The sequence below is a fragment of the Bos mutus genome, chromosome 18 (genome assembly GCF_027580195.1).
Source record: "Bos mutus isolate GX-2022 chromosome 18, NWIPB_WYAK_1.1, whole genome shotgun sequence".
NCBI lineage: Eukaryota > Metazoa > Chordata > Mammalia > Artiodactyla > Bovidae > Bos > Bos mutus.
The window spans coordinates 43,856,509-43,981,572 of record NC_091634.1 but is presented as its reverse complement, the minus strand read 5'-3'; the positions used below and the strand labels follow the sequence as shown (position 1 = coordinate 43,981,572).

General features: G+C 48.6%; 2 protein-coding genes across 11 annotated transcripts; one reads left to right on the top strand and one right to left on the bottom strand.

Annotated features, from left to right (window-relative positions):
- The first annotated feature begins 8,018 nt into the window (after window positions 1-8,018).
- On the top strand, window positions 8,019-72,098 carry ADCY7 (adenylate cyclase 7). Of its 9 annotated transcripts, none has more exons than XM_070388449.1 (27): window positions 8,019-8,038; window positions 29,429-29,503; window positions 42,851-43,282; window positions 45,326-45,535; window positions 46,633-46,785; window positions 47,509-47,658; window positions 47,924-48,072; window positions 49,437-49,548; window positions 53,214-53,341; window positions 54,713-54,871; window positions 55,090-55,222; window positions 58,370-58,561; window positions 58,921-58,955; window positions 59,427-59,510; window positions 59,715-59,787; window positions 61,170-61,267; window positions 62,173-62,257; window positions 62,630-62,755; window positions 63,583-63,681; window positions 64,623-64,816; window positions 65,659-65,749; window positions 66,088-66,243; window positions 66,931-67,077; window positions 67,876-67,980; window positions 68,368-68,482; window positions 69,265-69,389; window positions 69,571-72,098. In XM_070388449.1, the coding sequence occupies exons 3-27, from the start codon at window positions 43,055-43,057 to the stop codon at window positions 69,715-69,717; spliced, it is 3,294 nt and encodes a 1,097-aa protein (XP_070244550.1). In that variant the 5' UTR covers window positions 8,019-8,038; window positions 29,429-29,503; window positions 42,851-43,054; the 3' UTR covers window positions 69,718-72,098. The 9 variants fall into 9 exon arrangements, with proteins under 9 accessions (XP_070244550.1, XP_070244553.1, XP_070244549.1 ...); XM_070388448.1 differs by lacking the exon at window positions 8,019-8,038 and adding an exon at window positions 8,897-9,030; XM_070388451.1 differs by lacking the exon at window positions 8,019-8,038 and adding an exon at window positions 18,979-18,997.
- A 1,268-nt stretch (window positions 72,099-73,366) lies between these two features.
- BRD7 (bromodomain containing 7) lies at window positions 73,367-118,426 on the bottom strand. 2 transcript variants are annotated; one of them, XM_005902638.3, is made up of 17 exons: window positions 118,118-118,426; window positions 117,467-117,675; window positions 100,109-100,238; window positions 99,737-99,794; window positions 95,931-96,075; window positions 91,979-92,089; window positions 85,190-85,374; window positions 84,053-84,176; window positions 83,341-83,416; window positions 80,492-80,599; window positions 79,973-80,108; window positions 78,264-78,375; window positions 76,884-76,940; window positions 74,846-74,960; window positions 74,410-74,553; window positions 73,908-74,051; window positions 73,367-73,600 (listed from the first exon to the last, which is right to left on the bottom strand). In XM_005902638.3, the coding sequence occupies exons 1-17, from the start codon at window positions 118,164-118,166 to the stop codon at window positions 73,545-73,547; spliced, it is 1,959 nt and encodes a 652-aa protein (XP_005902700.1). In that variant the 5' UTR covers window positions 118,167-118,426; the 3' UTR covers window positions 73,367-73,544. The 2 variants fall into 2 exon arrangements, with proteins under 2 accessions (XP_005902700.1, XP_005902701.1); XM_005902639.3 differs by having other exon boundaries at window positions 74,846-74,957; window positions 118,118-118,425.
- Between the last annotated feature and the right edge of the window lie 6,638 nt (window positions 118,427-125,064).

Genomic DNA, 125,064 nt, shown 5'->3' with positions numbered 1-125,064 from the left:
TAGCTTAGGAATACAACAACTTCGACTTTTAAGTTGGGACCATTTTTTATGAAAAACATGCTTTATACTTCTTGTCTAAGAAAACCACTTAAAAATACCAATGAGATAAAAAATTCACATTTTATGGCAAGACAAAAATTGAAAGATAAAAGTTTACTCTGCCTGTTTGGGCTGCCTCCCTCCCCTCTATGTACATCTCCATTATGCAGTAGCCAGACACCCCCAAGAGCAGAAATACCTGCTGAACCATGAATATAAATTTTTTCTCTTTCTGATGCCAGCCATGTAACTCCTTAAAAGATAATATTCCTTTCTCAGTCCTGTAAGGAGTCATGATAATTTGTACATGCAGACATCTTTGGTAGACTTTATGTACGATGCCACTATATTATTCTCCTTAAAGATGCCAGTTGGTGCAAAATGCACTGGTCAGATGACCTGGAGTCATACTGGGCTGTACCTGATGGAAGTTCTTAAAAACTTAGGACCTTATTAATGTTACTAGCTATATTACTTGTATTTTGCCTATTTTACAGGATTACTGTTTCTTCCATTACCAAACGTGTAACTGAACCGCAGGTAAAATTAATGATTGTTGTTGTTCAGTTGCTAAGTCGTGTCTGACTCCTTGTGACCCCGTGTACTGCAGCACGCCAGGCTTCCCTGTCCTTCACTATAGCCGATGATTTAGGCAACTTGAAACAACTGATCAAATAGATAATTATAATAGTGTAACTCCATATGTGGGAAGAAGCGACAAGAGGGAACCACTTCCTGGGCCATAACAGACGTAAGACAGGCGGCCCAGAGGTTTCTGGCTACTGTTAACAGGGCCTCGTCCACTAATAGCAAGTTGAGTGGCCTATCAACGAAATCCTTGCCTGACCTGGGACCAAGCATTCTTGGTCACAAAATGCCTCCCAAAACTTGGGTCAAAATTAAGACCAAAAGGTAAGGGGTTGTAAAATGAACAGTGTGGCTCAGCATCCAGTCATCAGCCACTGCAGCTGCTGACCCCCAGTACATCCTGAAAGGGATTCAGGGTAAAGATCACCATGAGGCACCCTGTGCTCTGAGACTGGCTCTCAGATATTTTCAGGTGAAAATGTTACAGCCCTTGCATCTTGTTATGCATATCACAACACATCTATGTTATGATCTTGCATCTTCCTATACTTCGAAAACCATTAACGAAGATGTTTGTTCCTCATGGCCAGCAGCAACCTTCTACTGAGACGGGTGCTTGGTTGCAGGTACCTGGCCTCCCTGCCTAACTTCCTCAGCAGTTCTCAGATCTCTCTGGAGAACTATAATCTTCAGTTTGACCTGAATAGAGTTTACCATTTCTTAGATTGACTTTTTTCATCAACAACCCAAGCTAATATGTGAAATCATCTGTTTGGGAAATAGCATAAATTTGTGTTATATGCATGTTTAGAAAGCAAGTAACTAATTCAGACTTGAAAACAGGATTAAAATGTTGAAGAGAAACCCATCAGAAATAGAAATGTCAAATTTTTTTTAAATTATGAAAGTATGGTAACACATTTAAGGAGACTTTGAAACTACAGAGCAAAGTTATATATGCTGCTAAGTCGCTTCAGTCGTGTCCGACTCTGTGTGACCCCAGAGATGGCAGCCCACCAGGCTCAGCAGTCCCTGGGATTCTCCAGGCAAGAACACTGGAGTGGGTTGCCATTCCCTTCTCCAGTGCATGAAAGTGAAAAGTGAAAGTGAAGTCACTCAGTCGTTTCCGACTCTTAGCAACCCCATGGACTGCAGCCTACCCGGCTCTTCTGTCCCTGGGATTTTCCAGGCAAGAGTACTGGAGTGGGGTGCCATTGCCTTCTCCAAAGTTATATATAGTTCCACTGTCTATTACGGTTATTTAGGTAAATTAAGACTTAGATGGAGTTTCAATATCAACTACTCAAAATTTAATAGAATGAATAGAAAAGTAGGATATAGTAGGCCTGAAAAGCACTATGAACCAATTCAACATAATTAAAATTTATACAGTTTTCACAACAGCAGGATACATTCTATTCAAGTTCCCATAGATTATAAACCAGGAGACACTGGAACATATCCAGGGACATAAAGAAAAGGTGCAAAAATTTCATGGTCTAAAGATACTGAAGTCATATAGTCTGTTCTCTTATCATTGTGGAATTTTGTTAGAAATCAATATCAAAAGATATTTGAAAATAACCCACATATTTCAAGTGCAATGTGACCAAAAATGTCAATGTTTAATGCCAACATTAATGTGAAAGGTAAGGAGAGGGTTAAAAGTATCAAGTGACCTAATCAAGTGGTGTATCAATCAATACTCAAAAGAGTTATTGCTCAAGTTGGATTGCAAATCACTTTTGTACTTAAATCACTTAGGTATCTTGAGGAATGTGGTTTCATGCAAGCACTCAAAATAGTTGAAAGGTGGTTACATCATGCATCTTGTTTTTAAAATCCAATTCAAGAAAACAGTGCTTTCACGTAAGTAGGCAAGGCATCTGTACAGGAAGATCCAAGTGATGGGGGAAAGGTAACGCAGAACAGCCTGTGGAGAAAGTGTGTAAGGCAGCCAGGCTGGCACAAGGGGGTCCTGACAGGTTGGGCTGGGCCCTGCCAAGGTGAGAAGCAGGTGGATCAGGCCAGAGCAGCAGTTTTGTTCATAGTTTGAAACCAATAGTTTTAAAAGTTTGTCTCCATTCCTTCTGCTTTCTACCTCCCCACATTTTGGGAGAGTAGAGTGTTTGCTTCCATGTCTCTAAATAATATATCTCTAATACTCTCCTTGATTTTTTCGTACTTGAAATTATGTATTGACTTCCCACCAACCCTGAATTTCTGTGCCCCAGCCTCCCAACAGTTACACTCAATTGTGCTTAGCAAGTGTACAGTGGTTACACTATCACTACTATATGGATGCTCTTCTCATCCACTGAGATGTATAACTTTTTCTTTGTACAATTTTTGTTTGTTTTTCCTGGTGTTTTGTGTGTGTGTGTTTGTTTTTCCATGTTAATTCACCATCAGTTCAGTCGCTCAGTCGTGTCCTACTCTTTGCAACCCCATGAACTGCAGCATGCCAGGCCTCCCTGTCTAACACCAACTCCCGGAGCCCACCTAAACTCATGTCCATTGAGTCGGTGATGTCATCCAACCATCTCATCCTCTGTCGTCCCCTTCTCCTGCCCTCAATCTTTCCCAGCATCAGGGTCTTTTCAAATGAGTCAGCTCTTCGCATCAGGTGGCCAAAGTATTGGAGTTTCATAATTCACCATAAACTCTGCCAATTTCCCAAGTCTCTCCACATGCTAAGGTACATCAGAGGCATCTCCCCTGGAGCTTCTGTCCAGCTGTGCCTGTGCACATCACCCTGGTCTGTCCCACTTCCCACCTGGACATTCCCTTCAAGTTCCCTGTGTTGCACCTCCTGTTCTCTGTATCCTATGCTTCCCTCTTTTTGATAAACTCTCTCCTTTCATTAGCACACCCCCTCCCCCCGCCGAGTAGTTTGGGCTTCCCTCATAGCTCAGTCGGGAAATTATCTGCCTGCAATGCAGGAGACCTGGGTTCGATTCCTGGGTTGGGAAGATCCCCTGGAGAAGGAGGTGGCAACCCACTCCAATATTCTTGCCTGAGAATCCCATTCACAGAGGAGCCTGGTGGGCTACAGTCCATGGGGGTCGCAAGAGTCAGACACGACTTAGCAACTAAACCACCACCAGCCGGTAGCTTCCTGGAAAAGGGTACACAGACAGTAAACACCTGAAAATGTCTTTGTTCTTCATTTATGCTCAACTGATTGGCTGGCTGGGTATAGAATTCTGAGTTGGAAAACATTTTTCCCTCAGAATTTGAAAGCATTCCTTCATCACTGTCACTGTTGTGAGAAAAGCTGGTTGTGACCTTTTTTTTTTTTTCCCTTTCTTTCAAAATGTTTAAGATCTTCTCTTTGGTTCTCAATGGCCTGAAATTTCACTACTATGGAACTGTGGTGGTTCTGTTTCAAACAGCTGTACTGGGCATTAGATAGCATCACATGAACTTCAGTGCTGAGAAACCCTGAATTCTTATCCAGTCTGGCATTGCATGATCTTTATTACTGGAAAATCTTGCATTTTTTATCTTCCTCTCTTCTGTTTTCTCAAGAATGCCAGTTATTCTGATAACTGTGTCTATTGGACTGATCTCTCATTTTCTTATCTCTTCTTCTCTATTTTCCATCTCTGACTTTTTTTCAACTTAACTTTATCTTCCAACCCTTTTAATGGCTTTTCATTTTAGCTATCATGTTTCATTTGAGGTTTTTTTTTCCCCTCAGATGTTCCTTGTCAAAAAGTAGTATCCTATATGATTTTGTGGTTATGACAAATTTTTGACTCTCTGAAAGTATTAGTGATACAGTTTTTGCCTGTATAGTCTCTGTGAACTTTTTCCTCCCTCCTATTGTCTTGGACTCTGTTTTTCAGGGTTAGAGGCTTTCTTCGGATTCCTGGTGTTTTCTCGTTGCCTACATGTGTGTAAAGAATGGGGCCTAACAAGTTCGTGGGACACTCTGGACCCAGTGTGGCAGCCAGCTGTGTGCTTCTCTCAGGGTGATCAGGCTTGATGGGGGTCAGGGGAGGGTCTTCAGGGGCTCCCCACAGAATCCCTTCAGCCTGGGAGGAAGAGTCTGGCTGCCACCATCCTGGGAGCTCGCTGAGTGAGTGGGGAAGAGGGCTGGCTTGGGCAAGGGGGGCAAGGCTGGCTATGTCTCAGTTTTCCATATAAATTTGCCTTTTAAATTTCTCTTTTCTGACAGCTGGACTTGGCGTAGTCCATTCCAGAGACTTGTTTTAGCTTTTGCAGAGAATACCCTTGCAGACTTCTGTGTGAATGAGGAGGGGTACTCAGCTGGGGGTGGGCGGGGACGTTGGTGGTCAGGGTGGGGGAGAGGCTGGCAGTCTTCACTGCTCCTGAGGTTTTCAAACTACCTTCTTTACTTGAGCCCTATGATGCTTCCTGAGATACTTGGCACTTCCACTTTTCAAGACTTTGGAGCTTATCCCAGTATAATTGGGATTGAGTCTTCGTTTCCCCAACTGCCAGGGAAGATTCAGTTTCTCATGTCTGCCAAGTCAGCACCACTGAAAAGCCTGCTTTTCACCTTCCAAATCTGTTTTTTCTTCATTTTCTTCATTCTTATGGGACTTAAAAAATGCTTTTATTGCTGTTTTAGTAGGTTTAAGGAGGCAGCAGTAAACAACGGGTTCAGTCTACCATCTTTTCTGACCAGTTTTTTGCCTTCAATTTTATTGAGATACAACTGACATACAGCACTGTGGAAGTCTAAAGGGTGCAGCATAATGATTTGACCTGGCGAGTTTTCTAATATAAAATTGGGTTGCCAAGGAGAAGGGTGTAGGAGACTATATCCCAAACCTTGAGAATGAGTTATCTCAGGGAGTGGCATTTCATCCTTCTTATCCTTGGATTGTTTCATTTTTCTACTGTGAAGTACATTTCCCCTTTCTAATTTAAAATTGATATCCACACAGCCCATACACAGGTTCTCACAGGGCATCTGTCCATGGCAAGACTGCTAAAGGGAGTGAGGACAAGAATAAAGCTCCTTCTTCCTTAGGGGTAAGTAACAAGGACCATCTGGCTGGGAAGGTGGACGCTGCTCCACATAGTAATGAGTGAAGAAGTTGGACCAGGTCTGAAATGACAAGCACCAACCTCGGGAAACTTGTGTGCTGTCCTGCCCAGCCTGATAAGGAGACGGGTTGAGTTTGCTGAGATAGGCAAATCATAACTTCTTCTGTCGTGATTTATTTTAGGTTTTTGAATCTTCTTCTCCCTACACAAGTGAAACAAGGCCCCTGAACTGTTGTCTACCATAGGAATTCATTCAGGCAACAAACGTTGATGGTTTTCTAGCAGCAGACACTGGCCCTGTGGAGGGGGGTGGGGTACACTGCCCCTGGGGCAGTTAGAGGGACTCTTCAGACAAATGTGTTTTCAACACTGTGGATAATTAAAATCACAAACATGCTTGATGTGGGCATTTGGAGACCCACTTACCTGGACAGACACGTGCAACTTTTAACTACAACCCTTCAGTGTGGATTTGACTTCCTATGCAGGCTTCTCCAATCCAAAATTACTAAAGTACCTTCTTTTGTAAGTTTTGTTTTCATGAACAAAGATCTTGAGTCTATTGGTTGACTGTTGTTGTTACTGGTCTTTTAGTATGGTGTGAGTTCCATTTATCCTTACAATTTAGAATATACTATATTGCCTTTTTGGCTTCCCAGGTGGCTCAGTGGTAAAGAATCCACTGTACCTACCACGTAGGAGATGCAGGTTCGACCCCTGGGCTGGAAAGATCCCCTGGAGATGGAAATGGCAACCCATTCCAGTATTCTTGCCTGGAGAATCCCCATGCACAGAGGAGCCTGGTGAGCAACAGTCCATGGGGTCTCAGAGTTGGACACAACTTAGCAACTAAACAATAATAACAAGAGGTGCTATGTATCAATAATAATTCTGCCTCTGCTACTGACTCTGTGAGACCCCAAAGACGGCAGCCCACCAGGCTCCCCCATCCCTGGGATTCTCCAGGCAAGAACACTGGAGTGGGTTGCCATTTCCTTCTCCAATGCATGAAAGTGAAAAGTGAAAGTGAAGTCGCTCAGTCATGTATATTGATGAAGCCATTCCTTCCCTTTCTGATTTCAAGTGCCATCCTTGACACGAACTAAACTCATGTGGGGGTTTTTACTAATGCATGTTCACAGACCCACCCCAGGACCAGAATCTCTGGGAATAGGATCCACCCATAGTTGGAGACCAGTGCCTTAGAGCCTTCTACACAGGCTGGCTCAGTCGAGTCTGGCTCTGGGGCCCCAGGAACCACAGCCCGCCAGGCTCCTCTGTCCATGGGATTTTTCTGGCAAGAATACTAGAGTGGGTTGCCATTTCCTTCTCCAGGAGACCTTCCTGAGCCGGGGATGGAACCCTCATCTCCTTCTTTCTGAGGGGATTCTTCACTGCTGAGCCTCCAGAGAAGCCCCACCCAGGAGCTGGGTAGAAGGTAAAACTCTTGGTGGCCACACCAGAACTGCTGCATCTGAAATTCAAAGTTGGGCCCGGCAGTGTGCGTTTTCACCAGGCTTCTGGGTGATTCTCATGCTGGCCACAGTTTGAGAATCACTGACCGAGGACTTAGGATGCAAGAAGGCAGCCACTGAGGTGACCACAGCACTGATGGGGTGATGGAACTATCCTGGCAGTTCTTGGTGAGCACTGAGGCAGGCGTCATGGTTAACTCACTTTCTCCAGCTCTGCTTTCCTGTTTGCTGTCAAGAGAATTGGTCATAGAGTTGCATAAAGATGACACACACATGCACACATGCAAAGGTGGGAGGTCGTAGAATCGCTCCCTGCCCTGACCGCCCCCCCCCTCCCCCCGCCCCGCCACACACACCATGAGGGGCTGAAGGCTTCCAGCTGAAGGCCTGCAGAGAGATTGCTGAACATAAGCCCCAGCTGGGTCATCGGATGCCTAGGGCCCCGCCTCTCTCTAGGGAACACACTGCCCCAGGGCAGAGGCACTCACTGTTCTTGAGGCCTTGGAGCACACAGGTGGGTCCTCTCACTTCCTGAGTGGTGGCGGGGGGGAGGGGCTGCAGGAGGTGGCGGGCACGGAGCCTGAGCTGGTTCTGCTGAGTTCTGCTGAGGATTAGGTCTGCCTGCCCTGGCTTCCCATTTCCTGTGGAGGAAGTCCCAGCCACTAGGAAGACCTTCCCCTGTGAGCCCTGGGGAAGCAGCAGTGACCTGTCAGGGCTCCAGCCCAGAAGGCCAGGGGCCACCTTCTGGACACCCTAGAGGCTGTGGGAGCCTGAGGCGGTGCCCGGCCTGTCTCTGGGGAACGAGGCAAGGCTTGCTGCTGACAGACAGAAGGCTCCGCTGGGATCTTCCCACCTGCCACCTGAAATGGACATCACCTTCCAGTGTCCCATCATCTGATTCCTCAAGGTCCAAAGTAGGTGGCCTCTGGGCTGGGTTCTAAGTCCACTGTGGGGTCAAGGCTGTGACACACACGCTCAGGGTTTCATCCCCGGGGGGTTACCTCCGGGTACCTGACTCCAGGATTCCATCACACGGTCCCAAGTAGACCACAGTTCATCAACCGGCTTTTCACAGGATCACCTGGGGGTTCGTTCAGTTGCAGACTCCTAGGCATCTTTCCTCAGAGAAGGCAATGGCACCCCACTCCAGTACTCTTGCCTGGAAAATCCCATGGATGGAGGAGCCTGGTAGGCTGCAGTCCATGGGGTCACTAGGAGTTGGATACGACTGAGCGACTTCACTTTCACTTTTCACTTTCATGCGTTGGAGAAAGAAATGGCAACCCACTCCAGTATTCTTGCCTGGAGAATCCCGGGGACGGGGAGCCAGGTGGGCTGCCACCTATGGGGTCGCACAGAGTCGGACACGACTAAAGCGACTTAGCAGCAGCAGGCATCTTTCCTGTGGGGCTCTGGCCTCTGAGGTTGGACCTGAGATATGGGTATAACAGGGGCTCACTTGATTCCTCTCAGCAAAACGGGAGCCCCCAGTTAACACGGTGGGCATAAGGGCGCTTCGGACAAGTGGGAAGAGAGAAACTCATGCAGGTCTATGAGCTAAATGCCCTCCTCATCTTGATTACCCCTTCAGTCAGTTTCTGTCCCTCCCAGCCGTGACTCAAGAGGAGGGTTTTCTTGCTCTTCCAGCCTTGGTGCTTCGGAAACAGGACAGCGGTTTTTTTTTTTTTTTTTTTTTTGCTGCCAGTTCTGGGGCCCCACCCTGGGTTGTCGGCAGCAGTGAGTGGGGTCATGACAGGGTTACGACACCTACTTTCTGAGGACAACTACTTTCTGAGGCAGGCTTGGTCTTCCTGGTGCCAGAGAAGAAAGTCAATCAAGGCCAGACTCGCGGTTGGGGCGGCTCGGACCTCCAGACCCCCTAGGAGTTGAAGGCCCGAATGAAACAGTAGGTTGCGACTCATTTCCCTCATCTTGGCAGGAGGGTACCAGACCACAGTCTATGGATCCTTCTAGAAACGGGCGTTGCTAGTGGGGGTGTGGGGTGGGAAATCGGAGCAGAAACAGCTGAAAGAGTTTGCTAGAAAGTGTTTCCCTCCGGGCGGGTGAGGCTGCACCTGGCGCGTCCAGACACGTGCGTGACTTTGAGGAAGAAATGAGTTTGGAGAAGGTTTTATTTCCTGCCCACGTTCCCAGGGCGCCTGGCCGCTGGCTCCCACACCCGCGTGGGCAGGCGGGCGCCGGCCGTGGGGTGTCCGCGTTTTCAGCCTTTCTGGGGGAAACCGAGCAGGGCGGCGGCACGCGGCGCTCCCTCCCGGCCGCGAGGTCGCGGGCTCGGGGCTGGGCCGGGCGGCCAGCGGGGGGCGCCTGCGGCCGCTCCGCCGCCCCCGCCCGCATCGCGCGATCCGGCCCGCGGCGGCGCGGCCACTCGGGCGGCGGAGCGGCCGGAGCGGGAGCCGCGCGGAGCGGAGCGGAGCGGGCGGGCCGGCAGGTGAGCGCGCGCCGGCGCCGGCGGGGAGAGGCGCGGCCGGCCGGGCCGAGGGGGCGCGCGGCCGCCAGTCGGGTCCTCGGACCCCAGCGCGGCGGGGCGTGGGCGTGGGGGGCGCGTCTGCGGCTTCCTCGCCTCCCGCCCGCCGGGGCCGCACCCAGACGGAGGGGTGGGTGTGGGCCGGGGCGGCTGCAGCCCGGCCCCGCGCTCGGCCTGCCTTTTCCCCGTCTCAGGAGCCGGGAGAGGCGCGACCCCCACACCCCGGCCAGCAACTTGCCCTCGGAGCCGCCCCCACCCAGGTCTTGCTCTTTCTCCAGCCCGAGCTTGGGTAGGGTCTTCTCAGATGTCCCCCTCCGTCAGGTACTTCGGGGAAGACCCTGGCCCAGACAGGACCCCGGGGCAGGAACTGGGCCCAACTCCACTCTCCGGATGACAGACTGAGACCTCACTGAGGGGCGTGGCTCTGTGCTCCCCGGGTCCGGCACCCTCCGACCGCTCTGTTGAGATGCCCATTGGGTTATGATGGTAAAGAGGGGCTGGTTTGTCGGGTTTCCTAGGCTCTGAAAAGGCAGGGGCCCCTGGAAGACCAATGTACTCTGTTTAAAGTAAGAAATAACTCAGAGAGAAAACTCAGGTAAGGACAAGACTAAGGGCTGGCTAGAAGCCGTCCAGCTACAGCCAGCAGTGAGCAGGACCCCCTTGCCTGTGGGGGGCCAGGGCGGTGTGTAGATGGAGAGCTGGCAAGACAGAAACCTAATCTTTCACGTGAAAGGGAAGCTAACCATCCCTGGTTGGGAGTGAAATGCTGGAGGCTTTCTCAGTGTGGGCTCTAGTTGTTCTCTCTCCTGGTTTATATCTTTGATCCCCTTTCCCAAAGGCCAAGAACACTTGTTCTTTCTGCAGCCAAGAGCCAAAGCTGGAAAATGAGAGTTGGGGCCGTTTCATTACAAGTAGAGCCTTTAAGGTGAGAGCCACAGGTGCCCTTAGAGGTTGGGCTGTGTCTGGAATGCCCAGATCTGGACTGGCCTTAGGTTCAGGGCCCTCATGGCTTGCTGAAGCCTCACACCTGGTCCAGGATGATGTTCAACAGAAACATGCATGAATGAATGATCAGCTGTGAAGCTGAGGGGACTTGACAAGCTGGGGCTCTGGGCCCTGAGAGGAGGGCCTCTGGCATTCAGTCACTGCTTTTCCATGTGGCCAGGTGCCCTCCTAGGAGAGGGGAGCGTGTCCCACTGTGGACCTGGAACTCTCAGGGCAGATCCCTGGTGGAGTGAGGAGGCCTCATTGGAGTGGCAAGCTGGGTCTACAGGGGGCCTTTTGGATCTGCCTCCCACTGTGCTGAATGTTTGGGGTCCTCAGTGGCTAGATCTTCCTCAGCCCTTGATGCCCTCGGGCTTATAAGCATGGTTGTTCTTGGGCCTTTTATGGAGGAAGGCAAGAAGAGGCGAGAGAGTTCTAATTTCTGAGGCCAGATGGCTTACAGAGCTGTGGCATGTTCCTTGTACCATTTGATCCTGTGAGTTAGGACAGGAATGATCAACACCGTTTACGAGTGGGAAAGCTGAAGTCTTCAAAGGGCTTGTAGCAAGTTAGGCCTGGAGTGGGGACTAGGGCCTGGCCTTCTGGTCTTCCTGTCCAGTTTTGGCCTGGTTCTGGTGGAGTCTCGGTGCCCATTAGGAGCCTGATCCCACCCCCCAGGCAGTCTCAAGCGGGCCCGTTAAATCCCCCTCAAGAGTGAAACATATTGCCTGTCCACCTACCTGCCCAACTCTTCCTTCTTCCTGTTCCTACCCCTCACTGGGGGATGCTCTGGGGTTTTGCTACTGACCCTACCTTTTGGAACCCCTTCTTTTGTAACTGGGCTCAAAGGAACTGCAAATGGGGGGGTAAAGACTTACATAGCCTCCATGGCAACTCCAACAAGGGAGCCTTGAATGGCCTGCCTGGGCAGGAGGCAGAACAGCGAGTTAGACGTGGTCCCTGCAGTCGGAAGCCTGCTGGCTAAGAGGGGTGACAGTGCTTACGGTTGAGTCCCAAACACCTCTGTAGAGAGAGGCTCACAGAGTAGGCCGGCCATCTGTCTAGGGTAGATGGAGGCGTCTTCATTGCGATATCTTTTCGGGGGTGGGGGGCTCTGTTAATAGATCCTTTTCTTATTTATTCATGCTTTCTGTATTTTCAACATTGTCTACAATGAAGAAGAAAAGCAAAACTCTCTTGTTTGTTCTGGAAGTGTTTCAAGAGCTATTCTAGCTTCTGAAACTTTGAATTGGGCTTGCAGGTGAGGTCTGTAAACTTCCAAATTTAATAGGATGTGCAAAAGGAAGGTGCCAGGATTTTGAGATATTTCAGCACAAATTAACCTCTCGAGTGGCCTAGAACTCAGGCAGTAGATGACACTTGGATCTATTGCAAAGCCTCTTGTTGGCAGCATCACCTCTCCTGCTGCGAGTCTGCTGGTATTTGTGGCTCACAACTGACTGTTGAAGAGCTGTCTGATGGGGCCTGGCTGGCGGGTGGACGGGAGCCAGAGGTGATGGAGGCAAGGTTGGTGGCAGTTTTCAGCCCTGAGCCACACCCATCTGGGAATCAAAGAGAGTGGTTTCCTAAGCTGATGCCGCCTGGTCTGGGTTGGAATTGGGGGCAGGGGCTTTGGCCAGAGAAGAATGGATGAGTCCACATCTCTGGGGGTCCTCACTGAGGAAGCTGAGTTTCATTTCCTGAGCGTGATCAGCCCACAGCCTCCTGCTCCTCTCTGCATGTAACACAGGCTGCATGATGCCCTGGAGTCCTGAGTCCTCTCTGCTCCTTGCAGTGAAAACTCCACTCCCACCTCCAGCCCTTGCCCCTCCTTCTTCCTATAAACACTTCTCTCCAGTCAACTCTCTCATGTATGTTAGGACATGCTCAATCCCCTCTTGGACAAGTGACCCCAGGGATGGTGTGAGCCAGGGGCATGGCTTGGGGGCCCTTTTGATTTCAGGCTCTGCCCCCTTGCGTGTTTGTTTTCCTTAGATTTTTGGACATGGGCATTTGAACCTTGACTGTCACTTTAAGAGGGGAAATAGAAAGGCAGGAGCCGTGGTCCTCCCAGCTCTCCACTGCCCAGCTTGTATAGAGGGAGCTAAATGGGGCCTCTCACGTTAGGGTGGGCATTTGGCCAGGGCCATTGCCAAGTGTGGGGAGCTGGCAGTGGGAGGTCCAGCCAGTGTGTGCACAGGAGGCCACCCCTTCAGTTAATGACCACCTGCTGAGTGAGGTGGCTATGAGCAGCCATCTACCTGTTTGCAGAGAGAGGCACTGTTTTCAGTGATTAACAACAAAGGCTAGTATTTGCAAGCTTTTATGCCTGGAGGACAAGAACACAGACTCTGGAGGGCATCTCTCGGACTTGAGTCCAAGCTTAACATTTCCTAGCTGTGTGACTTTGGGCAGGTGCTTCAACCTCTCTGAGCTTGTTTCTTATCAATAAAAAGGAGATGGAATAAGAATACTTATCTCAAAAGTCAGGAATAGCTCCTGATTAAAAGAGACCAAAGTGACATGACAACCAAATGCAATATATGAATCTGTGCTGAAACAAATTACATAAAGAATGTTATTAGGACAGCTGATGAAATTAGATATGGACTGTAGATTAGACTCAGACTGTAAAGAAGCTGCCTACAGTGCAGGAGACCTGAGTTCGATCCCTGGGTCAGGAAGATCCCCTGGAGAAGGAAATGGCAACTCATTCCAGTAATTTTGCCTAGAGAATTCCATGGACAGAGGAGCCTGGTGGGCTACAGTCCACGGGGTTGCAAAGACACATGACTGAGCGACTCACACTTATAGATTAAAGTATATTAATATTAAGTGAACAAATTAATATTAAGGACCAAATATAGGGCCTTGTTCTTAGGAGATATGCACTGAAGTATTTAGAAGCTCACTGTATAAGCAGCCCACTCTCAAATATTAAAGAGAAACATATGTATAGACAGATAATAAAAGTGATAAATAAATGATACAAATAGGCAAATCTGAATTAAAGTATAGGAGAGTTCTTTGTAGTTTTCATATAACTTTTCTGAAAGTTTGAAACTATTTCAAAATACAAAGTTAAAAGAATGCCTATGGTTAACTCATGTTACTTAGTGCCTGGCACTCATTGAATTTAGCTGCTGTTGTTACTGTTGCTTTTTATTATCATTAATATGCACAAAGTGTATCTTATTTCCTTGTTACAATACCTTGGGCTATTTTTCCACTTTACAGATGACAGTTGAATCCCAGAGAGATTAAGTCGTCAGGGCCACACAGCATTGAGTCCAGAGAACCTATAAGAGAACTGCTTGAAATTTATTTTGGATTAATTGCCAGCATCTGAAACCATGAGATTTTATGTAAAAACCCAGATTTCTTTTTTTTTTTTTTCAGTTATATATGTAACATATTTGTAGTTACATATATAAATTTTAATATGTATTTATTTTTCAGATTCTTTTCCATTATAATTACTAGGTATTGAATATAGTTCCCCATGCTATGCAGAAAATCCTTATCTATTTTATATATAGCAGTGTGTATCTGTTAATCCTAAAACAAACAAAAAAATGAAGTTGCTAATTCATGTCTAACTCTTTGCAACCCCAAGGACTGCAGCCCGCCAGGCCTCTCAGTCCAAGGGATTCTCCAGGCAAGACTACTGGAATGGGTTGCCATTTCCTTCTCCAGAGGATCTTCCTGACCCAGGGATTGAACCCAAGTCTCCTGAACTGCAGGTGATCTCCTGCATTGCAGGCAGATTCTTTTACCGACTGGAACACTAGGGAAGGCCCCCGTTAATCTGATACCCCTAATTTACCCACCCCCTCTTCTCTTTGGGAATTGTAAATTTGTTTTCCAGGTCTGTGAATCTGTTTCTGTAAAAACCAGATTTCTGATTTCCTTTGATAACTCAGAAGGCTTGCAGCATTGGCCACACTCCTTTGTGACAGCTGCTGGGTGAAGCTTGGCAGCAGAGCATCCTCACACAGAGCTTCCAGTTTGCCCTGGTGCCCAGACAGCCAGCCTGCCTCACTGGTTGATGTCTGCTCTGGCCTCTGGGGGATCTGAGTTTGCTGTCTGAGGGGAGTGTCAGTGTACATCTGATCCCAGGGCGCCAGGTCCGGAGGCTGGGGCTCTCCCCACCCCCACCCGCTCCCCCTTGAAGTGGGTGCACCTCCTTGGCCCAGCCTGCACTTGAGCACCTGCCAGGTGTGTGGGGAGAGGCCGGGGGCTGCAGGCAGGCGGAGCAGGAGCCCGAAGGTGTGTAGCTCCCGCCTGCTCTGTCCTGCCAAGTTCCTATCTCCCCTCCATGCTGCCTGCAGCCTCAGCAGTGCTCCTGGCTCTGCAGAAGTGGTACAGGGTGGTTTGCTGATACCCCATGAAGAACTCTCAGAAGGGCCCCCAGGATGCAGTCTTCGTCTTGGCTTGGTGTATGTAGGTGGGTGATTATTTCTCTTCTCTGAGTCTCTGGGTCTTCCTCTGTAAAATGGGGCTGTACTGCCTCCATGAAGGATTGGAGGCTGGCACATCAGGTGAGGGTCTGGGGATATGGTCGTAGGACTTCCCTGGCAGCTCAGATGGTAAAGCATCTGCCTACAATGCAGGAGACCCGGGTTCAATCCCTGAGTCAGGAAGATCATCTGGAGAAGGAAATGGCAACCCCCTCTAGTACTCTTGCTTAAGAGAATCCCATGGACAGAGGAGCCTGGCGGGCTACAGTCCATGGGGTCGCAAAGAGTTGGACAGGACTGAGCCACTTCACTTTCTTTTTCTCTCACTGTTTCACTCCACGTTTGGCCTCTGATGCCCCTGGTCCCCAAGAGGCAGAGGAATGAGCAAAGGCTGGGAGTGAGGGCACTGGCCCACAGGGAGTGGGGCAGGGAGGCTGGGCAGGTGTTGTTCCTGTGGCCTTGTGGGTGTGCCTTATTGTCCCCAGTCTCACAGAGGAGGGGACAGGCCCCATGGCCAGGCGGGAGGGGCTTGCCTGGTGGGTTTGGTGTCTGACAGACGGGGAAACTGAGGCTCAGAGAGGCAGGGTGACCGTGGGGAGTCCCACACAGCCAGGCAGCTTCTGCCTCCTGGGCCAAGACCCTGAGCTGCGTTCCTGGGGAGGAGGAGAGGATCAGCTCATTTCTTATTTTCAGATGGCTTGGATTTTATGTTAATTACAGAAATAATTCTCATTTATTATTAAAAAGCAGAAAACCTAAGCAGTTAAGTGGGGGAGATAAACCAGAATCTGTGCTCATTAATGTAACCAATTACTGCCTTGGTGTAATCTTTCCAGATGATTTCTTGTTTTTTTTTTTTTTTCTAACGTGTGACAAGAAGAAAAAAAATGAATATCACATTTCTTATTCTGTCCCGCTTACTCCCAGGCTTTGGGAGTAGAGGTGTTAGGTTTCCCAGACACGTATTGGGCTCATCCCAGCATTTTGTACACCAGGAACCCTGACTGATTTTCTCAGCCCTGCTCTTGCTGGACACTTAGATTTTCTCCAGTAGTTCTGCAGTTAGATCTCTGCGCTAAGGAGCCCATAGCTGTCTTTGTACACACTTGGGATTCTTTTCTGTAGGGTGAATTAAGACAGGTCCACTTCTCACCTTGAAGGCTGGATGCAGGTTTGTGGTAGGGCTGTGTCTGGGGGCGTGGAGGTCTTGGGCGCCGAGAGCAACTCCCTCCTCCATAAACTGCTTTGTGGTCAGAGGATGAGACAGGGAGGGGTGCCCACTGGAGGGCTTTGCCAGGAGAGGGGTTAAGGTGCCGCCGTCCAGGCTGGTACTGGAAGCCTTTAAGCTCCTGTGGGGGAGGCGGGTGGAGGCGAAGGAGAAGGTGGCCTGCGCTCCGGGCTGGTCCAAGGTGGTGGCGCCTGCAACCCCACAGCCTGTTCTGCTTCTGCAGAGGGGCCTGGGGTCGTCTGTGCCCATGCTCGGGGGTCAGGCTAGGAGCGCGTCCTTGTGATTTGGGGGACAGGGTAGCAAGCTCTCCCCGACCCCTTCCAGGGAGCCAGGCTGAGACTGCTTCTGTGCTTCCAGCTTTGAGACTCCCTGGGGGTGGGGGGACATTTTTCATCTGTAGGGAGGGGCTGGAAATGATACCAGCATTGAGCGACTCAGATGGGAGAGCCGATGCCAGAGCCCTGCCAGTGACTGTTTCAGCATTGCGTTATGGAGCAACTAGATGCCCATGAAGGAAGACAGAGCAGCATGCCTGCCCACACACACTTAGCCCCCAGATGTCACGGCTTCCAGCCCGGGCCACCCTAGAGCCACCTCTGCTCCCACGCACTTCCCCCTTCCAGACCTCACGTCACTTCATCTGTGGGAATGGTAGTACAGCCATGCCTCTTTTTATTGTGCTTTGTAGGTAAATTCTGTGTGTGTGTGTTTCTTTCTTTTTTTTTAAAAAAACAAATTGAAGGCTTGTGGCCACCTTGTCAGATGATGGTTTGCATTTTTTAGCAATAACGTATTTTAAAATTAAGGTATGTACGTTTTTTAGATATAATGCTGTTCCACACTTAACAGACTACAGTCTAGTGTAAACATGACATTTATATGCACTGGGAAACCAAAAAATTTGTGTGACTCACCTTGTTGACATATTTGTTTATTGCAGTGATCTGGAACTGAACCTGCAATACTGAGGAAGTATTCTTGTTTATATTCCTAAAAGAGAAGGAATTAAAAAAAAGAAAGAAAAAAAAAGTATTATCTCCACATCTAAAACTTAGCAATATTCTTTAAAATTATAGCTATCCAGCCAATGTATTATGTTCAGATTTCCAATTGTTACATACAGGTCAAAAATAAAATTTAAAAAATATTTTAGTTTTTAAAGTCAGAATTCAAATGACGTCTACATAATGGGATATCTTTAATGGGTTGATATCTTTCTCCAGTCTTCTTTAAGCCGTAGTTTTGATATTCATTCATTGTCTCTCTTGTGCCAGATGTTCTGCTTTTTTGAGCTCTCTATAATGATCAACACATTCTTTATCCACCAAACCTCCTATAAATTGGTAGTTGTGTCTCTAGCCTTGATCTACTTTAGCTTCGACTACCCCCACCCCTGGAGAAGGAAATGGCAACCCACTCCAGTGTTCTTGCCTGGAGAATCCCATGGATGGAGGAACCTGGCGGGCTACAGTCCATGGGGTCGCAAAGAGTCCGAAAGGACTGATGCACAGCACACGCCCACCCCACCCTGCGGCCACCGCAAGAGCACTTTGGAGAGGGGGTTGCAAACTTCTGTTGGGAGGCTTGCATTGTCTGGGACAATCTCTTCTTGTAATCTTAAGTGGCTTTGAGATAGTAGTATATTTCATTATTATAAAAACCTTTCATTTTCACCTGGTTACAAGTGGTGCTGAGTGAGTGGAGAACTTCCAGTCTCAGGCCACTGTTTTTCCTCATTCCTGCTTTTTTTCCATAGTAGTTGCTTTTCCCCATTAATCTTTTAATTACTCGGGTAGTGTACTTTTATTAGAAAAAATTGGAAAACAGGCATAAACAAGAAAAGTGTGAAATTAAAACTATGCTGAATTTTATCACCTGATGATAACTCCTAAGATTTGGAGTATATCCTTTCAGACTTTCTTGTGTGGAATATATATATACACACACACACCCGTGTATGTGCATCTGTGATACTGTTAAATGAAAGGTGGAACTCTGCACACGGGTGTGTTTTCACCTTGTGGCATCTCCATAACTTCCTCCCCAGGATCTGTAGGGAGGGACGTGGTCTTTCTCCCTGTCCCTCAGTGGTTCACACCGGGCGGAGTGTGGGGAAGGACAGGCTGCGGGTGTAGCCCAGCTGCCAAGTTTTTCAAAGGAAGTAAGGACTTTTGGTTGGCAGGGCAGTTGCTTTCACATCTGTTCTTTTAGGATTCTCTGCAGTTGCTCAACACACTGTGACCGGGCTTACCCCTTTCCTTGTCCAAAGTCCTGTCCCGGAGGCCTGGCAGAGGCTGGGGCCAGGGGGTGCTCATGGGAGCCAGCCCCCTGCCTCCTGGTAGGCTGTGCCACCAACAGGATGCAGGGTTGTTCATCTTTCCTTGTCTGGCATCGGAACTGGGACAAGGAGCAGCTGTTTAGATCTCTACACAGGCGGGACAGTGGCTAAGGGAGCCGACTTTGGGAGCAAAGATGCTGTTTACTTCTTAGCACATGTGTTTTTTTTGGAGTGGTTTGGTAGCTCACCCCAAGTCACCCCTTAGGACCACCACTGATTAGGAGTGAAGGCCCTTGTTCCATCTTGTAACTTGGAGGATATAAGTGAAGGAGTGAGCCAGAGCATCTCCATATGTTTCCCGCCTGAGCAGGGAAGGGATCTTAGCACATCTCTGAGTCTGCAGTCAACCGAGAAGAGATGAAGGCAGAGGCGCGGGAGGTGAGTCGCTGCACTGGAATGCAACCCCCTTGGGCCCCAACCCAGCAGTGTGAAAAGTCCATCTGGGAGGAGGGTGAGTGACGGGACCACAAGCTTGTGCCTGCCTCAGCGAGGCTGTCTCCTTGAGGATCTCACTTTGGTCCCCCTGGCCCAGCGCGTGGAAGAGCTGAGGGCCTGAAGGAGGGGCAGCCAGGAGACGTGATGCCAGTACTGGGCCAGACTGCTCTGTCCTCCCAGGCCGAGTGAGTGCTGCTGTCTGCACAGAGAGTGGGTTCTGTTTTTCTGCTCTGCATTCTTGTTAGAAGACTCTGGGGGCAGATCAGTTTGGCAGAAATGTACAAAGCCCTCTTGAGTGCCTGGTGCTTGGTGGTGGTGGTGGGGGGATGCTGCTGGAAGAGAAGAGGTCACCCCTCCCCCCGTCACTCCTGATCAGGTAGGGATGCTGCAGTGCCAGTGCATCAGTCCAGTCTTGACAGGACTGGAGGATGCGCTTCCGAGGTGGCTCAGACGTGTGGGTGGCGGGTCGATGCTGGCTGTGGGCAGGAGGCCTCAGTTCTTACCACAGGACTGCTTGAGTGCCCTCATGGGCAGCTGGCTGGCTTCCCCTAGCGTGAGTAATCCAAGGGGGAGCAAGGTGGAAGCTGCAGTATCTTTCATAACTTCAGAAGACAAGCATGTGATGTCTATGGTATTTTGTTGGTCACCCAGGTAATGTGGGAGGGCACCATACAAGGGCGTGGATACCAGGAGGCAAGGGTCACTGGGGCTGCCTACCGCCGTGGCCCCAGCAGCTTCCAGCTCTTATTCTCCCAGCCTAGTGAAATGAGAGCATCTTTTTTTTTTTCATTGAGTTCCTACAAAAGTCCCAGAATTGAGCATTTTAAGTCACCTGCCACTTTAGGGGTCACTCTTTGAGTCACTCTAGGGGAAGCCAGCCAGCATGTCATGAGGACACTCGAGCAGTCCTGTAGTGAGAACTGAGGCCTCTTGCTCACAGCCAGCATTCCTGCCCATTCCCCAGTGGACACTGACCAGAAGCCCACCCCTGAAGGGCTGACTACCCGTAGGAACAGGGAGCTGTTACTGGACGTGGAAGCTGCGGAAGGAGTAGGGCAGTGTGTATCCTCTAAGGAGAGCCCTGTGGTCCAGAGGAGGTGACGATGGGACATTGCTTCCGGAAAGGTGGCATTTGTCCTTGTCTTGGCAGGATGAGTAGCATTTTAACCATCCCAAGTGGCAGGAAGGCCTGAGCCAGGGCACAGCGAGGTGAGGCAGCTGGATCGTGGGGTCACGGGAGATCAGGCTGCAGAGATGACTTGGGCCAGGCATGGTGGTGGGTCAAGCGGAGGAGCCAGGATTTGACTCAGGAGACACCAAGAAGCCATGGAAGGTCTCTGACCAGGGCAGGCATGCAATAGAGCCAGGATCTAGAGAACACCCTCTGTCTGGCCTTCCTTGTCTTCGGCTATAATTGAGCACTTACCGTGTACCCTACACACATTTCTCACTTAACCCTCACAGCCTCCCAAGGGGTTGGATGACATCACCCTGACTTTATAATGGGCCAAGGTCCCTCGATGGGGCCTCTGACTGCAGAGCTCTCGTCCTCTTCATCCCATATTCATGGGACAAAGGACTGTCATGAGAGTGAATCACCAGCCTGATTGCTTGGACCCTTCTCAGGGCTCCTCTGGGGTGTGGCAACTCTCGTATGGATGGTTTCCGTGTCTGCACTCCCTCCCAGACATCTGCCTGGGGTGCTGTGGGGTTTCTTCCCTAGGGGGAAGGGCTTGACATCTGGGTTTGTCAACTGGGGCCAAACTATTTGCTCAGTGTTCAGTGTTATTTGTCTCTTGGCCGACTGCCAACCATGCCTGCCTTGTTTTCGTTGCAGTTTTATTCCATCTTGCCCACCATTTCACGGCCTTGCCACTCTCTTGTGTGGGGACTGGTGGCTCCCACGCAGCAGCCAGGCACTGACTAGGCCATCTCCCTGGCCTGAGATACCCTCTCGTGGGCCTCTTCCTCCTCTAGGTGGGTGAGGTCTCTCTCCCTTGAGCTCTGGACCATGTATCTTGCCTCCAAGGATGCCCCTCCCAGATCTTTGTGCCATGTCATCGGTGGGCACATCTTAGCCTGGAGCTTGCCTGGCAGGGGGTGTGTCCAAGTCATGCTTGTGTTCCCAGCACCCGAGACGGGTCTTGCCCACAGGGAGGAGAGGGGGTGTTGCGGAGTGAGAGGGGAGGGGCTGGTTGTGCTGTGCGCCTGGCACCTTGAGTGAAGGAAAGCCAGCCTTCCCGGCCTGAGGCTGAGGAAGCCCACAGCTGCCCCTCCCTGGGGGGAGTTTCTCCAGCAGGAGCAGCCTGACTCCAGGGAAGCCATTCTTTGCACCTGGGGAGGGTCATGATGTGAGTGATTGAAAGCACCAGCTATAGAGTCAGACAGACCTGAGTTTCAGTTCTGGCTCTTCCCGTTGTTTCTTTTTTTGTTTTAGCTGTGTGTGCTTGCACGAGTGAGTAACCTCTCTGAGTCTCAGTTTTCTCTCTACAGAATGGGCATGATAGCAGGACCTCCTCCTGAGGCTGGGCATGGTGCCCAGCACACAGTCAGTGTTTAAATGCTGACCCCAGGTCCTGCCTGCTGGGACCTCACAGTTGGTGTGAGGGGTGGGGTGCCAAGTGCCCAGTGACTGGGGCTCAGGGTTCAGCAGGCCGGCAGGGAAGAGTGCCTCCTCTGAGGAAGGAGCTGGAGGGGAGACCTGGGGAGGGCGAGGCTGGGGAAACTGGGCTCCGTTCTCTTGTCTGGAGGAGGAAATGGCAGCCCACTCCAGTATTCTTGCCTGGAGAATCCCTTGGACAGGGGAACCTGGCGGGCTGCCGTCCATGGGGTTGCAAAGAGTCAGATATGGCTAACGCGATTTAGCTCACCCTTCTTTGTTACTGAACAATAGGGCTTACTGTCAGGATACAAGGTAGAAAATGACCCCAGGTCCCCGTGTCACATGTTCAGGGGATGCCCTGTGGACCAGGAGCTGCGTCTCTGCGCCCTGCTCCCTTCCTATCTCATGCCTCACCGCTGAGCACCCCACCATTCCAGAAGGGAAGCTGAGGCCTGACATTGGAAAGGGAAACTGGAGCTCAATGAGTGGCTTCCAGGGACGCAGGGGTGCTGGGGTTCTCTGGGGGCTCTTTGGAATAGGGATTTCAACCCGGGGCCTTAACCTCGGCCCCTGGTCTGGCCCCAGCATGGGGCAGGGGGCAGCTGTGAGATGGAGAGGCGGCAAGCCAGGCTGGAGACTTTGACCTCTCAGAGACGGATGAGGCCCCCTCGCTGTGTGGGTGGAGAAACTGAGGCTCAGGGCCCTGTGTGAAAGGTGGAGCCAGGAAGAGGCTCCCTGGAAGGCTTCTGTTGCCTCTTAATTGCTCGTTAAGGCGCTGCTCACCCCCTGCCTCCAGCCAGCGTCACCGGGCTTCTAATGCAGGCTTTGGGTTCTTGTTTTATTTTTACTTTATGAAAATTGTTCCAGTTTGAAGCTTCCAATTTCCATGAGGTCATTGGAGCCGGGAGCCTGGCCTGACGGCTCCCCCCACTCCTGTCGAGGGCTCTTGCTGTAGCTGGGAGAGGGGCCCCCGCCTGCATGCCCCGAGAGGCGCTGAGCTGAGGGCTCAACGTTAGCCTTTCTGCTGCTCCCGCCGCCAGAGCAGGAAGTTGTGGGTCCAGATGTGAGTCATTCTCATTAGGTAGCCGGTGGAAGGAGCCTTCACGTGTGTGAGTCTGGACGCTGGCCAAGGAGGGGCAGGCGACGGTCACCTCTGAGCGGGCCCTGACCCTGGCCCAGCTGTTGGGGGGCCCTGGAGGAAAGCCAGGTAAAGAGGGCAGAGGGGATGGGGCGCCATCTGTCCTAGAAGCCTGGGGCCCCTGGGCAGCACCCCTCCCCACCAGGCAGGCCTGGCCAGGGCGAGGGTGGACATGATCTGGACTGGCAGTAGGGGAGGCTTTGGATGGCCAGGTGTGGGGCCTCCTGGACAAGGTCACTGACTTGTCTCAGCCTGACAAGAAGCTGCTGTTACGACTGTGGTGGTGGTCATTTGGCTCGGTCCACCTAGACTGCCATGACCCACAGACTGTCAAGTGTCCACATTTCTCTTCAAGGTTGTAGCTGCACATTTACAAGTACACTTTACTTTTCTCAGTGAAAGTAAAAGTGAGCGGGGGAAGAGCAATTAAATTTATTTTGTTAGATTAAAAAGAAATACACCAAAACCACACTCTGAAAGTGATGCATGCCTAAGAGACAAAGAACAAGATGCCTGAAGAAAATGGATGGAACAGTCTCTCTTTACCTCCAAGTCCTCTCAGCCCAAAGCTCTGGGACTAGCAATATGGACCATGGGGAGTGGGTCCTTCTGGATCTTTCTGCCTGTTCATCCAAACACAGACACAGGGCAAAGCAAGCGGCTCTTGTCCATGTCATCACATGAGGGTTAGGACAGCGGGCCCTGGCCGGCCCCTAAGGGAGGGGATAGGGAGGGGGAGAGAAAGCTGAGGCCAGGGCTGGACCTCCAAGAGACAGACCCCCCTGGCCCCAAGGCCTAGATGGATGGCCGCAGCCCAGACTGGCTTTGCCTGCAATGGCTGTGTGACCGTGGCCTGTCACCGGCGCTCTCCACCACAGACACGGGAGTGGATGATGTGAGGGGTGACTAGACCACCGTTTCTCAGGGTAGTGGGCCCTGCTTCTCAGCTGGTTTTAGCCATGTGGATGAATGTGCTTAAAATGTAGGTATTCGTTTTAATGTGTTTCAGAAAAGGAAAAAAAAAAAATCTGTAAATAGGACCTGTGACTTCATGCATGTATTTTTGGCTTGGACAGGGCTAAAGAAGACACAGAAATGAAACGGGGAGACTTAAGAGGAAGTGTAGTGGGGTTGGCTCCGCAGGAAGTGTGGGCGTCCAGCGGGTGCGGAGTCTGGAAGGCTCATCTGAGCGCCTGGTTTCTGGCCCGGCTGCGGGCCTCCCCCCTCCAGATGGGCCCTGGCTTCCTGGAGTTTTCCTGTGGCTCCGGGTGTGGGGGAGGAGGACTCTCAGGTTGTGCAGCCTCTGCCCTCCCAGGGAAGGCGTGAACTTCATGGGGGAGTCTCCAGGGGTAATTCATTGAAAACAAGAGTCTGTTTGCTGGCGACCATTTCCCCAGGGGTGAGGTAGGGGGTGAAGGGCAGTCGTGGGGCCTCTTTGCCAGGAGTAGGTCTGGGGACAGGCAGGCTTCCTGTGGGCCCTTTGGGGATGGGGGCTGGTACAGTGGGGGTGAGGGGCAAAAATGGGGCTTCCAAAAAGCCAAAGGTGCTTTTTTCAGAGGAGACAGAGGCCCGACTTGATGTTACTTTGGGGATGTGCGTCCCTTTACAGTTTGTAATTACTGCTTTAGCCCGTTCCCTGCCTACCCACCCCTTCCAACCCCCACCTCCTGGTGTGGTAGTGTTGTCTGCCCCCCGTTTGTGGAGGGGAAGCCCGAGGTCTTGTCCTGGGCCGCACAGGGAGCCAGCCAGTCCTTGGGGCATCCATTGGCGTGCGCTGCCTCTCAGGGCGAGCCGCCATGTTTGAGGCCTGGCGTGGGGTCAGGATGCTGCGCCTCGTCTTTGGAGGGGCTGGTTGGGGGAGTGCGGCCGAACGGGCTTTGGGTGGCTTTGGAGGGCCCTGGGGCCGAGCTTTCCTGGTGGAGGGTCTTGTCTGCCCCCACCTCGGGGTAGCCAGGGCTGAGTCAGGGCTCTCGCCCCAGTGGGGCCTGCGTTCTTGGACACGCGCTGGCGTCCTGCCTCCGTGGGGAGGTGCATGACCCAGCCCTGGGCATTTTCTATGACTTGCCATCCCAGCACTGCTGGGTCATCAAGTGGTGGCCCGTGGCCTGTCCCTCACCTCTCTCCTCCTGCCGTGGGCACGTTTACACTGAGCTAAAGGCAGCTATCCACGTCTTATTGCCTAGGCTGAGGTCAGTGCTTAAGTCAGCCGGGAAAGTTCAGGGTCTCTCAGGAAGCCAGCAGAGGGGTCACCCCAGGCAGGGTCTCTGAGTCAGTGTGGCCACGTCCAGCCTTTGGTGGGGTCGGGTCTTAGGGATGAGTGGGAAGTGCCAACGGCATTTCTTTTCCTTTAAAAGACCGCAGTAGCCAAGAGCTGGGAGGTAGTTTGGCTCAGTGAGTCAAGCCTTGGTATGGGAACAGCAACCAGAGAAGCAAGGTCTTCTGGAGGCCATCAGGTCCAGCCCCCTGCCTCCAGGCAGAGCTGGATTAAGGCCTGGGTTCAGTGCCCCCTCCGCCGTCTCCTGGCAGTGTGCAAGATGAGCAGGGGATTGAGCTAGTTTCTTGCATCTGTGAAATGGGTCATGCATGGTACCCAGCGTGCTGGGTAGTTCTAGAATAAAGGAAGGAGTGTGCATGGCACGGCCAGCACGGAGAAGCCGCCGCCCCCGCGGAAGTGTTTGTCGTTACTGTCGTGCAGCTGTGTTTGGGGCTCTCTCCCCCGTCCTGCCTTGGGTGGGAGGGTGGGCATCCTTGGAGAAGGGAACCTGGGAGGGGAGGGGAGGCTGGGCAGGGCCGGCTGAAGGGTATTGCTGAGGGGCCTCCCTGTAGCCCTTGGGGTAGTCACAGTCTCTGGGTTTCTCAGTTTTCTCCTCTGTAAAATGGCAGCACCCAGGCAGGTTGCTGGTAAACTTAAGGCCTGAAAAATGCTTCCCAGGCATCTGAGACCAGCAAACTGAGGCCTCCCGTGTTTCTGGCAGTGGCGAGCCCCCTTCCTTTGCCCGAGGGGCCCAGCAGCTCTGCCCCTGCCCTCCCAGCCCAGGCTCACTTGTGGAGTCTTCACTCGCCCACCTGTGGCTCCTCCTGCCATCACCTTCCAAAGACGGTGGCCCGGTGCCCACCTGATAGCCTTCGACATCCGGCTCAACCTGCCATGGCCCACGGATTTCGCAAGGGGCTCTGTCACGGCCGGGGCCTTGCTCAATGCCTGGCGTGGGCCTGCGGGGCTGCAGCATCTCTGCTCCCCAGGCGCCCCTTTGCCCACATCCCCACCCACTGCACCTCTAGCACGACAGGGCCTCAGGATGGGGCGGGGCGGGCTGAGTGAGCCCGCTTTGTGAAAAGTCACCTTTTCACCGAAAGACGGCTGAAAGCCTCCTCTCTGGCGACCCTTCTCCCCGCGAGGGCCGGGGCCACCTCCGTGTGCTGATCTCTTTGATGGTCTTGCTTCATCGGTGTTTTCTGAACAGAGTGCTGTGCTGGGGGCTAGACTGAGCCCACCCTGGGTGAAGAGCGGCTGGGACAGCTGACCTTGAGCCTGGAAACGAGGCCTGTGGGGTTCCTGCATTCCCCTAACACACAGATGGATCAATTCCTCCTGTCCCGTTTGCGTTCAAACCCTTTCTCCTGGCTTTCGCCCGTCCCCACCCCCCATCCTTGCCCCACCTCTAGATCTGTCTGCTGAGCTGGGCTGGGGGGGTGATGGTGGGGGTGCCTGTGATGTGGGGGAATGCGTGCCACTTGTGGGTGGCGAGCAGCATAGCGGGCCTGGCTTTCAGGCATCAGGAGGCCCCCAGGGGAGATGCAGGCAGTGGTGCCACCCCCCATCTTCGGGACCCAGAGTACTGGGTGAAGGCCTCTGTCTTCAGGATCCGAGCCTCCTTGCCCTTGAAAGTGGCTTAGTTCACCACCTCAGGTGCAGCCGACTTGGGTCCGGGGCTCCTGCTGTCACTGGTTGGCCGAGCGGGGAGAGGGCCAGGATCCTGGGGTGCGGCCCCCTCCCTACACAGGTGGGGAAACAGGCCCAGACGCTGGTGTGCTTTCCCGGTCAGAGCTGTGCCGGAGGCATGTTTCCCCTGGGTGCACTCAGCAGGGAGCTGTGGGTTTGGGGTGGCCAGCCCCTCTTTCTGCCTCAGTCTCCCCATCTCTGCAGTAGTCAGATTGACTCTGCCTCCCATCCACCTCCCTGCTGTGCGGGCCAGGGAACCCCCAGGTCTGCCCATCCCTGCTCCCCGAGCCCTACTCCTCAGGCATCTCCTTCAAGCCCCCATCTGGCTCTGGGAGGAGGAGCCCTTTGAAGTTGGCTGGAGGCATTACTTTAATGGGGCCCTGGCCTAATGGGGAAGCGTCTTGTTTTGAAACACCCAGACTCCCTGGAGCCGCTGCCCAGGTTCCCTGGGGACGGGATGCCTCGGCGCCTCCCACTCAGGCCTGGGACAGGGGCTGGCACCCTGGGATCTCTCTGCCAGTCTGCTTTCTGGCAGGGGAGTGAGAGAAGAGAAAAACTGCCTTTTGGGGGCTGATGGCAAGTTAGGTTTTGCTGTGAGGGCTTTGTCTCAGGCACCCTGGTCCTCAGCTATGTTCCTGCCCCGCAAAGCCCACCTCTCTCTCTCTTCTGGGCTGGAGATGATGGAGTGGGAGTGATATCAGTTTCTCCGGCCCACCCCTCCTGTGTGGAGCCGGCTGGGGTGGCCCCACATAACGGCACTCCCTGGGTGCCAGCCTCTGGGTCAGGCCCCTGAGCCTTAGGTACCATCACACGTCCATCCTGCAAATGAGGAAACCGAGGCCCAGAGAGGTCAATTAATGTGCCTCAGGTCACCCAGCCTCTCTGATGTGGAGCTGGGGGTTCTTGCTCGTTTGGTCTCAGAGCTTGTGCCTCTCAACCACTAGGCTTTCCTGGGTTTACAATTGCTTGGCCTGAAGCTGGGCCCTCGCCCACCCTGGCATTTCTTTGCCTCGAGGGGCTTACGTGGCCCGCGTCTAGTCTCTCCCCTCCCCGCAGCAGGGGCTCGCAGGGACCCTGCACCCATCTTGTTTGTTGTAGCCCCAGCACCTCACCTGGTACCTGCTGTGGGCAGGAGCCTGGTGAGCACCCGTTGGATGGCAGCTCAGGGGCCTTGGGCTGGGGTAGAAACAGCACCGCAAGGTCAGCCCCCTTCCCCGTGAGAAGTTTCTGGATATTATAAGGAGTTTTCGTAGCCATTAGGTCATTTCACTGCCAGAACAGCCCGGGGAGCCAGGGAATGTGTTTGTTCCCACCGCTCAGGTGAGAATCGGGAGACCTGAGAGGCAGGTGACCCGCCAAAGCTCATGCAGACAGGACTAGCGACACCAGGCTCGGGGCCCAGGCTCCGCAGTCCAGGGCAGGCTGTTTTTGACTCAGTTCGTGAGTTTGGGGGGTGAGGGTCCCCGGTGTGCCAGGCGGTGTTGGGTCCTGAGAGCGGGGCAGTGTGTGGCCAGACACTGGCCTTGGGAGAGGCGGTGGCAGGCCAGGATTCCTGTGCTGTGGTGGGACGCGCAGTCTCTGAGTCCAGGTTGGGCAGCCCTTCTGGAGGAGGTGGCCACTCAGCCTGGCTCTGCAGGACGTGTAGGAGTTTGCCAGGCGGAGGGAGCTGGGGCTGGAGAGGTAGGCAGCGCTCTTAGGCTGCCTGAGCCTGGAGACAGAAGGGTGGGGCTTGTTTGGGGAACTGAAAAAAGTCAAATCTCACAGCCACAAAGAGGGCCTCAGGAAGCACTGGAGGAGTGTGTTGGGCAGGGGTGAGTAGGACGGAGCTCATTGACCGTGGGGTGGCAGACAGGTGAGGGGAGGCCTTGGGGAAGATCCCAGGGGAGGCTTGGGTTTGGGGGAACATGTGGCTGCCGTGGACCTAGGCTCCATCACGGCGACTGCCTGTGCCCAGGGGAGGCTGGCTCTGGAAGACCAGTCTGTGAAGGGAAGGGGTGGGCTAGGAATGGGGGCACTTGGGCTCGGGGGAGAGCCATGGGGAGGGGTGCCTGAGCCCCTGTGTTTGCGGCTCCGGAAGCCAGGCTGTGGTTTCAGGGGGTGTGAGGGAGGTCGGCTGGGGCTGCTTCCCTTGCAGAAGGGCTCTTCCGGGCTCCGGGCTAGGCCTTCACCAGGCAGCCCTCTCCCTTCTCCCCACTGATGTGCCCCCTTGACCTCACACCGTTCTCAGGAAGCCTTGAGGAAGGGGGGTCTCGGCCCCTTGGATGAGGGCTGGGTTCTGTGGTGGGGGTCTCTGGGCAGTGGCTTCGGGAGCCGGACTCAGCAACAATACCTCGCTGGGCTCCATGGGTGCAAGGGGAGGCCGTGAGCCCTGTAGGGCCTGCTGAGTTCTGTGTGGGGATGCCTCTCCATCTGCCTGTCCCGCTCACCTCTCTGCAGCGAACTTCTCTAGTCGCCTGAGCAAGGAGGGACCTCGTAGGCCCTGGGGGCCTTTCCTGCCCTGGGAGGAATCAGGCCCAGAGAGGGCTTAGAGGCAGAGCTCTTTAGGTCTCTGTCCCCTGCACTGCTTTGCTTGCAGCAGGTAGGGAGACTGAGGCAGGGAGCACTTCGAAGCAAGGCATGGGAGAGGCAGGAAGTAGGACAGGAGGGTCTCTCCTGGTTGCTTAGTGTTCCCTTCCACTTTCTCTTCCCCAGGGCGGATTGTTTCTCCAGCTGAAGACTGCCTGAGCGCAGGGTCTCCTCCCGTCTTCCCCGCACCCTACCCTGAAGGTGAGACTCAGGGCTGGTCCCCGTGTGCCCGCCCATCCAACCCAGCCCAGGGTCAGGTGGTGGTGGAGGAGTTGGGCCCCAGCTTCAGGGAGCTCCCAGGCTGTCAGGAAAGGGGCAGACATGCTGTTCATGGTGCTTCTTGGGGGAAGGTCCCTGAGTTGAGATGCTGGAGTCAGCATTTCCCAAAGAGGATTCATTAGAGATCTAATGAGAAAAGAGCCTCATGAACCAAGAAGACTGACAAGTGTTTACTCGTGTTTATTAATTCAGCAGCTTTGCTTTCTTACAGGACTTCTCAGAATCTTTAATTCGCTAATGTGTACAGCCTATCTTTGAAAGTGAAAGTGGTGGTTGCTCAGTCATGTCAGACTCTTTGGGACCCCATCGACTGTAGCCCACCGAGCTCCTCTGTTCATGGAATTCTCCAGGCAAGCATACTGGGATCGAAACTGGGTCTCCCACATTGCAAGCAGATTTTGGATCTTCCCTGGTGGCTCAGTTGGCAAAGAGTCTGCCTGCAATGTGGGAGACCCAAGTTTGATCCCTGGGTCGGGAAGATGCCCTGGAGAAGGGCATGGCAACCCACTCCAGTATTCCTGCCTGGGAAATCCCATGGGCAGAGGAGCCTGTTGGGCTACAGTCCATGGGATCGCAAGAGTCAGACATGACTGAGCAACTAAGTCTTGGATATCTTGAGAGAAAGAGGAAGAGAATGGTAAGGCCTGTGCTGCCTGTGACTAGAGACTGGGGTGTATGTGGCCCCGCATGTGCGGCTCCGTGTGCACGGCTGTGTGTGTATGCTTTTCATGGCCTTGCGGTTGGACAGAGCACACATCAGGAGATGCCGCTGTGGGGTTCGGACGGAGCCTGGGCCTTGGAGTGGGCAGTTCTGATTTCGCATCCCAGCTAGGAGGCTTTGGACAAGTAGCTTGAGATCGCAGAGTTAGTTCCCCTGGCTGAAAGTAGAGTGCGAGCACCCGCAACCCACCGTGGGGGTCAGGAGGCAAGGACTTCACCTGTTTGCAGCAGGTGCTCAGAGGCTGATGGGTCAAGGACGCCTGCGGGCTGGTTGCTTGCCCTCTGTCTCCCCGTCGGGTTCAGGGTGTGCAGAGCATGCCTTGAGGGAGGGGTATTGTGCTTTCTCTCCTCTCCGCAGCCCTAGAGGCCTTGGGGGTGAGGACCCAATGCTGCCTGGAGGCTCTCTCTGGCTCAGGCCCACCTTCCTTGACCCAGTGGACAGATGCTCTCTTGAGCCCAGCAAGGCACCGCTTAGAGAGTCAGCCTCTGCGAGGATGACCCTGCTCAAGCCTCAGAAAGCAGCCCAGAGGGGCTGGTGCTGCTCTGTCCACTCCAGAGGCCACGCCACTTCCGGAGAGAGCTCTCTGACCTCTTCAATGCTGACCTCTTCAGTGCTGTGGCCTGTGACCGCATCTGGGCTGCCTCTAGCCCTCGAGGCCCTTTCTGTCGCCCTAATAGAGCTGTCCTCTTGACTTGGGCATGCTGTGCCAGGTGCAGCCCCCACACTCTGCCTGCATCGCCTCCACTGAATCCCCTCAAAGTGCTGGGTGTTAGAACATTATTCCCCCATTTTTTTTTTTTCAAATGAGGAAACTGCAGCTCAAAAAGGATAGGTAACTTTTTCAGGGTCATGCAACTTAGATGTGATGAACCTGGGGTTCACTTTTCTGTTTTTCTTATTTTGTTTGTGTGTGTGTATTCTCAGTCGCTCAGTTGTATCCACTTCTTTGAAACTTCATGAAATGTACCAGCCAGGCTCCTCTGTCCATGGGATTTCCCAAGGAAGAATACTGGTGGGGGTGGCCATTTCCTATTCCAGGGGATCTTCCTGACCCAGGGATTGAACCTGCATCTCTCTGTCTTCTGCTTTGGCAGGTAGATTCTTTACCACTGAGCCACCTGGGAAGCTCTTTGATTTATACACTCTATTTATGTTTGGAAAATCACATGGACAGAGGAGCCTGGTAGGCAACACCCCATGGGGTCGCAAAGAGTCGGACACGACTGAGCGATTAACACACATATTTATGTTTGGGGTATTCACATACGTATTTATATATCTGTGTGCACACACGTATACACCCACTCTGACATGCCAGGAACACGTCTATGTTAATATATTTAGAGTGTCACTTCAGTTATCAATCGCTTTATAGTGCCCTTTGAGTTTCTTCTTGATTTTTTACTTTATGTATTTATGAAAAACCTCTTTATTGAGGTATGAGTGACATACAAAAAGCTGTGCATTTTAATTGTGTACTACTTGATAAGTTTGGAGATATGTATACACCCATGAAACCATCACTACAATCTTTGTTGTACACCTGTCCCTCACAGCCCAAAGTTTCCTCCCTGCTTTTAATTTATCATTATTATTATTATGCTAAGAACACACAAAATCTACCATGTTGAAAATTAAGTATTCAGTGCAGTATTGTTAATGATAGGCACTATGTATATGATAGATCTTGTTTTTTTCTATTGAAAACTTTAAAAATTACACAAACTATATTATAACCATAGAAATAGAAACTGAAAATGAGAAAATTTGTTCACTCTGTTAAAGTAGCAATTTTGGTGTTTCTGTGTCCTGGTTCCGTCCTAATCCATTCCAGGCGTGACCTTCCCCATGTGCATTTTTCACAGGATACCCAGCCATAGTATGGCTCAAGCTGCTGTGTCTTTTTGACAGCTGCATAGGATTCTACTCAGAGAAGGCAATGGCACCCCACTCCAGTACTCTTGCCTGGAAAATCCCATGGACGGAGGAGCCTGGTAGGCTGCAGTCCATGGGGTCGCGAAGAGTCGGACACGACTGAGAGACTTGACTTTCACTTTTCACTTTCACGCATTGGAGAAGGAAATGGCAACCCACTCCAGTGTTCTTGCCTGGAGAATCCCAGGGACAGGGGAGCCTGGTAGGCTGCCATCTATGGGGTTGCACAGAGTCGGACACGACTGAGGTGACTTAGCAGCAGCAGCAGCAACCAGACAATACCTTCTCCAGACTGATACACACATTGTTTTCAGTCTTTCGTACTTACAAATAATGCTGCAATGAGTAATCTTGTGTGTAAGTCAAATTGCACACATGTGAAAGTGTTTGTAGGATAAATTACTTGCTGTAGGTTTGCCAGGTCAAAAGGTGTGTGTGTACGTTAGTGACTCAGTGAGGTATGACCAGAATGCCCACCCCAGAGGCTGTGCTGAATCTAAAGCCTGCCAGGGTGAGTGTCTGTTTCCCCCCAGTCTGGCCAACACAGATTTGTGAAATGCTTTGGTCTTTGCCAAGTAGATATATAAAAATGGTTTTCCACAGTATTTTTAATTTTCATTTCTGCTATTATGGGTGAAGCCAGTTTCTTTCCAAATGTTTGAGAGATTTGGATTGTCCTTCTGTGAACTTTCTGTTCATACTCTCCTCCCATTTTTCTGTTAAGTTATTGTTCTTTTTGATTTGTAGGAACTCTTTACATATGAGGGAGATTAGCTCCTTGGAATAAAAGTCACAAATGTCTCCATAATCTTCTGTTCATCTTTTGATTTTGCTTTTGATTGCTTTTACTATGTAGAAAAAATTTTTTAATTGTAATGAATTTATCAGTCTTTTCATTATGCTTTTAGGTTTCATGTTGGGTTAGAAAGGACTTAGTCACTGCAGCCTTATTTGAGAATTCTTTCATGGTTTCTTGTCCTTTGGAAATCATCCTAGTATAAATTATGATTCAAGCTTTCTCTCCCTCCTCTGGGTTTTGCTAACTTTTTAAACAGGCAACTAGCAGTGCGGGAGTTAAGACTTAAATCTAAATCTTTCTTGCCGTCTGCAGGACAGTGGCTGCTCTGGGTTAAACCCACCATTACCAGTGGACCCACTGGGTGGGTCATGGGAAGCCCACTGTTCAGACTTCTTGGGCAGGACTAGCACCACAGGAGGTCTCTGAAGGCCAGCTAGACTTCCCCTTTCTGTTCTTCCTTGTCAAGGGGAAAGGGAACAGGAATGAAACATGGGCGTGAACGTGTTTTAGTCTAAAGGGGGAGCCTAGTAAAGGTAGGGCTTAAAGGAGTGAATCACTAATGGTGGAATTTCAGGCAAGAGTGCGGGGAAAATGTAGCTGTTCTTTCTGATATGAGAGCCTGGTTGAGCAGTCAGTCAATCAACACTGCTGCCTGAACACCCGCTGTGCACAGGGCCCTTTGCACACCTAGGGGGAGCGGGTACTGAAGTCTCTGCCTTCTGAAAACTTGGGCCTGGAGCCGAGTCTGCTCCTGGCCTCTGGCCTGGGTGCTGGCACACAGAAGGTGTTGGTGCACATCTGCTGAAGCCCTGAGTGCAGATCTCTGTCAAGATGAGTGAATGAATAGATGGACTCTTTACAGGCGGTCCCTAACCCTTGTTAGAATTGGCGCAGGAGATGGCAGAGCAGATTTATTATCCCAGGCGGCTGGAACCTTGGGGGTGTTTGTGTTTCAGGGATTGACTAGGTCATGTCTAATCCGGAGGAGAAGCAGAAGGGCAGATTTCAGGAACAAAGAACAATTCCCTACCCCACCCCTAGGATTAGCCCTCTGGGGCCTAGTGACAGCACTTCTTCTTGTTGGGCCTCTGAGATCTGACTTAAAGTACTTCCTTTGCAAGAGGGAGAACCATGGCCCAGATTGGGTAAGGGTTGCAGAGCATGTTGGCAGAGCCAGGGGGCTGGGACACAGGTGTCTGGACCCCAGGACTGAGTGGCCACCTGCGCTCCCTGGAGGCTGGGTTGGAGTCAGCCTGGGGGTCTTGGGGAGCAGGGCTGGCTGGGGACTTATGCTGTTGGGGGATTTTGGCTTCTGCCGCTGCCTGGTGGCACTGCAGGCTGTCCCTCGGAGGTGGGGAGGTCAGGGAGAGGGTTGTTAGGGACTCTGCCCCCTGTGCACCTCGGTCTCTCTTGTGGGGATTAATGGCTGGGCTTTCTCAGCTCTAGGAACTGAGCTTGCTTCTGGGCACATGTGCTGTATTGTCCTCGCAAACTTGGCCTGTTGGCCACGAGGACCCGTGCCTCACTCTCCCCCTACCTTGGCCATCAGCTTACTGGTGAGAACACAGGCGTGGAGCCTGAGAGCCTCTGCCACTCACATGGCCAAAGGCACAGAGCTGGGACTCGAACCCAGGCCTCCTCCCCGCCGGGCACAGATCACCTGGGGAAGGTGTGGCGTGGCAGGTGCTGCCTGTTCTGCGGGAGGCCTTTTTGCCTGCTCTCACCATGTTATGCCTTAGTGCCAACCCCTACGAAGCCGCCCTGCCTGCTTTCTCCAGCTTTCTGCCGGGCTCAGTTTGGCTCATCCGTTTGTCTGTCTCTCAAGCACCCGCCAGGGCCCAGCTGCAGGACATGGACTTAAATCCCACATCAGTTTGGTGAGGCAGAGTGGGGATGTTTGAGAGGCATCTTGGAAGAACTCGACAGGGACAAGTGCCGGGAGAAAAGGGTAGGCAGAGTGAGGCTGGGCTCCCGCACAAGCTATGGCTTAGAGAAGGTTCCCAGGTGCCTCTTTGTGCTGGGCCGGCAGAGCAGCTACTGGCTTCCCCTCTCAGAGCTCTGGGTCTCCTGAGGGAGGTGACATTAACGTGATCAGAAAGTCTGCCAGTCACCCGGCGCTAGGCTGGGGGGCACTGGGCTGGGGGGCTCCTGCCTGCTGCAGTATGGTCACGTGGGCAGAGCGTGGGCGCAGGGACTGGCCCAAGAGGCCCAAGTGGGGCCTCTCCTCTCCTTAGGCTTGCCTGCCTGCCCCGCTTCACACCCCAAGGCCCCACTTCCCCTTTCTGGGGCCACCAGGCCCTGTGCAGCAACGGGGCCTGCTAGGGCAGGGCCAGAGGAAGCTGGGCTGGGTTCCTGCCAGTGCTGCTTGGGTGAGGAAGTGGGTATCCTGTCTGTGTCTGTGAAAGCTGGGGTGGGCTAGCACTCCCCTAGGGGTGTGGTAGGGCTGGGAGGGGGCTGCCAGATCAGGCAGTTCTGCTGGCAAAGGGTTTCCTGAGCACCCAGAGGGCCAGTTCCTGCAGTCATAATTTGAGGTCCTAGCACCCTCCTTCCAGGCTCTTCTAGCTGAGGAATGTGGACCCCTGCCCATCAGTATTTGACAGGAAGACCCCAGTCCTGTTTTGGTTGCAGGGAAGGGAGAAGACGGTGTGTGAGGGTAGCTCAGAGGGCTTCCTGGAGGAGGAGGCCCTCCTGGTCTTGCTGGCTATGAGGACGGTCCCTGGCATGGCTGCCTGATCTTGCCCCTGGAAGGCAGAGAGAGGTACTTTGACTGAGTCCACTTTGCCCCCAACCCTCTCTCTGGAGCCTTGCAAACAGGGAGGGCTGGAAGAGGTTGGCATGTGGAGATGTTCTGGGCTCTGCGGATGTTAGTACTGTGAGGGAAATGGGCAGGACCCTGGGTGGCCTGTATTCAAATCCCGGCTCTCTTTTACTAGCTGTGTGACCTCAGGCAAGTAACTGAAGGTCTCTGTGCTCAGTTCCCACATCCATAAAAGAGACACGGGAGTCTCACCTACAGGGCAGGCATGCGGATTCAGACAGCGCTGAGCACACAGTGAACGCCCAGTGGATTCTCTGATGGTCTGTCCCGCTCAGTCACAGGCCCTGGGGACACAGGGAGCGCGGAGCCCACCGGGGCCGCTTGGGGGAGGAAGCTTGATTCCCCGGCTGTCAGTTTCTGCCTAAGCACATCCCTGGGCTCCCTAACTCCTCTTGCACAGGAGTCTCTGGAGGGCACTGGAGAAGATGCAGGGAGCACCCTGCCTCTTGCAGCCTTGGGCCTCCTGCTGCTCCGGTCAGTCAGGGACCTGGTGGCCAAGGTATAAGACCTAGGTTGGGGTGAGGAGAGTTCCCCAGAGGAGGTCTCAGCCAGGACTGGTTGTGTCTCAGGGGCCTACTCCCACCTCTGAACCAACTTTTCTTGACTTGGATCCTCAAGGGGTCATGAGGGCTTTCCAGACACAGCACACTGGGGCAGGAGGCCTAGCACGGACCTTGGGACTCTTGGTTGCAAGTGCCGGAAGCTCACTCTGGCCTCAGCCGTGGGGGGGCATTGATTGTCCCTTGTGAGTCAACATCTTGGGGTTGCTTGAGCCTCTGACAGACCTGGATCTGGGGGCCCTGGGGCTATATTCAGGGCTCTCTCTCCAGCTTTCCATGTGGGCTTCCTTGTCACATCTGTCACTGTGTGGCTCCCTTGGCTGCCGGCTCCAGGCCACTGGCAAAGAGAGCATCTTTCCCTCATGGGCCAGCAGAAGTCCCAACGAGGACTCTCACTGGGTCTGGTCCCACGTCCATCCCAGGTGGCACTAGTGGTAAAGAACCCGCCTGCCAATGCAGGAGACGTAAGAGACGCAGGTTTGGTCCCTGGGTTGGGGAGATCCCTTGGAGGGGGGCATGGCAACCCACTCCAGTATTCATGCCTGGAGAATCCCATGGACAGAGCAGCCTGGAGCAGTCCATGGGGTCACACAGAGTCAGACATGACTGAAATGACTTAGTACGCATGCACACACCATCCTTAAACCAGTCGCTGGGGCTTGGGAGAGACTGTGCTGATAAGCCAGACCTGGGTCACGTGCCCCCCAAACTAGGGGCTGGGGGAGCGGGAGAGGACCGTACCTAGCGGAAGCGGGAAAAGCCTTCCCACTGGACCCTTGGGGAGTCCCCCTCCTTTGTGAGAAGGGGCCGCTCCCCCAACAGCGTTGCTGTGAGGTGGGAGGGACATCGAGGGAAGCCTGGGACTCCAGCCCCTCCAGGTAACGGGGCCTCAAGGTCTCTGCACTGGATGTCCGTGGAATTCACACAGGACCTGAGGGATGGGGGTGAGGGAGTGCGGAGGCAGGTGGGCTGGGCCTGGCTTGACCTAAGGTCAGACTTACAGCCAGAGCAGCGCCCGGTGCTGGAGAAACCGCCCTGAGAGGGGATGAACTTCCCGTCACAAGGCCTGTGAGCTGAGGTTGCAGAATGGCAGGAGTTCATCCAGGGGCTCAGAGGGGCCCCCGAGTTGCCAACTGAGCTGGCACTGGCAGAAGAAGGGCCTTGAAACCTGCCCCGACTGAGAGGCCTCTGGGTCTCATTTTGGGGAGAAGCTGGCCTGTGGAGCCCCTGGAGGAGGGCATGGCAACCCACTCCAGTATTCTTGCCTGGAGAATCCCATGGACAGAAGAGCCTGGCAGGCTACAGTCCATGGGGTCACAAAGAGTCGGACACAACTTAAGCGACTTAGCATGCATGCGTGGCCTATGGAGATACCCATTGGTGCTGGCTTGTCTGTGGGAGGTAGTACCGTAGCCCTTCCTCCCAGCCTGGCCTTGCACTGCTCTGTTTGTTCCAGAAGCTGGATGGCGTCCCTGGGTGGATCGAGTCCCCATGCCCATGCTGCCCATTGTCCGCCTTCTCGCCCGCCTGCCGTTGCCCAGGAGGTGGCCTAAATAGATCCCCAAGAGAAGTGTTTACCAGGCCTGAGTTTCCGAGGACTCTTTCAGCTAATCCCTCTCTCTCCCTGCCTGGCTCAGCCAGGCTTTGTGTGCCTGGAAGGGCAGGTTGGCATTGGGGGTGAAAGGCCCCATGGGGTGTGTGTGTGTGTGTATGTATGAGTACACACACATGTGGGTGGGGGTGCACTTGTGTACATCGTGGCCACCCACAGTCTGTTCTGGGGCTGCGCCAGGGGGATGGAGCAGCGGTGGAGAGTTGCCTTGGCCCCTTGGAGTTTGGGTTTCTTAGCCTGGCAGTCCTGGTGCCCTGGGGTTGGCACCCGGCCACAGAGACAGACAGTGTTGTGAATAGTTTTGGCAACTGGTTCAGTCCTTGGGAGCTGCTGCTTCTGGAAGGAGCTCTGTAGGGAAGCCTTTCCCTGTTGACTGAAACCATGAGGCTGGGCCAAGGGGTCCTGGTTTGGGAGCTGGCAGACCCGGGCTTGAGTCCCAGCCCTTCTGCCCACCAGCTCCAGCTGTGTGATTTTAGGCAAGCCGCTCAACCTCCCTGGGTTCGGTTTCGCCTGCCAGGTTATGAGGGTGAGAGTGGGAATGTGTGTGCAGGCGGTGTTAAGCTGTTTCAGGTGCCCTGGAGAGGGGGCTTCTCAGGGCAGGCCCCTCGTCTTGCTTTGTGACTCCTTCGGCACGGGGCTGGTTAGTACTCAAACACGCCTCTGCTGGAACAAAGACTAGTGAGTGTCGATTTAGAGGTGGCAAATGAGTGGGCTGTGCTACGTGAATTTTAGAATTTTTTTTTTTTTACTGAACTATAGTTGATTTGCAGTATTGTGCCAACCTCTGTTGTACAGCAGAGTGACTCAGTTATACACATATAGACATTCTTTTTTAAAATATTCTTTTCTATTATGGTTATCCCAGGAGATACAGCTCCCTGCGCTATCCAGTAGGACCTTGTTTATTCATTCTAAATACGATAGTTTGCATCTAGTAACCCCAAACTCCCAGTCCCCCGCCCCGCCCGCCTCCTGGGCAACCACAGGCGTGTTCTCCGTGTTCTGAGTCTGTTTGGTAGGTAGGTTCGTTTGTGTCATATTTTAGATTCCACATGTGAGTGACATCATATGGCATTTGTCTTCCTCCGTCTGACTTCACTCAGTGTAATCATCTCTATCTCCAGTTGCGTCTGTGTTGCTGCAGATGACGTTATTCCATTCTTTTCCGTGGCTGAGTAGTATCCATCGTGTGTGTACAGCGTCTTCTTTATTCATCTGTTGATACATATGTAGGTTGTTTCCATGCTTTGGTTGTTTTGTTGTTTAGTCACTTTTGGCTATTGATACCACTCAAATTTTAAAAATTAGCTATCAACATTTGAAGACCGGTATTTCTTGTAGAAATCAGATTTGTAGCTTGTTCAGGCACTTTGAACACTTTGGCAGCCCTGGCTCAACTCCCTCAGGGTTGCCTGGGTTAAAGAGGTGGTTGCCAAGGCTTGTGGACACCTGCCTGGGCCTAGGAGGAACACAGGGGCCTGGGCCTCTGGTGAAGAGCCCCTTCCTCTGCCTCCAAGTATGTGGTTTTTCTGTTTTGTACCCAGGATTTGAGGAACAGGAGCTCCCAGATGGAATGATGCCTCAGGTGGGTCCTGATTCAAGGTTGCCCTGGGTTACTCAAGGCAGCTGACGCTCACTGGGGGTCTTCACTTAGACGCTGAGATTCTGGGTGCCCTGCTGTTCTGTCTTTGGAGTCCCTGGACTGACGTTCCTTTGCGGCTTCCACCAGTGGCCATCTGCAGCCCTTGTGACTGCCCTGAGCCTTCCCGCGTCTGACTGCCTCCCTGCCCTCTGCCACCCGCCTTGTCCTGGCTCCTGTCCCTGAGGCAGGCCAGGACGGTGTTGGGGGCCTGGACTCCTCCCGGTCTGCTCCCTTGACCCAAGATTCCTGTTGAGAGCGTGGCAGCCACCCCAGGCTCCAATGGCTGCATCTAGGGATTGCACATTTTTGGGTAACTTTCTCTCCCTGGAGACTGGGAGCCCTAGGGGAGAGAAAGCCAGCCTGGCACACGGGAGATACAGTGGGCCTGGTGTGCCATAGGCATGATTAGCAAGCCTTTTGGGAGTAAACTAATGAGTAAATACATGAATGGTGCTGGAGAAAGAGGGAGGCCCTCTGGGCTGAGCATTGCAAGCCTGGGGTCTGCTCTCAGTGTCACTAAGGGTCCACTGTGTTCTTCTCTGAGGTTCAGTTTTCTTTTCTATGAAGTGGAACTTGCTAGCTTGTCATTGGGTCCTTTTAGAAAAATTCAATCTTAGGTGGAAACTTAATATTAATGCAAGGGGGATGCTCTGAGTGAAGCTGGTGTTCGGGTCTAAGACTCACTGAAAAGCTCCAGTAACCGAGTGAGTGAGGTCTTCACACAAGAACTGCTGGAGCAGAAGAAATCCTGCAGACAGACTTCACGCGTGTGGCCACCTGACCCAGGACAAACGTGGCTCCACTGACACTTTTGAGGGAAGAATGTGGCTTCACTTAAGGCCAGTGGAGTAATCAGATGCCCATTCAGAAAAAGGAGCTTGGCCCCCCCCCATCATACTGTACCCCAAAATTCCGTGAGATGGAACAGAGGCCTACATGTAGTCAAACTGCGAGAGCAGTGCTTTCCAGGAGGAGTTTCTGGATGATAGAGGGGCTCCAGATCTGCACTGGCCTACGTGATAACCAGTGGTATGACTGAGGGACTGACTTTTGTTTAACTTTAAAAATGTTTATGTAATCATCATGCAATTGTGTTGTTGTTCTTAGTCGTTCAGTTGTGTTTGACTCTTTGTGACCCGTGGACTATAGCCCACCAGGCTCCTCTGTCCACGGGGATTCTCCAGGCAAGAATATTGGAGTGGGTTGCCATCCCCTCCTCTCATGCTATTATTATGCTCAAAAAATTAAGTGTAATTTACTAGCCTAGTCCCACCTTCAGTTCACATGTATTTATTTGGGCGCTGCGTCTTCCTTGCTGCATGGGCTCTCTAGCTGCGACGAGCAGAAGCTACTCTCCAGTTGCAGTGCGCAGGCTTCTCATCGCAGTGGCTCCTCTTGCTGTGGAGCAGGGGCTCTAGGGCTCTCAGGCTCAGTAGTTGTGGTGCTTGGGCTTAGTGGCTCTGTGGCATGTGGGATATTCCCAGACTAGGCATCGAACCCGTGTCCCCTGCCTTGGCGGGGGATTCTTAACCACTGGACCACTAGGGAAGCCCCAGTTCCCATTCAGATTTCACCACTTGTTTCAAAACAACTTTTTGTAGTTGCGCATTTTTTTAAAATTTTATTCATTTGGCTGTGTCAGGTCTTAGCTGCAGCACGTGGGATCTTGTTCCCTGACCAGGGAGCAAACCTGGACGCCCTGCACTGGGAGTGTGCAGTCTTGGCCCCTGGACCACCAGGGGAGTCCCTGTAGTTGGAGTGTTTTTAAAATCAAGGTCTAGATAATGTCCACTATATTGGGTTTGTAAGACTTTTGGGTTTCTTTGGTGGCTTAATCAGTAAAGAATCTGCCTTCAGGGTAAGCAGGTTCAATCCCTGGGTCGGGAAGATTCCCTGGAAAAGGGAATGGCAACCCACTCCAGTATTCTTGCCTGGAGAATTCCATGGACAGAAGAGCCTGGCAGGTCCACGGGGTCACAAAGTGTCAGACATGACTGAGCAAGTAACACCTTTTTTTGTTTTTTGTAAGATTTTAAAATTTATTTTATCGTGTAACATCCCCACTTTCTCTCATGTCACTGACTGGTTAATAGTGGGCTATTTGTCCTGTAGATCAGTAGTTTTCAAAGTATGCACCAGCAGCTTCAACATCTCCTGGGAACATGTAAGAAATGCCCATTTCTTCTCAGACCCCATCTAGTCCTGCTGAAACAGCACTGGGACTGCAGCCTGCGATGTGTGTTTTAGCACGTCCTCCGGGATGTCACCTGGGTACCACTGCTGTTGTGACTACCCCGCTTCATAGATTTGGCTGATTGTGACCTCCTGTTGCCATTTACCTTCTCCAGTTGGCCTCTATATGGGACTGAATTTTTCATTTCATTAAAAAAATTTTTAATTTATTTTATTTTGACTGCACCGGGGCTTCGTTGCTGCGCGTGGGATTTCTCTAGTTGGGGCGAGGGGATTACTCTTCGTTGCAGTATGTGGGCTTCTCGTTGCAGAGCACAGGCTCTAGATGTGCCATGTCAGTAGCTGCGGTGCCTGGGCTCAGCAGTTGTGTCTCTCGGGCTCTAGAGCACAGGCTCAGTGCGGGCTCAGCAGTTGTGTCTCCAGGGCTGTAGAGCACAAGCTCAGTGGCTGCGGCGCCTGGGGTCAGCAGTTGTGACTCCAGGGCTCCAGAGCACAGGCTCAGTGAAGGCTCAGCAATTGTGTCTCCCGGGCTCTAGAGCACAGGCTCAGTGGCTGCGGCGCCTGGGCTCAGCAGCTGTGACTCCAGGGCCACAGAGCACAGGCTCAGTGGTTGTGGTTCATGGGCTTGGCTGCTCCATGGCGCATGGAAACTTCCCAGACCAAGGACTGAACCTGAGTCCCCTGCATTGGCAGGTGGATTCTTTACTAGTGGACCACCACGGAAGTCCTAATTTCACTTTTAATCGACTTAAATTTAATTTTTGACAGTGATGTGTGGCTAGTGGCTACTGTGTTGGACAGCGCAGTTTTAAGAAATACAGGAAACTAGCTTTATGACCTTGGGGTGGGCCAGGCTTTAAACAAGACCTGAAAGTTAGGTTTGGGCTCAGGTTGGTAATCACACCTGGGTGTGAGTCCTGACCTCGCTCTCCCCCGATGCCCAGCCTTCCCAGTCCAGGGCAAATCTCGGTCGTCTTGTGTCTCTGCAGAGCTGAGGACCCCGAGTGGCCATTCACTTGGACCTGAATGCAGAGGCGGATGCTGGCCGTGCAGTAGCTAGGCTTGGCAGCGGGAGCAGTGCGGGCCCTGTGTACCCATGGAGCTTCCAGCCGAGGGGGTACCTTCCCAGCCCCACCTGCCAGGCTGGGAGAGGCCAGAGGCCTAGGTGCGCAGCCGTGGGTGTTGGCAGACAAATGCTCCCCAGGCCGTGGGGTTTCCTGCGTGGACCACTGGGTGTGCCAAGGTGGAGGATGCCAGCCAAGGGGCGCTACTTCCTCAACGAGGGCGAGGAGGGCCCCGACCAGGATGCGCTCTATGAGAAGTACCGCCTCACCAGCCAGCACGGGCCACTCCTGCTCATGCTCCTGTTGGTGGCCATCGCTGCCTGCACCACGCTCATCATCATCACCTTCAGCTACGGGGTGAGTGGGGGCAGCCTGTGGCTGCTGGGGCTTCCCTGGGGTCCAGGTCTCAGCTCTGATGCTCTGTACTTGTGAGGCCTTGGGCATGTCATTATCTTCTTTAAGCCTGAGTTTCTGCATCTGTAAAGTGTTATGGAGCATATTTAGGCTGGGTTCAGTTCAGTTCAGTCACTCAGTCATGTCCAACTCTTTGTGACCCCACGAACCGCAGCCCACCAGGCCTCCCTGTCCATCACCAGCTTCTGGAGTTTACCCAAACCCATGTCCATTGAGTCGGTGATGCCATCCAACCATCTCATCCTCTGTTGTCCCCTTCTCCTCCCGCTCTCAATCTTTCCCAGTATCAGGGTCTTTTCAAATGAGTCAGCCAAATTAAATGAGTCAAATGAGTCAGCCATATCAGGTGGCCAACGGACTGGAGTTTCAGCTTCAACGTCAGTCCTTCCAATGAACACCCAGGACTGATCTCCTTTAGGATGGACTGATTGTATCTCCTTGCAGTCCAAGGGGCTCTCAAGAGTCTTCTGCAACACCACAGTTCAAAAGCATCAATTCTTTGGCACTCAGATTTCTTTATAGTCCAACTCTCAGATCCATACATGACTACTGGAAAAACCATAGCTTTGACTAGATGACTAGACAAAGTAATGTCTCTGCTTTTTAATATGCTGTCTAGGCTGGTCATAACTTTCCTTCCAAGGAGTAAGTATCTTTTAATTTCATGGCTGCAATCATCATATGCAGTGATTTAGGCTGGAGGAAGACACATTTTTCAAAATTTTTAGGTCTGGGGTGGTTTTAGATGGTACATTAATTTGAGCAAATAGATGGCCATCACTTTTCTCCACAGTGGACTTTGATTCTATTGAAGGTCTAGGTCAGGGAGGGCCGGTGTGTCCCTGCTCCCACTTCTGGTACCAAGGCAGACCTCATGAATCAATCCCAGCACTTGTGCTCAGGGAGCCTGGCCATGGTCTCAGAGTCCTTCTCAGCACAACTGTCCAGGCAGACACCACAGCCATGACCTGTGTGTGGCTGTTGAGCACTTGAAATAGGGCTAATATGTCTAAATAACTGAATTTTCTATTTTGTTTCATTTTTATTTATTTTTGTGCTTTGGTTGCGGCATGTGGGATCTTAGTGCCCCAACCAGGGATTGAACCTGCACTCCCTGCAGTGGAAGTGCAGAGTCTTAGACACTGGACAACCAGGGAGGTCCCTTAAATTTACTTTTTTTTAAAATTTACTTTTAAATTAGTGGAAATTTAATTTTGAATAGCCACAAATGACTAGTGGTTGCTGTATAGGACAGTAAGGTTCTAGGAGAAAACATCAAAGACTACAGGGTATTAACAGAGCAGTCTGAATAAGGTAAGGTGGCCAGCGCCCAGTAGGTGCTCCATCAGTGCTGTCTGTGTCTCTGTGCCTGTAAACTCAGGGACGTTTGGTCACTTGGCAGCTGGTTACGGAGTACTGCTGTGGGCCTGCCCCCAGATCAGTCTCTGTGCTCGTCTTGCTTAGGGGCCCCTGGGGGAACCAGGTGCCGGCCCGCTGTGCATGGTCTGCCCTGTTACCCTCCTCCCCGCAGGGTGCACGTCTGCGCCTCTCCTTCACACCTCCCCTGTCTCGGATGCCCCTAGTCACCATTTCCCCCTAAAGAGCCTTTCCTCTTTTAAGAGTTAGGAGCAGTGGCCCCTCCCCCCGAGGCTGTCCTCAGCTTTGCTTCTGTGTGCTTATACCTGTGACCTGCAGGTGTGCACAGAGGCCCTGGGGCCCCTGGGAGGGTCGCTGTGGGGAAGGGAGTGGGGAGTGAGACCATCCCAGGGCCGGGCCGGGGAGGGTGCTTAGGGCAACTGGGGAAAGGTGGTGGTACAGGCAGCCCCAGCCGAGGCAAGGGCGCCAAGCCTGAGGGGACACAGAGCCTGATGTGTAGAGGGAGGAAGGGCATCGCCCACGAGGAGGGAGCCGCTGGTGACCTTTCCTGGAGGAAGTGACACCCTGCTGGATAGCCGTGGCATTTCTGTGCGTGTCTGCCCCACCCAGGACCCCTCCAGACACCGGGCCATCCTGGGGACGGCGTTCTTCACGCTCGCCGTGTTTGTGCTCCTCTACGCTCTGGTGTACGTTGAATGCCTCGACCGGCGGGGGCTCAGGATTTCCGCGCTGCTCATCTGGGCCTGCCTTGTGACGCTGGGCTACGTGTTGGTGTTTGATTTCGACTCGCCGAGGAAGGACACCTGTGTCTTGGGGCAGGTGAGAGGGCGCGGGACCCTGGTGCCCATGGGGGTTGGGTGCGCTCGGCAGCTCCTGCACTCCCTGGGCCTCAGGTCCGTCTTGGAGGCTGATCAGTATTGTGTGTACCGGCCACAGGCCCTCCCCTCTTTCTGGGAGGCCCTCCCCTCTTTCTGGGCTGTGGTTCTGTGACTGAGAATGGGCCCTGGGCTGGTCTTGTTCTCTCCGCTTTGCACTGATGAAGTGGGGGTGAGATGGGAGGAGGGTCCACCTGAATGTCTAGCCATGGCATTTCTGGAAATGATACATCCCCAAAGAGGCAAAGAGGCCCGAACTGGCTCAGGTGGCAGGAAAGGCCCGGGGTCAGTCTGGGGTTTCAGCAGGCTGGCCAGATCCTGTTTCCTTCCAGCTCTGCTTTCCTGTCAGGCCATCCCCAGCTCACCGCACAGATGGCTGCAGCGCCTCCAGGCTGCTGTCCACCAGCCTGCCCCGGCCGGCTGAAAGAAGGAGCCCTTTCTCAGCCAGCTTGAGTCACACTGGCTGGCCTGGGTCATGCGCCTAGCTTGGATGGTCATTGTCATCAGGGGCTGGCCCCAATCTGACCATCGGGGCTGGGGTCATGGAAGCCATGCATGGAAGCGTGGGGATGGGCACTGCTCCCCGAAGGGCGCAAGCAGGCAGGCCAGCTCTGAGAGTGGATGGGGTGGGTGGGCCCGCACCGCTGGATGGGGCAGGTGAACGGACCCTGCCCAGCCTTCCAGTGGTTACCATTTTTTCAGGGGAAGAGCTGGGGGCAGCCGGCACCAGGCAAGGGCTCCCTGGCCCCCGAGCACAGTGGAGCCTCAGGCTGGGTAGGTTCAGCCTTGGCCCCAGACCCTGAATCAGCTTGTAGGACATGATGCTGGCTGGGTAGGTTTTTGACTTTTTCCTGTTCTCGCATGTGTCTGCTGCTGCTTCTCACCACACAAGGTGGGGGAAGGGGCCAGCCTGAGAGCAGAGGGCACCAGGGTCCTGGATGGGCCGCTGATGACTCAGCGTTCAGGCTTCTGGGGCCCCACTAGCTGGGCGCAGCTGGGCAGGGGTAGCGGGGCAGCCACGTCATGACATGCTGTGTGCAGGTGCCCTTCTTCCTGTTCGTGGTCTTCGTGGTGTACACGCTGCTGCCCTTCAGCACGTGGGGCGCCGTCACGGCCGGACTCGTCTCCAGCATCTCCCACCTCCTGGTGCTCGCAATGCACCAGGAAGACTTCACCAGCCCTGTGGGGCTGAAGGTGAGGGGCGCGGGGCCGGCTAAGCCTCGGGGGGAGCTGTGCTTCGGGCTGAGGGCAGCTGAGGCTGGTGTGGGCGAGTTGGAGGCCTTGGAGACAGAGGTTGGCTGACAGGTGGCCTCCAGGCCAGGCTTTATCCCAGTTGGCAGGTGCCCCGCCCTGCAGTCTTTGCTTTGCCGGCCTGGGGTACCCCAGGGTTCAGCCTCTCCCTCCAGCCCTGACCTTCAGGGTCCTTCCTGGGTCCAGTGCACTCTGCTGGGTGAGACCCTGTTCAGAGTTTTCCCCTGCTCGTGTTGGAGCCCCACTGGACAGGTTCAACACCCTGTCCTGCCTTCATGTTGAGGGATTATGAACGGTCAGTGTGGATGGTCAGTTGTGTGTTTGGTCTGGGAGGCGAGGGCCAGAGCTCTGGGCAGCCAACCAGGCTCCGTGCCTTCCATGGCTGTCCTTGGTGCCCCACTGGGCTCTGTGAGGAGACATGCTCCTGCCTCGGTTTTAGCGGCTCTGGGTCCTGAGCCCTCCATGCTAGGGGGTGCCTGGAGGATGCAGACACAGGCTTGAGTCCCATCCTGCAGTCACAGCGACTCACTTCCTCAGTTTCCCTGCCTGCACCCCCTTGGAGGCCAGGGACTGGGGAGAGGGTACCAGCACCAGCCCGCCAAGGGGACCGGTGTCCTGGGGGCATGGGCCAGGCCTGATGCTGAGCCTGCTGTGGCCCACCTGCAGCTGCTGGCCACTGCGGTGGTCTTCGTGTGCGGGAACCTCACAGGCGCCTTCCACAAGCACCACATGCAGGACGCCTCCCACGACCTCTTCACCTACACAGTGAAGTGCATCCAGATTCGGCGTAAGCTGCGCATCGAGAAGCGCCAGCAGGTGGGGACCCGCCGCCCCCTGGAGCCGCCGCCCCTCGTCCCCCTGCCATCTCCCAGGCCCCATGCCCTGTGTCCTTTCTCTGATGATAAGTGTGTACACAGGGCGCCTGACCGGACACCTGTGCCGGCATCCCCTGGGGGGCTGCTGGGCCACGGGAGGTGTGTGCCTGCGGGTTGGTGCAGGATGTGCACCAGCTGCTGGGGGGGAGCACAGGGTGCGGAGAGGACGGGGGCCTGACGCCGCCCCGCCCATGCCCACATGCCAGGAGAACCTGCTGCTGTCTGTGCTGCCTGCCCACATCTCCATGGGCATGAAGCTGGCCATCATCGAGCGGCTCAAGGAGCGCGGGGACCGCCGTTACCTGCCCGACAACAACTTCCACAACCTCTACGTCAAGAGGCACCAGAATGTCAGGTGGGTGGCAGGCGGGCCCGTGTGCCCCAGTGTCTCCTGGGAAGCCCCCTACCCTCCTACCTGGGGGCCCAGGAGACTCCCCCAGACTGGGGAGAGGTAAATCCAGGCCCCAGACCTCAGTCTCCCTGCTTGCTCCCCCAGAGAGTGAGGTTGGATTACATGAGTACTGGAGGAAATCCTCTTCCTGCTAAAATGGTCAAACTGTGCACGGTCGTGACTGCAGGGAAGGAAAGGGTCATTTGCAGGTGATTCTCCACAGGGCACAGGATCCCCCCAAAAGGAGGTGAAGTTCCCCCCCCCGCCCCAGGTGACTTAGTGGCCCCCCAGTCGTGACACTGATTTTGACAGACTTGAAGGGCCTGCAGAATCTTACTCGATGGCGCTGCCCTGAGTGAAGTGTAGATGCGGGTGCCGTGAGCTCCACTCCGGCCCTCTGCCTGTAGCTCAGCCTTGCCCTGAGGCTGCCCATGGCTGCTGTCTGGGCTGCAGATGGTCCAGAACCACAGGCTCGGGAGCCGGGAGATCTGGTGCCAAATGCAGCTCTGGCTTCCCAGCGCATCTGCACCTCCCTGGGCCTCAGTTTGCTCATCCGCAGAATGGGGGTTCTACAGGGGCAGTGTGAAGATGAGAGGTGTGAGGGCACTGGGTGTGGAGCTCGCCTGGAGGGAGCATCCAGCCACTTCTTTGTTGTTGTTCAGTCGCTCAGTCGTGCCTGACTCTTTGAGACTCCATGGACTGCAGTACTCCAGGCTTACCTGTCCTTCACTATCTTCCGGAGCTTGCTCAAACTCACGTCCATTGAGTCAGCAATGCCGTCCAACCATCTCATCCTCTGTCATCCCCTTCTCCTCCTGCCCTCAGTCTTTCCCAGCATCAGGGTCTTTTCCAATGAGTCAGCTCTTTGCATCAGGTGACCAAAGTACTGAAGCTTCAGCTTCAGCATCAGTCCTTCCAATGACTATTTAGTGTCGATTTCCTTTAGGATTGACTAGTTTAATCTCCTTGCTCTCCAAGGGACTCTCAAGAGTTGTTGCATCTTACCAAGGCTTTAGTTCCGACATCTGGTGAAATCAGGTGTGGGGAGGTTGAGAAGTTCCCAGGGGCCCAAGAATCCACCCATGAGAGTATAGTTGAGTCATCTATGGTAAGGGCTCTAAAGGGGCCAGGGGTTCCAGAGGGCCTTGCAGACTGGGGCTTGCTCCATTTGGCTCTGGTGTAAAGCTTCTGAAACTTTAATTTGTCTTTATGAGCAGGAGCTTCTCTCCCATCCCTGTGGAGGTGGAGGGCTTGCAGGGGTGACTGAGTGCAGGGCTGGCAGATATTCGGGGGTTTTGGTCCTGACCCTTCTCCCACCCCACCCCCAGCATCCTCTACGCTGACATCGTGGGCTTCACGCGACTGGCCAGTGACTGCTCCCCCAAAGAGCTGGTGGTGGTGCTGAATGAGCTCTTCGGCAAGTTTGACCAGATCGCCAAGGTGAGCGTGCTGCTTCCGTTCTTCCAGTAGCAAAGTCAGGAACGCCTCCTGCTGCACCTACGGGGTGTCCTGTGTCCAGTGCTGTTTGGAGACGGACACAGGGAGGCCTGGGTTGAATTTCAGCATCCAGTCAGCAAATGCTTCCCCACGGTTGGAGTGGAGGCTGAGCCAGGACCCTGTCCAGAGTGTGTCAGTGCATGCTGGGGAAGGCACTGGGCTTCCTGAGCTCAGAGGAAGGCTGCCTGGGGGGCAGGTGGCTCTGTTCTCACTACACGAGGGTGGTAGCCTCTGCCACACTTGGGAGCCTCACTGGGGAATGCCAGGCCTTACCCAGAATCTGCCTTTTGACAGTATCCCGGGTGAAGAGCCTGCACATTAAAGTCTAAGAGGAAGGGGAACAGTGTTATGTGCAGAGGGAACCAAATGTGCAAAAGCCTAGAGTAGAAAGAGAGCTCTGTGTGCCCACATGTGGAAAGCGGCTCCGTGTCAGTGGGACAGAGTGTGTTCATGGGGGCGCATGGTCACAGGGTCAGACATGCAGGGACTTGACAACTGAGGTGAGGAGTGGGCCTTGACTGGAGGACCCCTGAGGACCCTTAGCAGGTGCCAAACCTGGAGAGTGTTGGGCAAGGGGAGTCTCCAGGATATAGACAAGGCAGGAGGGGTCTGGAGACTGAAAGGGCTGAGCGGGGACCTCACTGTTTTGTCTTCACACACACAGCTCCCGGTGTGTGTGTCTGGGCAAGAGGGGTTGTGAAGGAGCCTCAGTTCTTCATTAATTTAGCACATGGTCTAAGATCAGCTGAGGGTCAGCCCTGGGCTCACATGGGGCCTCAGGCTGCCCTCAAGTAGCTCCCAGTCTGCATGTTGCCTGGTTGGAAGAGGGGCACAGAGGGTGGGACTGGGGAGTGCCTAGCCCAGCCTCAGGTGGTCAGGAAGGCTTCCTGGAAGTGGTGGCCACTGAGTAGAGACTCAAGTGTAAGATTTAGGGCAGTGGCTCTCCATTCTGGCCACTTGTTTGAATCACCTGGAAAGTTTAAATGAAACACGCAATACCCATGCCCACACCCTTGGGAGTTTTTAAGAGCCTCCTGGGTGACTCCATGGGCAGAGAATCAGTGGTTTAGAGTTTGATGGGAGGCAAGTTCTGGCCCCACACTAGGAAGAGCTGCTCATTCTTGGGAGAGACTGCCTCACCAGGAGTGGGCAGCGGGTTCCATCTCGGAGGATGAGCTTCCCATCACAGGAGGTACTCAAGCTACAGTTGGACACCACTGGCCAGGGGTGCTCTGGAGAACTGTTTCCCTGGGTCCTGTTGAATGAATGACTCTGAGGTCCTGTCTAGCTGGAAGCCTTTCTTCAGGAACTTCTTTCTTTCATGATTTTCCCTGAACCAGCAGGTGGGGTTTCCCAGAGGTTGGAGGCCACAGCTGGCTCTTTCCCTGCCAGAAAGCCAAGGCCTTGCCCTTGGCTTCTTGGGCACAGCCTGCCCTCCGTGGCAGGCCCATGAGGGAGCCCCACTGTACAGATGAGGAGAGGGAGGCCGTGGCAGGGGCCAGTCTTCAGGCCAGAGCGTCCAGTCCCTGGGCAAATGCAGCAGGCAGGGCTGGCTCCAGCCTCTTGTCCCCAAGCCACCAGATCCCAGAACGGTAACCTCCTGGCGAGAGACAGGGCCTGCTCCCAGGGGTTTCTGCGTTGCCTCTGGGCTCAGCCACTTCCGCCCCCAGCGCACTAACCCAGCTCCTCCAGTGCTAAATGTCAGAAGCAGTGGGAGGAGCAGCCGGGGGAGTGTGGCCTCCTGACAGTAGAGTTGGATCCAGACTGGGATCCTGCGCCTGGCCTTGGAGGAGATAAGGGTGGCGGCGCCCTGAGCCGGTGCCCGGGTGTCCCAGCCCTCGACAAGCTTCTGCTTTCTAGGAAAGCAGTGTCCTCACCTGGCTGCTTAGGCTGTGCAGAGCTCAGCGTGTGCCAGACTGGGCGGCCCAGTGGGAAGCAGCGGGCACACGCAGAAGGGTCCTTGGAGGGCGGGCTTGGGACTGCTCATAAAGGCATGGCAGGTAGGGTACCCCAGGGGAGGGTACCCCTAGGGTACCCCTTGGGGGCGTGCCAGGGAGTGGGCACTGGGTCTGGAGACAGAGGGTATCCTGTTCTGGGAACCAGCTCTTTGGGACCCTGCAGGAGGGAGCCAGGGCAGGGCTTCCTGGTGGGGTCTCTGTAAATAAAGCATGCAGTGGGGGTGCAGCGTGGAGCATGCAGCCCAGGGGGCAGCTCCTTCCTGTTCTCCCAGCCCCCACCCCCAGGCCTTGGTGTGTGTGGCCCCCTTTACCCAGGGCTTATGGGGGTCAAGTGGCTGTAGCGTCACCTCGGATGGGACCTCAGACAGCCTGCCTGGCCTCCCCTTCCCCTCCAAGAACATTCTCCTCCATGACTCCACCTTCTCTCCCCACGGCCATCTTTGCTCTCTGCTCTCTGCCCACTCCCCAAACCCTGTGTCCCTGGCAGCGTAGCTGTCTCCTTGGTTACCTTTGACACCTATGAAGAAAGCTGAGTGCGGAAGAATTGATGCTTCTGAACTGTGGTGTTGGAGAAGACTCTTGAGAGTCCCTTGGACTGCAAGGAGATCCAACCAGTCCATTCTGAAGGAGATCAGCCCTGGGTGTTCATTGGAGGGAATGATGCTAAAGCTGAAACTCCAGTACTTTGGCCACCTCATGCGAAGAGTTGACTCGTTGGAAAAGACTCTGATGCTGGGAGGGATTAGGGGCAGGAGGAGAAGGGGACGACAAAGGATGAGATGGCTAGACGGCATCACCGACTCGATGGACGTGAGTTTGAGTGAACTCCAGGAGTTGGTGATGGACAGGGAGGCCTGGCATGCTGCAATTCATGGGGTTGCAAAGAGTCGAACACAACTGAGCAACTGAACTGACCTGACTGACTGACCCTGAAGCTTATGGCTCCTGTTGCCTCTCTGTTCTCACTCCCCCACTTCATCTGCACAGACTGCTGTGCTGTGTCTCCAACAGCTTCATGGCCTCAGGGCCTTTGCACAGTCTGCTTCCCTCTGCCGGGGATGCTCTTCTTCCAGCTCCCTACAGGGCTTGCTCCCTTGGCTCCTTTAGGACTTTTCTCTAAATTACTTTCACTGGGAGGCCTTCTCTGGCCTCATGGAAGCTTCCTCTTCCTTCTCATTCCTCATTTTTCCCCCCTCGTTTTTCTCCATAGTACTTATTATCATGGGTGTCTATCGATTTTATTTATCTAGTTTAGTGTCCAGCCCTGCCTCTGGCTGCAGGGTTGTTTTCTGTTTTGCTCACTGCTGGGTCCCAGTGTCTGGGGCAGGGCAGGGGTCTCAGTAGAAGCTCAAACAGTGCATGGGTGAATGAAACCAAAGGTAGTGGCTCCCTAGAGGCACTCAGGTGGCCGTCCTTCATAACACTTGGTTTCATCCTTGACACCTGCTTAGGGTTCCTCCTACAGAGCTCCTGTGTCCCCAGTCCTTTTGCCAGGCCCAGAAGCAGCTGCTGGTGTTTGGTGCCCCAGGGGAAAAAGCCTCTGGCCGGAAAAGAGCCTGGCTGACTCTGGAGGGTGTGGGGAGGTGGCTGACAGGCCTGCTCCCTGGCCCTTGGGCCATCTGTGGACCAGGCCTCTCCCTTGACTTGCAGGCCAATGAGTGCATGCGGATTAAGATCCTGGGCGACTGCTACTACTGCGTGTCCGGCTTGCCTGTGTCCCTGCCCAACCACGCCCGTAACTGTGTGAAGATGGGGCTGGACATGTGTGAGGCCATCAAGTAGGTAACACAGGCAGGTCCAGGGCCCGGGGGCTTGTCCCCACGACGGATCCTTCCTGCTCCCCAAGGCATGGTGGGGAACACATTGTCCCCACTTTCCAGATGAGAAACTGAGGCTGCAAGGGTGCAGAAGGCTTACCTGGACCACTCAGCAGTGTGTTTACATCCCTCCCTCTGGGCCCCACTGGGACTCCGAGTAGCAGAGAGCCTCCGGAGCTCAGAGCTCAGGGTCATCCTGAGGACGGGCAGGGGACTCTGTTTCTTTGGAGACTGAGCCTTTGCAGTGGCAGAGGAGCTGGTTAACATAGGGTCTGACTCCAGGCCTCCATCTGCTTCCTGCTCCCCCTGTGAAGACCCTGGGAGTTGGGGAACTAGCCCTTAGCTGCAGGGAGACCCCCAGCATCTCACGGCTCCTTTCCACCAACATTTAGCTCCCCATGAGGTTCCCTGGAGCCCAGGGCAGCTGTGGTCTGTGGTCAGGCGGGTGGTGGAGGGCCAGGCGGGCCTGGCCACCCCAGCCAGTGTTCAGGACAGAGCAGGGCGTGGCTGCACTGCCTGGCAAGTGCACAGCTCCTGTGCAAACCCAGCTCCAGCTTGTCTTCCTCCTGAAATCTTACCAGACAAATCACCGCCCGGGAGTCAGGGGTCCAGGTCACAGTCTGGCTCTGCGTCACCGCCTGAGTTATCTCAGGCTGGCGCTGCGCTCTCGGGGGTCACTTCCTCCCTGGAGAATGTGGATGTTGTGCGGGGGCCTCTGCTCCCTCTGGCTCTGACCCCAGCAGGCTTGGTCCGTCTCTCCAGCCCTTTAGGGGGCACATGGCACTGGCTGCTCCCTGGACCCTCTCCTACTTGTCAGAGGGACCCCAGAGGGCCCTTTCATGTTGGGGGTGCCTTGTGCCCCAGGGAAGCCTAAGTTGGGGCACCTTGTACTGAGTACTCCTTCAATCCTCAGTGCTCCCATTTCCTAGAGGTGGGGGTGTGTAAGGCCCCCCAAGGCTGTCCCCATGTTCTTTGTTTCTGCTGGGTTTGGGAGGTGCCTGGATCCTTCTGCAGACCCCAGCTGGGGCTGCCGGGCAGGGGAACACCCAGTGATAGACTCTTAAGGCCTTCCCCACAAACCATGGTGACCGGGGACAATTGGAATTCTTCCTCTTTTTAGTAGCCTTGAACTTGAGGGTGACCACATCCATTTGCACACTCCTGGGGATGGGAGGAGGCAGCCCTTCAGGCTGAGAAACTTGTCTCCTGTGAGCTGGGCCTGCCCTGTCCCCACATGCTCCTCATACCCTGTACAAGGACCTTGAGCCTGTCCTAGGGCTTAGGGCCCCTCGGGAGCCCTGGCTGAGGTGGGGTGGCTGGCCTCTGCCCCAGGCAGGTGCGGGAGGCCACAGGCGTGGACATCAGCATGCGCGTGGGCATCCACTCGGGAAACGTGCTGTGCGGCGTCATCGGGCTGCGCAAGTGGCAGTACGACGTGTGGTCCCACGATGTGTCCCTGGCCAACAGGATGGAGGCGGCCGGAGTCCCTGGGTGAGGCTCTGCTGGCCGGCGGACGGGTCAGAGGTCACGGGGCTGACTGTGGGCTGCCGTGGTGGGGGCTCAGCATGGGCTCAGACAGGGAGTCTGTGGCCCTGAAGTGGGGGGCGCTCGCCTGGGCTCCGGTCTGCTCGGCCCTGCTGTGCACCCCCGGGCGGGTCCTCCCACCCTCTCTGGGGGCACTGCTGCTGTGTGACTCTGGTCTCCCCCAGCCGGGTGCACATCACAGAGGCGACGCTGAAGCACCTGGACAAGGCGTACGAGGTGGAGGACGGGCACGGGCAGCAGCGGGACCCTTACCTCAAAGAGATGAACATCCGCACCTACCTGGTCATCGACCCCCGGGTACGAGGCTCCGCTGCGGCAGCATGGGGGTGGGTACCACGCAGGAGCCAGGGTCCGCACCTGGGGAATGGTGCCCTCAGAGAGAGAGGCGGGAAGAGTGAGCGTCCCATCACCAGGTATGTTTTAGGCCCCAGGTGACATCTTCTCTGGGCCTCAGTGTTCTTTTCTGTGAAATGGAAATGGCAGCAGTGCCTACCTCAGGAGGAGAAAAAGCCAGTCAGACCGAAGCTTTCACCATGAGCTGGGTGCATGGTCAACGTTCTCGAACGAACTCTAGTGACATTTATTAGTTTGTTTTCCACGAGGTTGTCACTAATCTTCCAGATTTTCAAGGCACATTTTAAAAACACGCCTTGGATGGGAGTCAGGGGAAGCAGGGGTCGGCCAACGGGCCGCTAGGCAGGAGTCTCCGTGTGTCTGCCCCGCCGTGTCCGCCCGCCCCGCCGGTGCCTCTGTTCTCTGTGGGCCCCTCTTTCTCTCTGGACCCCGTGGCGGGGCAGGGTGTGGGGCTGTGGGGCTCCTTCCAGGCGCCCGGCCCGGGTCCTGCGCCCGGCCCGGGTCCTGCCCCCAGCCCACCCGCGCCTGCAAGGGCCATTCTTTCCCGCCCGCGGGAGGCCCGCTCGTCTGGCCGCCCTCGGTGAGTCATCCTTGGTGCTCGCTCAAGAATGTCGGCCGGGCCGGCTCTCTCGGCTCCCTCTCACTCTGGCCTTGGCTGTCCTCAGGGCTGACCTGGCTGCCAGTCTCCAGGGGGGCTGAGGGCCAGTCTCTGAACTTCTTCTCACCCCCTCGGCTTCATCCTGCCAGCGTTCCCAGGGCACCCTCGGTGGGGGAACCCCGCCTGGGTATCCTGGGGCTGCTCCCGGCCCCTCACCCGACCCTCACCCGACCCCTCACCCAGCCCCTCACCCTGCCGCTCTGGGCCCCGCCCACTCCCACGACCCCCACTCCCACGCCCCCCCACTTCCAGGGCCCCGCCCACCGCCGGGCCCCGCCCACTCGCCGGGCCCCGCCCACTCGGACCGCAGCACTTCCTCCCCCGCCCTGTGCCAGCCTCCCGTCCCTCCATGCCAGGCTCTTTCCATGGCAGGACCCAGGTCACTGCTGCTCCCTCTGCCCAGAGCCCTCTTCCCTCTGTCCCAGGTGCTCCTGTTTATCCTTTTTATTGTTTATTGTCAGTGTGAGCTCCATGTGGGCAGGCTTGGGCGGGGGTCCCTCTGCTCTGTGCTGCAGCCCCCAGTCCTCGAACAGCACCTGGTATGGAGCTGGGGCCCAGACAGCAGGTGAATGAATGAAGCAGAGCCCTTGAGCCCAAGGCGGTGGTAGGCATGGCCCCAAAACCCACCCCTCAGCAGGTACAACCACGGACGCCCAGTCTGAGTCGCGTTCCAGATGAATGAGGGAGGTTTTAGTACGAGTGTCTCATGCAGGGTTAACTGGGCTTCCTGTAATTTACCTGGCAACCCTAACTTCCCCTTCTTTGTTTAATTTTACTCATTCATATAGTCAAAAATTCAGAAAGCCTGAGGGGCGTGTTGTAGACAGTTTTCCACGCATCCCTGTCTAGAGCTGGCATGTCCCCTCTAGAGGGGGCCAGTGTGGTGAGTGTGTTCCCCCCAGAGTTGTCTATGTGGGTAAGTAGACGGAAGAACTCTGCCCTCCGAGTAGCGCCCCCTCCTCCCGCCTCCCCACCACCAGTGCGAACCTTGCAGTGTAGCTTGGAGACCTCTTCTGTGCTCAGAGACCACCCGCGTCTCTTTTCGTGACTGCAGCGCACACCACACGGATGCTCGGGCTCATCACCCGTCATGGACGGGAGGCCAGTTCCCAGCTCTGGCTTCTGTGGGCTTAGGTGTGTGAGGTCCCCCCGTGGATGAGTGTCCAGAGGTGGCTGGAAGGGGGGCCTGTGAGCTCTCCCTGGGCCCTGCTTGTGAACAGGTGCATTTTTACTCAGAACTGATGGATCTTCAGTACACACTGAACTTTTAGGGACAGTATCTGGCTTCCCTGTCCTAAGAGAGAAAGTGAGAACGTGCCAGTGACCTTGAACTTGAAGAGCTGAGTGCCCTGTCGGCAGGGCTGCTGACAGTGAAGGGGGAGGCAGAGAAATGTGACCACCCCCCAGCCACCTGACTTCCAGGGCAGGTCTCTCACTGCCGGGCAACGCTCGCTTTCCGGACCCTGGGACTTTCCTCACAAGGACAGAATCCCGTGCTATTTCCTCTGGCCGGCAGACAGATGTGGCTCAGGGGTTAAGAATGTTTCTATCCCAGAAGGAGGCAAGAAGCTTCCAGGAAAGTTGCTGCTTGTGGCTTGACAAGCGTTTGTGGCTGTAGGTGCCGGTCCATGTGGGTGTTTGTGGGAACCCCTGCAGACCGGGACTCCTGGAGGGCAGGAGCGTCGGTCGGGGGAGGACTCAAGATGGCTCAAGCTTGTCCCTGGTGGCCTTTTGGATGGTCCCAGGTGGGTGGTTGTTCCAGGTGGGGGGAAGGTGGGCCCCTCGCTTGGGGCCTGGCTGAGCTACCACATCCCTGGCACGGGCACAGAGGGCATGTGGCGGATGGTGGACCCATGCTGTGGTCTGAGGGCTGTACGAGTGGAACTCCCTGGAGTGCTGCCCCATGGGGGTGTGGGTTCAGCCCTGGGTTGGCTGTCGCTCCAGGCTGCCGGCCAGCACTCCCCTTCCTCCTGCTGCTGCCAGGGGACGACATGTGCCGGCCACATGAGGGTGGGCAAGGCAGGATGCCTGTGGCTTCCCTGGGCGCCATCTGCCCGGGGTACCTCCACTGGGAGGGGCCAATGGACTTTCACGGGCCAAGCGGGGCCTTTGGTCTTGGGACCTTAACCCACTTCTTGCCCTGGGGAGGTGGAGCTGGGTCTGAGGGGCTGTGCATGGTTGTGGATGGGGCAGGGAGAGGTCCCCGAGCTGGGGCCTCCTTGGAGCCCAGCTGGTGAGTGCACTGGGCTTCCACCAGTCCCCGAGGGGCTGTAGCCCCAGCAGTTTGCTTTGTCATTTTCCCTTTTCTCCAGATGGACCAGTGCTCTGGGCAGCATCCCCTTTCTCAGGGAGCAGGGTGTGGGTGGGGGCCCCTTCCTGGGCTGAGAAGGGAGGGAGGGATGGGACAAGGCTGTGTCTGTGTCTGCCCTCAGAGCCAGCAGCCGCCCCAGCCCAGCCAGCACAACTCCAAGAACAAGGGGGACGCGACCCTGAAGATGCGGGCGTCCGTGCGCATGACGCGCTACCTGGAGTCCTGGGGGGCGGCTCGCCCCTTCGCGCACCTCAACCAACGCGAGAGCGTGAGCAGCAGTGAGACCCTTGTGTCCCATGGGCGGAGGCCCAAGGTAGGACCCTCCTCCCAGGGAGCTGGGAGCCGGGGCCCTGGGAAAGGGCAGGGGGGCAGATGCTAAGGGGTCTTTCCGTCTTGAGCCTCACTCTCTGCATGTGCAGGATGGTTCTGGGCTCTGCCCTCCCTCCTTCCCTCCTGGGGCCCTTGGGGAAGTGAGGGCATTTGGAGAATGCTCCAGGGGGCTGGGGATGTCCCTGGCCTCCTGATTCCCCAGACCAAGTTCAGCTTCAGTCCCAGGTGCCTGCAGCCTGGACGGTCCATGCATCCGAGGGTACCCCAGATGATAGACCCAGTCCCAAGACCTGCACCAGGCTCATGTCCTCGAGAATAAGCTTCTCTTCCTTTCCCTTCCAGGCTGTTCCCCTGAGGCGCCATCGGACCCCTGACAGGTTTGTGCCCTGGCCCCTGCTTTCCTGGCCTGACTGGCCTCTGTCCTGAATGGCAGCTCCACAAGGCTCAGCCTTGACTGTGGATTTCGCCTTGGTTTGGGTCAGAGTGTTTCTAGGAACCAGAACTTTGACAGTGTTTGAATGCCTGCTGTATACTCACCCTGTGGTGGGGTTGTTGGGGTTGGTGTGAGGGATACCCGGGATTTAGTGAAACAGACTTTGGGCCAGGATCGGCCCTCTGCTTCTTGCTGGGCTGCTGCTGGGTAATGCTGTGTGATGCTGGGCTTTCACTTGCCCTCTCTGGGCCATAGTGGGTCCAGCCTGACCCTCCTCCATCCTGCATGAGGCTCTGGGACCTCCTGTGGGCACCTGGGAACCCCACTTTGGGTGAGTCATCTCATCCACACCCCTGCCTGTGGGTGAGTGGTTGTAGATCCCCAGGCTGATGCCGCTGTGGGTGTCTGATTCCAGAAGCGTATCCCCCAAGGGGCGGTCAGAGGACGACTCATACGATGATGAGATGCTGTCAGCCATCGAGGGGCTCAGCTCTACCAGGTAAGGCTCTTGAGACCCCCGCCTCCCTCAAGCAGGGACCATCTTCCTTGTGCCTCGTGTCCACGGGCTGTGTCCACAGGGCGGCCACCTGAGGGTGGGCCCTGTGCTCCGCCCACACCCCCCCTCTCCTCTGAGGGTGGCCCCTGTCACCCCGCCCCAACTCCCCCAGGCTTCACCTCTGCCTGCTGTGTCTCCGCCCCACAGACCCTGCTGCTCCAAGTCTGATGACTTCTCTACCTTTGGGTCCATCTTCCTGGAGAAGGGCTTCGAGCGAGAGGTGAGGACCTCTGAGCAGCCCCAGGAAGGGGGAGCTCCAAGGTCTGGGAGCAGGGGACAGGGGCAGCCAACACCCCCGGAAGGTCTGCTCGGGGAGGATGCTGGGGAGTCATTCCAGCTGCCATTCCAGCTGAGTCATTCCAGCTGGTGGGGTCGGGAGTCCACCAGGCCCGTTGGGGTCTCTGCTGGCCTCGCCGCTCTGCCTGCCGTGTCCCGGGAGTGGTTCGCCTGCTGGGGTTTGGGAGGCTTTGCTCCCTGTATGCCAGGCCTCAGCTGATGGTGCCAGGGCACACAGTGGCAGACAGTGTTGACCTTTTTAGGAAAAAGCCCCAAACTTAGTATTGGTTTGATGGGGCCCAACTGGTCCCCCCATCTGGCTGCCGTAAAACCACGCTGTGTCCCGCTAGTGACCGTTTTTTTTTTTTTTTCAAATTTGGCTGTGCCGTTCTTAGTTGTGAAATGAAGCATCTTCAGTTTTTTGTTGAGGCATGCAAGATCTTTAGTTGTGGCACGTGGGATCTAGTTCCCTGACCAAGGATTGAACCCCGTCCCCTGCGTTGGGAGGACAGAGTCTTAGCCACTGGACCACAAGGGAAGTCGCCATTCACTTATTTATTGAGGGCCTGTGGGTTCTGGCAGCGTCCAAGGCCCACGCGTGGTCATTTCACCCTCACCTGCTGGCCGAGATGGGTGCTAGTACCCTTTTCGCAGACTGAGGTTTGGAGCGTCTTGGCGTCGGGTGTGGCCTGAGAGGGTGGCCCAGCCCGTAGTGCCCATTTCATCCTCCAGGGGCTCCCTGAGTTGGGGTCTCCCTGCATGGGGAGCTTGGGGCGCGAAGGCAGGCGCGGTCACCAGGAGAGCCGTCTGGTGGCCTCCTGCTGCTGGGAGACCCAGACGGGCTGCCTGCTCCCTGAGCCTCGGTTTGCTCACGGGTGGCGGGAGCCCCGCGGGCAGAGATCTGCCTGGTGTGGAGGGGCGGGCAGCACAGGGCCCCCCACCCATGGGCTCGGGGCTCGGGCCTGGCTGTACTGCTCAGTTTGGGGTGACATCAGACCCACTGGTAGCCCCCGTCACTGTAACCCCGGAGCTCACTTGGGCTACGGGATTTTCAGGGAAATAAAGATGGAGACCCGAGCTGGGTAGGGGAGGGGAAGGGGTTTCCTCTGAGTATAAAAGACAGTCTGCAAAACGGAAACAAATGAGAAGGTTTGTTCAGGATGATGTAACAGCATCACGGTGAAGTCAAGGAGGCGGTGAAAGGGTGTTTTTTAAAAAAGATGATTAACCAGAGCCAGGGTGGAGCTGGGAAGGGGTCAGGGCAAGTGGCTCTGTGGGTGGGGCCTCGGCTGCCCGACCACCCCTCACAGTCTCTGTTGCCCCCAGTACCGCCTGGCGCCCATCCCCCGGGTCCGCTACTACTTCGCTTGTGCCAGCCTTGTCTTCATCTGCATCCTGCTCATCCACGTCTTGCTGTTGTACAGGTCAGTCGGGGGCCGGGCCGGATGGTCAGGCCCACCAGGGTCAGGTGAGGAGGGCTGGGGACCCACAGATCCCAGCCTGGGAGAAGGGGCTGGCCGTGAGTAACTGTAGTCACTTTAGACCTCCGAGCTGCAGAAACCAGCCTGGGTGCGGTGGTCCCCATACCTGGAGTTGCCAATGTTCAGTTTTTAATTAAAAAAAAAAAAATTATTTATTTATTTTAATTGGAGGCTAATTATTTTACAACATGATGGTGGTTTTTGCCATACACTGACATGAATCAGCCATGGCAGTTTTTCGTTTTAATTGAAGGTGAGTGCTGTCTCACATCACAGGCCTCCCTGCTCCCACATGCCTCCCACCGCTACAGTCACCGGTTATCTGTGTGGCCCTGGAGGCATTTCAGTTGCCCTGGGTGTTTGGAGTTGTAGAAGGGTCAACTCCTAAAATCGTAACTGCCACCGTCTCCCTCTTAGGTGTGGGAAATTGAGGCTCTGGGGTGGAGGTGGGGGCTCTATTGATGAGGGGGGGCAGAGGAGGGGGTGGAGAGGGACAAGGGGCTGAGGTCATGGGAGAGAGTAAAGTCAGCTCCTTGGTGGCCTCCTGAAGGGTGCTTAGGCCAAAGGCTCCGCTAGGACTGTGGTTCAGGATATGCTTAAGAAAGACGAAATAAGGAGCACGTTTAGATGTGCTTATGTGCTTGCTGAAGGCTGTGTAACCACTTATTTCTTGTGTACTGGGCCCAGAAATGGGGAGGGGGCGTGATGTTGATCCTGGGCTTGTGTGTTGTTTTGTGGGGCAGCCAGACCACAATATGCAGAGTTCCCCTTTGGCTGAGGTGCTGGGGGTAGGGAACATGCCCTGAGAAGAAGGTCCCCTCAAACTTACGTTTTTCCTTCTTCTCCAGTATGAAGACTCTGGGTGTGTCCTTTGGGCTGGTGGCCTGTGTGCTCGGGCTGGTACTAGGCTTGTGCTTCGCCGATGTGTTCTTGGTGAGCAGGAAGCCCCTGACTGAGCGCTGGCCGGGCCCCAGCAGGTGTCAGGATGGTCGTGACCCGAGCCCCAGCCCCTCCCCACGAGCTCTGCACCCCCAGCCTGGAGGACAGTGCTGAGTGCCCTGGAGGCTCCTCCCAGGATCCTCTTTCGTAGGTGCTAGTGGTCCCCAAGTGGCCATGGCTGTCCCAGCTGCAAGGGTGGGGATGTCCCTTCTGTCTGCTCACATGTGTCCTGAGCTCTGGGCTGGACACAGGCACAGCACCCCGATCCCCGCTCAGAGCTCTCAGAAGCTCTCACTCTGCTGTGCCTTTGGGCTGTGGGCCCCCTGAGTGCTGTGGGTGCTCGGTGACGACACTGTGATTCCACAGAGGTGCTGCCCGGCCCTGGGGAAGCTCCGAGCCATTGCCGAGAGCGTGGAGACGCAGCCCCTGCTGCGGGTGTCCCTGGCCATCCTGACCATCGGCAGCCTGCTCGTCATTGCTGTCGTCAACCTGGTGGGTGCCGGGGCTGGGGCTGGTGGGCCTGGCCAGGACCCCTCGGGCTGAGCATACTTCCAGGAGGAGGGAGCCAGTCTTCGACCCTGGGAACTTCTAGGTTCTAGAATCCCATAATCCTGTTGCCTAAAAGCAGCATCTGATATGGCCATAATCCACAGCCTGGTGGGCCGGGCCTGTGGCAGCCCCCGTGGCGGCTCCGAGCTCCTCAGCCTGCATTGGTCACACGAGGACTCGGGGCCCCCAGAGCGCTCACCCGGCCACCACAGTGTCCTTGACGTCCCGGTCTTTCTCCAGCCCCTGAGGAGGTCCTGTCTCAGCCTCTCTGAGACCTGTCTCCTCACTGGGGTTGAGCTGCCCTGGGCACGCGCTGGGGGGCATGTGGGTCCCACTTGGTGGGCTGGGCTCACATGCTTCGTGCTCAGATGGCGCTTGTCCTGGCTGGTCCTGCCTGCTCCCACATCTAGAGTCAGCATCTCCTCCCAACCTCCCTGTCCCCTGCACTCGGGACTCTGTGACCGCCTCCCTCAGCACACCCTGGGGAGAAGCGGACTCCCTGAAAACGCTGCTCCTAGCTTCTCTCCGAGTCAGCCCTGGGGGCCCTGGGGCAGGATCCACATGCCTTCTGCTGCAGTGGAGCTGTGGCTGCGGTGGGAAGAGGTCGGGGTGCCGTGCCCCTGGGCTGGGCTTAGAGCCGCGCCCGGCAGGAGATGCTCACTGTGCTGTGGAGCCCCGGGCCCTGCCCTCTGCCCCCAGCCCTGCTTGGCCTGAGCAGACCCTGGGTCGCCCCCAGACCACCTCTCACAGGGCCCTTGTCTTGTCCATAGCCCCTGATGCCCTTCCGGGACCGGGGGCTGACTGCTGGGAACGAGACAGGCCTGAGGGCTGTGAGCGGCTGGGAGATGAGCCCGTGCTACCTCCTCCCGGTGAGTGTGTCCCTCCGCGTGCCCCGTGCCCACACTCGGATTTCCCCTGCACACTCAGAGTGTGCTGAGCTCCGGAGCCCGTGGGCTCTCCCAGGAGAGGCGAGAGTGCAGGGCGGGTGCTGGCACCTGCATCCAGGGCGAGAAGGTTGTCCCCCTCCACGCCCACCCGTCATGATCTCCCTTCATGGATGGGGGTGTGGCGTGGGGAGGGGGACGGGTTTGCCTCAGAGGCAGCAGAGCCAGGGCTGGGCCCAGGTGGGCTGACACCAGAAGCCGTGCCTGGAGTGCCTGCCTGGACAGAAGGAGGGACTTGAGGCGGGTTGTGGGGTATTTGAGCTGGTCTCTGAAGGGCAGAAAGGTCATGGGTCGGCAGGGAGGTAGGAGGTGGGACAGAGAGAAGCAGCCGAGGCAGGTGGTGGGCACAGAGGTTTCAGGTGGTTGTGTCACAGGGAGGAGGTGGGGGGCGGTTGGGAGATGAAGCCAGAGGTAGGTTAGATCCAGCTCTGGGCAGAGCACAAGGGCCAGGGTGAGGAGGTCGATCTTTATGCTGGGGGCGCTAGGGAGCCACAGCAGGATCTTGAGGAGGAGACTGACAAGGGCGGAGATGCACTTAGGGAGGGACCAGCTCCTGGCAGAACTCAAGACTTGTCACGGCCACATGGCAGGGGCATTTTCATTCACTACATTTTTTTTTCCTTTTAAGTGAGTTCATTGGCTGTAAGTGGAAGTAAACTTATGCTAAAAACAACATATTATAGAACGTTTTAGGTTCCATTGCCTGCTCCTTGTTAAGGGAGGCAGGAGAGAGATGCTGAAGACACGCTGGTTCTTCATGGAGTCCCCTGTGGCTAAAGGTGTCCCTCCTTTTGGCGACCTCTGGTCCGGGAGGTGCCTCTTGGTGACGGGAGGTGGTGGGCTGACCGGCATCCCTGCCTCCCCAGTACTACACCTGCAGCTGCATCCTGGCCTTCATCGCTTGCTCTGTCTTCCTGCGGATGAGCCTGGAGCTGAAGGTCGTGCTGCTGACCGTGGCCTTGGTGGCCTACCTGGTCCTCTTCAACGTCTACCCGAGCTGGCAGTGGGACTGCTGTGGCCACAGCCTGGGCAACCTCACCGGGACCAATGGCACCCTCAGGTGAGCCCCATCCCTCACTGCTGGCCCCCCGCCCGCTGCCCGTCCTGACTGTGGCCCACTGCAGCGCCCTTTGCTTGGTCTCAGTGCCATTTCAAACTCGGCTGCTTTTGCATCCACGGTCCCCTGTGGACCGGACAGCTTGTGGGCTGGACTGGCAGGTGGCGTGGTTTCCACTTTACAGAAGGGGAAGCCGTGGCCCTGGGTCTGCAGCGCTCAGGACTGAATGTGACTCATCGGCAGGGGGTGTGTCCCCGGTCCCCAGAGGCCACCTGGTCTTCCTGTCTCTAGGCCAGTCTGGGGTGGGAGGTGGAGGCTGCAGCCCTCAGCCCAGCGCCTGGCTCTGAGCCGTGTCCTGGGTCTCAGAGTTCTGCAGAGAGCGGTCGTCTCTGGTCTGTTCCCAGACACATGGAGGGGCTGGTGTGTGCCTGATTCTGGGGCTGGGGGCTCAAGTGGGCCAAGGAGAGAGACCTGGCTGCCTTGCTGTTCCCATGGGCCTGGCTTGCACCTGTGACCCCTTCTGCAAGCCCCGCTCACCTTGAGGAGCGTGGGCTGCCTTTGGGTGCCCCCCTACCAGCCTGCAGTGCTTTCCTTGACTTTGCCACGGCCCTTCCCTGTGACCAGGTGTCAGCTCCGATGTCACCTCCTGTCAGCCTCCACTGTACCTCCGTCTTTGCTTTACAGCCTGAAGCGTCTTGTTTGCCAGCCATGCGCACACGAGCTCTGAGGGCAGCACCCCTCCATCTGGCTCACTTTCCCAGGGGCGAGCACTGGGTCTGGGCCCACATTTGGGGGTGCTTCCAGGGGAAGTGGGGGTGACATCTGCCTTTCCTCCTCGTGTCCAGCAGCTCCTCATCCTGTTCATGGCATCTGAAGACGATGACCAATTTCTACCTGGTCTTGTTCTACACCACCCTCATCATGCTCTCCAGACAGGTGCAGCCCGGGAGGCCCCTCTGCTTGGAGAGAGGCTGCGGGGTGGGTGGGGTGGGGGCGGCCTTGGACTTGGAGCCGCACACAAGACACAGTCCTTTCAGAACGTTCTGCTCCCGGGGTCAGGGGTCCTAAGTCATCAGGACTTGAGTGACATTTAATCGTGTGGGTCACTTGAGGATTGCAAGTCTCGGCTGATGGGGGTTTCAAGGCTACCGCATGGCGGCTCTTGAGTTGGCAATGTCAGCCAGAGGCACAGGGAGGCTCCGTGGCCCCTGGGGTTACGAGTGTGCTCTGCCCTCGCTCACTGCGGCCAGGACTCAGATATCCCCTGTCCACAGATTGACTATTATTGCCGCCTGGACTGTCTGTGGAAGAAGAAGTTCAAGAAGGAACACGAGGAGTTTGAAACAATGGAGAATGTGAACCGCCTTCTTCTAGAGAATGTCCTGCCCGCGCACGTGGCTGCCCACTTCATCGGTGACAAGTTAAATGAGGTGGGGACAAGAAGGGACTAGTCACTCTGGGCAGGGAGCCCCGAGGCACGGGTGTGGTTCCTGGAGGGAGGGTGCTTTCTGTACTTGGTTCCTGTGGCACTGGCCTCACCGATGCTCCCAGGAGACTGTGTGGCATTAGCTGTAAGAAAACAAGCTTCGGAGTCAAGAGACCTGCGTTCAGGTCTCACTGCCCTGAGCCTTGGTTTTCACATATATTAAGTGGGGCTGATAGTACTTGGCTGGCAGAATCGTTGCAAGGAGCACACGTCCAGGTATTTGTAATCCGGACCATCTGCTGATGAAAACTTGCATTTCTACCAGTTCTGTGCAGCAGAGTTTCCTGTCTATGGAAACTCAGGCCCAGCGAGCAGAGAACCCAGGCCTCCTGACTGTTAGCATTTATACCCGGGGGTTCTCAAGCCCAGCTGTGCAGACACAGGGGACCTAAAGGAGCCCCAAACCAACCCGAGTCCCACCCTCCTCAACAAACTGATTTAGAGCCTCCTGTTTTGTAATGGTCCCCAGTTGAGTCTCATGGCAGTCAGGTGGAGAACCTGCTCAGCCCCTCCCGCCCCCGCCAACAGCTGCTCCTGGAGCATGAGGGATCGGCGCCGCAGGCTGCCCGCCGCCCTGCTCCCAGGAGGCCAGGCGGCCATGGGTCCTGTGTCTCCCCCTCCCCCAATCCAGGACTGGTACCATCAGTCCTACGACTGCGTGTGTGTCATGTTTGCGTCGGTGCCGGACTTTAAAGTCTTCTACACAGAGTGCGACGTCAACAAGGAAGGGCTGGAGTGCCTGCGCCTGCTCAACGAGATCATCGCCGACTTTGACGAGGTAGGGTCTCCACGCAGCCTGGAGAGGGTGGGGCGGGCCCGGGGCGCCCCGGGCCCAGCTAACACGTGCACTGCGGCTCCCTTGGGGGGAACACACATCACACAAATTATGAAAGGTACACACACATTTGCCTTTTCTGTCTCTTCAGCATGTAATGTGTTATCTTCTCTGTGATTGGCAGCTTGCTTAGATCTAGGTTGTAGAGTTGTTGGATTTCTTGCTTAGCCTGTGCTGGCAGTCTGTTGCAGAGTTAGTCACTCAGTTTGGGCTTAAGTCTTAGCTGCAAATAATCCGCATGCCTGTGTAGACTCTGTTGAGTAGTGGGGTGTTTGCATCTTAGTAAGAATTAGACTGGGCTTCCCTGGTGGCTCAGACAGTAAAGAATCTGCCTGCAGTGCTGGAGACCTGGGTTTGATCCCTGTGTTGGGAAGATCCCCTGGCGGGCATGGCAGCCCACTCCATTATTCTTGCCTGGAGAATCCCCAGGGACAGAGGAGCCTGGCGGGCTACAGTCTGTGGGGTTGCAGGGAGTCGGACACGACTGAGCAACTAAGCACACAGGAATGAGACCAGATGAGAATGAAAAAGATCAGGAATGTCAGGGAACAAAGGAGCAGGGAGAGAACCCAGAGGCTGTCCCCACCTGTACGGAGGTGTGAACTCAGAGGGCAAAGGCCCAGCGGTAGAAATGTTTGCGTTTAGAAGTGGTGGTGGGAGAGGACCCTACCCCTTCTCAGGACCGGGGACCAGCCCAGGCTGCAGCCCTCTTGTACGGCCCTGCTTCCCTTTGTCCTGCAGCTGCTGCTAAAGCCTAAGTTCAGTGGTGTGGAGAAGATCAAGACCATCGGCAGCACCTACATGGCCGCCGCGGGGCTCAGCGTCCCCTCGGGGCCTGAGAACCAGGTACTCAGCCACTCTTCTGGTCTCACGCCGCAGCCCCAGAGGACGGGGAAGTGAGCACAGTCCCAGCCCGACACTGTGCTTGAAGGGGCGCCTCTCCACACTCCCTCCTTTGAGGGAGGGGCAGAGGAGCTCATGGCTCAGCCTGACAGAGGATCTGGTGGAGGGGTCGGGACAGGGGGCCCCTCGCCAGGAGGGGAGTCTAAGTGGGTGCTCGGGTCCTGGACGCCCTGTGGAGGAGGCTCGGTTGGTACCGCTCTGCCTGGCAGCGGCCCCCCGTGGCTTTCACGCCCAGGCTGGCACACAGTGCTCCTCGGGTCAGGGTGCTCTGGAGGCAGGAAGACAGGGCAACGCTGCCCACGGCCCCGCGTACAGCGCTCTGTCCCGCAGGACCTGGAGCGGCAGCACGCCCACATCGGCATCATGGTGGAGTTCAGCACCGCCCTGATGAGCAAGCTGGACGGCATCAATCGGCACTCCTTCAACTCCTTTCGCCTCCGAGTCGGTGAGGCCCTGGGAGGGACTGCGCCGGGGCTCAGGGTGGGACTGTGCAGCCCTGCCTCCTGGCAACCCCACTCAGTTGGGTGTATGTTGCCATCTGTTTAGAAAAACTTTAGAAATCCCTCTCTGATTTTACAACCCAATGACTGGGCAATTATTCTTTCCTTGTGTACTACTTTTCTTTGAAGGCTTTAAGTAACCAGGAATATATATTGCCACGGGGAATCCACAGTTGTAAACAGGTGACCTTAAATATCCTGAAAACAAAGCAAAATTATTAACCTAAGTGGTCCCTGATAGCTAATACAGTCAGTGCTAAAGCCCATTTACTGTTTAAGAGGTGATTAGCAGATACAGATACAGTAAAGCATCCGCCTGCAATGCAGGAGACCTGGGTTTGATCCCTGGGTAGGGAAGATCCCTTAGAGAAGGAAATGGCAACCCACTCTAGTGTTCTTGCCTGGAGAATCCCATGGACAGAGGAGCCTGGCGGGCTACAGTCCATGGGGTCACAGTCAGATGCAATTGAGTGAGTAACACACACACAGCAGATACAGGAAGTGTTAACACTGGACTCAGGCTCCACATCGTCAAGTCTGAAAAGGAACTGCCGGGGAGCCCTCCCCTCGCATCTCAAGTGCCATCTCCTGTCCCAGATGCAGGAAGCACCGTCCCTACCTTCATTTTAGTGGTTTTGCCAATGCTTTCTGTGGTAGCTGGGTGGATTCTGTAGCCCTATAGCTGGAGGCTCTGTCTCTATGATCTGCCAACTGCAAATATCTTTAGGCATAAACCATGGGCCTGTGATTGCTGGAGTGATTGGGGCACGAAAACCTCAGTACGACATCTGGGGAAACACGGTCAATGTTGCCAGTCGAATGGAGAGCACTGGAGAACTTGGAAAAATCCAGGTAAAAGCTCACCTGGGGAAACCTGTGCCCAGTGGAGGTGAGGGAGCCTGGGCTTTCGGTCTGCCAGGGGATTCTAGCCACCAAATTCTGGAGGGAAACCAGACCCTGTCGGCCAATTTCTCTTTGTCCCTCCCACAGCAGGTCTTCCTCCTCTGAGGACTTAGGCTTCTTTCCTTTTCAGGTTACTGAAGAGACATGTACCATCCTCCAGGGACTAGGGTATTCCTGTGAGTGCCGCGGGCTGATTGATGTCAAAGGCAAAGGTGAACTGAGGACTTACTTTGTCTGTACGGACACCGCCAAGTTCCAAGGCCTGGGGCTGAACTGAGGGCTTTCGGTAGGTGCCAGACATGCTGGAGACCCATTTCCTTCTCTGAAGCAAGCCAGGCGGAAGGCCCAGCCCCACACCAGGCACAAAGGCAGTCCAAGGGATTGGTCATCCCCACCTGAGCAGGTGGCTGTGCGTGCGTGGCCTCCTTGGACTTGCACTAGGGGACCTGTCAGCTTGGGGCGATCACCCGGCCTTCCACACAGGCAGCCAGAACCTCTGTGCTGTCCGAGTCTGCAGGGCAGCCTCCAGCCCAGCAGGGAACAGCTCATCTGTGGGCCGTGCACTCATCCCCCAGGTGCTGTGGAGGAGGCCTTGGGGCGTGACCTGGAGACCCCCCGCCCCGCCGCCCACGGCCTGTGAGCTGCACGTGCGGAGCGTGTCTTTTCTCGTCCAGGATGGGTGGGATTCCTTTCCCCCCAGCACACCAGCTATAAGAGCGCACACTTCTCATATAGGTATTCTGGTAAATGGAGTTGAAAGATTGTTTTACATCTACACATGGGTTCAAACAATAGGGAGAAAGCCCCACAGTGGACACTTACTTCTTTTCCTCTTTGGCATGTGTCTGTTTAAACATGGATACATTATTGAGGTGTCACCCTCTAAATGGCTTCTGAGACGCTAGATAAATTCTCTTCCCTCCGGTGTAGCCTCTTCCTTGGTGACCACGGACACGCAAGTGGGACCACTGCCCCACGTGAGCTCACGGGGTCAGCCCAGCCGTGGGATGGAGCTCCAAGGAGCGTGGCTCGCCACAGCAAGGCAGTGAGTGGCAGAGCCTTGGCTTAAATCAGACAACTTTTAAGCCAGAATTAAGTTTAATAAGTGAAAAGCCTTAGAAAATAAGGTGTAAGCTCTCAGCCCTTCCTTGACTCCTCATGCATTCCCGAGCGCCCCCTGCAACCCTGCAGTCTGTCTTAGCTTTATACTGGAGAGGAGTGGCGTCTGAGAGAACCTGATGGGCTGCAGTTCTCCCCTTCAGTCATCACAGCTAGCTCTGAGGAGGACCTACTCAGCATCGGCATGTGCAGAGGTTCCCGGATCTGGGAAGCCAGGCCTCTCACAAACAAGCGCTTGGATGTTCTGAGCTGACTGAATCCAGGCAAGTGAAAAAGCCAGGTTTGTGAGGTGTGGTGTCTTATAGCACCTCAGCTCCAAAAGAATCCAAAGAAGTCAATCTGTGTTTTAACATGAGGAAAGACCAAATTGCCCATTCCCTTTTCTGAACTGCCTTCACTGCATTATAACCAGAGTATCTCCAGGGTTTCTAATACAGCTGAACTTCACTGTATAGCAGGCATTCTAGCCAGAAGTCATCCATGAACTCCCCTGAAATTATACGGAAAGTCTTGCATTCATGAGGCTTCAAAAGATGACACGGCCTTGCAGACAGGTGACTGAGCAGCCGAGTTTGCCTGGGACGGGGGCGGTGGAGTGAGCCGGCACCCCAGCCAAGGCAGGGAGGGGACGGGAGCCGCACCTGCTGCTGGCCGGTGCTGGGTGCTGGGGGTTGGGTGGGCTGGTGGCAGCTCTGAGGCACCCCGTGAGATTGGAACAAGAGGAATGAATCAGGAGAGCTTGCTGTCCTAAAGGGATTTCATGGTGAAAACGCTGCTAAGGGAGATAAACCTTACTTAAATTGCCTTTCTCACACACCAATTCTTCATCTAAGTACTACACTGGAATCTACACCCTTGAAATCAGGAGTGACTGGGCTTTCCCCGGAGATCACGAAGGTTGTCACTGGTCCAGTGTAGACACATCAGTGTGCTGGGCCTCTCTGAGGTGGACGTGCTTCTACTCTTGCAACATACAAATTACTGTTTGCCTCCAGCAGAGAAATCCCAATTGGGAGTTTAAAAAATAATTGGTTACCATTTATGTATTTTTCTTTCACTGTGCTCAGATAAGAATAATATTAAGTTTTGAATTTCTGACATTCAGATCATAGTGTATTATAACTGACCATAAAAATCACTTACTTTTTATAAATTCATTTTCCAATTACCAAGTCATTTGTTCACAGGTGTCATTTTGCTTTATGACAAGACAAGTATTTTTCCTAACACTGACCTTCTCTATGGGTCAGGGACAGGCTTCATATCTCTACGAAGGTGGCCTCACTGATGCTAGTGAAGTTTTCTGGTTTCCTTAAGAAAATCTCCTAACAGAAAAGATCATTAACCACTGTATACATTGTGTACATGTATAGAGGTATGCTTTGAGACAGTACATGAAACGACTAGGGGTTATTCTATATACTGAATATTTATAGATCTGTAACATTTGTTTCAAAATGTTATATTTCATTTTTATAAAGTACCAGTGTTTCTCTTTTGTTTAGCTTTTCATAGATTAAATCAGCAATCTGGAAAACCTGACTGTCCTGGAGTGTTTTGAATTTGAATCTTTTCTTGGTCTTTGGGAACTATTTAGCTAAATAGATTGAAAGTTTTAAGAGTTGGTTGCTGCCTGAATTATATTTGAGAGACAAACTCTAAAAAGACTTGATAAATATTGATAAATACATATTTGAATGGATTCTTTAATTCTTCTGGCATATGTTTTCAAGTATGTTTTTGAAAGATTAGGTCATCTTAACTCTCTTGAGAGATTCAATTTTCCTTCACCCTACTTGTTAAATGTTAGTTTTCAAAGTCAAGAAAATAATAAAACAGCTGCCAGCCTGGGTGTTTTACACAAGGGCTCCGTACAGTCTGAGTAGGGTCTGAAACTTGATTTGTTCCCTGAACTAGGTTACCTCTAGTGCCTGGTCATAGAAAAGGACCACGTATCATTTCCTACTTAAATAGTTAAACTGCTCAGGAACTTAACCGTTGCCTTTCAGATAAAAGTAGGTAAGTCTCAGTTAAGGGGGCATGGCAGAGTCATAGGTGACCTGTTGAAAAACAGTAAATAGCAACATCAACTTTCCTTAAGCTTGGTGATTTCCTTACATATTCATGGACAATTGAGTTTGTATCCTATTTGGCTTGTCCTTTTATTATACTGGGAAAACCCCTCTACAAATGGCAAAAATAAACCAAAAAGGAACACCAGACAAGTTAGTGCTATGAAACTCCTGACATGGTTTTTGTTTTGCTTTTGTGGTGGGAAGCCCTGGTCCTCCCACATAAGGACATCGTCCTCAACACGTATGTGGGGGACACGCTAGTAAATTCTAAAGTTGAATTTGTTTTCATGGTGTAACAATGGGAATCTCACTGGATGGTAATTTTAAAGAAGAGCTCTCAGTCGTGGTCCTGCCCGTGAAACCTAAGGAAGCAGCACTATCCCTCCTCTGCAGGAGCACTATCCCTCCTCCGCAGGAACTCTGCCCAGGCCCACCCATCCACTCTCTGCTCGGCGTTCCAATAGGTCCAAATCATTCCTTCCTCATAAGGCCACTTTTTGAATAAATCCTCGAAGTGAAATCTGGAAGTCAGGAACCATTTGGTTATAATTTCCTTAAGGAGAAGAAAGGCAAATATGGGAAAATGAGGGATTTCAATGATTTGGGCAACTTTTTAATGGATGGTCAGGAAAAAGGCTGTTTTATTCTCCAAGCTTTTCTCTATCACTTCCTCCTCAGATTCAGCCCCAGGGAAGGGTGAAGGGGTAACTCAGCTGATATGTACAATACAGCTCATGGTCCAGGTTCAGCTTTATTACCTAATAGAAGTTCAATCTCTGGAACATTAAAATTAACTGTTCCAAAGTTTTTAATTAAAAACACAATTTACAAATATTTAATATCTTCTGAAAAGCATTTCCAAGTAATGAAAAAAATATATACATAATATATAATCAAATACCAGATAGATTCAAATCCCATCAGGTTCACACTCAGTAACATCAGTCTTTCTAGGTTCTTCAAAATCTGAAAGAAAAAAAAAAGGCTTTATTTAGCACCTTTTTTCCTTTTAATTAAAAAGGGGATGTGACAGTAAAACAGAGTAACTGTTGACAGCCCTTCTTCACTATGTTCAAGGTTAAAGACTAGGCAGGTGTATCACTATAGTTTTTTTTCCCCGCAAATGTGTGAGGTCTTTATTCCTTAGACAAGATGGAAAGAAAACTCGACTAGTTCACACGTTAGCATCAGAGACAACAGCTTTCAGATGTTGCTGGAGGCAGAGGACTGGTGTCCCCTAGCCCTCCACTCTCCCAGAGACACAGGCACGCACCTGCCGTTAAATCCACAAGGTTGTTTGCAATGACCGGGGAGGGGACGGAAATCCCCATCGCTTTTCGGACTCCGTATGTGCTTACAACATCACCTGGAGTTACTTGCTGTGCAAGTTCCTTAAGGTTATTGGTCACTTGTTCAGCTAGGGGAAAAAAAAAACAACAGAAAGAGAGTTCAAGGTACTGAAATGTGCTTCCTTTAGATAACTGAAAAAAAAAAAAAAGCCCAATAAACATGAATACAGAAAATGAACTGTCCATGGTGTTCCCTTCAGTGTTACTTTAGAGTGGTATCACTACTCAAGAAATGCTCCCTTTAAGCAGCTTGCTTCTCCAACCAGGGGCTTCCCTGGTAGCTTAGACGGTAAAGAACCTGCCTGCAATGCAGGAGAGCCCGCTTCCATTCCTGGGTTCGGAAGATCCTCTGGAGAAGGGATAGACTACCCACTGCAGTATTCCTGGGCTGCCCTGGTGGCTCAGATTCTAAGAGGTACCACATACCAAGATGCATTTCTCTGTATGACGGACCCAAGAGACAGATCATGTTGGGAGGGGGTCTGGTGCTCAGACGCTCATTCTGGGCTTCCTGGAGCTCTCTGAGCAGTTTGGTGGTCTCATCAAGTTTCCTCTGGAACACTTCAGCTTCTGTGAGAAAAATAACTTATTAAGGACATCATGGACCTCTTGTATCTGATCCTGTGCAATAAACTGAATACTGTGCTCTGGGGTTTTGCCATTATTGCTTAGTCCTCTCTCCTCAAAGGAGTAATCCCCCCTAAATGAAATCAACACCACAGACAGGCTTTACTGTTCACTGAGCTTGGCCAGTCACCATGTTCCTGCAATGAATGGCTATGCTAACCTGTGCTACTTTGACATTACATCTTGCCTGCCTGTGTCAGGAAGTGTTTCCTTCAAATCCTCTGGAGACACTCACCTTCAGAGTCAAAAACTTCAACCGGAGCTCCGAAGTTTGTTACTGCTTTCAGTGCTGTAAGCTTGTCTTGATTATTGGAGTCCAAACGTCCTGTTAGTTCAACTTCTGTAACCTGCTTAAAAAAAAAAATTATCTGAGCTTGCTAAGCCCTGACAGTGCTAGAATGAGAAGTTAGTAAGACAGCTTGTGTTTATAAGCCAAGTTATTTCACTTATTTAGAGTTATAATTCTGATGCCATAAAAACCTTTAAAATGCCACTCCTAAATCCTGGCGCAAGTGTCCCTAAGCTCACACTTCTTGGTAATGGAATGGTGTGTTTTACACACTCTGTTATTTGCTTCATCGCCACTCTAATGATGAAAGCCTTGTCACTGCCCTTTTGGTGACTGTGATGGTGCTGCAGTTTCTGAGGTTCACAGGCAATGTTTTAGTCCATACACTGGCACTCCCTCATGGTAGAACTTGAATGTGAGATACTTCCTGGGTTCTCCTCCGGGCCTCAAAGTCAAGCTGTTACTACTGCATGGGAGAAACAAAATCCTAAAATGGGTAGTTTTATTTCTGGAATATCAAGACTCAGAATTTCCATAACCCCAACACTGGTTTTTAGGAAATGATCAACGGTGACAATGAGTAACCCAAAGTTAATGGTTCCATTTACACTCTGGTATTGCACTCTGAGCTCAGACACGTGGGCTAAGTGTGGTGGAGAAAACCCTATCAGTACATACTCGGGTCTGCCACCTCAGCTGGGCCCTTACAACTTGACTCAAAACACTTCTCACCCAGCTTTCCTTCCCATTCTCCAGCTTTCCTTCATTCTTACCTGTTCACCATGTACATGACCTTGCCTGGCTCATCTTTCTTGGAAAATGACATGACTTTTTAAGTACCATCCACATTTGCATCTATCTTTACTTGATCTCCCATCTTCAAGTTTTCTTTCCTGTAAAAGGCTTATAACTCTGTGATCTAAGTCATGTAACTCATGGCGTCTTTATCTTGTCGCCACCATTTTACTGAAATTACTCTGATTAAGGTTACAAATGACACGTCCTAGAGGGCTTCATGCAGCACCTGACACTGCGGGACTCTTTCCTGCATGACTCTGCCATGCTTCTCCTACCTCAACCATTGGTCTTTCCGAGGGTTTTTGGCCTTTTCCTTATGTGTTCTGTGTTCTGCCTGGACAATCCCATTCACTTAATACCTAACAATAATTCTACCGTGACACTAATGACCTCTAGATCAACACACCTCCAGTGATGTCCCAAACCACACTCACCAGCCCTGAAACCAGATCTTTCTTTCCCTGATGAAGGCTGCTCCTTTCCCTGTACATCTGAGGTGAGCTAACAATGCTAGTATCTACCTTGTGCATCAGGCCCTATCAATTTTACTTCTACTGTATTTTTCTTTATTGTACATCTTCATTCTCTTCCATTACATTGTTATCTAAGCAAAAAACAACTAGCTTAAGTCCCATAGCTTTTCACTGGTCCGCTCCCTCCAGCACCCCCTTCTCTTCCACATCTAATCATAGCAGTCTCTGAGGAGAAAAATCTCAACTTCTTAGCACTGCATATACAACTTGTCATCTGCTGCTCCTCTCTCCTGGCACCCTGTGGTCACTCACTTGCTGGGTGCTCTTTAGCCCTGCCTGCTCAGAACACATGGAGTTCTACCCTCTTCATACACCTGGCCCTGTGCTGGGAGAACCTTGTTCATCTTTCCAGACTTTCCAGTTCATCTGGAAGCCTCTCTGTGAGGGCCTCACCAACCGTCCAAAGCAGCTGGCTCCTCCAGCCTGTGTTCCCACAACATGGACACGTACACTGTTCAGTAACCGGCTGCAGCTCCCTCGTTCACATGCTTGTCTACCCCACTCACTGCTGCGACCTTCTCCACGGGCAAAAACAGTTCTTTGATTTCAGGAGATAATAAATATTTTGCTTTTAAAATAAAAGCTTTATCATTTAGGCTTTTTATCTTATTTGCCATTTAAATATTTCTTGTAAAGAAACGAAATATAATCACCTCCATTTCTTTTGCTGTGTCAAGTATCCTAGTCTGGCCTTCATCTTCAGGAGATGACTATAAGGATAAAGAAAAACACTTTATTAAAGAAAACATCAGGTGGCTAAAATCTCTGACAAACAGAAGACAGGAGAACTCCTAGTGTATTCTACATGAAGAGGCAATATTCTCAAACAGCAGCAGATGTGTATAAAATATTCAAATGCTACAGAGAAGGTGAAAACTTCCCATAACCCTAGTCTTCAGAGATAATGCGTATATAAACACATATATCATGTGCAAAAATCAATGATGATCTGTTATCTTGAAAGGTTATACTGTGATTTATTTAACTGATTTCTAGTTTTAAAAAATTATAAAAACTGTATTCCTTACATATAACTTCTGTCTTATTTTCTAGTATAAATTCTGAGAAGAGGAACTGCTGGATCAAAGGGCAGAGACATTTTAAATTTGAAATATACTGCTGTATCAACCAAATGAAAGATAAGCAATTAAAAAAAAAAATAAGCAATTTTAGTTCAAGACCTTTAATTAATTCAGATTAATTGATGGGAAGTATACAGTAAAAATATTTCTGAACTGATGTAAAGCTGAATGTTTTTTAGGTGATGTAAAGAAAGCAGTTTTGTGCTAAGATACAAGACCGTACAGCAGTTCTCACTGAACTTCAGGCACTGACTCAGCTGTGCTGACAGGCCGCCCAAGGACCAGCAGGCACAGGTACAGTGAAGGCAGAGCGCACAGCGGCTGCAGGCCGAGCCACCAGGAAGAGTCATAACCCCCAGAAGATGCAGGGATCCTCTAACCATGGTGACACGGACATTCTGGAGATCAGCTCTCTTCTCCACTGAACGAACATTTTCTGGTTTTCATCTTTGAGTCACGTCTCTGAATTACCCTGGATTATGAACTATGTCCAACTGAACTGGAGCTAATTTACAAGTGTTAACAAAAGACAGCAATGAGGAAGCTTTTTACTTTTTTACTTGAGGCTCCACCACTGTATTATTACTACATAAGGAAAAGGACATTCCCTATCATTTTAGTCAACTCAGTGTCAAGCCGGTGAGCCCAGACTTCCTTTTTTTGTTCGGGTACATAACACAAGCTGACTTCTGGGTTATAACCCCAAGTTTTGATTTCTACATTTCCAAGATGAGGAGATAAAGACAATCATCTGGCCCTCACAGATCCTGGTAGCCGAGTTACTTGTTTCCGTTCATTGTCCTCCACCCATGGACTCCACCCGGGCTGGGCTGTCTTTTCAGTGGAATGGAGTTCAGCTGCCACACTGGTTAATCCCATGGTTTCATAACACTGATGACTAACACTGGAGAACCAATGATAAATCACCCTGTTCTTTAGCAGCATTCTTACCGTCTCTGACTCCTGCAGGGTTCTAGAATGTCCTCCTTTTGTTAAAACATCCAGTAAACTATCTGCCATAACATATGGATAATCTTGGCATGTGGCCAAAAACTCATGGATGCTGGAAAAGAGTGTTGGGAAAGTCACTTTCATATAAATGATCTCCACTGGTGTTCTTCCTATTACAGCCAACTGTTTAATTAGATGCCTTTAACTTACACCCACGATGTGAAACTTTCCATCAAGACAGAACACAATTATACTTACATATTTACCAGTGATGGATTTATCATCATGAGAGAATTAAGCAATATCAAGAACACCATGAAAAGGAAATGCTCCTGGGGGAAAGTTCAAAGAAAAATAAGATCTCGGTGATGGTGGGGATGAGGGCTCAGTCAGTGGAATTCTTTGCTTCTCTCTCTTCACTCCTTCCCTAAGCTAAGTTGCTTCAGTCGTGTCCGACTCTGTGTGAGACGGCAGCCTACCAGGCTCCCCTGTCCTGATCGTATTTGCCTCAGGGCTCTTGTATGTACTAAAACACTCTCAAAGTTACACCTCCGGGTTGGGCTACACTCTTTGGCAGCTCCATTTGGAGGTCAAATAGCCTCATAATGTCCAAAATTGAATTGCTGGATCTTCCTCCTGAAGTAGTCCATCTAAAATCTTCCCTCTTAGTAACAGCAATGTCATCTTCTATGCTTCATCTAAAACCCTGGAATTCTCCATGACTTAGTTCTCTCACACCCCATTTTAGTGAGTCAAGAAATCCTACTTAGGCTGATGCCTGGAAAATACGGCACCAGCAATACCTTTATGTGGAATGCATGGATGAATGAATAGTCGAGAAAGGATTTATTCAAGCTGGTGAGAAGAGGTCTAAAGGATACAAACGGCTTGATCTGAAACCACAGTCACTGACTTGTAAAAACACTGCCACCACTACCACCATATGTATACAAACGTGAACAATTCCCTCTTTTCAGAGAACCAGGAAACTGCTTAATCTACTGGGTTACAGTCTTACACATAATGAAAGTTTACAAAATTCCACTGCCAAGAAGGAATAACCCAAGCTAAGCCCAACCCAAGCCAGAATGCCAGTAAATCAGGACGGTATCTCATTATGCTGATGCCATGCAAAGTACCCAGCATCCTAAACAAGAGCACACAGTTAGCTTCTCACAGAAACATGTGATGAGGGCTGGTGGAGTGGAACTGCCAGTCTACTGGGGCCTGATGGGTCAAACAGGCTTGGATGGGGGTCGGCCTTGGATCAAACCAGGTCCTACCTCCTATCTTGGGGAAAATGTGCGCTGGCTCTGACTCTGATTTGATCCCCCACAGCGATCGAATCTGGAACAGCTCACTGATGCACACACATGTTACAATGAAGCAGGTGGCACCCCAACATTCTGAAGCGACAAGCTCCTGAATTTTAGTAAGCGGAAGTACCAAACAGCTTCAAAAACATATTTTTGAAAAATACTGCAGATGCCAACACCAGAAAATATTAGGAAGACACATCCTTTCTTTAAAATATTTACTTTCCATTAAAGAATGATGATAACTGAGGGTCTGTTAATTGTCAATTAAAAAATTACTGAACACATTTCTTACCATTTGAATAACTCTGTAGGTCTAGCAACAGATCCCTTTTGTGCATCAGTGTTTTAGGACAATGCAGCTCTCAGAGTACCAATGAATTGATGACTCACCTGAAATCACTGGGGAGATCAGGGTCTTCCCCATAGGTTGAATAGATTAAATCAGAATCGTCCTTGCTGATATTTGCAAACGTGGAGTCATAATGTGGTGCATAAGAACTGTAGGGTCCGTAACTCAAGTATAACACTGTTGATGAAAACACAGGCAGAACCACAATACTATTCTTTAACTTGTATGTCAATCTATTTTTCTAATTATTAAAGATTATTCCCTTCTAACTTTGCTACTTCACTGACTGGCAAACAAATCCAAGGTAAATTATTTTCTCAAAAATACATACTTATAAGTCACAACTCTAGTGAATCTTTTCTCACAATGGGGAGGGGAAAAACAAGAAAGAAAACTCATTCTGAATATTAATACTGATTTTTCAGTTTCTTCTTTAAAATATCTAATTAATGTTGCAAAAATACCACAAATAGAGTTAAAGTAATGGTAATTATGCTTCTTTTCCTCAACTCCTTGAAAATGAGAAGAGAAAAAACTTTACTACCACATGGGAGCCTTACCCGGAGTTACTTTGTTCCTTTTATCTTCTTTGAACCCCTGCAAAGTATTCACTCCAGACTGAAGTCTTCCAGTTGTCATCCCCAGTCTCACAGGACAATAACCTGGTTCTAAAACGTAAGAGTGAGCATGGTGGAGATGGCTCATGTGGCAGTGACCCCATGGTGCTCTGCAGAGTGCCTGTGGACACACTGCTTCACGACATCCACCTGACTCCGGGCAGCCCTTACTATATCCATATATATATATATATATATATTTTTTTTTTTTTTTTTACCCATTTTTAACAAAAAAAATCTGAGCTGAGAAAGGCAGGAATGTAGCCAGGATCCAAATCTGGTCCTTTTCATCATACTCTGCAGTATCCTCGTATTCTTTATAATCATGTTGCACTTCACTTTAAAAAACATTTAAATGTCGGACCTTTCAGTGTTAAGATGACGGAAGTAAATCAGGAGAAAAGGTCAAGTAAAAGAAGGGGAAATCCCTGATTAAAGACAAGAATTCATAATACATTCAGGATAAATTAATCTCTACAAGAGGCAGACTTGTACTGCAGAGACGAACAGCCTTTAAAGACGAAAAGCCTGTAAACCAGGCATGAACCCCTGTAATGATGTTGGAAATCTGTGATATAAGCATAAGAACAGAGAAGGATGGTGTCAGGAGAGAATGTGGTCTCTAACAAAATCCAACAGAAAAGACTGTTTTCTTCTGAAGAGCTCTGGTTTCTGTAACAAGACCACCCTGGAATAGAGTCTACTTCCACATGTGATCAATGTGACAAAGTAGAAGCACTTGTGAGAAACTCCAAACCTCTGAACAAAATCTTCCTTCCTTGGTAAGCATCTGGTGTCTTAATTGGTACTAGTACCTCCAACCAGGAGGATGAAGCTGAGACGTGAACAGTGGTATCTTCCACCTTAAACCAGTAAACTGGCCTCCTGGGGAGGCAGCTGTTGAGTGTGAGGATCAAGTCAGTGTTGGCCGCATCTGAAAATGTCTACAGGAGCTGGAAACCCCGAAAACCAGACCAAGAGCAGAGACTAGAACCCCAGGTACAAAGAAAGGGGCAGACCTTTGTGCCTTTTAGAAAGGTTTCACCTAAATCAACTTAGCTGCATCTCTTATCACCAAATTTTCATCACTGATAAATCAGAAAGAGCAATGTTCTCAATCCTGTGGCATTTTCTATGACCCAAGACCCTAAAAAAGTCTACTATGAGAAGTTCACATAAAAGTAAAAAATGGGGCCAGAGCGAAAAGAGCAAGTTGTAGGTAGTGGTGGCAGCAGCAGTGGGGTGTGGGCAGCGGTGTCGCAGGGCCACAGCCACGGCGGGGGCGGCTTCTCCGGCCTGAGCAGCAAGGCCCGGTCTATGGACTGTACCTCTGCATCAACCTGGAATGGCTGCAGGGCCTCACAGGATTTTTTTTTTTTTTTTTTTTCAAAATAAATAAATAAATAAAAAAGTAAAAGAGTTTTGTTTTGAAATCACAGCACCAGTTCCTTTCCTTCTAAGTCAAGGAGCCTATTAATGTTCTCCTGCTTCAGCATTTCAAGAGTGCGCTGCAGTGCTAAAAGGAAACATCGACAGGCTGGCATCAAGCTCTTCTCTGCTTCAAGGTTTTTTTTTACTTGTTATTCCCCAGTCCCTTACTCACCACTTTGGGATCAACCTAAACATCTCTTAAGGAAGCAGTCTTTGACCTCCAGACACTGTTACTACTCTACTGCTCTGTTCCCCTGATGCACTGATTCATGGTGGACAGGCTACCTCTTGATTCTTTTTGTTATTCTTTCCCCACTGCACAGAATGTAAGGGAAAGGACTTGTCTGTTCCTGTTTCGTTCCCTTTTACACCTAGCTCCACCTCCAGCTCCTAAGACAGTGCCTTCCTCATTGTAAGTAATAAATATTGGAAGCTATTTCCTGGAATCTTGTCATTATTCATTTCTGTATCCCCAATTATCTCCCTCCTAATGGTAGTAGGACGTTATTTATAAACATTCTCATGCTTATCACAACATGATTCCCTTCAAGATAAATGATACATATTTCCCATTCTTACCTCAAATTTCAAAATATTCCCTCTATTTCCATTAAAATATCATTTGAAAAAATAAAAGTATGACTGATGTTCTAAAACAGTGATTCCTAACCTTTATAATCTTTCTATCAACCATGGTGAAAGATATCATGTCATTTACTATATATTATTTCACTACCATTAAGGTACTACTACATGGCATATATATTCATTTTATTCCCTAAAAAGTCTGTTAAATTTTATTATGCCATAGTCTGAAGGTTTTGAGATATTGCCCGAGTCTTTTTGAGGTATCTCAAGAAGTGCCAGTGTCTCAGGGCTAGAAATGACTGCCTAATATTTTGGGTTTGTTAATGGTGGGTATGATAGTACAGGTATTTAGATATATTTAAGTCTTTTTTCAGGTGGACCACATTTTTAAAGTCTTTATTGAATGTGTACAACACTGCTTCTGTTTTACGTTTTGGTTTTCTGGCTGCAAGGCATGTGTGATCTTAGCTCCCCACCCAGGGACTGGACCCGCACCCCCTGCATTAGAAGCAAAGGCTTAGCCACTGGACTGCCAGGGACGTCCTAGGCACTTTATGTTTTAAAGAAAACTTGATTTTGTAGTACTTAGTTTGGGATGAAATAAAGTAGGCTGGCTGTTAGTATGAAGTACAGGATACCCAGACAAATTCTTTATAGATGATGATAGTTGGGTTTATCAACATTCAGACTTGCTCCTCTAAAATGTTCACCAGGGGACTGCTCTTTGCCACATTAGCATCAAGTCCATGTGCGGTCTAATTCTGTGAACCCACCTCCTACAACAGGATCCACAGGATGGAGAAGTCCCAATGTTGTTGTTCCATCTGGTTTTCTCCTTTCAAATTCACACTGCAAAGACCCAAAGTATTCAAATGGCATGAACTGTTCTATATATGATACATATGTATGTTGCTCACCAGAAAACCTCACCTTAGTTTAGTCAAACTAATATTACACGTGGCTATCATCATACTCATATCAACTTTCACATATGTATACAGGTGCTGATGGGTTAAAGAAATAAAGGTTAGAAAATCTCAGAATTTTAAAAGAGCTGCGTGGGTGCTTAAGGCCACCAAGTTCTGTTTAAACTGTTTTAAAAAGTATACTGAAAACCAGGAAAGGGAAGTGACTTACCTAAACCCATGGATTAATTCATTTGGTTTTAGAACCAAGGTGCTAAACAACATGACTTCAAAAGACCATGTATGTTTTCTTTTCATCTTAGAAGTATGTGGTTCATTTTCCAACATTTGAACACATTAATGTCCCTTAAAAAAACCCCAAACCGTTCTAGCCAGTAACAGAGGATAATATGAATTATGTACTTTAAAAACAGGTATATTACTACTTTTTCTTCTGTGAGCGCTATCCTAAAGAGCTCTATGGCAGATATGGATTAAAAGTACACAAGCAACTTAAAAACTAAAAGTTTCAGACAACCCGAATCAGTAGGTAATGCAAAGAAAGGAAAAGCTCCATCACCTGACTATTAACAAGCCTCCTGGTCAGCTTTCCTCCAGATTCCTTAACGATGCGGTCAATCTGCTCCTGCTCTCTTTCTAAATTATTGCTTTTAAATTTATCTTCCAGCACATCTTTGTCTTTCCTGAAAACACACATTAATACTAAGTAAAAAAAAAAAAAAAAGAGGAGAAGATGAAAACATTAAAATGTAATTCTAAATATGAATACAACCAAAGTGGAGAAATGTGTGCTACTGACACCAATTAAAACTTTGTTCCCTAATGACCTGGTAAGGGGCCCCAATGACACACAAACACTAAGGCAAGCCAAGTAGTCGGTCAGTTCCCTCCCGGTGTTCAGTATTATTTGTCCTACACATTTTTCTTAGTATATTCATAAAAATGAACCATATCTCAAATATATTTTAAAAGCAGAGGGGTGCACAATTTGTTTTACAATTTGGTACACTGAAGTCCAACTTTTAAAATTTAAAATAAACATATATTACAATGTATAAATCTTAGAAATATAAGAAAAACCTGTCACAAGTTCACGTCGTGCTGTAACAGCAGAAGTCCCAACCTGCTAACTAAACCCCTCTCCCAGAGCTGACAGCGAGGTGCTGGGAGTCAGGGCAGGGAGGCAGCAGCTGAGCGGGATGGACACATTACGCAACTGAGTCAGGCCACATCAGCTGATGGCTGGAAGGACCGTGGTTCACACTGCTCCTACCAGCTGACGCTGGGTGGAAAACATGCACACATCTCAGAGACAGCCCATCTGTTTAGAAGGCAGCTTTAACTGTGCTTAGGCTTAAGTACGGGCTCGACTCCTTTGTGGAATGAGGTAATGAATATACAACTTTTTCTTAAATAGCTCCATTAATATAAACTCACTGTCAGCATGAGTCCCTCGAGACTATTTACTGGTTTTAAAACGACTTCCCTACAGAATAGACATTCAGAACTATTTTCTGAATTGTGTTTAGACAATGACAAACTGTGCTTTGTATGAGAAAAGGGGTGTCAGATCATCAAAATGGACTTTGACAAAACCCAACCAACCATGGACCCAAGGCAGGCCCCTGAATTGTATTTTCTCCCCTTACTGGCGTGGAAAAGACAGCTTAACCGTAATATTCCAAAGATTCTTTACTTTTTATTTTCCTTATTGGGGCTCTTGAAGCCCTGTGCCTCAGCGTCTCCAGCATCGTCCCTCTCTCTTGTCCAGGAACCGCTGTCCTCCCCACTCTGTGAGGTGTCTGTCCTGTCTCTCTGCTTCCGACTTTTCTGCAAGTCTGCCATGAAGTCTATGCTCTGCTTCAGGCTCTGAATTCTCTCCTAAAAATATTCAGCAGTATTCTTATTGTATATTTGCCATTCATTTGTAAAGTAACGCATTTTCCCCATAAGAGTTTACACTTATCCTGTCATTAATTAGGGAAGAAAAACAATTAAATGTAATCCTACCGAGCAGAATAGTTAGGAACCAGGACAATAAAGTCTATTCCTTAATTCAGATAATTTCCAACATAAGAGAATGCTTTGCAACTTTACTGCATCGTCAAAAAGTTCACAGGAGAGAATGTGTGAATAAAGACTAAACCTTCTTAGCAGTAGTAAATATGAAGTTTAGTAGAATAGTGTGTGAAAATTTCATATTTAATAAAACAGTTCATCTTCTGAGATTTATGAATTATTAGATATTTAAAACGAGCATGTGAATATGGGAAGATCTCTTACATTTTGGCATCCTGGGATGGTCACTGAGGACTGGCATTTTTCTGTGTGAAAACACGCCTCAAAGAGAAAAGGCTGCTAGCAGAGTTTCTTTTTAAGAACGCATAATGTTCTAACCAAAGAAGTATTGTTTCTATTCTGTGAAACATGTGAATTTTCCATTGCATCCCTTACGGTCTGTGGTTTCTGGACAAATGTTAAAGAGGCAGACTTGTTCCTAGCAACTACTCTGCCTTTTAATTCTGTGTTGTCAATAGACAAAATATGGAGTGTAGTCTCCTACATAGCAACAGTAGGGAAGACTTCTACAGAGTAACAGAAACTAGAACTGGAAAGGACCAGAGGTCATTCAGATAAGAACAATGTAGCCCAGAAATGCTAAATGACTCAACTAAGGTCTCAGAACCACTGACTAAGAGCAGGCCTCTTGGATCTCATGATGGGGCCTTTTCTCATCATACTCTGCTGTGTTAGCAGTGCAGATTGTGACAGCCTCAGGAAATGGACCCTGCTAATTCTACTGCACTATAGTTTTTAATTATATTAAAACATATATGATATATATATAAATACATATATAACATACAAATGCTGCTGCAGAGAGAGAGTGCACTTCCCTCATAGCTCAGTCAGTAAAGAAGCTGCCTGCAGTGCAGGAGACCTGGGTTTGATTTCTGGGTGGGGAAGATCCCCTGGAGAAGAAAATGGCAACCCACTCCAGTATTCTTGCCTGCAGAATCCCATAGACAGAGGAGCCTGTCAGGTTACAGTCCATGGGGTTGCAAGAGTCAGTCACAACTTAGTGACTAAACCACCATAATTTTTAAAATAATGTCAAAACTATTTAAGTAATAAATTTTATTGTAGACAAAGACATGGGTAAAGGAGAAAATAAGAACCTTGTTAATTTATTATCTAGAAAGGAAAAGTGTTAACAGATTTAACATTGTAGTATTTTTCTAAGCATTACACATATTAGCAAATCAGAATTATACTGAATAAGCAAATTTTCTTTCAGTTAATAAACTATATCTCCCCTCTGTTTCATTAAATATTCTCTAAAATATTTTAAGTAACTGTATAGTATTTTATCCCCTGTGTGTCCCATGGTTTAATTAATGACCCCCTACTGAACATTTAACTTATTTTCAAGTTTCTGCTATTAAAAATAAAAATCTCTAGGAATCCCTATCTCTTTAGAATAAATCAGAGGAGTAAAACAGCTTTCCTGGTGGCTCAGTGGTAAACAATCTGCTACAAGGCAAGAGACCAGGGTTCAATCCCTGGGTTGGGAAAATCCCCTGGAGAAGGGAATGGCAACCCACTCCACTATTCTTGCCTGGAGAATCCTACGGACAGATAAGCCAGATAGGCTACAGTCCATGGGGTCGCAAAGAGTTGGCCATGACTGAGTGACCAACACGTGAGTAAAAATACTAGGTCAAAGGGAATGAATATTTTTTCAGGCTTTTGATGTTTACTGTTAAACTGCTTCCCAGAAAAGTTTTAACAATTTTTAGTGTTTGAACATTCCACCAGTGTTTGACATTTTCTCTGACTCCCTGGCAAAATGATTAGTACCATTAAAAAAAAAAAATACTGGACTTTTCCTGGCAGTCTAGTGGTTAAGACCTGGAACTTCTACCGTAGGTGGCTCAGGTTCAATCCCTGGAACTTAGGGGTGTGATCAAAAAAAAAACAACAACCGATTTTTAAAAACAGGTCTTATTTTAATATGTACTTAAAAATATTAGTTTGATTATTTCTATATGCATTTAGTGGCCATTTGTGTTTCCTCTTGTGTATGTCACTTAAGTCATTTTTTACTCATCTACTTCTAGTACCTGAAACAGAGGCTGGCATATAGAAGGTACTCAATATATGTTGGTTAAATGAATGGGCTTGGATCACAAAGTTCTCAGTAACCTTTTAACTTCCATTCTAGAATTTTATAAAGCAGAACCTACATTAGGAATATTTTCAAACTTAGAAAAAACAATGCATCAAATTAAAATAATTCAATTAAAGGAATTTTCTAAATTTCAACACAAGTCATGGAAAAAAGTTGAGTTTAATTAATTTTACTTTAAAAGCTGAATGTTGAAGCTGAAACTCCAATACTTTGGCCACCTGATGCGAAGAGCTGACTCATTTGAAGAGACCCTGATGCTGGGAGGGACTGGGGGCAGGAGAAGAAGGGGACGACAGAGGATGAGATGGTTGGATGGCATCACCGACTCGATGGACATGGGTTTGGGTGAACTCTGGGAGTTGGTGATGGACAGGGAGGCCTGGTGTGCTGTGGTTCATGGGGTCGCAAAGAGTTGGACATGACTGAGGGACTGAACTGAACTGAACTTTAAAAGCAATGTCTTTCTTTTTCGGTAACCCAAAAGTCTCCAAATCAGCATACTGTTTATCAATTCTCCATTTTACAAATGACTAAAGGGTTGATTCTTTGCCATGTATTATTAATGGCTAACACCTATTGTGTTAGCCTAAACCTGTACATGTTCTACCTACACCTATACTGTGTTATACCTATACGTTTGATTCCTGGGTTGGGAAAATCGCCTGGAGAAGGGGCTAACAGTGTACCTATAACCTATCAGTACAGGTATCGAACCTGTACCTACTGAGCTGTCACTCATAGGGTATAATTCTGTGAGGTAAGTACTACTGTTACACCATTTTATATGATGGTAAAACGGTTGAGAAAGGTCACATGGCCTGCCTAAGGTCACACAAGTGTCTCAACAGCACAGCCAGGACTTGAAATCTGATTAGTCTGACCCAAGGTCACTATAAATATAATACAGCATTTAGTATTTATTTAGGAGGTCAAAACAGTTATTCTTCATATGTCCACTCTTTATAAAAATAACACATCTACTAACAGTCACAATTTGTGTATAACTGAAAAAAATGATGAATGACTGCTCTACAACTTTTACACTGAATTAAAAACCAGTTATTTTTCAAAAGACACCATTCATGGAAGGGTGTGCTCGGCTCTCTTGGGAGATGTGCTGTTAAAAAGAGTAACTCAGAAGGTCTAAATTTAAACATTTAAAAATCACTGTTGTAAGAATCTCTCCCATCTAGGGTGGACAGAATAGTCAACAGGAAGCTATAACACAGGATGGGTAGGGCTCCTCAACAGGAAGAGATCTGAAGGAAAGGAAGACAACAGAGAGAGAAAGGGGAAAGTGGACAGAGGTTTTTTTTTGTGCTTCCAGACACCCCACCCTCAATAAAATGCAAGAGCTTCTGGAATCATTTGCATCTTGTATTAACTGTATTATTTAAAGATGAGAAAACAGTGGTAAATCAAAGTTGAAAAATTTACTGGATATATTATGTTTGCAAATCAAACCTTATTCTAAAAATTAAATGTGCAGATTCTGGAGAAAACACGGCATTTTTGGGGTGTACCTTTACTTCAAATACAAAAATAAATATCTGCAGGTTAAAATAATTTGAATATGGCTTGGTCTTGGATTCTGAGTATTTCTGCAAAGGATGGGATAAACACTTTATATTCCCCTTTCCTCTGCATATTTTGCCAAAGATGGGTAACTGGCTTACATTACAGCTTCCCAAGTCTTTAGGAAAGAGTGGAAATTGATGTTGTCTAAATATTAGGAGCGCAAGAATGATCATCAATCTAAATGTTTTTCTTTCCTCAGTTAAGTGGATCCAAGAAACTTTCAGAGCCAAGCACACAGACACCAAGACATCTGCACCTCAAGGCAATTCTTTAAGCGTAAAACTGTGACACAGATCAGATCAGATCAGATCAGTCGCTCAGTTGTGTCCGACTCTTTGCGACCCCACGAATCGCAGCACGCCAGGCCTCCCTGTTCATCACCAACTCCCGGAGTTCACTCGGACTCAAGTCCATTGAGTCAGTGATGCCATCCAGCCATCTCATCCTCTGTCGTCCCCTTCTCTTGCCCCCAATCCCTCCCAGCATCAGAGTCTTTTCCAATGAGTCAACTCTTTGCATGAGGTGGCCAAAGTACTGGAGTTTCAGCTTTAGCATCATTCCTTCCAAAGAAATCCCAGGGCTCATCTCCTTCAGAATGGACTGGTTGGATCTCCTTGCAGTCCATGGGACTCTCAAGAGTCTTCTCCAACACCACAGTTCAAAAGCATCAATTCTTCAGTGCTCAGCCTTCTTCACAGTCCAACTCTCACATCCATACATGACCACAGGAAAAACCATAGCCTTGACTAGACGGACCTTTGTTGGCAAAGTAATGTCTCTGCTTTTGAATATGCTATCTAGGTTGGTCATAACTTTCCTTCCAAGGAGTAAGTGTCTTTTAATTTCATGGCTGCAGTCACCATCTACAGTGATTTTGGAGCCCAGAAAAATGAAGTCTGCCACTGTTTCCCCATCTATTTCCCATGAAGTGATGGGACCAGATGCCATGATCTTCGTTTTCTGAATGTTGAGCTTTAAGCCAACTTTTTCACTCTCCACTTTCACTTTCATCAAGAGGCTTTTGAGTTCCTCTTCACTTTCTGCCATAAGGGTGGTGTCATCGGCATATCTGAGGTTATTGATATTTCTCCCAGCAATCTTGATTCCAGCTTGTGTTTCTTCCAGTCCAGAGTTTCTCATGATGTACTCTGCATATAAGTTAAATAAACAGGATGACAATATACAGCCTTGACGTACTCCTTTTCCTATTTGGAACCAGTCTGTTGTTCCATGTCCAGTTCTAATTGTTGCTTCCTGACCTGCATACAGATTTCTCAAGAGGCAGGTCAGGTGGTCTGGTATTCCCATCTCTTTCACAATTTTCCACAGTTTATTGTGATCCACACAGTCAAAGGCTTTGGCATAGTCAATAAAGCAGAAATAGATGTTTTTCTGGAACTCTCTTGCTTTTTCCATGATCCAGCAGATGTTGGCAATTTGATCTCTGGTTCCTCTGCCTTCTCTAAAACCAGCTTGAACATCTGGAAGTTCATGGTTCACGTATCGCTGAAGCCTGGCTTGGAGAATTTTGAGCATTACTTTACTAGTGTGTGAGATGACTGCAATTGTGACACAGATGACCACCACAAAAACTGGAAAACCACGTGCACCTGCGCACGACTTGTTCCTACTATCCTCCAACTCCCCTCAATTTCAGCCTGAGCTCTTGATTCTGATTTCTTTCTCTTCCTCATACCCATTTCTTTTTCTTTTTTGCAAAATCATTCTATCTTGTTCTTCTTGGTATACTCCCTACTCTGGCTCTTATCTAAAATCAGCATATTAATGCTAGCAATTATCTTGGAGACCTTCTTCTCTACAGATAAGAACACAGAGGCCCAAGGTCCACAAGTTAGTGGAAAAGAGGTAAAACTGGAACCCAGTCTTCTGACTTCCTGCCAAGATACGGTTTGTCTTAGTTAATTTTCCATCTATTCAGAGCTGTGAGAAAAACCTCACAAGACGTGATTCATCTGGTGAGTTCTCTTCCTCTTCCAGTAGATGCAAGTGATCACTCAATTTCATCAGCCACGGCTCTGCAATGAGACTCCTGTCACTCTTTGCCACTATCTACGGCATCTTTGTTTTGAATACGTTATTGTGTAAGCTTCCTCATGAAGCTTGATGATGATAATGATGTGTCCTCTACATACATTTCTCCCACTTCACACACCTTACTATGTATCGCTTCTTGTTCTTGGGAGAATCTGCTCCTGTGGGGAGAATCTGCTCCTGTGGGGAGGTGGCTTTCAGACAATTAGAGGAGTGATTCCTCATTTGTCTATTTCCTTTCTTTCTACCTGAAGGAGATCCTGTGCTTCACCAGAACATTAGCTTCCACCCCTGCAAAGGGAAATAAGGTACTATCCTTCCAAAAGATTTCATAACTCATGTAATCTATCCTGTCCTGGAATTCAAGATGATATCTGTTTCACAGTCAATATAAGTCTATCTGATGAATACCAACTCAACAGCTTCCAAATAAATAATTACAAGTGAATGCCAATATTTATTTGTATCAATTCCAAATGAGAATCTTCCTGCTGTAATTTTCTTCTCTATGTTAAAGTTTTTTTTCATTTAATATTTCCTACTTTAATATAACCTGTCTATAAAATAAAACCTGAACTGTATTGGATCTGTATCACTATGACCAAAATCAAAGGAATATAAATTTTATAATAATTATTATTTATGACAAAGAATTTCCTTTACCTGGCTAAGAATTTTCATCCCTGAGTGCAACAGCTTTTTCGCAGCTTTATAATAAATCGTCTCTGGTTTGTTGTAAATCATAGCGTTAGTACACATTAGTTTGAAGTTATCCTGCAGAGAAAATATTAGGGAGGAATGCATTAAGACAAAACAAAGTACCCTCCTGTCCTGGTCTAAAATTATGCAGGTCCTCAAAAAACTCAAAACAACAACCATCAAACAAACAAAAACAAACCAGTAAAAAAACACCATCTTTCTGTTTACTAAACAACATTAATAGCAATTTATTAAGTTTTAAAACTAACAAAACAAATACTGCTAAATTAATTTAAACATCCTACTACATTCCTTTACAAATTCTTAAACATTCTACAGTAACTGCATAAACTTTAGATTCGGGGATAAAATTTTAAAATGGGTTTCTTCAGTATAATATTATTGCACACAAAGAAAATTAGAAAATACTTCTATCTTACATTTAATAATTACTGAGTATTTCATTTAATTAAAAAAATCCTTAGTTTAAAAACAAACATCTTAATTATCCATTGATGAATTAAATATTTTATTTTGGATCTTGACTGAAAACTGGGACAATTGTAAATTATCTTAACAATATTTCCTACCAGAGTCAAAATAACTGAGCAAATGGCAAAACATTTACACTAATATTCTTTTAAGTGTTTGGATACTATTATAATTTGCAGAATGTTGCAAAGTCATGCCAACCTGAAATAAACCATACAACTTCAAAGACTTATAACATGTAACCAGAGTAGGCAAACTATCAAAACTGTACTTTTGGTTTAAATTTCAAAGTATGCACATGTGCTAGGGAACTCAATTCCACTGCATATTTTCATGGTTAAGTAATTTTTACATTGTATAAATGTGAGAGTGATTATGCCAAGGCCTTACTAAACAAAAATGATAAAAACTCAACAAAAAAGAACCTGACCCTCAATCTCCTCTGAATTTAAAACATTTAAGGCCCGCTATTTAATAACTAGTGATGACAGCTTAGAACATTTAATGTAATGAAAACAGGTAGACTGAATATTATTTAAAAGTACATGAGAAGACTGAGTCAAGTGTCACAATAAATTTGGTATTAAATTTAAAGCAGACGAAGTATATGTGGATCCTCAGTTCTTGGCCAAGTCTCTAATCAGTTAGGATTTTGTTAGGTCTTCATCTCTAGGAATCTGAGGAAAGCTATGGATCCACTCCTCAAGCACACACATGTAATACAAAGGTGAACACAAAATTTCCCTGTATGTAATTTTATAAAATTCTTGATCCCTCTAAAGGCTCATCCATGGCTACCCAAAGGACCCCAGGTTCAGAACCTTTGGTATAGATATTCTGAAAAGCTTCCATTCCATTAAAATTATTAAATATATATTTGGGGAAGGAGAGGCAAATGAGGGGAGACAAACTAGATGACTACCACACTAAATGACCACTGGTCCTATACCTGGAAAAAGTACTGGATCATTCTACAGATTACAGGTCTGACCCATTACTTCATGAATCTTTTAAAAATTACGTATTTCTTTAGTACCATTTTTGGCTGTGCTGGATCCTTGTTGCTGCATGGGCTTTCCTCCAGGTGCGGAGAGCATGGGCTACCCTCTAGTTGTGAAACGTGGACCTCCCAGTGTTGTGGCTTCTCCTTACAGAGCACAGGCTCAACAGTTATGGTGCACAGGCTCAGATGCTCTGTGCCATGTGGGATCTTCCTGGGTCAGGGATTGAACCTGCATCTCCTATCTGATCCCTGGGTTGGGAAGATCCTCTGGAAAAGGGAAAGGCTACCCACTCCAGTAGTCTGGCCTGCAGAACTGCATGGACTGTATAGTCCATGGAGTCGCAAAGAGTCAGACACGACTGAGTGACTTTCACTTTCACTCTTCCACTGGCAGGCAGGTTCTTTACCACTGAAGCTCCAGGAAGCCCTATTAGTCCATGAATCTTAACTGTCATGTGCTAGGTTGGAGAAGGCAATGGCACCCACTCCAGTACTCTTGCCTGGAAAATCCATGGACGGAGGAGCCTGGTGGGCTGCAGTCCATGGGGTCGCTAAGAGTCAGACACGACTGAGCGACTTCGATTTCACTTTTCTCTTTCATGCATTGGAGAAGGAAATGGCAACCCACTCCAGTGTTCTTGCCTGGAGAATCCCAGGACAGAGGAGCCTGGTGGGCTGCCGTCTACAGAGTCAGACACGACTGAAGTGACTTAGCAGACTTTACTGGATTTTTGTGTAATGGCAATTGTTCTTTCATAAAGTTGAATGACCTTTCTGTATACTTCCAAGTATTTAAAAAAAAAAAAAAACCAACCTCAAACAGTTTTATGAGCTGGATAAGCTAATTAAACTTTACATGGGGCTATTGAATTTTCCTGAGAAAAAAATATAGCTCTACAGAAAACTCCAAAGTTAAAAATACTTGTTCATTTTAATTATGATAAATCTTGACCATCTGCTCAAAAACACTCAGTGGGCATACTTCTACTCTCTCTTGTCATCGTAAGGGAAAGATCAAAGGAAAGTTATTCACAGAAAGGAAAAAAAACTGAAAAATTTTCCATTAAGCAATAATAAGATCAGAAACATGCTGAAATAAACAGTTTTAGCTTAATTTTCACCAGATGAAAAGTTGAGAAAAATTTCTGTTTCTCTGAGTACAAGAGAATATAATTCAGGTTTTTCAGAGTGAAATATACAGTCAAACTGATAGTAAAGACAGAACTAAATGCTAGTATTATTCATAAAATTCAGCTAATCAACGTGCATGGAAAAAAAAAAAGAGACCAAGTAAAGATAACATTTACTGTCTTATTTTCCTTCTATAAATGATTAGGGTCTAGTCCGTGGGTCAGATGAAAACACTACAATATTCATTCAGAAAAAAAAAACAAAGGTAGAGTAGACACACTGTTTAAACACTTTAGTTTGTGGTGGTTTGGTACAGAGCAAATTAAAACAGAAAACACACGGCTCCTTTTCTTAGGATGATTAAAATGAAAAGCTTAACTCTGAAACCAGCATCTGCTGCTGCTGCTGCTGCGTCACTTCAGTCGTGTCCGACTCTGTGTGACCCCATAGACGGCAGCCCACCAGGCTCCCCCGTCCCTGGGATTCTCCAGGCAAGAACACTGGAGTGCATTGCCATTTAAAGACAGAAAAACGTCAACTATAACACTAGGCATGTGTATCATCTTCATGGCTTGTAGGTTCTTTACTTGTAAGTTTAAAATTTCTTATTGCTGAATGTTGAAGAAAATATGCTAAAAAAAATATAGCCAAAGTGAATTCAGGGAGCAACTCACTTTCATCAAACTAGAAAATGTAATTAAACTTCTGCTTGGTATTTCTCGACAAGCCAATATATTCTCTATTTTACATGTCCAGAAACAGAAAAAGAGACTACTCTAAATCAAATTCCATTAAAATACTGACTTTGTTCAATATTTTGTAAAAATCTATAATGGAAAATAATCAAGAAAAAAATATATAGCCAAATCACTTTGTGGTACACCTGAAACCAATACAACATTGTAAATCAACTATACTTCAATTAAAAAACTATCAATTTTACCTGTATTCATCTGAAATTTAAAATCAAACATTTTCATTTTAAAGGATGAGAAAATATTTCATAGAACACATGAATTTCAAAATTTTACCAAAACCCACAAAATAATAAAGACAGCAGATGACTTATTTTGTCTGGTTTTCTATCACCAAGCTCAAACATGTTTTCTAAGACAAAAAAAATACAGATTTTTGGATATTAAAATAAACTTGAGAATGATTCTGAATACCAGACATGCAGATTTCTACAAAGACTTCGAATACCCAGGATCCAAAAGTTTGGCTCTTAATTGAATAGATACTGTAGCATAGCTCAGTCTATTCTCCAATACAACATAAATAACAAGTTACCTTCAGTTCTTCTATGGACTGGTAATCATTGTTCTTGATCTTTTCTTTCATGGTACTAAAATCCATTGGGTGTTTAATGATCATGGAGTAGCCGGGGGCAATAAAATCAGTCACAGGAAATGAAAAGAAAGCACTTGGGTCTTTTCTGTGAAGACAGGAAAAAAGCAATTTTATTTCTACTACAAACAAAATTACTGGTCAAGGAGTATTAAGTCAGAGGAAATCCTTCAGATGTAGAATTTGTAGCAGGCTAATATGTTTTTCACTAAAAACTGAAGTAATGATTTTAAAGACTAATAACTATTTAATAAGGTTCAGATGCTTTACATATAAATTGTACCCTTAAGACAGAATCTTTTAAAATATGCAGCTTAATTAATTTGCAACATCTCCAACACAGGGAAAGATGAAACAAAATAAGAAATCTAGACTAACTAAAAAATGTCTTGTACTCTGGGAGATTAATACTATGTATTTTTTATTAACCATAGAGAAAAAGCAGAAATAGTAACTAAAATACACATCTGCAGTCTTCCACACTGGTTTCTAGCTAGGCTTGGACTCTTGGTGGGTCACAGAGCTGTTGCATACTCATGAGTACAGCTGGCCCTCTGTATCTGTGAGCTTCCCAAACGTGGATATGAGAGCTGACTGTTCACTGGACTGCTGCCATTTTATGTAAGGGACTTGAGCATCCTTGGATTCTGGTACCCACGGGGGCTCCTGGAATCAATCCCCTGTGGATACCAAAGGACAACCATATACATTTTCTTAAATTAATGGGTATAACTTCTATCGTGTGTGTAGGGGACTGCTCAAAAAACGGACATTAAAAAGGTTATCATAATACCTCCAAACTTGAGACCCAGTGCTTTCTATCATAGGTTCTTTTTTTTTTTTTAAACTTTACAATATTGTATTAGTTTTGCCAAATGTCGAAATGAATCCGCCACAGGTATACCTGTGTTCCCCATCCTGAACCCTCCTCCCTCCTCCCTCCCCACACCCTCCCTCTGGGTCGTCCCAGTACACCAGCCCCAAGCATCCAGTACCGTGCATCGAACCTGGACTGGCGACTCGCCTCATACATGATACTACACATGTTTCAATGCCATTCTCCCAAATCTCCCTACCCTCTCCCTCTCCCAGAGTCCATAAGACTGATCTATACAGCAGTGTCTCTTTTGCTGTCTCGTACACAGGGTTATTGTTACCATCTCTCTAAATTCCATATATATGCATTAGTATACTGTACTGGTGTTTTTCTTTCTGGCTTACTTTACTCTGTATAATAGGTTCCAGTTTCATCCATCTCATTAGAACTGATTCAGAGGGTGTGGAGAAAAGGGAACTCTCTTACACTGTTGGTGGGAATGCAAACTAGTACAGCCACTATGGAGAACAGTGTGGAGATTCCTTAAAAAACTGGAAATAGAACTGCCTTATGATCCAGCAATCCCACTGCTGGGCATACACACTGAGGAAACCAGAAGGGAAAGAGACACGTGTACCCCAGTGTTCATCACAGCACTGTTTATAATAGCCAGGACATGGAAGCAACCTAGATGCCCATCAGCAGATGAATGGATAAGAAAGCTGTGGTACATATACACAATGGAGTATTATCATAGGTTCTTAACTCTGGCTGTGCATGAGAATCATGAGAGGAGCTTTAAAAAGAATTCCAGTGCGGTGGGAGGCTAACCCTAGACTCACTACACGCGAATCTCTTGGGGGAGGAAGAGTGGTCCAGGCACTGATTTTTCTAGGCTTGAATTTTGGTACTTACAAACTTACAGGACAGACAGAGTTGAAAACCACTGCTCTATATGATTAGTTCATTAGACTGTTATTTTCCTCTGGAAATTTGGCATATCAAAGCTTTCTTACTCCAAATAACCACAGCATTAAAAATGCTTAAAAAGCCATAATAATGGCAGCAATTTAAAAAATAAATTTACCACATGCCAGGCACAGTGGTAGGGAATTGATGTATTTTTATATCTAATGCTCACAAAGGGAGAAGGCAATGTCACCCCACTCCAGTACTCTTGCCTGGAAAATCCCATGGACGGAGGAGCCTGGTGGGCTGCAGTCCATGGGGTCGCTGAGTCGGACACGAATGAACGACTGCACTTTCACTTTTTACTTTCATGCACTGGAGAAGGAAATGGCAGCCCACTCCAGTGTTCTTGCCTGGAGAATCCCAGGGATGGGGGAGCCTGGTGGGCTGCCGTCTATGGGTTTGCACATAATCGGACACGACTGAAGTGACTTAGCAGCAGCAGTAGCAATGCTCACAAAAGCCATCAAGGAGCTGGTATTCTTACTTAAGAGATGAGGATACTGAGGCTCAGAGGTCATATTATTTGTTTTAGGTCATAAATCTCATAAAATACAGAGTTAGAATCTGAACTCAGGTGTGTGTGTATCTGTCTTGGTTCTTCCCAGCAGGACACCTAGCTGTAAGAGTAAAAAATATTGAGAATAAGCAAAAAGTTCCACTTTGGAACTTACAGATCCAAATGCATACTGTCCATAGAAGTTACTTGAATAACACCACAAAGCATCTCTGGTGGACCTCTTCAGAGAAAATTATCTAGACTTCCTAAAAGTAGTCATTTTAATACAGAGTCTGACTTGGTTTGACCAAAGATGCTATTACTAAACCTGGTCAATTACATTCTTTTCCAGTATTTGCGCTGAGCCTCAAGGATCAAGAATCACTACAGCTATTCAAAAAAAATATGGCTCTAAAGTTCTAATTTCCATAATGTTCTGAGCAATGTGAACATTCTCAGACTGAGAGAGACTCTGATAAGTAGATTTCTCTTACGGAGACACCATTAACTTATATTCTGGTCTTATGTCGCAAGAAACAAAATTAAAAGGTAGCCGAACACTTTATAGTCAAAAATTCTAATTGAGTTGGAATGCTCAATACTTAACCTGTTCACTCCTTTGGGACAAGCAATGAATGATTTATTCAAGTGTAAAGACTTGAGATGTAAATTTCTCAACTGTTCTTTAACACCAAAAAGGAAGAGAGGTCACTGATTTCTGATTTTCACTGAATAGGTGTTGAATACAGATAGCTTTATTTTAAAAAATATTTATGATAAGTTCTGGGGTTGACATATAAGTCCAACACAGTCAGAAGAAATCTCACGATATGAATGGATGCCCTATATCCATGAATCCTCTGCTAATAATGTAGATGTCTTTGGGCTAAAACTTTAAATTCTGAGTGAACTGAGGTATCAAAATATTTTAACAAGGATCAAGTTATTTTTTTCTCTTTTAAGAACTTCACATTGGTTTTATCAAGATACTATAATTTTTAGAACAAATTTCTGCATTTAAGAGAGGGTACAAATCTTATTTATGGTATTTTGTTTCTTCTCCCAAACTTGGTAATTACTGAACACTCACAGCAGTGATAAGCAGCACAGACATATACAAAGTGTTTTGATCTATTAGCAAATGGAAATACCTGTATTGTTTAATCCTGGTTTAAAGCTGTAACATCAGAAGTTACTTTAGATTAAGGAAAAATCTGCCATTAAGAGGATTATGTAACACTCTTCAAGCTGCCAGTTAAAACAACCCAAATGAGAACATCTAAAAGTCAGCCTCTTGGAGTACTTCTATTGCCAGGCAAAATATTTATCATCCACTTTAAAATCAAGTACGTTTGGATACAGGCCACAAGATGTGACTTGAAATAATAATGAAAAGAAGTGGTTTGGATCCTCTATTTCCCATTTCAATTTCCAGGTTACAAAAATGCTAGAAAAAAACCTCACCTCTGCAGTTGTCGCATCAGTTGATTCAAAGCTTCTTGAAGAGGTGTCTGTTCTACTTCTAAAGCAAAGAAAAAAGAGCGTTTTAAGAGAGAAGATCTAGACAGTATTGTTTAGCTTATTTTCTATACATGACTTATCTCATATCCATCATTAAATTATCTCATACAGAAATTCCATTTATTTTTCAAATATGCTGAAGTGAGAACAAGAAGTTTGAAACAGAAATTAACTTAAAGTTCTTAAGCAGTAATATAAGAAAATGTAAACAAATTTTAATTTAACAGCTTTTAAACTTTTAACTTTCCCTGGCTAACATCCTTAAAATAATTTCAGCTTCCTCATTCAGGACAGTTAATTCAGAGTTATTCCAACCTTCTTGTTTGGCTAAAGAGCTTGCGAGAGGCTTCTCAGGAGGCAAGTCTAATCGTACAGGGGCCTGACACTGTAGGTCTTTTTCTGCCTCAATATCCACATGGTCACGATCTCGTTTTCTTTTATCCTCCTAAATGGAACAAAAGGAGATAATTTACAAATATTTCAGAATTGATTCCTTTAAAATAAATCATTTAATTTCAGTGGAAAAAAATAAGATGCCACTGAAGATTATTAATAATGAAATTTTACTGCCATCTACTGGGAAATAAGAGAACACCATGTTCATAAATGGGGGAAAGTGCTTCTATATGCTAGAATTAAATAATCAGAAAAATAATACTATTCATAAAAGCAAAATAACACACCAGGAGTAAATCTAATAAAAGATGACCAATTACCTTTTAGGAAAAATTACGAAACATTATTGAAAGGCCATTGTGAAAGACCTGAATAAAGGAGATATACCATGTTCATGAACTGAAAGATAGTCAGTTCGCTCCAAAGTAATCTATAAATAAAATGCAAAGTCTATCAAAACTGTAAGACAGGATTTTCCATGAAATTTGACAAGCCAGTCATAATTTATCTTGAAGAGTGAATTATCAGAACAGTTTTGAAAAAGGTCACAATAAAACGTGTGCTATCAGTTTGTATAAAGTGACAAGACAATGTAGGTCTGACACAGGGACAAACAAATCTATGAAACAGAGACCAGAGACAGACCTGTGCACACAGACAAGTCCTGACAGATCGGAGCGGCGTGATAAATCAACTACAAACGGGCAGTGCTGGGACAACTGGTTATCTCGATGAGATTAGAGCTCTACCTTATACCCCATGCAAAAATAAATTGTAGATACATTAAAGACTTAATTTTAAAACTTGACATAAAGTAAAAGAATCTTTATGACTTAAGAATAGGGAAAGATTTTATCTATAAAACTAAAAGACTAGCTACTGACTGAGAAACACAAATAAATCAAAATATTAGCAAAGATTACATAAAGAGCATCTACAAATTCATGTAAAAAGGCAAATAACCCAACAGAAAATGGGTAAAGGAAATTACAGGTAAGCCCCAGAAAAAACACCTAGAAATGTTAAGAAACATGAAAACTAGCTTCAAGACCCCTGGAACTCTGGGAATTATGAATTTAAAAACTGGAAGGTACTTCACATCTCTATGAGTGGTAAAAATTAAAATGTCAGAAAATTTCAAGTTTTGAAAAAAATGTGGAGAAATAGGGCTCTCATACCTTGCAGTGCATTTGTGTGTGCTAAATCGCTTTAGTTGTATCCGACTCTGTGTAACCCCATGGCCTGCAGCCCACCAGGCTCCTCTGTCCATGGGGATTTCCTAGGCAGTAATACTGGAGTGGGTTGCCATTTCCTTCTCCAGGGGATCTTCCCAAAGCTGGGACTGAACCTGCGTCTCCTGCACTGGCAGGTGGATTTTTTTACCAACGACCCACCAGGGAAAACCTACAACAACCTTTTACCCTACTTCTCAGTTATTCTACTCCTGGGCAGGTACCCTGGAGAAACTTCCTTTCACAACTGTATATGAAGACATGCACAAGAATATTTACTTCAGCACTCTGAAATAGTAAAAAATTAGGAACAACTTACTAAAAGGAAAATGCTACTAAAAGGAAATACATTAATAAATTATGGCATATTTACACAGCAGGTAAAATTAATAGGCTAAAGTTACACTGTATCAGCATGTATTATGTTTAGAAACAATTTCTAGAGGAAAAAGTTGAGAATTGTTACAAGATCAGCTATGTAAGTTTTGAAAATATTCAAAGTGTACTTTACAAATATACACAGAAGTAGTAAAAATATAAAACAAGTTTACACGATACACACCAAATTCATGGTTCTCTCTAGGGAATGAGAAAGAGGAATGGATTCTGGGAGGATACACAAAAAGCTTCATTGGTGTCTGTACTCTGATATCTTTAAAAAAACATAAAACCAAGCAAAAAGCAAAATGTTATGTTTTGCTAAAGCTGAATGGTTGGCATCCAGGTAATAGTTTAAAAAAAAATCCTGTTTTTTGCATCTTAAAAATTAAATTTTAGAGTAAAATTGCCCCAAACCATCTATTTTACACTCCTGAGAATCAAGATTCTCAATAGGATCTTATTTTCTTGGTCTACGTCCTAATTCCTTATTCTAGGATGCAGAGTGGTGGTTCTCAAAGTATGGTTCCCAGACTAGCAACATCAGCATTATCTGGGAAATTACTAGAAATGCAAATTCTGAAGGTCTCATGAAGGTTCTCAAGCATCAGCGTGCATCAGAATCATTTGAAAGTCTTGTTAGAACACTAGTGATTGGGTCCTGTCCCCAGAATTACTGATCCAGTAGGTCTAGTGGAGAGTCTGTGAATCTGCATTACTAACAAGTTTCTAGGCTATGTGGGTGTTGCCCATGCAGGGATCACACTTGGAGCACCAGTGATACAGAGCTCCACGTTCTATAGTCCAAAGCATCTAATACAGAAAATATCTGGCTGAAGCGCCAGAGAACAATGTTATAAATTGTACTTACTGGGGACTTGAGGTCAGTTTCCATTAAGTTGACTGGTGTCTTTTTTTATGGCCCTATGACATATTCTGGAGCAGTAATTTTTGACTCAGGGAAGTTTTGTATATTTTCTCCAGAAAAACTGGCATTAATCTTTTGTAGATTGGCAGGTTTTGAACATCTGTTCAATGGAAAAAGACCTCAGAGACAAGATCTCTTCCTGTTAAATGTAAACAGTGGATAAAGGACAGCTTGAAAGGCAATTAAGCACTCTCCTAGGTAGAAAGAACTAAGGCCATAGTGCAAAAAGTCTAGAGTAGGGATTGGCAAACTTTTTTGGTGAACAGCCAGGTAACATAAAATTTAGGCTCTGTGGTCCATAATGTCAGTGACAACTATTAATATTAACCTTTGCCAGTACAGCAAGAAAGCAGCCACAGACAACATAATGGGTGTGGCTGTGCTCTAATAAAACTTTATGTACAAAATCAAGTGGTGTTGGCTCTAGTTTGCTGACACATGGTCTAGAGGCTCAAGTTCTTGCTCTAGCTTCATCTTTAACACACTCTGACCTTCTTAGGCACTCATTGACTTTCACTAGGCCTCTTTATCAGCTGCAAGATAGAGATTCAACTGTTGATTTTTATTTATCTTATAGAGTTTATGAGATGGTGAAATGACCATGAAACAGAAAAGCTGAAAAAGTACCAAAGGAAGGTATTATGTTTCTGAACTGCCCCTATCTGGTAACTTCATCTAGTTAGCCTGGTCTACAGTAAGCACTTTACTATTTGGTATGGCAAGAGAATATAGCCTTCCGGGCTAGAGTCCAAAAGAGAAAAAGAATATAAATAACATACACTTGGAAACTACCCTAAAGTGAAAGGAGATATTGTAACATGTTATTGCCAGACTAGAAATTAGGAGATCTAGCTTCTAATTTACTAGAATGTAAACTTGAACAAGTTCTTCTACTGTTTCAGTCTCAGTCTCACCTATAAAACAAGAGGCTTTGATCCCTACAGTTCTTTTTCCACCTAACACTCTGATGATTCCTACCTTCCAATTTTCTTTTTCATGATTCCAAAATACTACAGAATCCAATTGTTAACGTCACTTACTGAGAGTAAGATATGTAAAACCAGAAGTTTTGGTTAATACAGAGTATTTTGCTAATTACACAGAGAAAACTTAACAGAAATACTAAAGCCATTTAACTTCAGGTAGGAGGGTTTATAATTACAGTTTATAAAATGGGTTCAAATTCTGGCTTTGACACTTATTAGCTATGAGGTCATGGAGTAACTACATAAGGTAGAGCAGGGGCCTAATTTCCTCATTCTTAAAATAGACACAATAATATATACAATATGTACCTTAGAAGCTTGTTTTGAGGATTAATAAGTATATGTGAATTTTTAGCACAGTGCCTAGCACATGGTAAATATTTATTCACGCATTCAATAAATAAATGGCATTTTACTCTGCAGACACACACTGGTGGATAAACAAACACAGCCCTGCCCTTAGGAAGCTGACAGTGTAAAATGAGGCAGACTTTAAACAACTTGGTAAAAAAAAAATACAAACAGATTTCAAGGAGAGAATAACTGCTGGATGAGTTTAATTTAGAACTGGAGAAGTGTGGGAAGACTTCTATGAGGAAGTAGCATTTGAGCTGAGACCTGAAGGAGAGGATTCAGCCAGGTTGGGGGTGGGAGTCAGGGTGGAGATGAAAACAGAATTCCAGGGAGAGTAAATATTCTGTGTGTATGAGGCGGAATAGAGAAATAGCGGCTATTTCTGTAACTACAAACACACTGCACTTATATCAAACTGGATTCCTATTTACCCATGACTCAATGGTAAATTATTTTATTAATTTGTAAAACTTTTTTTAATTGAATGAAGTAAATCTTTGCTCATATTATTACTACTAGCTCATTATACTATGTTACAGATAGACACGCTTGCCTGTTTCACTGGAGTTCCTGGTGAGGAGGGAGGGGTTCAAGTGTTATTCAGCTCTCTACCCCCAATCTCAATAATGCCGAATACATAATATTTGTAGAATTAATCAATCATTAAGAGATAGCATGAAGAAGGAACAAGAAAGCATGAGAATCACCAGCTGAAGTTCTAGGTATTATCCTTCAGATTGGTTACTTTTCAGAAGATGTATAGATAGATACCTGGGCTTTCTTGGTGGTTCAGATGATAAACAATATGCCTGCAACGCAGGAGACTCAGGTTCAATCCCTGGGTCAGGAAGATCCCCTGGAGAAGAGAATGGCAACCCACTCCAGTATTACTGCCTGGAGAATTCCATGGACAGGGGAGCCTGGCGAGTTAACAGTTCATGGGGTCACAAAGAGTCACACATGACTGAGTGACTTTCACAACAACAACAACATACATAGGTATTGATGTTAATCGCTCAGTCGTGTCCGATTCTTTTTGACCCCGTGGACTACAGCCCACCAGGCTCCTCTGTCCATGGAATTCTCCAGGCAAGACTGGAGTAGGCAGCCATTCCCTTCTCCAGGGGATCTTCCTGACCCAGGGAGCAAACCTGGGCCTCCTGCATTGAAGACAGATTCCTTACTGTCTGATCCACCAGGGAAACCTGTATTCGAATACTGCTTCCAGTGCAAACTGCAAAACAATTTCAGAACTTTGCTTTAACAGTTGACCTTATAATTCAACGGAAAAAAATCACTTTGAAGCTATACTTCATCTTCGGCCCTACACTGAAAACAGCATCTGTCCCACAGTTTAGCCCTTAGATGCTTTCCCTAGTCCCCAAGGCAGAACGAGGAACACCATCCTCTGTACTCCCAGAACACTTCAATCACACCTCTGTTAGAATTTACCAGGCCATGAAGTTTATCTTTTTGTGTCTGATTCCCCAGCCTAACTCTGAGGTCCTATAGAGTAGGAACTGTATTTTATCTTTATTATTTGAGTCTAGTATTATACATAACAGGTTTTTTGCAGATATTTGCTGAAGAAACAAACAAAAAATCCTTCTATCAGAGGGCCAATACTGCTCTTATGTCCTAAGTCAAGAGTCCTCCTTTTCTCTTGGTAGATCCTATGTGACTAAGAGGATCACCTCAGGAGAGAACAGCCAAGCGGGGTAAAGTGGGGAGGATTTTCTGCTGACTGGAATAAGCTATAAAAGCCTTGAGATCCTGGGTGTGGCAGATTCACACAAAAGAAGTCAATGAATTGTGTTTTTGACAGAATTTCCACTTTCTTCAACAATTACCGTCATTCATTTCTCCTCTTGAGTAATAAGCTACTTTACAGTTAATTCAGCAACAAAATGAGATACTAACAGTACCTACCCCATAAAGCTATGAAGTATTTAAATAGTAAAGAACTCAGAACAATGCTGAGCATAAACACTCAAAAGTCAGTTTTTACGAATATGTATGCCTCCTGGGACCCAGTACAGGACTTTAACAGAACGGAAATTTACTGTATAGGAATAAGTTTAAATTTTCATTAAGTTTTACTTACATTAATTCAAAAAGATGTATATAAGCCTATGTTCACTGCAGCATTATTTATAATAGCCAAAATATGGAAACAAACTGAGTGCTTATCAATGCATGAATGGAAAGAAAATACCACATTGAAATGAAATATTACTCAGGCATAAAAGAAAGATGAAATCTTGTTATATGCATCAATATCCATACATCTTGAGGGCATTATGCTAAAGTGAAATAAGTCTGACGGAGAAAGCCAAATACTGTTATGATTTCACCCATATGTAGAACATAAAAAACAAAAAAGAAAACAAAATAAATGAACAAACCAAACCAAAAAACCCAAACACACAGACACAAAGCATACAGCAATGGTCACCAGAGGGGAATGTGGAGGAGGGTGAAAGGGATAAAATGAATCAATTATTCTGATGGATGGGAAGTAAATTTTGGTGGTGCTATAGTGTACACAAAAGACAAAATATAGCAGCAGCATTGCATTGTGCAGATATATCACATTTTGTTTATCCTTTCATCCATCAATGGATATTTGGTTTGTGTCTACCTTTTGGCTATTATAAATAATGTTGCTATGAACATGGGTATACATGTATCTGGACCCATGAAACTGGTGTTATAAACTGTTACATCAATAAAAAATAAGTTTTACTTAACTCTAGCTTGTGAATAATGTCCTATGAACACTTGTTGTTTTTGTTGTTCAGTCGCTCTGACTCTTCATGACCCCATGGACTACAGCACACCAGGCTTCCCTGTCCTTCACCATCTCCTGAAGCTTGCTCAAGCTCATGTCCATTGACTTGGTGATACCATCTAACCATCTTGTCCCCTGTCTCCTCTTCTCCTCCTGCCCTCAGTCTTTCCCAGCATCAGTGTCTTTTCTAATGAGTTGGCTCTACACATCAGGTGGCCAAAATACTGGAGCTTCAGCTTTAGCATCAGTCCTTCCAATAAATATTCAGGATTGATTTCCTTTAGGATTGACTTGTTTGATCTTTTTTGATGTCCCTGCAGTCCAAGGGACTCTCAAGTCTTCTCCAACACCACAGTTCAAAAGCATCAATTCTTCTGCACTCAGCCTTCTTTACGGTCCAATTCTCACATCCATACATGACTACTGGAAAAAACATAGCTTTTGACTAGATGGACCTTTGTCGGCAAAGTAATCTCTGCTTTTTAATATGCTGTCACAGCTTTTCTTCCAAGGAGCAAGTGTCTTTTAATTTCAGGGCTTCAGTCACCATCCGCAGTGATTTTGGAGCCCAAGAAAATAAAGTCTCTCACTGTTTCCATTATTTCCCCATCTATTTGCCATGAAGTGATGGGAACAGATGCCATGATCTTAGTTTTTTGAATGTTGAGTTTTAAGCCAACTTTTTCACTCTCCTCTTTCACCTTCATCAAGAGGCTCTTTAGTTCTTCGCTTTCTGCCATAAGGATGGTATCAACTTCACATATGAGGTTATTGGTATTTCTCCCAGCAATCTTGATTCCAACTTGTGTTTCATCCAGTCTGGCATTTCACATAATGTGCTCCGAATATAAGTTAAATAAGCAGGGTAACAATACACAACCTCGATGTACTCCTTTCCCAATTTGGAACCAGTCCATTGTTCCATGTGTGGTTCTAATTGTTGCTTCTTGACGTGTATACAGGTTTCACAGGAGGAAGGTAAGGTAATCCGGTATTCCCATCTCTTGAAGAATTTTCCACAGTTTGTTGTGATCCACACAGTCAAAGACTTTAGCATAGTCAATGAAGCAGATGTTCTTCTAGAATATCTTGCTTTTTCTACGATCCAACAGATGTTGGCAATTTGATCTCTGGTCCCTCTGCCTTTTCTAAATCCAGCTTGAACATCTGGAAGTTCTTGGTCATGTACTGTTGAAGACTAGCTTGGAGAATTTTGAGCACTACTTTGCCAGCATGTGAAATGAGTGCAACTGTGTGGTAGTTTGAACATTCTTTGGCATTGCCCTTCTTTGGGATTGGAATGAAAACTGACCTTTCCCAGTCCTGTGGCCACTGCAGAGTTTTCCAAATTTGTTGGCATATTAAGTGTAGCACTTTAACAGCATCATCTTTTAGGATTTGAAAATAGTTCGGCTGGAATTCCATCACCTCCACTAGCTTTGTTCGTAGTGATGCTTCCTAAGGCCCACTTGACTTTGCACTCCAAGATTTCTGGCTCTAGGTGAATGATCACATCATCATGGTTATCTGGGTCATTAACATCTTTTTTATATAGTTCTTCTGTGTATTCTTGCTACCTTTTCTTAGTATCTATCTTCTGTTTCTATTAGGTCCATACTGTTCCTACCCTTTACTGTGCCCATCTTTGCATGAATTGTTCCCTTAGTATCTACAGTTTCCTCAAAGAGATCTCTAGTCTTTTTCATTCTAGTGTCTTCCTCTATTTCTTTGCATTGTTTACAGAGGAAGGCTTTCTTATCTCTCCTTGCTAATGCTCGTAATTTTAAAAAAATTAAAGAAAAACACTTGTCATTTTATTCTGATAACATCCTTAATAACAGGACTAGCCTAAATTCTTTGAATATATACACCTGGCGCTGACTTGCAAAGCAGTCAAGATAGAATTTGGGTTAGATTACGCTTTTCTGAAGAACAGGTTTGAGTTCCAATAAAAGAATACAGACTTCTCACCTGAGCTATTTCAATGAAAAAGTCTCCTTACGCTCACTATTCTCTTCAATATCTGCTGATATTGTTAACAGATTATCATTACTAAGGCTCAACTTTTTATCTTTCACTCAGTAAGTTTTTGACTCTCCACTGCTTACATATTCAAGTTCAAACTCCATACTCTGACATCTCAACCATCTTTTGGATCTTATCCTATACTTCTCTTCATGGATTCTGTGCTTTAAAAAAGAACTACTTATGTCCCTTATAGACACACTCACATTTGCCCACTATCATGCTTCTGTTCTTAACTCTCTACTGGGTGTGTAAGCTTCCTTACCTTCACAGTAATGCAACATTCTGTTCAGGGGTCAGCTTCTCAAGTCAGCATATAAATGAAAACTGGGTTGTCAGATTATCTTTGAAAATACCTGAAGAAGCCCATGAAGTATAATACTCATGGCTTTTTATACATACGATCCCTTATACTTAATTGTATGATATGAAAAGAATATTTCTACTGTACTACATAATAGCTCAGAATATACAGCTGACCCTAAATCGACTGTAGTGTAACATGACTACACTCTGATCTCTAAATAAAAGCTCAAATGCTACTTTCTGAGCAGTCTTCTGTGATTCCCCTCAGTGCCAAGGAATCTAGGACTCTCAGAACTAGAATTCTGCCTCTGTCAGGGCACTGATTTATGTTTCCATATACTATAAAGGGATTGAGGGTTGGGGTCCATTTCAACAACTCTTTTAGACTAAAGAGCTCTTTTAAGAGCAGCATTTTGAGTTCTTGTGCTAGCCCTGTGTCCTTGAGCAGTTACTTAACTTCTCTGAGCCTCAGTTTTCTCATCTATTTAAAAGAGGCAATGATTTGATCCAGCAATTCTCCTTCTGGATATACATCCAAAAGAACAGAGTGCAGGATCTCAAAGAGATACATGTATACCCATGTTCATAACAACATTATATATAATAGCTAAAAGGTAGACACAAACCAAATATCCATTGATGGATGAATGGATAAACAAAATGTAATATATCCACACAATACAATACTGCTGCTGCTGCTGCTAAGTTGCTTCAGTCGTGTCCAACTCTGTGCGACCCCATAGACTGCAGCCCACCAGGCTCCCCCATCCCTAGGATTCACCAGGCAAGAACAATGGAGTGAGTGGCCATTTCCTTCTCCAATGAATGAAAGTGAAAAGCGAAAGTGAAGTCACTCAGTCGTGTCTGACTCTTAGCGACCCCATGGACGGAGGAGCCTGGTAGGCTGCAGTCCATGGGATTTTCCAGGCAAGAGTACTGGAGTGGGGTGCCATTGTTACTATTCAGCCTCAAAAAGGAAGGAAACTCTTAACACATGCCACAACATGAATAAACCTTAAGTGAAAGAAGTCAGTCACAAGAAGACAAATATTGTGTTACTGTATACTGTATTCCACTTATATGAGGTATGTAGAGCAGTGAAATTCAGAGAGATATAAAGCAGAATGGTGGTTACCAGGGGCGAGGAGGAGGCGGAAATGGGGAGTTGTTTCATGGGTATGAAAAAGTTCCAGAAATTGGTGGTACAACAATGTGCGTATTCTTAACACTACCAGACACTTAAAAATGAAGAAGATGGTAAATTTTATACTGTGTGTATTTTACCACAACTTTAACAAAGAGAGAGATGATAATACCAGACTTATAGGATTATGGTGAAGAGTAAAGTGAGAAAACATACATAAAGCACTAAGCACACAATCTAGAATGTAACAGTTGCTTTTTAAAGTACCAGTTATCATTTGTAAAGTGTATATGTAGTTCTTAGTAATCAAACGCAGTGGGTGGTATTAAAGACTATTGCTTTATAGGAAGAAAACTATTGATCCCATCTGTTGGGCATTTTATCTACTATAATCAGTGCCTTCCTACTCAAAAGGACATTACTAAATTTTAAGACATCTTTGAAAAATTACAGGGTTTTGTGTTGTAAACATCTGTGCTTCCCTAAAACTTTATCTTCGTATTTTTCTAAGTAAAAGAGTCTTGATTTTTATTAAGATATAATGCCCCTAACTAAAACACATTTCCCAACCTTCCTGCACCTTCATTTACCAGATAGAGTGGCTAAATGATGAAATACAAGCAGAAGTTATGAATGCCTTTTAGAAAAACACTTTAAAAAGGAAAAGGCACATCCCTTGCATTCCCATACACTAAAAATGAAAAACCAGAAAGAGAAATTAAGGAAACAAGCCCATTCACCACTGCAACAAAAAGAATAAAATATCTAGGGATAAATTTACCTAAAGAGACAAAAGACCTGTATGCAGAAAAGTATAAGACACTGATGAAAGGAATCAAAGAAGACACAAACATATGGAGAGATATACCATGTTACTGGATTAGAAGAATCAATATGGTGAAAATGACTATACTACCCAAAGTAAACAACAGATTCAACGCAATCCCTATAAAACTACCAATGGTATTTTTCACAGAACTAGAACAAAAAAAAATCACAATCTGTATGGGAATCAAAAAGACCCTGAATAGCCAAAGGAATCTTGAAAAAGAAGAATGGAGCTGGAGGAATCAACTTTCCTGACTTCAGATTATACTACAAAGATACATTAAAACAGTATGGTACTGGCACAAAAATAGAAATATAGACCAATGGAACAAGATGGAAAGCCCAGAGATAAACTACACACCTATGGGCACTTATCTTGGAAGAAGGCAAGGAGATACAGCAGAGAAAAGACAGCCTTTTTAATAAGTGGTGCTGGGAAAACTTGACCTCTCTTTAACACTTTAACCACACACAAAAAAAATTCAAAATGGATTAAAGATTTAAATGTATGGCCAGAAACTATAAAGCTCTTAGAGGAAAACCTGGGCAGTACATTCTTTGACATACATCACAGCAAGATCCTCTTTGACCTACCTCCTAGAGTAATGGAAATAAAAACGAAAGTAAACAAGTGGGACTTAATTAAAGTTAAAAGCTTTTGCACAGCAAAGGAAACAATAAACAAGATTAAAAGACAACCCTCAGAATGGAAGAAAAATAACAGCAAATGGAACTGACAAAGGATTAACCTCCAAAATATATAAGCAGCTCATGCAGCTCAATATCAGAAAAACAGACAATCCAATCAAAAAATGGGAAGACAATATAAACAGACATTTCTCCAAAGAAGACATACAAATGGCCAACGAACAGATGAAAAGATGCTCAACATCGCTCATTTGCATATTTAGAGAAATGCAAATAAAAACTACAGTGAGGTATCACCACGAACTGGTCAGACTGGCCATCATTAAAAAATCTACAAACAAGAAATTCTAGAGAAGATATGGAGAAAAGGGAACTTTCTTGCACTGTCGGTGAGAATGTAAATCGATACAGCCACTATGGAGAACAGTGTGGAAACTCCCTTAGAAAACCAGGAACGGAACTACCATGTGACTCAGCAATCCCACTACTGGGCATACACCCTGAGAAAATCATAATTAAGAGACCCATGTATCCCAATGTTCACTGCAGCACTTTTTACAAAAGCGAGGATATAGAAGCAGCTTAGATGTCCATCAACAGATGAATGAATACAGAAATTGTGGTGTATATATATACAATGAAATATCACTCAACCATTAAAAAAAAGGATCTGAGTCAGTCCTAATGAGGTGGATGAGCCTAGAGACTACTATACAGAGTGAAGGAAGTCAGAAAAAGACAAATTTCATATATTAATGAACGCAAATGCAATCTAGAAAGATGGCACTGATGAACCCACCTGCAGGACAGCAATGGAGAGGCAGACATACGGAGCAGACTCGAGGACAGTGAGGGAAGGAGAGGGTGGGGCGAACTGGAGAATAGTAAGGAAACATTTACATTACCACAGGTAAAACAGAGAGCAAGTAGAAATTTGCTGTGTGACACAGGAAGCTCAATTCAGTGCTCTGTGACAACCTAGAGGGGTGGAATGGCGAGAGAGACGGAAGGGGGTTCAGAAGAGAGGGCACGTATGTATACCTGTGGGTTTGATCCCTGCGTTGGGAAGATCCCCTGGAGAAGGAAATGGCAACCCACTCCAGTATCCATGCCTGGGAAATCCCATGGACAGAAGAGTCTGGCAGGCTACAGTCCATGGGCTCACAAAGAGTCAGAAACGACTGAGCACGCATGCACCTAGGTGGCTGATTCTTGTTGATGTATGGCAGAAACGAACACAGTATTATAAAACAATTATCCTCAAAAAGAAAAGAAAAGAAAAGAAAAGGGCATGTTTTATTCTTTTCTTGTGCCCTTCCTCCTTCCTGCTACTGGAACTGACAGAAGAGCCACCAGTTCCTCAGAACCACATATACTCTAGCCCCTTGCAGACCCACAGGGGTCACAAAGCTGACCTTCCCCAAGAAAAGACCAGGGGTAGCTGTTGTTACTAAAACTCCCTGGAGATCCAGAGCACAGCTTGGAGAGAGGTGTTCTTCTGAAGTGTCCCGTCCCCTTCCCCAGTCCAGTTTGAAAAAAAGGGATAACCCAAAAAGCCTCTACAGAATCAGTGACACCCCAGAAATGTCTCCTGGTTCTCCCTGAGTCCTGGGAAAGCAGGACCTGGGCAAATTCACTTCACTTCTTTGAGTTTTCACTTTACCTTTTACACAGTGCTTCCCTCACAGCTCAGTTGGTAAAGCATCCGCCTGCAGTGCAAGAGACCCTGGCTCCATTCCTGGGTCAGGAAGATCCCCTGGAGAAGGGATAGGCTACCACTCCAATATTCTTGGGCTTCCCTTGTGGCTCAGCTGGTAAAGAATCCGCCTGCAGTGCGGGAGACCTGGGTTCAATCCTTGGGTTGGAAAGATCCCCTGGAGAAGGGAAAAGCTGCCCACTCCAGTATTCTGGCCTGGAGAATCCATGGACTGTATAGTCCACGGGGTTGCAAAGAGTCGGACAGGACTGAGAGACTTTCACGTTCACAGTGGAAATCATTAACCTACTGCCCTACTGTGCAGGGTATTATGTCCAAATGAATGGTGGAAGCAAAAGCATCTTAGTTTGCAATGAAATAAAAATACATAGGTGGCTGATGACACTCAAAGCCACAGTCAAGAAAGGGCAGAGGGAGAGACTTGCAGGAACCTATCTTGAAGATATCCTTATAAAAGGATATAAAGAGATGTGAACAGTGAGATTCACTGCAGCATTACCTGTAACATTTAAAAGTTATATAAAATAAAATATGGTACAGCAATATAATCAAATTCAGTGTATTTAATACAAAGATGAGATAGTTGATAAAACAAGAAATGAAAAGTATAGTAGCTGGCGTAACAGTAGTAACTGCCAGAACTAAAACCAGGAGTGGTTAAAAGGAGTTACCTCAACTTCCAGTTAAATGAGATGATGGTGGGAAGAAAGAGCAGAGAAGACCACAGAGGATAAAAGATGTCAACACATTTGGGAAATGAAAGGCAAGTGGAGGAGTCTCCAGAGCAGAGAAAACAAGATACCTCCTGCCTGCAAGGAAGGAGACACCTGTGAGAAAAGTTCTAACCCCAGAAACCTGGGAAAGGGTAAAAGTTGGGTGGTTCCTGATGGAAGTGATCAGGTCCGTTAGTCATGCCCACAGTGAAGTCTCTCAGCTGACAAACTTTGTCTAGGCACAAAGCATATAATCCGCCTTTCTGTGCTTCACATTTAAATAAAAAATCTATTACAAAGGCCTAACAGATAATTAAATGATGCTTCTGACGCTAAAAGAAAAGATGGAATAAATAAACTGAAGAAACTTGAGGGGAATATAGAGACAATGCAAGGAGAAAAAGAAAACTTAAAAGAAAAATATTAAAAAAAAAACCCCATCAATTTATATCTCAGAGAAAAAAAGATACTACATGTAAAAAGAACAGGATGCTATTAAAACAAGGATGGTTACAGAATATGAAAAAGTTCTCGGAAACTCAAAATACGAGATCTGAAATAAAATCCAAGACCAGAGCCAGAGGACAAAGTTCAGGAACTTTCTTTGAAAGAAGAACACAAAAAAGCAGAGGAGAAAAAAAAAAAAACAACACAAGAAAATTAGAGAACCAGTTGAGGGTCCAACATCTAATAGCAGGGGCTCTGGAAAGAGCAAAGAGAGAATGGAGGAAAGGAAATTATCATAGAAACACTTCAAGCAAACATCTCGGAACTGAAAGTAACAGAGCACTGAAGACAATGGAAAGATTCTAAACGTTTCCAGAGGGCACATACTAGCCATGTTTAAAGGACTAAGAATCAGAAGGAAACAGACTTCTCAGCAGCAAATCTGGAAGCAAGAAAACAACAAGCAATGCTTTCAAAATTCTGGCAGAAAATAACTTCCAATTTGGAGTTCCATGCTGAGTCAAACCATTAATCTCTATGAGGAGAGTATATGAGAGTACAATAAGATTTTTCAAACACGTAAGAACTTAACAAAAATCTACCTCCTATGAATGCTTTCTTAGGGGGTGTGTACAGTTAAGAGTCCACCACAACGAAGGCGTAAATCAAGAGAAAGATATGGGATTCAAAAGCAGGCAAAGGAGTCCCAGGAGGTCTAATCAACTAATCCAGATTAGAGCAGGTAGTGACAGAGATGGATGGATGCAAGACGGATGTTTCAAAAAAAAAAAAAAAGGGGGGGACGTGTTTGCCCACATGAAAAACAGAAGCTAGGTGGCTTTTACAAATCTGTTAAGAGTTTGAAGAATTAGTACATAACAACCAAATGAAAGCAATTAGCCAACTGGTCAATAGCAGACCTGTATTTGTATATTACACTTGTCTCCAATAAACAATAATTAGAAATGAACACTGAACACTGAATTTACTAAGAACTGAGATGTATCTACAGTGGGAGAATGCAGGAAGGGAAAGTGGGGGCATGGAGCTACATAAGGACATGAATTTAAATTCTCATCTTCTGTAACATGATGTCAATAAAAGATGTACAAATGAAATCAGTAAACAGCAAAATAAACCAACATTTAGAAATGGAGATAAATATCCAAAGAAAAAACTAAAAAGTTTGGGAAGGATGGAACAGGAGTCTGCTTTTATGTTTAAATGTATTAATAGTACTCTTGACTTTTTAAAACTATGCTCATAAATTACTTTATCCTGTAATAATAAATAATTAAAAAACAATCCCCCCACAACAAAACTGGTTATTTCTGGAGAGAAAGACTAAATGAGATACCTGAGTAAGGAAAACTTTTTCTCTCATCCTTCTTGTTCACTTCTATATTATTTGAATTAAAAAAAATCATATGCGTATGTGGCTTTTACAATTTAGGGAAAAAACATTTGACAGTTCTATGTATTGTCATAGTCTGTTGCTGCTGCTAAGTCACTTCAGTCGTGTCCGACTCTGTGTGACCCCACAGACGGAAGCCCACCAGGCTTCTCTGTCCATGGGATTTTCCAGGCAAGAGTACTGGAGTGGGGTGCCATTGCCTTCTCCAAGTGTCAGTCTAGACAAAGGCAGTAAACACTGGGGCAGAAAGACATATAGGAAACTCCAAAAAGAGACTAAGATTTAGGGACTTACCAATGTGTTTAATCACATGGTCTAGAACATTTCTGTTGTATATATAAATATAAAAAAATTATAAAAATGAGCCTATGGAAATTTAGCTTCAAGTTCCAGTAAATGATTCAATAAGTCACTTGGTGACAGGTTTAAATCTGGGAAGTGCAGAGGTAGTCTAGGACAATTCCAGGTACATATGTGATCATCCTTGGAAGGAAAGTTTATTATTACTATTTTACCCAGATGACAGAGATGGCAGCCGCTTTCTTTTTTCCTTTCTAGGAACTGCAGATGGTTAAGAAAATGCTTATTTTTGTTACTGCTGTCATATCCCTTGAAGGTTTCTGATCAAATTATCTCTTCAAGACTCAGATTTTGTCTTAAAAGATGAGAGTCGTTCATTATGTATTTGGCATTACAGTATTTCAGAACAAAATCTGAATCCCAATAGACCCATTTGCTTTTTTTAAAAAAATTATTTTTAATTGGAGGTTAATTGCTTTACAATATTCTGTTGGTTTCTGCCCCTTATCAACGCCAATCAGCCACAGGTATACATACATCCCTTCCCTCTTGAACCTCCCTCCCAGCTCCCATAGGGGGAAGGAGAGGGTGGGGTGAATTAAGACAGCAGCACTGAAACATTTACATCACATGTAAAACTGGACAGCCAGTGGGAATTTGCTGTATGACGCAGGGGGCTCAAATCTGGTGCTCTGTGACAACACATTTACTTTTGAAATGACTGTTTTCCCAAAACCTCGAACACTGAGCTTTGCTAGAGCACGACTTTCACCTTTCCTAGATGGAAAAACGACTCTTTGAAGCAGCTCCTGAAAATGAGGACTTAGCTGTTCACTCACCTGATGTGTGAGTACAACTAAGAGCATAATTAAAGAGTTGTTGAAACTCATAGATGACTCATGTTTCTATGCTGCCCTGCTCTTCCTCAAAGTCAGCCCGATTTTATGGGCGTTTCAGCGTCTCATTTGATACAAAGAAAAAACAAAGTGAGGTTGGCAGGGGGAGGCGGCAACGCTCAGAAAAGTGGTACCACCTTAAAAGCTGAAGCAACGCAACGACCTTTTACCTTTACACGTCTCCGTTTTCTCCCCTTTTCTTCCCCTGGAATCTGCTTCTCTCCTTTCTTTCTCTTTTTCCGCTTTCTCTCTTTGTGTTTGTCATGATCGTTTTTGTCTTCAAAGAGGCTGGAGTCGTGCCCAGAGCTGCCCGTGGAGAGCTCGGTAACTTCGTTCCCTCCCACTTTGAGGACCAGCTTCAGGGGCTTCTCTACATACTCTTAAACGAAAGAAAGAGTCTCGATTAAAGGAGAGCCTCGCCGGGTAGTATCCAAAACGCAGAGTAAAACTGGGTAGGGAGAGTCAGTCTGAGGCGCACAGGCAGAGGTGGCCAATGGCACGCAGTGGGCGCCCCTCGGCGCACCTGTTGAATGACGGACACTCGCCAAGTGGACGCCCCGAACGCTCCCGGGCCTCTCGGGCCCGCCTCACACCTCCCAACCGGAGACCCGCCCCGGCCGGAGGTCCCGAGTTCGAACGCCGCCGCCGCCTGGGTGATCTGGCGCGGCTCAGGCGGGCCGCGCCCCCTTCGCGGGTCCAGGCCTGCCCGCGGGAGGTGCGACCCCCGGCCCGCCTCGGAAGCTTGAGAGTTGTCTCGAAGGCACGAAAACTCCACCGAGCGGCCGTGGGCTCGCCGCCCCCCACCGTGGCCCACTCCTCACCCTCGTAGAGGTGTTTGTCCGACTTGTGCTTCTTGTGCTTCTTGCCCATGTCCGATCGGGCCCCGGTGCCCGCCCCCCGCGCCAGGCCCAGGCCGTGCGGCGCCGCTTCCGGTCCGGGCCAGGCGAGCGGAGGGCGGGAGCGGGGCCCGCGAGACCCCGCGCCGCGAGGCAGGGGGACGGCGTGCGCCCAGCGGCGCGAGGCCTCTTACGAATACACCCAGCCGCGCCCGAGCGCGCGAGACCCAGCCGGAGCCGGAGAGCGGCGGCAGGTTGGCGAGCGGCCGGCGCGGAAGCGGGAGAGAGGGCCTGCCGCGCGCGCAGAGAGTGGTCGGCTGGGAGTGGCGGCCCCTCGCGGCTGGAGGTGGCACTGCAGCCTGAGGCCTGGGGGCGGAGTCTCGGGGGGCGGAGTCCGGCTCGTGGGTGGGGCAAGGGCGGGGTCCACATTCTGAGATTTCCGTTTTTCTGTCTGCCTCCCTTCCTGATATTCAAGCTGGTTTTAGAAAAGGCAGAAGAACCAGAGATCAAATTGCCAACATCCGCTGGATCATGGAAAAAGCAAGAGAATTCCAGAAAAGCATCTATTTCTGCTTTATTGACTATGCCAGAGCCTTTGACTGTGTGGATCACAATAAACTGTGGAAAATTCTGAAGGAGACGGGAATACCAGACCACCTGATCTGCCTCTTGAGAAATCTGTATGCAGGTCAGGAAGCAACAGTTAGAACTGGACATGGAACAACAGACTGGTTCCAAATAGGAAAAGGGGTACGTCAAGGCTGTATATTGTCACCCTGCTTATTTAACTTATATGCAGAGTACATCATGAGAAACGCTGGACTGGAAGAAACACAAGCTGGAATCAAGATTGCCGGGAGAAATATCAATAACCTCAGATATGCAGATGACACCACCCTTATGGCAGAAAGTGAAGACGAACTCAAAAGCCTCTTGATGAAAGTGAAAGTGGAGAGTGAAAAAGTTGGCTTAAAGCTCAACATTCAGAAAACAAAGATCATGGCATCCGGTCCCATCACTTCATGGGAAATAGATGGGGAAACAGTGGAAACAGTGTTAGACTTTATTTTTCTGGGCTCCAAAATCACTGTAGATGGTGACTGCAGCCATGAAATTAAAAGATGCTTACTCCTTGGAAGGAAAGTTATGACCAACCTAGATAGCATATTCAAAAGCAGAGACATTACTTTGCCAACAAAGATCCGTCTAGTCAAGGCTATGGTTTTTCCAGTGGTCATGTATGGATGTGAGAGTTGGACTGTGAAGAAAGCTGAGCGCCGAAGAATTGATGCCTTTGAACTGTGGTGTTGGAGAAGACTCTTGAGAGTCCCATGGACTGTAAGGATATCCAAACAGTCCATTCTGAAGGAAATCAGCCCTGGGATTTCTTTGGAAGGAATGATGCTAAAGCTGAAACTCCAGTACTTTGGCCACCTCATGCGAAGAGTTGACTCATTGGAAAAGACTCTGATGCTGGGAGGGATTGGGGGCAAGAGGAGAAGCGGACAACAGAGGATGAGATGGCTGGATGGCATCACTGACTCGATGGACGTGAGTCTGAGTGAACTCCGGGAGTTGGTGATAGACAGGGAGGCCTGGCGTGCTGTGATTCATGGGGTCGCAAAGAGTCGGACACGACTAAGCGACTGATCTGATCTGATCTGGATAAAAAGGCTGTGACAGATACACAAGAACTGTTAATAGTGGTTATCTCAGGAGACTAGGACTGAGAGTGGAGTTGATTGGTTTAGTTTTATGCTTCTCTATTTTTTTGAAAAATTTCTCACTTGTATATTTATTATTTTTTGAAATGAAAAGAAATAAAATTTAGAAATCAGATTGAAAAAATGATGAAAATAATCTGGATCCCCACGAAGCAGAGGTCCAGACTAACACTACTGCTCTGTTAATGGAGGTCCACTCCTCTTTCCTCCTTTAAGCCCTGCTTCTCCTTGACTTTATCCTTAGATGCTGAACCCTACTGGTGAGGAGTTATTCACAGTTTTGCTCATTGGCACTTACCTGAATGTTAAGATGTGTTTAAGAGACCACACCCAGGGATGATGGCTGAAGAGAGACAAAATAATGTTGATATTTTTTGACATGATAACCTTGTAAGGTAGAAAGGGAGAAATATATTCCCATTTTATAGATGAGGAAATGGATGCCCAGAGAAATGAAGTAAGTTGCCACTTACTGGTAGGGCCAGGCTTCAAATCCAGGTTTTCTGAATCTGAATCATAAGCTCTTTTTACTCGTGAATATGATGAAAGTGGTCTTGACTGTCTCTGCGTTTAGGCTTACAGTGCACTGTGTGTCTCCAGATAAACCTATACTCACAAGAAAGGAACTGACATCAGTCATTTATACTTAAGAGTTTGGACCTCTGGATCACTTCTCCCAGGAAGATGTGTAGCTTTTACTTGAACTGCAACGGTTAAGTGGTAGACTTGTAATTTAGGGTCCTGTGGTCAGAGAATGATAGAAACCCAGTTTGAATTTTTTCAGGTGAATAAAAAGATTAGTGGGTCACATGTCCAGGACGGGAGGAGTAAAGCTTCCCCGAAGAAAGACAGGAGCCAGGGATTTGATACTCTCTTTCTTTGTCTCATCCTTCTGTGTTGGGCTCCATTTTCTTTTCTTACATGACTGAATACATAGTTTCCAGCAGCTGTATCCTGACCGATTGGGAAAAAGGTCTCTTCCCTGTCAGCATCATCCAGGAAAAAATTCCAGAGAAGGTCTCTGATTGGCTTGGCTTGGTTCACATGTTTTATAGGCAAAGGATTGGGAGATGGATCCAGCTTGGATGCCAAGTGCATCCCTATGGCCAAGAGGAGTTAGAGTCTGTGACTGGCTGTCCCCAACAGAGTCCAGTGGTTAGCCAGGGAAGCTGAAGTTGCTTTAGAGGAGGGGAACTGATTTTTTACAAAGGATAAAGGTTTGTATCTTTTACCTCCTTGTAACAATCCACTCTGGCATCTCTGAGGCAGAGTTCAGAGTGGAGGAAAGGGGTTGTGTTGAAGAAAGGAACCTCTGCTGCTCTGAAATCAAGCCACCAATGCCCCCTGGTGTAGAGTAAAGCTTCAGTTCAGTTCAGCTCAGTCACTCAGTCATATTCGACTCTTTGCAACCCTATGGACTGCAGCACGCTTCCCTGACCATCACCAATCCCTGGAGCCCGCTTGAACTCATGTCTATTGAGTTGGTGATGCCATCCAACCATCTCATTCTCTGTTGTCCCCATCTCTTCCTGCCCTCAATCTTTCCCAGCATCAGGGTCTTTTCAAATGAGTCAGTTCTTTGCATCAGGTGGCCAAAGTATTGGAGCTTCAGCTTTGGCATCAGTCCTTCCAATGAATATTCCAGACTGATTTCCTTTAGGATTGCCTGATTTGATCTCCTTGCAGTCCAAGGGACTCTCAAGAGTCTTCTCCAGCACCATAGTTCAAAAGCATCAATTCTTATGATCACATCCATACACAACTACTGGAAAAACCGTAGCTTTGACTCGACAGACCTTTGTCGGCAAAGTAATGTCTCTGCTTTCTAATATGTTGTCTAGATTTGTTATAGCTTTTCTTCCAAGGAGCAAGCATCTTTAATTTCATGACTGCAGTCACCACTGGCAGTGATTTTGGAGCCCAAGAAAATAAAGTCTGTCACTGTTTCCACTGTTTCCCCATTTATTTGCCATGAAGTGATGGGACTGGATGCAAAGCTTTGATGCAGGTTTTCAACCTTTTCAAAGCTGTAACTCTTTTTGTTTTAAGGAGGACTGCTATGCCAACTCCACCTATGGATCTGGCCTTCACTGTGGAGTGGATCTGGGCTCCCTCCAGGCTGAACCTGTGAGCTTACCTGCCTTCTCCCCATCACCCAGTGTGCTCCACTAGGCAGGGTTTGGCCCAGGGGAGCACAGCACCTTTGTCCACAGAACCCGACACAGTGACCACTACTCTGCAAATGCCCCTCAGAACCAGCTCACCCTTGCTTCATGTGTCTTCCCTCTGAGCACCCTTTGATGGAGGAAATAGGTCTGGTTACCTCATCTTCATTAGGGAGCTTGTAATTTCCTTCCTTCCCTCAACAGAGATCTTACCTAGGTCCAAAAGTCTTCACAGCAGGGAAAAATGGGTAAGAACTCAAAGCAGAAAATACCTCGAAGAGAAAGATTCCTGGGAGACAGAAACCCCAGCTCATCTACTTTTTTATTCCCAGCTCAAGGACAGTACCTGGCACAGAAAAGTCACCAGAAAATTCTAGTTGAACTAAACCATTTTACAGTCTGTCTGAGCTAAAGACTGCCTCCTGGTCGTCACATGCTCCAAGTGAGTGTGGACTGGCCCAGAGACTGACTTCTGACTGTAGAATGCGGGCAAAGTGATAAGATGTCACCTCTGTGATTCAGTCCCAGAAGATTGGGTCTTTTATCTTATTAGCCAACTCTGTTGTCTTCTTGGCTTGCATGCTTTGGTGAAGCAAGCTGCACAGTTGAAGAGGCTACATGCAAGGAATGAAGGGAAACCTCCAGCCAACACCCAGCAAGCACTGGGGCCATCAGTCCTGCAGCCCATGAGGCATCGGTCCTGCCAACAAGTTGCTGAGCTCCAGAGTGAATCCTTCCTCAGCAGAACATTCAGATGAGACCTCAGCCCTGGCTCACTCCCTGACTCAGCCTTGGAGAGACTCCAAGGCAGAAGACCCAGGGAAGCTGTGCTTAGACTCCTGACCCACAGAAACTGTGAGGTAATTAATGTATGTTTACATGAACCACGAAATTTTAGGGCAGCTTGGTGTATAGCAATAAAAAGCTCATACAAATATCATCCCAAACAGGGAAACTTTCTGAGCCTACTACATATCTCAATCAAAAGGAACAAAATGACAGAAATTGAGCAATTGCCTGGAAATAGGACTTGGCTGGAATGTTCCCTACGCTGCCTATCCCCTTTTATCCTCTTCTAGCCAGGTGAGAGGAGCACTCTATTTAATTTTATTGAGACAGGTCTTTTTTTTAAATATTGATTTTTTATTTTTTGACAGTGCCATGGGACGTGTGGAATCTTAGTTCCCTGACCAGGGATTGAACCTGCACCCCCAGCATTAGAAGCATGGAGCCTTAGCCACTAGACTGTCAGGGAAGTCCCAAGAGGAACACTCTTATCTCTGTCCCACAGGTGAGGAAACTGAGGCGTGGAGAAGTCAAGTGGTTTATCTATGATTACACAGCTTGCCTGCCTGGGATCTGAATCTTTGTCTGCCTACCTCCAAACCCCACATTCTAACCATCAGGTCACAGTGCTCTTCATAAAGGGGGTCAGATAATTTCCGAAGTCCCTTCCTTCCTGTTTGGAATAGCGTTAGATAAAAGCAAATTCCAGAAGAGGATCTATGTGCTCACATAAACGTGTAGAAATGGATGTTTGTGCCTTGAAGAGGGTCAGAAAGTAAGTCATTGATTTATTTATTGTTTGGCCATGCTGGGTCTTCATTGCTGGGTGTGGGCTTTCTCTAGTTGCCGTGAGTCGGGGCTGCACTCGAGCTGTGGTCCTCACTGGGGGGCTACTCTTGTTACAGAGCACAGGCTCTAGGCTCATGGGCTCCAGTAGTTGCAGCTTGCAGGCTCTCGACTTCCAGCTCTAGTTGGTTGTCCAGCAGCATGCGAGATCCTCCCAGACCAGGGATCGAACCTGTGTCCCCTGTACTGACAGCTGGATTCCTAACCACTGGAGCTCCAGGGAAGCCCCAGAAGGCAAGTTAAAGAAAGGAAATAGTTTTACTGTTTATGGAGCCAGGGGAACTGGACCAGTAAAAAATGACTGCTCAGCTTAATGGCCCAGCTCTCTCTTGGCCGAATGTCGGGATTTGTGTAGCATCGTGGTTCTGACCTAAGGGGAGGCCTCTTGGCAGTCGCCAGTTGTCCCTTATAAGGACAGGGAGCTTCTCTCTCGTGCATCCTTCTTGGTGGCAGAGGAGGTGGACGATCTTGGGAGAGGACAAGGCTGTCTCTGTACCTTGCTTAGTCCCACACAGTACCTTACTACATCTGTGGGCCTCTGTCACCTCGCTTGCAGCCTGGTTTGCTGCAGCTCCATCATGGAGGCAGGATGGGTGGCTTCTCTTTCCACGGTGGATCTGCCTGATGCACTTCACCAGATCCTGAGAACACACAGCCCTTGATGCTTTGGGCATGAATAATGGCTGTGACACTTGTTGAGCATGGGCTGTGCACCCATCACCCATCCAGATCCTTCCTCAGTGTCTTCCCTGCAACACCCAGACGAGGATATAGTGTGTGTGTCTTACAGGAGCAGCATCAGAACCAGACAGGAGGCACCTATGTCCCATAGCTATTGGGTGGGAGTCGGGGTGAAAAAACACCAAGAATAAGACCTGGAATAGAGTAAGTGCTCAATACATGTCAGCTGCTAGTATTAACTTTAAAATGTTCTATGATCCTTTATTTATTTATTAATTTTTGTTGGAGTCCAGCTGCTTTACAATATTGTGTTAGTTTCTGTTGTACAGCAAAGTGAATGAGCTATATGTTTATTTATGGCCCCTCTCTTTTGGCTTTCCTTCCCGTTTAGTTCACCACAGAGCATTGAGTAGAGTTTCCTGAGCTATACAGTAGCTATAGTTATCTATTTTATACATAGTATCAATGGTGCATATATGTAAATCCTAATCTCCCAATTCATCCCATCTTCCCTTTCCCATCTTGGTGTCCATATGTTTTTTCCTATACATCTGTGTCTTTATTTCTTAGTTGCAAATAAGATCATCTAAACCATTTTATACCATTTTCATATATATATATATGTTTATATGTGATATTTGTTTTTCTGACTCACTTCACTCTGTATGACAGCCTCTTGGTTTCTGTAAATGTCACAATTTTGTTCCTTTTTATGACTGAGTATAAAATA

Bases quoted from the DNA above. Each gene is read 5' to 3' on its own strand.
- ADCY7 (XM_070388449.1), top strand. From the start codon at position 43,055: ATGCTCCCCAGGCCGTGGGGTTTCCTGCGTGGACCACTGGGTGTGCCA. The intron at 53,342-54,712 runs GTAGGTAACACA...CCTCTGCCCCAG, and splicing joins GACATGTGTGAGGCCATCAA to GCAGGTGCGGGAGGCCACAG. The intron at 68,483-69,264 runs GTGAGGCCCTGG...AAATATCTTTAG, and splicing joins CTCCTTTCGCCTCCGAGTCG to GCATAAACCATGGGCCTGTG.
- BRD7 (XM_005902638.3), bottom strand. From the start codon at position 118,166: ATGGGCAAGAAGCACAAGAAGCACAAGTCGGACAAACACCTCTACGAG. The intron at 100,239-117,466 runs GTAAAAGGTCGT...TGTTCCATTTAG, and splicing joins GAAAACGGAGACGTGTAAAG to GAGGATAAAAGAAAACGAGA. The intron at 84,177-85,189 runs GTAAAGAATCTT...GTGTGTTTTCAG, and splicing joins CCCAATAAGGAAAATAAAAA to GAAAGACAAAGATGTGCTGG.